This window comes from Anarrhichthys ocellatus, unplaced genomic scaffold, assembly GCF_004355925.1.
Source record: "Anarrhichthys ocellatus isolate YVR2014 unplaced genomic scaffold, GSC_Weel_1.0 scaffold40, whole genome shotgun sequence".
In the NCBI taxonomy this organism is placed as follows: domain Eukaryota; kingdom Metazoa; phylum Chordata; class Actinopteri; order Perciformes; family Anarhichadidae; genus Anarrhichthys; species Anarrhichthys ocellatus.
The window spans coordinates 4,768,770-4,882,792 of NW_022280070.1; the positions used below are offsets into that span (position 1 = coordinate 4,768,770).

At 41.9% G+C, this 114,023-nt stretch overlaps 1 protein-coding gene and 1 long non-coding RNA gene across 2 annotated transcripts; one reads left to right on the forward strand and one right to left on the reverse strand.

The window, feature by feature from the left end:
• Positions 1-33,499: 33,499 nt before the first annotated feature.
• LOC116394485 (uncharacterized) lies at positions 33,500-93,348 on the reverse strand. Its single transcript, XR_004213467.1, has 3 exons — positions 92,410-93,348; positions 87,329-87,405; positions 33,500-43,832 (listed from the first exon to the last, which is right to left on the reverse strand). It is a non-coding gene; the product is annotated as an uncharacterized LOC116394485 (long non-coding RNA).
• LOC116394481 (transcription factor Sox-9-like) lies at positions 92,062-95,997 on the forward strand. Its single transcript, XM_031867589.1, has 3 exons — positions 92,062-92,816; positions 93,233-93,480; positions 93,727-95,997. The coding sequence occupies exons 1-3, from the start codon at positions 92,389-92,391 to the stop codon at positions 94,491-94,493; spliced, it is 1,443 nt and encodes a 480-aa protein (XP_031723449.1). The 5' UTR covers positions 92,062-92,388; the 3' UTR covers positions 94,494-95,997.
• Positions 95,998-114,023: the final 18,026 nt, after the last annotated feature.

Consider the following 114,023-nt stretch of genomic DNA (forward strand, 5'->3'; position numbering starts at 1 on the left):
CCCGCACCTCGCATGCATGTGCAAGAACTTCTGTATTTTTAACATGTGATGTGTTTGGGGGAGCGTACGAAAGTCCAAATATTTTCCTAACTGATTTTCTGTCAGCAGCTTTCTCCAAATTATGCATCTGATTCATTCTGTCATGGATGAAAAGGTCCTTTCAGTGTGAGTGGAGGCTTGTCCTGACCAACCAGAGCTTCAGACACAAACACTGAAGACTTCTTACTTTTAAAACGGTACTAATTATTGTTTAATACTTCCAGAAGATGATACATTTTTTTTCCAGCCCTGGCTGTTTTTTATACTGTTGTCCAGTTGCATTTAATAATACACAATTAAATAATCATCAAACAGTTAACTGAGGTCGTTGAGCCCACTTTTTCTGGCATTAATGCAGTTTGCGGATTGTTGAACACACACCCGGCCCCATTAATTTACTGCCAGCAATGCTTTATGCATTTGATTGTTGTTGCTAGGCAGATCTCAAATATTTTAACATTGATTTATTAAGCCACATGAAAAATCTCCTTAAGCGATGTGTAGGCTGTAAAAATGACAATCGCAGAGAAGTGCTTTATGGGTGTGTGAAGTCCAAGAGCCAGGCAGGGAGATGTATTTCACTTTAATTTCCTCCACAGACGGCTGCTGCTGCCCCGGCAAGGCACACTCAAGGATGTTATTGCTCCACTTTCACAGTCTGATACTGTACATGATAAGAAAAACACTCTCTTGGCAGAGAGGGCATACAGTGTAGGGATTTTATGAGCTGCTGAAATGGGCACTTTAACAGATATTTTAACTTGTAATATTATATCTCAGAAAGTGCTTGTGTTTATCATATACTACCGATATGCTAAATGCAATTATTCAAAATATAATTTTTCTTCAATAAGATTTTTAAGGGTAAGATTTGAATATGTAAAAATATGTTTTAAAAAGTTGCTTGACTTTAACATGTACTCACTACCTGTTTTAGTCTTTGCTGACAGACATCTCATGTGCTTGCAGGCCACTGATGTTTAGGGTCTCTGTGTGATTTGACAATTAATGATGCTTTCAGCTGCCTACATTCCTCCGTTAGAGGAGAATATGAGGGGTCACAGCCTCATGCCTCCTCCATGGATGACTGAACCTTCAATTTACACAACAGGCCAACTTTTCAGACTACAGGAAGGCAGGTTGTGACAATTTTTTGTTTTCTTATCCCAAGATTTGCTGTTTAGATGAATAAATAAGCTGACCCTGTGATGTATTTTTTCATTCAATTCAAATTTACAAACTTTACAAGCCCTTCTGATATTGGCACAATGGCTGCATTCACACTCCAATTTCTCACCAAGTTGTTCCCAAGTCAAAGTAAACAAACAATATATTGTGTTTCCCCCTGAGAAAAACTTTACAAGTGTTAGAAATGGATTCTGTTGAGCTAACCTGGAAATCTGTCCCCCCCCGATAGAAAATACTAGGTATATTAGGTAACTATATGCTGGGAAAATGATCACATCTGCTGTCGTTAACTTCAACACAGAGATTGTGCCACAGGTTTAATGTGAGGGCACGCACGTTGCCAGCCGTCCACGATTATTTGTCGGGACACTGAGTAGGGAGTGAATGTAGCAATTAACGCCTGGCGTAGTGGTGTTGTCAATGTTACGAGGTGAGTGACATGAGGCAGACCGTGACTATAACAGGTGGAGGCAAAGGTCAGGAGGGAGCAGGTTTCTGGAAGAGGCCATTATCAAACATGTAGAGTGGGAAAGGAAATTTAATTTCCTCACTGGCCACTGTTAAACTCATACCTGCTACCTACACAGTAGCCCGGAATTACCAGTCCACCTTTGGGGATGATAGAGCTCCACCATTGCTTATTGTGGCACTCTTGAAGTCATTCATTTGTCCTCTGTTGCAGTTACCCCTTTACAAAAACTTAGTTAAGACCTTTTTAACCGCTTTGTATTGACCAGCTAGTAGCACGCATGGTGGTTTCCCCAGTTTCTTTCACGAATGTAACCGGGGTCAGAGAAGTCTAAACTGTTGGATCGGTCTTCACGGTTCTCTAGAGACCTGTATGGCTCTTTTGTCCAGTATGTAAGCTGAAGTCCTGCCCCGCGTGTCTAGACAGAGGAAAAGGGAGAAATATCCGCCAGCATGTACTGTAAAAGGACTCATTCTGAGGAGAGGGAGTTTAATTACTTTTTCCTTCCTGATAACCTCTTATTAACTCTGACGTTTACTCCCCCTTGCCAAAAATTGAAATAGAAGGTTCATACAGTTCATTCTTCATTTGGGTGGAAAACAAAACAATTGTGGGCAAAGTTTGATTGATGCACTCGGCATTTGTTGACATGCCGCAGCACCAGGTCGGTCACCAAATGTGACAAACCTCACTTGGTTGGAACGGGAAACAGCAAATGTGTCATCTTAACACAGCGGCTTGCAAAATGACATAAAGTGAAGCGCCGCGTTGAAAGCTGACTATTTGCTTTCTGGCCAATAAAAATACGACGTTACTATTTTAGCCGATTGAACATTTCCAACATTTCCAAAGAGCTAGCGGTAGCGCTACATTTCCTCTCTAATTTGAGAACGAGCTAAATGAATGCATCGGTAATGCAGTCAGATATAACTGCCTAGTGAGACTGTGTTTGTTCTAAAAGAAAGAGCGCTAAAGCAGAAAGTGAAAGTATTACTTGTTAATACTCTGTGGGTCCACTGGCTAAGTCCTCTCATTGTGTGGCCTCGGGATATTCAACGACCGCAAAATCAATCTGAAAATAAGAATCACAGCTGATACAGTAAATCCAGAACTAATGTGATCTGAATGTATGAGTGCTTTCTTCACAGCTTGCTGAGCCAACCTAGACCGATCAGCTTTCAGTCATTACAGCATTTTTTAGATGACTGACAGACTGAACAGACCTCGTCCTGCCTCCTCCCGCCGTCTCACCGGCTACTGAGCATCTCCTGTCACCAGGCCTCGCAGTGTAAAACCGCCGGCTCAGCCGACGTGTCGTGACTGGCAGCGGAGAAAAAATAAACAGCCCTGGATTATGATAATTGGCTGGTCAGCTCCAGCTCGAGTGTAGCACTGAAGACATGCTCAATTAATCAACTGTTCTGCTGAAACCTTTTATAACGGGTACAACAATAACCTTTTAACAGATGGGAATCATTTTCCTTAATTAAAAACAGAAATAAATACAGCCTTATGACAACACAACCACTCTGGTTCTTACACACACTTCAGCCGTCCCCTCAAGAGTTTTCTAGCTAAGCCACGGGTAATCAAGTCAATCGCAGCGAGTGTCTTTTTTTATGAACTTGTGCCTGTTATCGTAATTGGAACTTAAATCTTATGGCCCTACCTTTTAAATATACTGAGACATACAACAGATGAATAGAAGAAAAGTTATGGATTAAAAAAAAAAACATTTGTCAAAGTGTGATATTAGGGCTATACACTGTGTAAGAATCAACTTAGATCAGATGTGTGATGAAGACGTAAAAACAAAATTATATTTAATTTTTGGAGATTCAACTGCATTGGCATTACACACAGTAGCCTAAGTACCAGTACAACCAAATGTAGTTGAACACATACAACCAGATAGTTCAAACATGATTAAGGATAATTCTCTCAGCACTCAGAGAAAATTATGTGTTATAAATACAATATGTGTATGCAACTATGGTGAACATGCCAGCGGAACATTGCTAAGCATCATCACTGTGATACAGTTATCATGCTGATGTTAGCATTTAGCTCAAAGCACACTGCCAGCATGGCTGGGGACCGACTTTTAGTCCGGCTATATTTAGTATTCATTCATGAATGGATATCATGGAGCTTTTAGGCTGGTTTATTCACTGATAGAGCTCTTCCAAAAGCTGACTTGGCTATGTATGCATGAACTTGTGTGTTCCAGCAGAGATGCTAAAACAATCTTTCCAGGTCGGTGAGTTGGCGTCCACAAACTCACCGCCCACCAGCAGACGGGACTGGTCAGGCTGAAGTCGCAGGCACATGTTGATGGCTGTCGCTCCCTCTGTCTGGGTGTCGTATATCCCTTTATTTTTCTGTCTCACACACACTCACCCTCTTTCTTTTTCTTTTAATTCTCTCTCCTCCTCTCTCAGCCTCGCTCCCTCTCTGTGGTCCAATAAAAAAGAAAAAGCCACTGTGTCACTGAAACCACACTGAAAGAGCCTCTCTCACACTGAGTCCGTTTCTCTTCAGAGTGACCTGGACTGCTGGCGCTTGGCTAGTTTAGAGCGGACTTTGGGAGGAGACAGACTGTAATCTCACCCATAATCCATTTTAATCAACAATAATACACTACCTCCAGTCCCGGGGCGAGGCCACAGAGCCTTTCTGAGCCCCAGATTTACATCTCAGAGAGGCAACGCTGAAATATGGCTTTGATTTATTCAGGTTTTATTTGGCACAAATTGTCTGAGTTACAGATCACACATCTCAGCCCTTCCCCCCCCCCAGGCGTTAATAGAAAGCGCTTTGAGTTGTGCTTAATTGCAAAAGAAGCATTTCACCCTTTGTCTGCTGGTTTCTCTAGTGGCCTCTTGACTATTCAAAATATGACATTCGAGAAATAAATTACTTTTGAGAACTTAAACAGTCTTAGACTAACTTTCAACTTCAACTTATAGGTATTAAGGACTTTGGGGAAACACGGAGATCTGAATGATGTTTCATGGAAACTTGAAGTTGTCCCAGGGAGATTCATGCTGTGTTAACATACTTCACAATTCCCATTCCCTTGAATCCAAATGATTATTATTATAATTTCTCAGTTGGATTGCCTATTAGAGAAAAAAATGACTTCTTTCCTTGTGTTATGATCTTGATGTCAGATTAGATCAACAACATATGATGTATAGTGGTGTCAGAGGCCCCTTCATGCGAGTGACTGAATTCAATGACAATTTGTGGAGTATTTTAAGTTCTTCTCAAATCTTGTATCAACTGAAAGTCATTGATTATAGAGACATGTGTACATTTACAGTATATCTTCCGCATTAGTTCTTCGCCCCATCAATGGTTCAACAGGCCCAAATCATTCAATATTTACAGATTGTTGCTCAATCTGATAATATTAATTTTGGTTAGAAACCTTTCATGGCGCTTCTTGTCACAATTGGAGGTCGCCTTGAGATGTAGTTGAGCCAGCAAGTGGACCTTTTAGGTAATGTTGTCATACAGATCTCTATAAGTTAAAAACCCAAATAGAATATAGCAAGTCCTCACCCTCTTTAGTATGACAGCCCCACTGTATCTTCAGACCAGACACAGCATGACTCTCTCAACAGTACACAGAGTTAATTACACTCGCTGAAGTTGTATCCTTCCCCATTACACCCCTATTACTGGTCCCATCCAACCCTGACAAGCGGCCTCTTTGTTTCAGCAGGGCTCCTCCGAGTGACAGGATGTGTAAATATCACTCGGTTGATTGGATGCGATAAGTCTTGCACGCCGCCGATTTCTTTTTTTTTTTTCTTCCTCCTTTTTTTCCGCGTGTATTCAGTCGCCAGTGTCCAGCAGAAAAGCTCTGCGTCCAAAATCTCTCGGCCGGGCTCTGAATCGACTTCTTTGTCCGTCCCCGCTGATCCGAATCATCAAGGCCGACGCTGTGCCCTTGTGCTCCGTCGCCATGGGAACGGCGACTGCGGCTGCCAGCGGTTTGTGCTGTTTGCTTTGGCTGGAAATCAAAGCGCGTGTGGAGGTGGAGGGATGAATGGGGTAGAGTGGGAGGTGATGTGGCTTGACGTGGGATGGTGGAGGTGATAGAGCGTCTTGAGGCACACCGTGGCTTTGTCCCCCCCCCCCCTAAACAGGAAGCCACAGTACACTGGTCCTCCCTGAGGAAAGAGATCAGGTTTTCCCTGACCACCTCTGCCTTGTCATCAACCCAACATGCTCCTCCTGATCCTGACAAGATCTGTGTGTGTCACAACCTACAACATGACCCCCACCTCCTGAAAACCCTACTGTCCCGACTCACTCAATTTGTTTACTCTGGCGCACATGGCTGGAATCCTTGAAAACAGGTACAACGCGCTACTCTAAATGTGACAATATCAACCACCTCCCAAAAAAAATATCAATAAAGCTGCTGTTCACAGCCCATAGGCTCAGCAGGTCGTGTTACATGACAGTAGCGTGATTCTGTAGCGAGTGACAGATACGCTTTTGTTATCGTAGAGAAGGGTAATCACTCTTTAAGCAACTGAAAGCAAATAGGCTATTATATCCCAGAAAACCACACTGTTGCTGTTTCATTCCCCACAGAATCACCAGTAGACGTTTCTTTTTTTTTAACATAAAGACAGATCATTTATGTGCCAATTCATTAGGTGCTGAATTTGAATTTATCGCCACCTCCGTTGTACAAATACAGTTATCTTGATTTGTAATTTTTGTGGGCGCAATTTCATATTCGATGGACAGGGCCATTTATCACTGTCAGAGGCACGACTCACTTAAAGCCCCTTCACCAAAAGAAATGCTTGTTTTGACAGGCGTTCTGCAGGCAGACAGTTGAAGCTGGGACAGGCGCTGTAGGGGGTCTTCTGGCTTACAAGGTTCTGACCTCCCCAGGCCTTCTCACGTTCAGGTGTAAAACCCCTCTAGCGGCACAGCCAAGCTAACATTGCTCGGGACTTGCAGCGCCACAGTGTCTGCTGTAGCCCCCGAGCCTTTCCCGCCCCTGCAACTAAAATAGAAGCAACCTCACACCAAGACATGGCTTCACAGCTAGCATATAAAAATCTGAATATTCAAAGGATTTGCAGCTCATCCATCATTTTTTTTTTCATACTGAAACAAACCTGATTTGGCTCTTTTGCAGTAGCATATTGGGCAAAACTAGATTTTTTTTGTATTCTAAATGTCCATAACCTTTTATTTTGATGCTTTAATTCTGTAGGTGAAGGATCACACAGATGCCACAGTAGAAACATTACAGGAGGTTAAAACGTAGTCCATTTAGCATTTCAAATGCTCTTTTTTTTCACATGTTGTAAATCTGTTTGTGTGGAGGTTTTCTATAGGGTACAGGTGGAGCCCAATATCTCAGATGATCAACAGATGATTCCCCATGCCATTCAGCTCTGTTTCCTGTTCAGCAGCACAGCGGATATGAAAACCACACATGTTCCTTCAGTGCTCTAGATTCCCTGTCTCGGAATGGCCCCCTGAGGGTCAAACCTCAGGTTCTTCCTCCTCTTCCTGCTATTTGCAGGTCAAAGGCGACGGCCTGCTGGCGAGGCAGTTCCCAGCGCATACTCCACCGGATTCACACTGGAAACCCTATGAAGGAAGGGCAGTGGCAACTTTTCTGCATCGGAAGACGCCAAACCGGATAAAAATCTTTGTGAAGGCTAATTGATGCAAATGACGTTGTGTTTACTAAAACAAGCCAAGACACAAGCAGATGATTTATATCCATCACTGACCCCAAGAGGAACTAAGCAGATGTAACTGAGAAAGAGGCCAGGTGGGAGGGAAGATATAGCGAGATCTGTCTCATTGGGCCTTATGAGAAGTTACAGCATGCAATAGAAAGGATAACAGCACATGATTGAATTCTTGACGATATACGGTATGCTTCGAGTGCAACACATTTTCTGAAAATGACTTGAATGGATTGTTTGACAGATGAAATCAATCGGAAATAACCTCCCCCAAGAATATTATGAATAAGGAGAATTTGACTGGATCTCAGAGCATTTTTCTTGGGCCTCATTAGTGTCATGACTGATTTCCCTTCCAATATTGAGTCCGGGTCTCCATGAGGGACCCCTGTACCATGGAAGCGGATCTGTCGAGTGGAGTGATGATGATGGGAGCCTTTTGACACGTGTACTTTTACAGTGAGAGGGCATGCATAATGCATGTGGCTTTAACCAAACATCCAGCGCCCAACTCTACCAAAGTGTTATCTGGTGTGAGACTCGGGCTCTCTTCCTGAGTGGGATGGTGTATCAAATTCCTGGAGGCCCTGCTTCCTCCAGTGTACACATCTAAATACTCACAGGCTGCAAGCATATGCGCACAAACACACGCACACACACATGCATGGAGGAAAACACACATATATCCAAGCATACATCTCCCAGCTGATTATTAAGCACCAGATGTTGTGCTGCAACATCCACATTCTGTGTTTAATTGAGGGAGAAATGATCTTGGATTAACACAACATTATTATTTTTTTATTATCAAAGAACACCATACTTGATCTCTCCTTAGATGCTAACTAGAACGATGTTCAGAAGAGGTTTAGAGCCACACAAGCTTCTCCCCTCTGGCCATCACACAGTCTGGCCTCTCCCCTGAGCCCCAGTGGAGGCTGCGTGGGCTAACTCCAAGACATCTGGCATGATAGTGTGTCTGCACTGTCCGGTCAGGTTTGCAGACACAAATGCACAGAGGTACAAGCTTATTGGCAGAATGAATGTATTCAGTGAAATGTTGTCGTTTACCATGAACATGTTTAAAATGCAAGGATCCCATAAGCGGAGGAGCAGACAGCATTGACATGTTATGTAACAGCTGAGGCAGCTGGAGGCATTTGGTTCATGCAATAACGAGCGGCAACGTTTTAATGATGCTTCCCAAGCCCAAAGTTTGCTTTGCATTTCATATTCACACAGCATGCCAGAGAAAGTGTGCAAGCGAGTGTGAGTGGGGAGATTTTGAAAGGTCTTTTTCTTCAAGCTACTTCATTCATTACTATTGTGTGAAGAGGTGAGCTGGAAGAAGGACGGTATTATTTTTGAGAGTTCTCTTCCTCTTTAACTTGATCAGGATACTTAATGTCAACACTACTATCAACCTTAATCAAGATGAAAAATAGTTGAAGTGTTGATTGGCTCGAAAAGTATGGCTATACCAAACTTAAGGTCCGTCATCAGGGCCTCTTAAAAGTGCAGGTCAGCCCCACAGCCATCCTGAATACCAGAGTTTTCTAAGCTTCAGCTGAAAGGGAATTGTACCCAAGGTGCTTTCTAGGGCCCATTAGACCAACCGTCTTTTACGCTCTATGTGCATTATATGGCCGCTTTGTGGTTTCAGCCAACTGTGGGCCTTCCCTGAAAATGAACCTCTGACTGCGAGGAGCCGACTTATTTCTGTGTGTTTACGTCTGTCAGGAAAAGGCCAGACTCAGCGCCGTGACTGAGGCTCCGCTGCTGATGTAAAAGTTTTGATACCTCTCTGAAGCGTGGAAGTACCCTCCAGCCAGCTTGCTCTGATACGGTCCAGGGGAGTGTGGATCTGAGGATTGCGCTAGTGTGCCCATGGTGTCAAGAGTGAGTTTTTTGGCAAATGATAATTTTGTAGCTTAATGATCTCTAAAAACTGTTAAAACCACAATATATGCTGCAGTGATGTGTTAATGGCTCCAGAAGGCAGGGTTCGCTCATGCTGTTATTTCTTGGTTAGAGGTTTTATGTCTGACAATATTTTACTTTATTCCGGGCTCTTTCAATTGGCCCTTTTCAATCATATAGGAACGTTCTATGCAGACACTCTTGGTTCTTGGTGCGTAGTTTCTGACCCCACATCTGTCTGTAATAAGCCCCATTCACATCACCAGACAAATAACATCAGAGCCCATTTGAATATAAGTCAATCATGATTGCCATTTTACTTCAGTAGATGATTATTTACTGATAATTGCCAATTACTCTTCAGAGTTTTATTGAAAATGTGTAGCGGAGGTATTTTGTGTATCATAATTCATTTGGCTTTAAAAGTCTGCTCGTCTTGTGTTTAATTGATGCACTAATGACGTAAAACCAAATCTAATGGTAATAACATATTATTAGCTATTGCAATCTAGCAAGTTAATGGAAAGGACCGGCAGAAACCATTAAACACATTGTTTAAAATGTTTCTTGTCAACTATTCACGTTAGTGAACTAGAGGTTTAGACATGCGACTCTGGAGGAGAGGGCCCTATATCCAATATATGATTTACTGTACATATATAACAAGGCCAGTGCTGCCCTCATCCAGCCTTGTGTAACACAGTAAGTGTGGCAGGCTGTGAGTGTGTGAAGTGCCGGGCTGGGGGCGACTTCTCCTCTCATTTACAGTAGGTTGTGTGAGAATATGCAGAGCGCAGGACCAGGCGTACAGCTGCTTATTTATTATGGAGCGGTCGCAGCAAGCAGACAGGAGCGACAAGCAGCAGCCAGGAGGGGTCCACCAGGGGCCTGGCCCGGGGGCCAACACAGTGTCTGACAAAAGCATAAACATAGGGGACCTCCAAACCCACAGGGCTGCACCACTGCCAAACACTGCCCACCGTACTCACCGCCACCCTCACATTCACCACCGTTTCAAGAACCTCACTTTCCCAGCAACAGTTTGTTTTAGAAAACGAGCATTTTGGGCAGCAGGAACCTGACACTGCTTATGTTATGATTTTGTAGTCATGTACTAATTACTGTAAGCATAACAGGAACTGTGCAGTATTGGCCATGATGAAACACTGAGGACGATGGACAGAAAAGAGGTCTAGTTATGTGTGAGCGTGTTCATTCAGGCCTTACCTGTCAGCAACAGACTCGGTTGAAACATATAGTCATTCCAGTGTTCGGTAGAAAGTGCATAGACACTGTACTGTACCTCTGAAATTCATGTTTTGACTTTGGACAGTGACTATTGCCAAATTTCAGTAACATCTGACCTCACTGACTTCACGGAAATTGAATGGATGCAACAATCCGAGCAGGTCTCTGGAGCTGTTTACAACGATACGATAGTCCCATTGAGGCAGGCTGTGAGGACGTTGGGCGTCTTATCGCTCTAAATTGTTCCTATGCCTGTCACTGGTGCAGCCTGTATAGCGAGGTGCGTGGGTGGACAGACAGAGGCCTGCAACTTCTCTTTATTTACTCTTGATGTGTTTAGCCCTGCATTAGCTTAGACAGCATTTCAACACCATGGAGCCCGTCTCTGCTGCAGTCAGGCCAGCAGCTTCCACCCCCCTCCCTCCTTTACCACTTCTGGAAAAAGAAAGAGAGATGTCTCAGCTGGACTCACATCAAAGGAAAACGGAAAAGAGAAGCGGAAGAGCTTTGACGTGCCTCAAACTACTCTCGTGGAATCACTTCAAAGACAGACCTGCAAAGATAGCTGCAAAAGGCAACCCCTTTGGTCAAGTCAATGTAATTCTCGACCTCCAAGTGTCTCAAAAACACAGAGCATCTGAAAACCATTTGCCTTCATCTGTATTTGACCACAGCGCCTGTCGTGTCTTTCTTCACAAACATGAACAGACTTTATCTGTTTTTAGCCTTTTCGATGTTCAGTCATTGCCCACTTTAGATGGTGTGTTAAAGTTTAAGGTGTCCAGCCTCAAGATGTTGCAGAACCAGCAACAACAAAGGTAAGCATTACAGCCACTGCAGTCATCTTATTGGTTCTTTGTTGTCAGCCAGGTCCAGAAAATAGATGTATTGAAAAGACAAAAAAATTGCGTACTTACAACAAATACATTTTCTTGCTATTTAATTCATTTGGATGGTTAAAAACGAATACATGTCAATACAGAGCACACCTAAATACAAGACCCCACAAAATATCAATGGCATTTCTGCACTCTATGAGCCACTGCACTATGTGCAGAAGAATCGATCTTGTCAGTTGGACGTTTGTATTATTCCTCCCCTACTCTGGTGGCCTGGTCACACTCTAACAATGAGGGCCTACTGACTCCAAGACACACAAACGTATGCGGTGGAATGTGTCTCATGTTGTGGAGGGTTTCCTACGGCGGGCTAGCAGGCCGAGAGGTGTCACGGTATTTAATTACGTACAGCTTACAACTCCTGTCTGCCTACGGGCGCATGAATATGAGCTTTTGTTTGCATAACTTTAATTGGCCCTTAATTAATATTGTCATCTCAAGAACAGGCCTCAAATCAGGCTGGCAAATTTAGGTGACAGTGTGTGCGGAATGCGGCTCCATTTTCAAGACAAACTGAAGTGAGAGACAGCGGACGGAGAGGGAGAAATCCTCTCATTATGAAAACAGAATGAAATAGATCCCGGCCTCACCAAAGGTATTGCAAACATGACAAGACAACATCTGTTTTTGTTGGGCCTCCAGGCTCAGCCTCCAGACAAAATTATGTTTTATTAAGGAACTAATATTTCCTCCTCAGTGGTGTTCAAGACGGAGCGAGGTTTTGTGTAGCAGAAACTGAAACCGTTACTTGTTGAATTTGAGAGTTACCTTGACGATGGCCTTGTCTTTGTCATTATAGAATTTACTGAAAACTGAAACCATGTCCCACTGAAGGGAAATCAGTATTTGCTTGTTGGAGAAATCCTACTGCACCCTTGCCCCTTTGCAATTATCCCATCCCAGATTGAAAGGATAGGAAATGTATACATGCATAGAATGCTGGAGCAGCAGTGGGAAAGAAAGACAATGTAAACTGTAAAATGTCAATTGTGTAAATAACTCGTGTGCCTGATTTTGGGTCGATGGGGTCTCAACGCTGTACCTCGCATTCTCATTTCCAGACACACAAAAACAGAAGTAGTCTCCAGGGCTGAGTGAACACCACATGAAGGCTGTCTTTGTCCTCTGTGGCTGTGGTACCGTAGCTTGCTACCACAGTGGCCCCGGCCTGCGAAACAGCAGTGTGTCACCCGGTAGGTGTCGGCCCAAACGTGCCGGTGACTCTGACATCAGCCTTTTTGTATTTTCATGTGTGCTTACCTGCACATGCCTCTTTGTTTGTGTTGACTGATTTTAATGTAGATAGTTGGTCTTGTTTGGCTTCTGTACTTCTGTTGAGGCACACTTAAATGTTTGCCTTGCTCTTAGCTCACTTCAGAAAGGTAAGGTGGTATTGTATTTATGAAACAGGCATGACATTCTCTGTCACTGACACTCTCCCTTATAAATGGACTCCAGAGAAGGCCACCTCCTATAATTATTCGCTCACTTGACCCTGAGTGAACAGAGAAGTTGCTTTTTCCATACCAAATGGTTTGCATTTGCATGAACGCAAGCATGTAGACATGGAGATTTGTGGATGTGTATGCCAAATTGTGGCTCTCACACGCTACTTTATGCATACTAACACACACAAACAGGCTTACCGTACTTGCCGGTGGAATCATTATTTCCTAAGGTGTATGTTGTCTTAGTGTTTTTACTGCTTCAGTCCTGCCAGTGTCATGCTTCTATAAAGCTGTCAGTGTCAGTGTAGGCCCCTGCAAGTCTGCTGGTTTAAATCCCTCTAAAGGCAACAGTCTTGTGTTTCTGTCGACCTGTTGTCTCAGCTCAGGTGAACTGCCACCTTGCTGGGTCACCTAAGTGCTGGTGGCCCCATTAGCACCATGTTTCTCTGTAGTCTCACCTATTTTAACAAACGCAAGCCTACAGCGTATACGTATAATATGATGGTTGTACAGTTTTTGTCGAGATAGATTGTTTGCTGAAGGTATAAATTAACATATCCACCTACCGTCTGCAGGTATATTAAATTATCTACCTTGTTTTGGAGCTTGTAATAGTCGCAGACTGTGCCGCATTCTATCGCCCATGTCTCAGTTTGGCACGCAGACATAAGGCTGGTGGGAACCACTTTTTCCAGAAGTCACATGACATGTTTCCAGTCTATTGGCAATGCCAAACCAAATGGCCAACCTGCATACACTCTATACAGTACATGCAGCTGGTTTTATTCCAAAGTATTCTGGGAATGGATCCACCAGAGGTGTGTGTCTGTCTGTCTGTGTGGTGTAGACTGTGTGTGCTTTTTATAATGAATGTATGCACTATGCCAACTTCCAGGGTCCACATCCACCTATCCAGCAGGCTGTAGTGCAGTACACATGTCCCATCTGGGCCAAGCCAAATAGCTGCTGACCCTGATATTCTCCCACAGCTTTAGAGCTGGACCAGCAGAGAGGCACGCTCCACCTCCTAGAAAGGCCAGATACCACAGCTCACCGTGCTCAGTACATAACAGTGAACCAAAATGTCTAGCAGTGTGCTGGGAGCCTCATTAGACAGCTTTGGCCATTTGGTGGAAGGTTTTATAAAAAAAATAATAAAAAAGAGCGTTTATTATCTTCTATGGGCATATTTAGTTTGATCGTGTTTTCAACTTGAGTGTATTTACTGAAACTGCCCCTCAGGAGCAAACTCCATTGCTTCGGGTATCAAATGAAACCAGTAGCATGCAGTTGAAGAGGTCAAGAGTGTGAAGGGTCTTTCTGCAGTAATAGGCGTGCACAGGACGACTCTGGCCTCTCCAGAGAGTGCACCGAACACCTGACCTTCCCACAGCATTTGGTGGGAGTTCAGATTGTAAGGATTTATGAGAGAAGGTGAGAGGCTCTGGCATGGGCCCTGCCCCATGACCGACCGTCAGGGGTCCTGCTCTCCCTTGTGTGTTGACAGTGTTACTGCGCATGTGGACCCCTGAAAGATTGGGTGTGCTTTTCTCCCAATTGTTCTGACCCCTATAAACTGTGGCCTGGCTACCAATAGGCTTTTCCGCTTGGAATATCTCACCCTTAAATGGATCTCTCAGGTATATGGGGGCCTCTTAACGTGTGCCTCCAGTGGGCTACAGGAGCCCCAGGACTGGGTTCATTAACTCTGCATTGATTGCTCGAGCTTTGAAAACGTCCGGCAACGGCAGGGATAATATGACTCTATTAAAAGGCATTGGGGGTCCCCAAAGACTAATTATGGCACAGACAAGTAGGTTTGTAAAGGTTTAAAGGTGTGCCTTGTATAAAACCCACATTTCTCCAATTTGAATTATGAGAAGTCTTGTTTGAATAACGATTCCTATTAACCTCCTTATTATCATAACAATGAGGTGTTTATTTTGCATGAACAGTAACTTATCTTCATTGTAAACAACGGTAAAAGTTGCAGTTTCTTTCCCATCCGCGCAACACTTTTCCCCACCAGAGGACCCTGGTCAGTACATTAGGTTGCCTGCCATATTTTGGGAGCAGTCCTCTGTTTAATGCTGTGTCAGGCCTGTCCATGCTACTGGTTGTGGAAACGGGCCTACGCGTGATTGATGAAGACCCTAATGTGCTGGGCCCTCCCAGGTGAGCGGGTCCTCAGAAGTGTAGTGCTTCAAGGTGCTGTGCGATAACATTGGAGCTGTCCTCCTTGCCACCGTACTGCTAGGAGCCCCATTCATCACGAGTATGGGATACTGCTCACGACGCAGCAGGGCTCAAATAGGATTCGACCCTCTTTCCAAGGGTGTTACTGGGGAAAGAAGGAAATGGCACTCCCAATATGACTCAGCTTTCAAAAGAGCATTCATGTTTTCACATAATTAGTATTCAGTGCCTTTTAAAAGACACTCTAACTCTTCTAATTCTCCTGACATGATATTAGGTTGTTCTTCTAAACAAAACAACGTCTCAAGACATGCAAATTCTGCGAATTTGTACTGTGCACTGAGCGACGAGAGAGGCTCTGCTACAGGAGTGTAATCGCATGTTAACTCAGCTGAGATGAGCCGATGTGAGCTGGGTCCTGCCGCAGCCTCCCAGGAGCCATCCCACTCTTCATTCCTGCAGACTTCTTTGCGAGAGAAAGCAGTGTGGTTTCAAGGTCCTGATGGGCTCGCTGGCAGATGGGGCCGAAACTCTCACTGAGCACCTCTGTTCCCAATTGCTCATGGAGAGGCAGGGATTTACTGCAACCACCCGATTGTTTTTGATACGTCTTGACTAGTTTACCCAAGGTATTCCCATGCAGCAATTATTGTGTGAATAGACTTATTATACACGGAGGTCAACCACTATACTCCAGGTCAAAGAATCCCCACAAGTGACACCACATACAGCAGACTGTCGCTTCAGAATTGAACCCCATGACTGCAACACAATTGCATTATATTGCTTCATAATGCAGTTATACCTTGTAACGTGCTATGATGCAGTTGTAATCATGTATAGTGATATGGTTTCAGTGTTAGTCCATCAGTTCATTGTATTCACATAAGATTACAGACAATTTAACACACAACTATTTTAACTTGCCCATAAAGAGTAATTAAATAACATATCAATTAATCTCTCTTTATAATGTATAGTATATTAACAAGGTAAAATATACAGTTTCATATTCACTGTTACCCCTTTTCCGATGCGAGGGTCCTGGGACAGAGGATGTCGTCTGTTGTACAGATGGCAAAGCCCCCTGAGGCAAATTTGTGATTTTGAGCTATACAGAAAAATTTAATTGAATTAAAATGACCAAAAGATGATTGATTTACTTTATTTCTTTCAATGTCAAAGCATGTGATTGTATTCACAATGAATTTGACATTTTGTACTGTAATGTTCTTCATGTTTGCTGATTGTTGTTAGTAGTCGTAATAGCTTAATGGTGCTTTACTGCCAACAACTAGATGACACTGACATCAACCATAAAGAGTAAATTATATATTAGAAATAAAATATCAACAGTATTTGTAATAGACGATAAAAAGTCATCAATTTCATGTCCCTTCCACCTAAAGCTCTGTTTTGTGTGCATAGTCTAGCCTTTCTTCATTACAATAAATGGTTCTTCGTTAACAATGACCTGGCTGTTGGTCGTTGAAATAACTGTTGATCTTGGTGATGCATTTGGTTGCTGCAGCCCTTTGTAAGCACGGGACACATGTTTCATATTCCGCCCCTTTAATTAGGCCGGACTGGAAAAACTGACCACACTCCTTGTTTTTTTGGTGTAGGCCCGTGGGAAGGTGTGTGGTGGGCCTGAGAAATAAACGTATGCATGGCATCTCTCTCCAGTACCTGCAAGATTTATAACCAAGTATGTTGGACTCACCGAAGTGGTCGGACTTTTAAAAAGCGTGTAAAACAAGGCTTAATTTCAACATCTGACAGTTGGTTACTATAAGCCAGTTACCACCAATAAACAAACACAGTCTTTTTCTTTAACTATTTAAAAAGTCTTGAAAGTGAACCAAAATATTCGCTGTGGTGACTGCCCATGCCTTGGTTTGAATAAGGCAGTTTATCCTTTACATTTCACCAGAAATTTGCCTAAATCTGTACTTCATTTCTGAACAGAAAAGAGTATGTTCAAACAAGTGGGTGGCTGTATCACACACATGGTTGTCATCAGTCCAGTAGACAGAAGAAATACAGTATTTTGCTCACTTAATATTTGCAAATATACACTCAGTATTTTCAGAATGCGTTTGTCAGGACAGTTTAAATCAGGAAAAATCACTGTGGGATTACTGTCCGTGCTTGATTTAATCATATCTCGGTATATGATACCTGAACAGATAATCAAAAGACAAGTCTTTTTGGGTATACCGGACATGACCGCACGTTTGTCAGGAACACATGTAGAGTCAGCATCATCGGACCTTGAGGGTCAGCATTTACAACGAAACACCTGAACAAAGTTCCAGTTAAAACAAAGATGGGCAGGGTTTCACCGTCTCGGACAAAAATACGCAAAAACGACCCTCTATTAAAAGAAATGTCAAGAGGCTCTTTATGAGGCTCTTTTGCTTTGTTTATTTCCCTAGAAATTAAATTAAGGTCAAGTTAGTCAAGCAAACAAAAAAGACTGTAAAAGTGGAAAATAGTAGACAAAACTGGGACAGCAAGGAAGATGCCACCCTGAGTCATTCCGTCTATACAGTAATAAGTCTCTGTCTCACTTTCTCCAGGTTGTTAGAAGTCATCAACTCTTCTTACTTTCTTCGAACTCTAGGTGAAGCTGGTGCTTACGGCTTCTCAGCCACTGCAGATCCAGTTACTCTTACTAATCTTAAAAGGTTTCTTATGCAACTGAGGAAGTGTGCCACCAGCACACCGCTACTGGCACAGTTCTTCAGCAGTTGCTGCTTAACTGACAATGTTACAGCTGCTAGCCAGCTAACTGCTAACTCTTAGTGTTGGGCTAACTATACATATTTTACATGTTTTACTTTTACTTATGTGGACTTACTTCTTTCACATATGTTTACGAGCTCGGTTAGTGTGTGGTTCTTGCTCTGGGCACTTGATGTTTATCTTTTCTTTAAATATCCTTTAGGTAAAGTAATAATTCATTTTTTAAGCACCTCATTTTTGTTATGTTAGTAGTACTATAGTATAGTTGTATCACTGAATTTGTTTATCCAATACTGTTTTGACATTTTGATATTTATTTTTGGGAATAAAAACGTTGAAGGCCAACTGCTGTCCTCAGCCTTCATTGGAAGTGTGTTTGACTCGATTCCTAGCTGTGCACCTACACACACACAGTGAGCTCAGAAGAAAAAAGAAACAGATTGTTTTCGATTCTAAATAGAAACCAGTGAGTTCACGGCTCTTATGAAATGAGGATTTGATGTCGCATGGCCATCATTATAATCCATGAAAATACGAAGAGACATATGTATTGGATTTCCTTGAATAGAGACAGCGTAGAAGAGCCTTTGCCAGCTATGTCGAAAAAGTGCAAATGTTTATTTTAAAAGAGATGTTTGAATATTGTTTTATTTCCTCATAGTTGTAGACTTGGCTCAGCAGGTGAGTCTGTCTCGGAGAAATGTTTGAATTGAGAAGCTGGTTTCAATTTGCGTACTGTAGGAGTCTCTATCAGGACAATGTGAGTAAAAGGAACGCTGCGATAAGAGAATCTGTGTCACCGTATCCAAGTAAAATAAGCAAAAGACTGGCATACTTTTATTTTTAAACGTGACCGTGGAATATCAGGCCTGCGCAGTGAAAAAATACCACAGGTCAAATCAAATCCAGGATGTCACTCCTTTGGTCTCCCGAGAAGTTTTGAGAAATTTCAGTTTACTTTTTATTATGTTTGTACAGGATTGTGTTTCACGTGCAATAAAACACCTTTCGGGTTACTCCAGTAAAATATGAAATTCTTGACTGTGTATTGCAAAGTCTACTGGCTTAACTAAAATTCTGCCGACATGGAAGATTTTGCAACTGGACTAAGGATTTAAAATCAAACTGCTACTGCTGGTCAGTTGTGGGACACTTCATGCTATGTCCTATAAAGGGGGCAATCAATCAGTCAATCAGACTGGTAAAAGCCAGCGAGTGTGACTAAGGTAAGTTATAATAGTAGTCTTGTGTCTAGACGCTATGGGAGGGACAATTTTCTATTCCTCCTTAAGTAAATACTACATATGCAGTGGGTATTAGGCTCCATCACAATCCCTGGTTATTTGGCCGGCTGTTGCTAATGGAAGCATGGTCTTGAGTGAACGTCACAAGCACATGGCTGAACAAAGAGGCCCTTTCTGTGGGCCAGAAGGTGCTGAAAGGCAGGCTGAGGGTGGCAGGTCTGTATGAAGCACCACTATCATGCTGGGCGTCATATGCCAAAGCTCATAGACAAAGGTGAGGCATGTTATCGCCACTCCATTGCCTCAGAGCTCTGCTGTGGGGCTAGATCAGTTGGTAAATACCGTTGCATGACATTTGGAGACGAGTTGCTCACACAACTAATGCAAAATGCGGAATTTCTCTCTGTCTCTGTTTGCCAGACACTGATGTAACCTCTTAAAAGGACAGCAGTCACCCTTGATAATAATTTGCGGTTAATATATGCATCTAACAACTCATTAAGCATTTACAGTGAAACACAGGAAGTGGTGTGTGCTGAGGAAGGCACAAATACAGCTGCATTCTGCCCAGTTTCCTGGATTGAATGATGGGATCTGAAAGTAGACATGGCAAAGCTTCATACCGCATTGATTCTCTGTCCCACAGTGTTTTTGCATCATATAACATCATAATTTGGACCACATGTGCCCACACATTCCCTCCTGAATAGGAAGAGGGGAATGTCTTAGACAGTTAGCAGGGAACGTAAAACATAGTCCGTCAAAACACTTACCTTGGCTTACTCCAGATTAAGAATTGAGAAAAAAACAGGGAAAGGAAACAGATTGACTCGTATTATATTCAGCTGCTGAGCTTGTGAAACACAACTGCCTTGTATCTACAAAGCACAGATTCACAATTGCTCCGCAAGACATTTCTAAATCTTGTCTCCTGCGAGGTTCTTAAACATAATGAAATGAATTATGAACTGTATATTAAGAGGGTAACAAGGTTACATTATTGAAAGAATACAGTTACCTCCGTTATAAATTTGTTCATCATTTTCACCTATGAAAAAATAACATATTCATTTTTGAATGCCTCTCCACTGTCTCCACACACACCATTTGGAGTTTTGTTAGCCATCCTTATTATTGTATTTATTTTGGGGGATTTCTGATTGTGTCACTAATAGTAGGTGACAAGCGGACACTAATGCTGCTCTGAAGCAGGTCCCTTATTGTTATAGCTTTCAAATGTATGTGTTTTATTCATCAATATTACTCCTTATTGGAAAGTTTTCAATTCTACCACAGGTCATTGGTATCTGTTGTTTTTTGTAAAATATGTACATCCAGTAAACGTGCCCATTTTCATAAATACTGTTATTATTAAACAATGGCTGGTATTCCTCTTTCTACTCTCCATACTAGTATGCGTGTCAATGTGAGGCTGAGCAATGGGTGGCCATACAGTATGGCACATTTCTGAAGCAATGAACAGGGAGGGCTGAGTGTACTAACCGAAGGAAAGCCTCAGGGTCACGCGACAGGACCTGTGGAGCCACTCGAGTGATCCCCTAGCCACCACATACAGTCTGCCTTTTACCTCCTTGTGTGTACACAAAGGGGAACTTATCCCAGTCCCGCGCCCTTACCTCCCCTCCTTCTTCACCCCCCTGCCCTTCATAATGAGACAGAGTCAAGTCCTGCCACGGCATAATAAAAACTTGCCCCCATTGCCAAACAATCACAGCAGGCCGGGAAGCACAGATAATCTAAAATCAATCCAACAGAGAATGGGTGACCTGATACTGCCGGCAGTAGGTGAAGCACATGGGGAGTGACTTTCTTCCACCTCTCATATAATGAAGCAGCGGCGCTCCACATGGATCTGTTCAATATTAAAAGGAAAGTTAAACTCTTGGTCAGGCAGAGGCTTCACATTATACAATGCACTTTTGTATGTCACGTATATATGGAATATAATATACTTATTGAAAATGATAACAACAGTTATGATCTTTTTTTTATTTAGTGGTTAGTATTCAAATTGTGTCATCATTAAAACATTATAGTTAGAGAGAATACATCTATATGTTAACATACCTCTCTCATCTGCAGTCACAGCTGAAGTCTGAAATCGACGGCCACGTGTGATGGATCTGTCACCAGGAGAGAGTACTGTAAAATGTTACGTTTCCTCTGGCAGTGCCTTTACAACACAGGAGCATGAGGGCCACACACAGCTCCCAGAGATCCAGAGATGAGAGTAAATAAACCAGGGGGAGCCATCCCTGACACCATGTGTGGCTATACGTACAGTGCAGACTGGTCGGAAAACAAAGTTTGGTCAAGCGTGATTAACGCCTCACCTTCTCTCAGGATGCTCTGTTACGGTCGTGTGTTGCGGAACCCAAAGCTTGATCCAATGACTTCCCTGTGAGGTCATAATTGATCCTGACCAAAACAATAGCAGGAATCTTATATAATGCTTTTACTATTCATGTAGAAAGCCAGAAAAGTACAACCAATTATGTGGTGGTGGGCTAGTGACTTAGTATTAGACAGCGAGAAAGACTATTATAGTGGGCGGGAGGGGAGGTGGATGTCAACCTTGAGAAGTGACGCGTTCCTGATGTTCTTACTGAACGTTTGTTTTGTTGCATAAACTAACTTTCGTTTTATTGCCTAAACTTAACCTTCATTTTGTTTGCGAAAACCTAATTTTACATACAAAAGCACCATTATGTTTTCCCTTAACCTAACCAAGTGTTTTTGTTGCCTAAGCGTTCTTTTGGAAGTACCGAGGAATGCCTAGAACAGGGCGTGTAAGCTCAATGGAGCCTCAAGCGGTTTGTCTGATGTGTTTACGATGAGGCTAATCTGAGTATTACAAGTATTTCCATGATTTTTTTTTTACTGTGGGATTATTCAAGTGTGAAGGAGTGTTAGTTTTATCTCGGAAATTGTGCAATGGGAGAATGTTAGGGATGTAGTTGGACAGCTCTGGACTCTCAGCGTGAACGTTAATTCTCTAAATGTATTAGGTTGAAATGAATGCCTTCGGATCAAATGTCACATTTTTAGGCAGCACTCAAGTAAATGCCAATCAAGACGGATTGTTTATCCAAGAAAAGCCTGTAAACATGCACCCCAGTTCAGCGCCTCTGCAGGTTCTCTGAGAATGTCACAAGGTGCCGAAGAGCATTCACCTTACAGTATTCCAGAGCAAAGCGAGCCATCGTCACCAGGATTGAGAGTGACAATGCTGACATTTCAACAGCGATGCACTCTGAAATGCGCACGCCTAATCTGTATTCCTAAAAAGGATTTGCCTCCAAATTGCTCCATTGCCTGTGGTCCTTCTGTTTGTTGTCATCCATTGCCGCACATAGACTTTAAATAAACACAGCTTTGATAAGCTTGGGGCCAGACAGTCACCTCTGACCCATAGCAGTTCCGATCGGGGTCCTGGGGCATGAGGTTCACCAGGTGACACAAGCATATAGCTTTAAATTAGTGGCCCTTCTCTTCAGAGGGAGGTTTATAAACACTGCGAGTGGATGAGGGAGTGTTGGTAGGAAATTGACTTTGTCCAGAGTGTGTTGACCGGGGAGAGAGCAGAGGTTAAGAGGTACATGGTTTAAAGGAGGCTTGGGAGGTTATCATGGACAACAATAGTTCATGAATCAGATTAATAATAAGAATTAGGTTCCAAAACAATCACTATCAAATTTTAAAAACTTTTTAAAAAGTTTGAATTGCAGTGGTGATCTTTTTTACCAGCAACTTTTTCACGTCATTTAAAAAAAAACCTGTGCCATGTCACTGTGTTATAGACTTAATTTGTTTTTTAATTGTTTTATTTTCAACCTCGCTACTCTCAATGAACTTATTCTTTCTCTTCTTTAAAGTGTGTATATCTACACTTTTAAAATTAAAACACTTTCCCAAGACGGCTAAAGCTAAATTCAGGAAAATAACTTTATATTGTACAAATATTTCCTCCTGCAGAATAAGGGTCCTTGGCTTATTTGTAGTGGACGTGGTCATAGGTGCACCCAGCCAGTGGCAGTCTGAGGCCTCTTTGTAGGCCGTCGAACATGCACCAAACCACAAATTATCATTGGAGCTGGACAGGCCTCCTGCACCATAACCAGGCCCACCCTGGCCTCCCCGAAAGCTTCGGATTCATGGCATGTGTCCAAATAAACATATCTGAACGTTGTGGCGGAGAGAAGCTGTGGGTGAGCACGCATTCGAGAGGTTCAGATCTCACACCTGTATGAGCGATGTGGCCCGCTGCCAGGGAATACAACCACATACTTTCTTAAATAAATCGTAAAAGATGAATTCATGTATGCATACGTGATGTTCAGTACCTCTCCTTGGCTCCACGTCTCTTGTTTTGAGCTTGCCTTGCCTTTTGCCACTTCCCGTTCTCACCGTGTCTTTGCTTAATTCAGTCAACTTTTTTTCATGGTAAATGAGGTGTGCTGCAAAGTAAACGTTACTGGTGTTTACTTTTGTCTCTGTACAATTTCTGGTCTGTACAGTAGTCACACTTATGCAGGTAGAGTGCTGAATGGAAATCTTTCCAGCGGTTCTTCGTCATTTGTATCCATCTACCAGGGTGGGATTGCTCATTTTAATATTCCCTTGCCCGTTGGAAGAATTAAGGGCATTTCTGCTTCTACTGGTGGTTTTGACTGACTATTAATACCAGAATGTCAGAGGGTACTCTCTGTATTAATTACTGTTCATATATGTATGCAGTTAATGCATACAGAGCAGTCATTTGAGATGTTCTTGTAATGTTGAATATTTAAAAAAATAAACTAATACTATAAAAACATTTATTGATACATCGCAATATGTCACAACAACAAAAAACAGACAAGGCCAAGTTCAGGGCCAAGCACTGAACTTTAGGGAACATCAAACAATATTCAGTCATTATTATCGCATAAGTCCACAAGAGCAAAGAGAGAGAGATTTTAACTTGTCAAAAATCTGTCAGGTATTAAATTCTGATCAACCATTTTAAAAACAGGAGCCACGAAGTAGCAGAACAAGTCTTAGTCCTATTTTCTCATGATCCCCAATGCAAACAGATACCAACCTTGCAGAGTACCTGCTTCAAACTGCGGGAACTATTATCTAAATGCCTATATGCTGCCATGCCATGTTTCAGGATTGCTCTTTTTGAACTGCACAGTTTTCCCAGCATGCTGTCGGCAGTGTTAGCCTATAAGTCTACAAGTGTGCACCAGCCGACGTTAAGATCCTGCTTTTTGGCATGCCGTGTTGGTGACATCAGTAATTTGTCACTCTGCAGACACACTTTGATTTATGACTTTTCCCATGCAGCAAAACGGGCCCTTGGTGTTTTTTTATTACATTTAAAACCTATTACTGTAAAATAGTGAGATTACTGCATAATACATGCTTGGAAAAGAGCTGCAGGTTGAGCAAATATGGTGTGTTTTATACGAATAAAGTAGCTGGGTTATAGGTAAATGTTTATGTTTTGTTTTACAGCTTGCCTTGAGGAGGGAAAAGATTTCCATTTATAACCAGCATGATGAATGTGAGTAATTACCTTGTATTGTAAGCAATATACTTCACCCCCTAAAGCTTCACACTGTTTTATGATTTGGATTATACACTCACAGACTAATGTTTAAAAAAGTCTCTATTTTTGATGCAGTTCACTCCCTCTGTATTTCAGTTGAGTTGTTCTGATCGTGTTTTTGAGGATGGACGTCAATTAATTATTTTTGTGGAAAGGTGATTTTAATTTTGTGAAGTTTTGATGTGTAACAGGAGTGTGACAGCAGTTTAAACCGGACCACTAGGGATTCAACTGGCATCTTCCTTCCATGGATGCTACTGTGTGATGAGAGATGCACAAAAACACAGGAGATAGGTTGAGGTAAAAACCTTATTCCTTTGATATCATCTTTTCAGTTGTGTAATTACCAAGGCTAGGACGGAGTGACTTGGATCACTGATGGACAACCAGCCTGCCAGGCAATGGGCACTTTTTGTATATTTGCCCGGTGAGTGATTTGCAGAAAGACATCCTTGTAAAGGCCACCGCCATCGCTCTCTGAGGGCACTCTGGGTGCTGACACTTCTTGTCTATCAACTCTAACGTGGCTGTCAGCGCAGAGCACACTCTCCCATTTGCTCGTATTGTACAGTATCAGCAGAGACAACCACGAAACAAAGAACTATAGAGCAGACAAAGATGTCTTTTAGTGGATATTGACCCACAGACAGTTTGATTGCATTTAAGTAAAGCGCTGAAGGATCATCACCACCAGGGATATAACATAAATAAATGCTGAACGTTGGTGCACGTGGATCCTGCTCGAGGATGTTTACGCGTGGGCACTGATTATTTGTGTGTTGAGGTATGGACAACCTGTCAGTTAACAACAAAATGAAAGATAATCTGCAGGGTACAAATCATGTTAATAACATCCTTTTAAGAGGAAGTAAAAAAAAAAAGTCAATACTTTCCTTGAGGCATTTCATTACAGAACCCTTTCTACTTTTTTCTTCTTTTTATTGTCTTACAGCAGACAAGCACCCTGGAAGCGGAGGCCTATAACGTGCTGATAGGAAGAATGAGTTGTACAGTTGTCAGCACTGGATTGATGAGAGTCAAGGGAGCATCGGTGTTGATCCTGAAGGAGGGCAGGAGGCAGTCTTTACGGGGAGTCCCATCACTGTGGTCAGTCTGGGGGTTGTTAGAAGTGCTCATTAATCATAGTCCTAATTTGTTTTTACACTGTTGTGCTGACACAGACTGATTATTATTACAGCGGTATTTAGGTGGGAATCTCAATGGTCAGAGATGTCATTGTAGTGCATGTTAAAGGACCCAGTGAGGCTTTCCCACTGTTACATGGGGCAGGTTGAGGTAGGTGTCAATGTGGATATGTGAGCGCTCACTTGTCTTCATAATAAGATGTCAATTTGTGGAAAAGTGTAAAGTAAACCTTAGGTACGCTATTAAGTGCTGCCATTATTAAAAACGGTGCAGTTAGATAGCACATTATTTTAATAAATAGATTATAACATTATTAATTCAATTCAATTGTTTTTATGACATCACATTTTCAACAAAGCAAATTGTTATCCTCCCGTGAAGTACATCATTTTTAAATTACTGCTTCAATGAGCATTAGCAAGAGCACAATATCTATGGCGTGTGTAAGCCACATGTTGCAACACATGTGTACATAGACAATTGTGTTACCAGTTAAACCGTATTCATAAGCACGGCTCCCAAGGGGACCTGAGCTCGAGACTTTATAAAGCTCTCCTCTTGACAAGCCTTGACAAAGCCACATAATTATATGAAATCTGGATTTCCTAATTAACTATGCCAAACCAGAAAAAACTAAAATAGACTTTAAGTTTGCATTCACACCAACCCCCCCTAATCAAATCAGTTAAAACACCTGTGCTTGTCTGTTTTAGTCCAGCTTGGTGTGACAGTCTTCTCCGTCCGCTGAGGTTTGACGGAAGGTAGAGCGAGGTGTCCCTCCTTCAGAAGATTAGCGGTTCGAACCCCGGCTCCACCAGTCCACTTCGATGTGTCCTTGGGCAAGACACTTAACCCCAAATTGACCCCGAAGGCTCTGCCATCGGTGTGTGAATGATTACATGGTCCTGATGGGCAGGTGGCACCTTGCTTGGTAGCCCCTGCCATCAGTGTTTGAATGGATGTGAATGGGTGAATGACATTGGAAGACTTAAGGCGCTACACAAGTACAAGTTCATAACATTAGCATCATATGAATGTGCTTATTTTTTGACACGTTTGGCAGCAACCCCAATGTGAGTAACAATGAAGAGTGTTTTTATTATTGTTGGTATTATTGCACATTGCTATAATGTTAAGCAAATGCCTGTAAGAGTCTTAAACAATACCTTTACCTTTTACCCTACAGATTTGACGAATTAGCCATTTCACTTTGGGTCAAAATGGGAGACACATTATCAAGTACTTTGTTGCAAAATTATCTTCGAAGAATGGCTTCATCATGAGATCGTCTGGACAAGTTTCCTTCCTGTTGTCTTAATAATGACGTTTTTGCATTGAACAAATTTACCGAGCTAGGAGTTAAACCAAGGAAAACACTTCATCTCCTCCCCTCCGTGCTGCAGAAGTTGGCTCTGCTCAATGAAGTAGAACCACAGCCTCATCCATCAGATTGGCTATACATTCAGTCAGTTGATTATTACAGCATCTGAGGAAATGTTCCCTCCCCTTCACCAAGCCCACTTAGAAGGGTTAACCCCACTGGAGAGGAAACACAATGTACTGTGGCAATGTCATCCTTTTGTTTTGTTTTGTTTTGAGAGGAAAGCTGTTATAATAGTAATAAGTGCAAGTTGTTTTTTACTGAAAACGTTTTTACTTACCAAAGTAAACCAGTAGTATTCCAAAGAAACATATTTACAAACAGTGCACACTAGTATTTGTTCTCATACTATATATTTATGTTCAGAGAAGATCTTGCAAACTAGATAAATAAACTGAATGTTGTCATAACCACTGAATGCCAGAGGCATTAATGAATGAACATGATAAGTTTGTGTAACTATCCAGACTTATGTGATATTATAAATATAACACCATATTTCACATTTACACCAATTTGAGATGCAAGCTAACTCTAAATAATTTGATATCGTTTGGTAATCTTTACATAGCACACACTCACATAAATAGCCTTTTCACTTAAAGCTGTAGGAAGTGAAAGACCTCATTGTTTGTTCTCACCAGTAGCAGATAAGGCCAAAGGTTGCTATGGAAACTCAGCCAACTGGAGCCAGAGTCCAATTTAGGAAAACCACAAAGTCAACATGAACGCGTGCTCTGGGTTGGGAGGGGGAACAAAAAATAAAAAGATTGTGATTATGCAGACCACAATCAGAAGTCTAAATATATAAACCAAGAGACCCCTGGATACAGTGACACATCACCATTAATTTCCATCAGTTCAGGTAAACTATCATTCTGGAGCACAGGCGGAGGCCCGATGACACATTTACAGTATGTATAATGTGAGACTGTCACTGCTGCTGAAACCATATCCTTTTATTTATGCAAGGCAAGGCCAAATACAGCAATGGTTATGTGCTTCCTAAATGTTTTAAATCAACCATATATTTTGGAGTTGAGACATTTAAGGTAATATCTTCGTGGTCCCGCCGACGTCTTGACATGAGAAACTGAGAAGCAGTGTGAGGACGTAAGACTGTGGAAACGCTAAAGAGAGAGATTTTTTGAGAATCTTGTTTTTAGAAACCGTAGCCAACTTATTACTTTATAAAACATTCAAAATTAACTTTCATATCCGCACAGCTAACACTTCAAGTTAAATGCAGTAGTTCAGGGTAGACTGACAAAGAAACAGTTTATTCGTATATTTTTAACTCTAATTTAATATGTATCATCCAATATATCGAAGACATGAAAACTTTCATGTGAAGTTTATCAGTGTTTTTCTAACCCGTAACAGTTTTAAAAAGGAAAACCGTCGACAATATCAATCTCATCAAAAATATGAAAATAGCTTCAACATTCAACACATCATACTGTGTGGTATGAGTGAAAATATATTCCAATCTGAGCGCCTCTGCGTGAGACTCCCTCTGTTTTTCTTACCTGGCTGTGATTACGATGCAGGACGCTGACATTGATCAGACTGTGGTGGCCACATTACGCCTAACCAGCCACAAATCTGGAGAGCAGTTAGACTCCAATTAACACAGGCCAACGGGATTTCCTCGGTTGCATCAAATGTCGCACGCAATGGCAATTACGAAGTAAATATTCAGAACATGCGATCAAGTTTGGGGACCTGTGTACTGGAACATCCTGTTTCAGGCCGTGCAGGCCACAGCATTTAAAGAAGTAAAATAAGTGCTTTATCTGTGTAACAACAGACACACAGATATATACGTTTTATCCTCAAGGCACAGAACATGTGAATATACAATAGGTACTTGTTATCATTACACTCTTTTCATTACTGTTTTCAAGACTTTTTAGACAAACTATATTATGACTTTGTCCATGACTTTTCTGGACACATTACTTTTTCATTACTTTTTTTGCCATACTATACTATGTATTCAAGCAATACAATATATCCACATTCATAATCACATACATGATGCACGATGATAAAATAAGAAGTCTGAACCCTCAGCAAGTTCAACGACCACTAAATTTAATACCGTTAAATCGACGTGCCTTATTCAAAGGAAGTCTGACAAGAGTGTTAAATACTTCACCATCTTGCTCCTCTATCCATCATCCCCCCCCTAAAGCATGTTCAATCAAACAATTGAAGTCATGAAGCATACCACAATATCCACGGTAATGTGATTACCAGCACACGTTGACTGGGAATCAATAGCTCAATGTAATAAAATAAAGAACTGAGAAAAAAGACCTCATGTCCTCTGACAGTTAGACTGTAAATCCCCAATCCAGCAAAAAAAGTGACCTGTCAGGTTTTAACCCACCACTCACCTCCAGGTCTTCATCATATCTTACAGGAGGAAAACTTTCTAATTAGCCTGTCATTTAACATGACAAATGTGGCACAAATGAGTGACCAAATTATTGATAGTGAGGGCGTTTTTTTAGTCTGGGGAAAAGTCCATTACACTGCCAGTTTTAGCACGGGCGACTCCCGCCACTGGTGTGGTACCTGTCCAAGAACAACTTGTCTGAGGTCGCTGCAGAGCCGGGGTCTGACACAGTGATTATAGGTGGTGCACTGGCTGAGGAAAGCTGCGGTTTTCGTGCTGAATATCTGAGAAATCCATTGTGAGCTTTAGCTTTTCTTAAGTAGCTTTTGACTGAATTATTTGCCGTAGGGAGGAAGCGAGCGAGGCCCCCGGTTTGTTACTAAGTGTTGTATCTCAGCCGGTGCTGTGTGGATAGGTCTGGGTGATGAGGATATATATTCACGTATGTGTTATGCAGTTTCTAAGTGTGTTCATTTGTTTGATCAGAGCATTTTGGAATAAGTCTACAAGAACTAACTATATTTGTTAAAATGGGAAATTTTATACAAAGATTCAGATGAGTGAAAGGATGGGATGAGTTGAGGTGATCGACGCTCTAGATGCCACTCACTTTGCTTCACGGCTAAGGGACCGTTGACGGGAAATATACCATAATCAACACTCAAATGGAGCCATTGTGTATGGCAACGCTTACCTGATGTGTACCAGCAGAGACCCTCCATGCAAATCTGTGTGATGGAGGAATTGAGATATGGGGAGCGCCTGTGGGTTTGGAAAAACTATATCTTTCTATCTGAAGAGCCATAATGTCAAGCATGTTACAGTCCATCAGCTGGATACCTGCCACAAATACCTTCTACCAAGTGGGCTCCAGGGAGTCATATCACAAACTTTGAGGTTCTTTTTTCCATCTCTTTTCAGACAGAACTGCCTTATGACATGCTACAGCAGACTCAAAAAGCATATACTGGAATGTAAGATCTTTGTGTGTGTGTGTGTGTGTGTGTGTGTGGTGGATGTGATGGTGGGCCGACATATGTGTGGCATGTTTCGGGGGAGAAATACGGTAAGCACGATGCGTGTACGGATTGTCATGACGTGTTTCGTGCTGCTTAAGACACATTGTAAACTCTATCAGTCACCCAATAAATCCAGCTGGAGGGAACACACAACACATGATATATGGCTGTTTAATAATTGTGAGCTGAGGTGGAGGTGTAGTGGACTGGACTGAGCCTGAATGGGGTGTATGGGTTCAGCGTTAGTGGGGGTGTAATCCATTGGGACTATACGCTACAGCTTGGAGAGTACCAGCCTACCTGGGGTAGACACAAGGCCCTAGTCACAAGGGGTTAATTGTAGGTGTTTAAAGAGCACATGTCATTAAAGAGCTGGTGCGTGGAAAGAGTTCTATTTATACATGGCAGAGGTAATGAGGTGAAATTATTCTGTCCGACAGAGATGGGATGTGACCACAGCAGGCTGGTGGAGACTCCCCTGCCCTGGCTCGGACTCCTGAGAGTGTTTTCAGTCCAAATACGGGCGCTGAAACGTAAGCTTGCTAATTAATCCCCATTTACATACTTCCAGCTGTGGTTTCCATCGCGCCCTACAACCCAGGCGCCCTGTCACAGCAGCAGGCGATTGATTGACTAATTAATGATTCCCCAGATGCAACAATTAAATTTAAATTAAGTTAATAGGCCTCAGACGGTATTATGCTATGGTAATGTTTTCATTTCTCATGTTTACATGATAACATATATAAACACAGGAATACATGGCAAGGAATCACACAAGCAACTTGAAGGCTTTTAGATATTTGTTTTAATCTGGAGCCCTGATAAGTTTGTAAGTTTGTATGTTATTGAGTGGAGTACACATCTGTAGCTATCTGCTTGACACCAACCTGTGTGCTTATAGCACTGTAGCCGCACTGTGACAAAGTAATGTGAGATTGATTAAGTACAAATATCCCTGGAGTGATTAAACAAGCTCTCCTTGCTCCACTAGAGGGAGCAACTCCATAGGGATCACACACATAAGATATGAATACATGGTTCTGTTTGATAACATGTAACAGCTATACATGATATCATTTGTAGGTATTAACAAAGAACGCATAGTTTTCTTTCAAATTCCCAGCATTGGCCACTCATCACAATAAGTTAAATAACATTGGTTGAATAAAATGTAATCCTACAGCATTGTCACATGTTCAATATATATACATATAGATATACTGTATAATAAAGAATGTAAAGCAATGTAATTCTACTGCACCTTACGTGATGGTTGCTTTTCGGATGCTTTTTTTGGCTCTACTATTTAATTAATTGAAAAAACAACACACATGTTGTGTACTTTACTGGTCAGTAAGGTGTGGTTCTTGGCCTTGTCTTTAGCTCGTTCTGTGCTGATGGACATTGGATGGAATACAGCCTGAGGACGTCCACTGGGAAGAGTCTGTGGTTGCCAGAATCTGATCACTGAGAAGGCGCATGTAACCGAAGAAAAAAGAAAACAGCAAACTGAATAACTTGCCAAAATCATCATGCAATTTCTGGAGCACTCTGAAATGCCAAGGGAAGCTGGATCTCCTTCCTTTGCTTGATAGTTTTCTTAAATTACGGCTCAACTTCCTTTAAATCCCTATTAAGCAGCTTTGTTTTCCCCCAATTGATTTTTATACATTTGGAGAGGAGAAAATAGAGAAATAGCAGAACACCAGAGAGAAGTGAGGGTCTGTGATTAATAGATGCATACAGCAATGAAATGTCCGTCATTCATACCGCCTTTTCCCCTGGCGCTCAGGTTACACGGACTGAAACAGCGTTTGTCCATATTAGTGAGTTCCCAGTTTTTACCCTTCCTGTCTGCCTGCTGGTAAAGGAGAGAGGCCAGAGTGCTATGGCATGACGGTCAGTGGCACCCACCCTGCATTTCCATCGGCGGCTGCTGTCCGCGCCAAGCCTGAAAAAGGTGAGATGGCTGATATATACACTCTCACACACACAAGGCCATCAAAAATAAGTGAGAGGCCACCTCAGTCTGGATTGGTAAACTTTCAGAGACCAGAAATGTGAATTCAAGCACGTACCCCGAACTATGAAATACTTATAGCACTCTGGCCAATACACTCAAAAGCTTAAAGCGCTTAGTAAGTCACATTATCTCCCTTTGTAACACTGTAGCAGAAGAGAATACATAAAACTCATCAACAGTGATGACATGCTCGCAGTTGGCTCGCTCAGTGTCGATAGTAAAAATGTCACGAGTCGGGTGCGTATTTCATGCTTTTGATTTAAGCACGAGAAGAGTGTCCTGCCTGCAGGCAAACCCACACAAAACGGTAATTCACAGTCTTTGTGTAAATATTCTCTTTGGCTGTTGTCTTTCGGTTGCGCCTCAGTATGACTTTTCCAGAGGAAGGGTGACGTGCAGTCGTCATATAAGGCCTGTCTGGGCCTTCATTGTTTCAATACCTCATTTCAATTACACAAAAAAAAAAAACAGCTTCTCTTTCTTGAAATAAGCAGTTACAGTATATTACATATACTTACTTATTGCCATCATAAAACCTGCTAAACCTCCTAAAGAAGTGCTAAAATAAAAATTCAGAGCATATCTAGAGCCTCCACACTCTCAACATGGCGTCGGATGAGCCAGCGGCTAGAAGCTAATGGTGCTGCCAGCACCATCAATGCAAACAATGCTGACGGGTGGCCACTCTTCGGCGACACGTGCAGACGACAGCGGCAATCTGCAGCGTGTTAATGCGAAGCATTGGGCTTGTATCTATCTCCAATGTCAACACAACCCCGTCCTTATTACAACCTCAGAGCAACTGACTTAGAATAAAGGCAGGTGGGAGGCGAGGTGGGAGGTCAAACAATCACAGGACAGCGTACGGTATACTGACACGCCACGTCCAATAGTTGAAAAGAAAAGAATGTGTTGATTTAGTTTGCTGCTAAATTAACGCTCTGAATACCTTTAAACTAAAAGGGTAACTTAACTATTTATTTATATAGCAGCTTCTTATATTAATGTGATCCCAACTACAATCACCACATATTGTGTGAATGTGTTGTATTTGAGTTTACGTTAACACTTTGTGGTCTTTTGTAAATTGTTATGTCACTCTCTGGAGTTACAGCAGACAAAGTCTCAGTCTAGTTTCTGTTGACTTTGAAGTGAAGCCCAGCAGACAAACTCAGCCGTCAATCACGCTTTAATTACTTAAAACATAACGACATCAGTCACCTTTGTCTTGGCGGATGACAAGCTGCCAGCTAAAGGAAACCTGATCTAGTATTGACAGACGTAAATACATTTTATAACCGTGTACAGGTTCTAAGTCCGGGTCACAGCCTGAAAACTGTGAAGTCAACAACTTATCATTGGTTTATCTGTTCAATCCTTAAAAAGATGTCAAGACAACTTTGGTTTAGCCATGAAAGTAAGAATTAAATGAAATCAAAAAGAGGAAAGCAGAAAGTGACGAGTAAATGTAAAAGCTTGTGGTTCAGAATTGATGTTTTACAGCAAATGGAAACACTTAAACGCATCACCAATTAGTAGAAAGCAATTATGACCTCAAAAACACATTTTCTACTCATTTCTAATAAATGAGAATGCATTTCAAATCAAGCAAGTTGAGAGGTCAGAGGCTTGTGTGCACTGATTGGAATTACCATTGTTCTCAAACTTATTTTTCATAGATAGAAAATCAGCTTTTTTGCAACATTCAACCAAAATGTGTAATGCACTTGGATGTATCAATATCTCCTTTTTCAAATCCTGCTCATCAAGATGAATCCTGAGGTCAAATGAGGGCTGGGGTCTGAGAACATTCAAATCCGTGGCCCCTCTTTCAACCTCTGAGGACCTATAGCTGCTGCTGCAGAGGAAGAACTAATCAACATTTCCCCTAATTAAGCCACACTTCATCAACACTAATTCCAAACGGAGTGATCAAACTATGTTTGCAGTGTTTTGTTTTGGAAACCTTACGGTGGCCTTTTGATGGGAATCACAGGTCTGTCCTGGTCAGGCAGCTGCTGGAGAGATCATCGTCTGCGTTTGCATGGCACCCGCTGAGAAGCCGAGCGCCATGGGAGAGCTCTCCCAGATAAATTTCCATAAATATGAGTGATGTGCCCCTTTTCCACTTTGGTGTAGGTCCCTAAGGGAGGATGTGGGGATAAGAGTGCGTACGCCGTAACATCCGCAGACCAATAAGTTATCTGCAAATGTGTTTCTGGATTTACTGAGATTTGTTTTTGCAGTTAAGTTGCAAAGATCAACATTTTTAATGAGGACATTATTTGACCCCGTGACTGGTAACAGCTTCCTCATGAAAAAAAGACATGGCTGGATGTGTTAAAGAGATAATTACTTGTACAAATTACTTCTAGCATGTGGTGTCTTACTATGCGCATACCATTTCAAATAATCAGTCACTCTAAATCAATCAACTGTAAAATAATGACTGCAAATTTAACAACCAGGTAAATAATTGAATCACTCTTATGAAAAACATTTCCCCAAATTTTGGTCCTCCACAAGCTTCAGTAATTACCACATTTTCAGTCTTTCTTTATTTCCTCCTAACAGTAATTAAAAACTATATAATGACAATATTACACTTACATATGAAAGCTTGGTACTGAAATAGGAACACTATATTTCAAAATCATGAAAAAAAGAGAGAGCAGCTGTCCTGGTTTAAATAAATATAAAATAAAATGGGCTTTATATGTTTCAACAAGAACCTCAGCTCACAAACGTCATGTCACCCCATACCCATTGCAGTCTTTACAGATGTTTTCCCCCTTTAGGAATAGTAAGGTCAAAGGGCAAGACCTCCAGTGCATGTGATGGTTTATATACGGACTAAGCCCAGCATAAATCAATTCCTCAGACATAAAAAAGCATTTAAGTTGATTTTGGGGATATTGTTCTTTCAAAGGCAATTTGCAGTTCTGTGCTCACCCAGATCTTCAAGCATCTATTATCCCTCCCCTTCATCGCTTCAACGCACACACTGTAAGTTCAACTGTGCTCGGGACAGTAAATCAAACTCCTCTGAGGAAACCATTTATAAAAGCCTGACGTCCGGCTTCCTATTTCTGATTGCTGATTACACCTCAGAGTTTCTGAATACAGCTTTGCTTGTCACCTCGGGACCAGCGAAGGACAAGATTAAGAAACCTCCAAGCTGTAAATTAACCACATACATTATCTATGGCCCCAAATTTGATCCGCTGATCACGTCTCCTCTTCGCAGCAGCCCGAAGGGAGGCCTCCAACCTGGACATGATGAAAGAGAAGAGAAAGCTCTTAATGACTTTAACAGCGTACTGAATCCCTGCCTGGTCTTATATTAAATCACTTCTTATATTTCTTACAGCTGGCTAAACTTTGCATGTCAACTCAGACAGAAGTCACAAACCAATGCCGAACAAAAACACGGATTATACCTCAAAATAAGTCAACATTAGTGCATCACTGTGCGCATGAATGGACACATTAATATCGTTATAATACCTTATTTCGATAACACGGCGGACAAAACTGCATATAGCTATTACTTTAATATGGTGGCCTTTCAGAGGTCAACTTTTAAGCGTGACATGCAAAGAACAAAAAACAATAGTCCTGAGGCTGTTTTAAGACTTAGGATCTGCAAATGACGTGTATCGATGGCAGCATAAATCAGATTGATTTAATTTTAATAGCGACATCTCCTCCTCTCACAAAGTTAAAGATGAATCCACATGCTCAAAAGTGTCCCTTTGTGTAGACAGGTCAGGGAACATAGCTGAGACAAGATAAAGCGGAACTATTACTTCATTTAAAAACGTATCCCAGAGAGTTTTACTATCTGTAATCCAGAAAGTAATAATGTGTTTATTTTAAAAGCAAAAAAGTAGGGAAACAAATCGCATGTGTTCCTATGTTTCCATAAATTGCATTATGAGACTCAAAGAGGATTAAAAGTAGTAGCACAATATTAATCATCTGTTTTTTGTGTAAATTAGTACCCAACACATTTAATTTCTATTTTGCAATTTCACCGCACTATTGCTTACTTCTATTTTTATCATAACTATTCATAAAACCCTTTTTTGTGTTGGAAATCATATTTTTCTTAATTTTCAAGCACAGGTCATTTAATTAAATCATTGTTTGATATAACATTGCTAAACGTTGCAGGTTTGCCGTCTTAGTTCGTCAAAGTTATTTCTTCCTCCGCTCTGACATAGCTTCGCGTCTCATCCACGCCCTACTCCGAACATGATGTAAAAAAAATAGGTAAAAGGCCTCTTTCATCAGTAATTGATAGGTGCTTGTTTTGGTTCAGTGGCGTTGTGTCACTCTTGCCACTATGCGTTAGGAATATATCAGAGCTGGAGTAGTGTGAGAAGGTGGGGAGATGGTGGAAACAAGTGTGTCATGAGCAGAGAGAGTGGCACATACGCCATGCTTGTCAGGATGACTAATAGCCCAGGGCAACAGGTCTCGCTGTGGGGTGTTAACAATCAGGTTGTAGCCTGACAGCCAGCCACATGACTTGAATACAAGTTGGTCACCTGCACTTTGTATCTTAAAAGGACCTTTGTCTCAACCAGCTTTAACTAACTGCTTTCACCTTTTTCATGGTAAAAGTTAACATTGTTACCAGGTGTTAAAATTGCTTAATTCCTCAACATACAAGTTTATTTAACGTTAATAACAATAACTGAAATTGGCTTTTGAAACTATTCACCAACACGAAATGAAAGACATTTGTATTAACGCTTCAGATCAAAACACATGGATCATTTAGCCTTTAGTCTGAAACTGATAATCTTTATTGGACAAGTCAGCTCAGACGGCAGTTCATCAATTCAGAGTGACATTTACACTCCCACTGACCCATAGGGGGGTAAGAGAAGAAGAGAAAACCTGCCTGCTCAACACACTGTGCAACAGTATCCCAAAAAACTTCATGGTAGTAATCGCGATACAGTAGCCAGCTGATTCAGATGTATTACATGATTATGTATTATGTTTAATCTTGTCATTGGAGCTTTTGGGCCATTATACCGAGGGTTGTGTGATATATTGTATAGTATAGTTCGATAATTAAGCAATATATTAAATGCAAAAAATGTCTTGCCCTGTAATTACCTTGTAATATTAGACTGGGTGAAACAACTGACAGCCACCGGTTGGACCACTTTGTTAGATGCCTTTGTGAAAAATAAGAAGCTCGTCTGTTGGCCAGCTTCCTGTAGAGGGTGAATTCCCTTTCAATGAATACTTAGTCTTCACTTCCCCGAACTTGTTAACTGTCAACGTGCACAAGTAAAAAGACATCTCGACAAAGAAAATAAATAAATACCTTTACGACTCGATGTGCGGCACGATCTCCTAAAAATAAACCTTGGAAAACACACCTATTTTAGCTCTGATTTACCTCGCTTCTTTTTTTAAACTCTCCATATCGAAGTTGGTTGGTGGAGGCCATAAGCGGAGTTGTTGCACGTACAGTATTTAGAATGGAGTGGACGCGTCAGCACTGTGCCGAGCAGCACTCGAGAGACCTGTTTTCTTCCAGACTGAGCAGCAGTACATGCTGCCATTACACAGTACATTTGACATTATATACAGCTGGTCATGTGCATCCAATAGCCCACATGTTGACAGGGAAAGATTTGAACAGTTGTCCACACGAAAAAACGAATACAAAATGTAATACTATATTAAAAAGCTTTAAGATGATGTATGGAACTATTTTAAGTTTCAGTAATATCTACTCATTTTTGAGTACCTTCAACAGATCTTCATATCCTCAGGTTTGCTGTTGTTTTAGTATCTATTGTGAAATAATGGATGCACCTGAACATGCTGTACAGATGCAGGTTTACAGAGTAGGTTGTATCACTATCTATGACAAAGAATTAAGAGAGATCTTGTTTTGCCTACTGTCCAGAAGGCTCAATATAAAATGAATACAGCTCTGCTCCACAGTCGCACACAAATGACTCCTGGTTTCCGACACTGTTGACGTCTCTTCCAATTCTGCCCGTTCATTTGCACATCAGTGTATAACGGTAGAGCTCAGGTTTGTTAAAAACAGTGTTAACAGCCAATTAGTCATGAGTTGAGGTGGCGGACTTTATGTTGCCCTGGAAGACAGGCGTTTTTTTCAGCGGAATTTTATTTTCCAGGTGTGTTAAGCCGTTTTTATAAGGTGTGGGCAGACAGTCGTGCCCACCCTGCAAACAGTTATGTAGAATGTGTCGGGACAATAAAAAAAGGACCACCAGAAATTTGTTGTGGGATTGAATTGACTTCTATTCAAAAGAGAATCCGCCCGATGAGTGCTGGTCTGCCAGTTCAGTTCATAAAATAGGTGTTGCTGTTTTAAAATGTAAATGTGTAACATATCATACTATGACATAACACAAAATATGCCAGTTTCAGTGTGGTCACCTTGCGCTCCTTGTTTTTGGCTCTTAATTTAACGTTTGTTTTGAGCAAATTGGTTTGCACCTATCCTACCAAAATTAAACATGACGAGTTGACTTTTATGTCATGCTACTTCGCATCGATTTATATCCGTCCATATGATTTAATCACATTTTTTCAATTTGTGCAAACACAAACCTGAAAGAAAACATTGGAAGTTCGAAAAAGTCAAATTGATGGCATAATAGCTTTTATGCTTTTCCGCTGACGTGGAAAATATGGTGTATCTAAAAGAACGTAATGCGAGAAAGGGCAATGACGAGACAAAACATGTCATGACACATGTGTGGACTGATAAGAAGACTCAAAAGAATACACAATACTCACCAACTGCTTTCTTTTCCACCTCCAAATATACACACAACAGTAATGAAAGGAAATGCGCATTGATTTACATATACCTGTATTTTGTATGGTTGTACATTTCCTGATTGTGCTTTTAACACATGTAGCAAGTGACTTGTACTTGACTCAAATCTGGCATAAAGCCATATGTTAAAATCTAAATAATATGTGTATCATATTTCTCCCAAGGCAGTTGTTTTTGTGAGTCATGCAGTAATCTGAGGGGAATATTTTTCCTCCAATCCAGAGATGTGACTGCCTGAGGTCTTGGCAAAGTCCTGCACAGTCCGGGAAAAACTCCACTGAGCACTTGTGATTAAGTGTCTTTATTTAAGCCCATGAACTCAAACGAGCAATCAGAGCCAAACCGAGGCTCCAAACTTCCTCAAAATCATGCTGCTGGAAGCACTGAAGAGTGTTACTGACCCGACTATCATCATTTATCGCCTGTCAGCTGGTACTCCACATTATACTTTAGTTGTTAGATTCACAAATGTTACAAACGTTGCAATTAAACAAAACACATTTAAGTTTTTCCTTTGAGGTAATATTGCCATCATTTTTTTTTTCAGAGCAAGGCAATACTTCGACATTTGACTGACTATACAACATTTTGTTACATCATTGCAGCACACTGACAAAGGAATTATGCATAATTATGTGCATGTCTTTTACTGGTATATAGTGTTTTCCTCTAAACAGACAGATCTGGGACATTCTGTCCCTTGGCCTCAATCCAGACGTCTGCAATGGCCTCATTTCATTGTTCTGATGTGCTGTCATGGCTGAAGCTCTGTGTATATTCAAAATAGTTCATGCATGTATACAAAATAGCATAACCTTTTGATTTATCCTGATTATTTAAATCTGCAGTACTTTAGGACTTCAGCAGCTGGTGCTTTTAGAATAAAGAGAGAAAAGTAATCAGAACAGGTTGAGAGATACTGCATGTTTGGGTGATAAAGCATGTTTTTCTTTCTGTGGTTTTTATGAATGAGTTCATGTTCCTGTGTGCTGGCAGTCCGGTCTTGTCTCTGCCTGTTTGCCAGTGAAATTCCCACATTCTCTCTGTCTTGCTCACATCACTCGCTCTGATGAGCAGATAATGTCAAGGAAGTTGGATCATGGAAGTGTTTTTATTTAGTCTTCTCAAAAAGATCCTATAATCTGCTATGTGATAGAAACAAACACAACACTGCTGCCTCGTGATTTAACAACCAAATGCTTTCATTTGTTGCATTATTCTGAATAAACCACTAAATGCTCCATTGAACTGTGTATATTATGATAAGCGCTGAACAAACAAAGCTCAAGTGTGATTAAAGGGATGTGATTTTATCCGCCTGTGTAAGACACCAGCTGGGTGTGAGGACGTGTGCTGGTGTGCAGACATGTTGAAATACTAATTTTAGAAACATTTGAAAGGAGGATGAGGTCAGAATTTTACTACATTAAACACAAAACACACCTCAGAGGGATTCAGTGGGACTAACTTTTGAGACATGGTCTGGGTGATCAGTTCAGATGTTGAGGCAAGACCTGAAAAAACACCAGGAAACACTGGGCCACTGGTAAGCTTTTGGTTGAATTTATATAATAAAAAAGGTTTTGAAAAAACTTGATTAATATAAAATAGGAGGGCGGATTTATACAGAATACATACTTGCACATTGAGGCAGTAGTACAGGTTTTAAAGGACTCAAAACCTTTTTTAGATGTTTTATTGTGTAGGAAATACATTGAATGTTTTTAAATTAGATTAAAGGTGCATACAAAAAGATGGGAGAATTTTGATTGACTCTCTACGGCTCTCAACATGGCGGCAGCCGAGACGGCGGCTTGTGGCAAATAGCGCTAACGGCGCAAACTGCGTGCTGACAGAGCTAACAGTGTTTACCAGAGGGAAAACCGGAGGGCAAGTGATATGTCTCCACCATAAAGCTAGTGGTCGGGACGCCGTCATGAGCTGTAACCGCCATATGACAGCGGTGCAGAGCTGCAACCTTGACCTAGCCAGAGGGGCATAAATATGCAGTAAAAGCACACGCATCCGCACAAAGCGAGAAGAAGCTCGGATAACGACACACACAGAGGAAAAGCGACTTCATTCTCTGCTCGGGTAGACATTACTCCACTATATCTTTACAAAGCAAATAGTTGTTTGCTGCTATATTAATGTGCTGAATGTAGTATATTGCTCTTTTAAGCCATAAGAATACAAAAAGATTAAGAGAGCAACAAAAAATCGAAACAAAACAATGTGATCTCATGGTCGACTTACTGCCCTTTTCACTGGACTTTTCACTGGACCTTCTGCCACGCCCTTCATCAACAGATGAAGTTGCTCAGTTGCGAGAAGGACGTGTTCACATGCACGCTGATCCACGCCTGTTCTAGGACGTCTCTTCTGTGTTGGCTCACAAGTTAAGCTTGAAAGTTCATTCTTGACCTTGAAAATATTAGTTTGGCAAAACATCCCAAACTCAAGGTCCACTTGTGTCTTTTTCAGGATTTGACATATTTCATCAGGAAAATATTACAAATGTTTTAAAGGGTAGCAAATCAATTGAATGCGACGAGAATATCAAACAATTCTGTGAAATGATTGCAGTACTAAGGGCCCGGAAACAACAACAAAAATATAAAATATATACATTTGAACTTTTTGGTTTCTGATATTTTCTCAAAAGAGAAATAAGGACGAGTGGTTTACAGAGCAGATTAAAATCATAATTAATTATTTGTTGGCTTTATTCAAATGTCAATGATCTTAATCACCAGATCTGTCAGTCAGCTTTGACAGACAGAACATTTCAGACATGTCTACGGGCATGATGTGAATGGGTACATGATTGTACATGAGAGCACAGCCAGGCATCTTAATCCTCTTGTTGATGAACTATTCAGTCAACAGCTGGAAGCTCTGGGGATGCTCCTCTGTGTTTTTGATAGATCTGCATTTACATGTGTTTTTATGTGTGTGTGTCCTGCCAGTATACTATTTCTGAAAGAGTGCGTGTCACAGCAGGTTCAGACGGCCAACACACTAACCTGTTTAACTCACTCGGCGTCTGGGCCACTGATGGGGGCCCTTTACTGCTCCTGGCATGGTCCAGCCCCTAAAACAAGCTCCCGGGCTGCGGCAGCGGTTAGGACCCAAACCAAGCCTCCATTCACCTCATCGACCCAGCTGTTTATTTTCAGAGGCATTAGAGGAAACACTCGACAGGGCTTATCAGATCCAAACAGTCGCACGTCTTTGTTATTTTACACACAGGCCTCCTCTCAACTCTGCCTCATTTTCAGTAATTGTTTTCTTTCTTGCTTGGTAGAATAACACGGAGGGCTACATTTAACACAAGTGGTAAGGGAATCCGTCAGTGTAAACAAGGCAGATACAATGCACACTGGGATTTTATCTGAGCCTTTTCTGTTATTCTATGTTTTTTAAGGGCAGGGCCGGAGCAAATATTGGAGTGTACGTGTGTTAAAGTGAAATTGGTGAAATGAAATACAGGCTGCTTGACGCGGAGTCTTCAACCTCCCATACAGACTTCTGTTTTTCTCAATTACTGCTTCACTAAACATCGGACCCACTCAGGGCCACATACTGGACCTCTAGTGATACTGGACTCATATGCATTAGGGTGAAAAGTTTACATCTAACTCCTTAATTTCATCTTCTTTAAGCAAACTATCGTCATCTCACAGCAGAACAGAACTTCTTTACTTTTCAAAAATGCCAAAAAGTATGTTGTGATGCTAAAGAAAGGGGAGTTGTTGTGACACTGTAGTACACATGTTCAACATGGTGGCAGTGTTGCACTGCCTGTGGGACACCTAAGGCCCTCCGTGCCACCCAGTACCAAGCAGCTGCAGACAGTGCTGCTGATTATGAAGCATCCATGGGGATGGACAGACTGATTTGACCAAATTGTGACGCACAGTGCTCTGCACGTCAGGTTAATTGTGCTGCTGATTGGGATGTCGATGCATGGACAATACACATAATACCGAGTGTGCTGTATCATGTGAGAGCTAATCATTTCACCATATCAAAAGAGACAGCCTTGGTAGAGAAATCAGAGAGTTTTCAGTTAGCAGGAAATGTTTGCAGTCACACATGACTGACAACACGACCTCTGTTCAGCTGCAAAGTCCCCAGACAAGCCAACGTTACAGCCGAATATCAAGGCAATCATCATCCAAATCCCCCAGTCGACCTCCTCGCGCTGCCAGCCGGAGCTCTCGTGGATGGGCCGAGCTCCACTCTGCCAACTGCGCTATAAAATAAACACACAGTAAATCCAGCACGATTAACATTAATCATGATCACGTCACTGCTAATGCACTGACTGAGGGCCATACAGTGAAATCACAGTGACCTAGACCCTTGTCTACTAGTGAGGAGGGGGTTGGCACAGACAGGGGGACCTTCAAGAACTACTCTGTGATAACGATTAAAAATTTCATTACATTTATAGTGTAGTAGTGTTGTGAATGAGTTTCAGACCACGAATGACGTGACCCAAAATGCACAAATCAACATAGGTGTTAGACACGGTAAACTTTACTTTATTCGTGCGACCCCTGTATCTGGAGGGAGCACTGCTTTGAAAACATGCAACTTTTGGGAAAGACATTCATTTAAAAGGCTCTTTTCAACTGTGGCAGTGCCAGACACAGTTTGACTAAAAGGTCCCACTAGGCTTGTAACTTATTGTCAAGGATTGGATTTCAGCTAAAATTAGCCATCAGACCCAATTTATTACTCTGATTGAGGAGTCTGAAAACGCCAGTAACGGGCTCCCCATTACATAAGCTAAGCCCTGAGTTGAAGATATCATGTTGCAATTTAATTCAACCCATATCACTTGTGAGGCAAATGTGTAAAGTGTAGTAGTAATAGTAGCTTAGGTTTCCCCAAAGTATTGAACTGGCCTGAGAGAGGCTTGGAAAAACAGCAAAATCCCTTACCAACTTTATGGAGGTGGCCGAACAAGCGTCTTTCCTTCGGTGACTTGACTTATTAAACACGCTGGAGACTGTGAGTTATGAAACGGTAGACCAAACTCAAACTGGCACATTATAGCTCAGTTGGTTTGAGAACAAAATGCACCACAGTTTGTGAGCAGCAAACAAGATCAGCTAGAGCTAGGGCACCCCTGTCATTCATGATCTTAATTCAAAATAGTGCAGTCCTAACACAGTGAATTTAACTAAAATGCGTTTAGGTTACAATTACAGATCGATAGATAGACAGATAGTTCACAAAAGTCACAACTAGACATATTAATACACATGCTTAACAACAACTCAAATGGGGTCAGTGAAATAGAGACATTTATTATGCTATCATAGCCATTTATGAGGCCTGTCGCATCAGTCTACCGCCATAAATCATTTAAATATCTGTGGAACAGAGTGCACAGTTCTCCGAGCCGTAAAAGACCTCTTTTACATGTATAATTTATCCTGTTTTATTGCAAATTCTTTATCATTGTACTGATCCGTCTTTGAATGAACAGTGGCAACAGTGTTTCTCCAGAGGTTTGCACACAAGCTCGGCTGAAGACAAATGTCCTTTTGAGTGAAAAGTCGTTTGCTCCTCACTGTTTAAACACAGGTGTTGATTCTGGTGAAAATGACTGCAGCTATACTGCATCCCACCCTTTGCTCTTTTAAATATGAAACAGGCCAAATGGCTCCTCTGATGAGTACACTTAGGCAGAACCTGCGGACACTCCATCAATTACTATTATCAGGGATTATTTGACATCCCCCACACCAACACACACATACACTCCCTTTCGAGTTTTTCAACCTACTACGAGCGGTAGAAGATCATAAAAGTTTTCAGTTTGAATAGCTGTGCTGCTTGTAAGTGTGTACCGGCTCTGCTGCCAGGAAACACTCTGTCCTGCCACACTGCTTCAGTACATGGAGACAGGCACTGCCCTGGCTCTGGACACGTACAAGAATATGGGCCAGACACCCCTTTCTCCTAATGTCACGTACTCTTCCCAAGCGGGATGTTTGTCGCTATGCTGCGCAGAGTTGAGAGAGAGAGAGAGAGAGAGACTAGTTTCCAGCCTCCCGTATCCTTCGTATGTCAAGGACGCACATACATATTGCTGTAGAAGCAGGCGCCGATAACATGTTAACAGCGTTCTGTGCTTTCTTTCTGGTTAGATTATCTGAATACGTTTTCCTTCCCAGGGTGCAGTATGGATTCCTGCGTCTGTGGTTGGCACAAATGCATGTCTCGTGGCACAGCTTCTGGCTTGTGGCACTGGCATCCTTCGAGCCCACACCCAGTGCCATGCTGCACTCTCTTCCCCACTGACATCCTTCACTCTGACCAGAGACTGTAAACACCACTGGAATGGACCACACACACACACTCCCAGTGTCTGAATGAGCTGCTTTGGTGCAGGAGCATGCGTGAAGGAAAACACATGATGGAGCTTAAGGCCCAATCAGTAACTTTAGCATTTTTTCACCATAGAAATTACAGATGAATTCACATCAATTTCAAGGGTTTGATATGTAGAAACAGTCATTTTGTGTGTTTCTCATACAATCATATTTCAAAATACAGATCAGTTTCAAACTTCTGTTTACAAACATCACTGATGTAAACAAACATTTTGGAAGCTCTGTTGCTTCAGCTAAATTTATATTAACAGCATTAAAGAATTACTGGAGGAAATCCTGCCACTAAACCTTTTTATCTGTAAATGTATTTGTCAAGTAATTTTTACAGTAATTAATTGAAAAGTAAAAATGATTGCATTAACTGTGAAACAGTGTGAAACAAGATCTTCAAGAAATACTTATTTTATTTGAATACACAACATTTCCCCAAAGTTTGTCAAAATAAAATCATCAAGATGTGAAATGTGTTTTTTGTTTTTATTTAACTATTAATAAAAATACAGTGTTTTTTTTATCCAACAAATCAGGGTCACAATAAGCAGCGGCACATTAAACAAAATTCACAACAATACAAAAGAAGCAAATTTAAGAATTGCCTTTTAAACAAAGACGTTCCAGCTATTGAGTCTACCGACAGACAATGCAGGCCAGCCAACTTTAGCATACAGGCAGCCACGGTGACTGAGGGTCTTCAGATTTATAATGATCTGCAATGCTCCATGAAGTGCATTGAGCAGATGCATGCAAATGCAAAACCTGTCAATCACAGGCATGAAAGTGCAGCAACAAGTCAAAAGACAAGCAAGACTTATTTCTGAAATAAAAACCTCAGCTTCGACCTTTTCAGAAGTTGCTGAATATGAGGCTTAAAAGAAAGAGAATCATCGTTTAAGATTCCAATCTATTTATATGAAGATACAGATATTCTCCTTCAAAATAAAAATAGATGAAATTTGATTTCATCAGTTACTATTTCCATTTTGTAAACTGCAGCGACAGGTGTCATCTTGCAGCAGGACACAAAACACCTTCTGAAGCATGGGAACAAAATCTGGTGAAACTGGACCTCCTTATTCAATTCTTGGACTTAAGAAACAAACACAAGAACATGAATTTCAACATCAGATATAAAGACATAAGTACAGTAAATGTTAAATGATATCCTAACTGGCATTGGTGTAAATTGGAATAGATGTCACAGTGATGCAATAGGTGAGTCGCTGTAGGAAGTGGTCTGTTTGTACTGCACGACAAATGTGTACTTTGCAGGCCTCTGCGGGTTAGAGCCGCGTGTATATAATGGCCAAGCTGTACAGTAGCTGACCACTCGGTGACAGATCCCAGTTGACAGGTGGGACCACAACACTTCTTCTAAATGCCCAGAGGTCAGAGCCTCATTTGTCATGCCTCTTAGGCACTTTAACAGACACTGAATTTATAGTGCAAACAGGTATCTTGTGGTTCCTGTGAAAATGTAGAAAACCTACACTGACACTAAATACTGCACTGCCCTTTCTTGATCACAGCAACTTCTGACAGGGACAAGACTTATCTGCTTGGAGTGTTTTAAGCACCTTATTAGTTGAAAGCCCAAGGCACCAATCAGTCACTGAAACAGAGTTTTCCGAGTTCATCCCACCACGAGCGTCGCAGACTTAAAACATACTTGAAAATACTCTCCAAGCACCGAGTCATCCTGTCCACGAGATTTACAACCCCAGGTGAGGCTGGCGGACAGGGACCTATACGGGAGGGTGCTGTTTGTGCTATCTTTCCTGCTTTTTTCCCCTCTCAGCTGCAAAAAGTGGGGTCAAGTTGTTCCCCTGCACTTCATTTGAGTGAGGGTGAGGCAGGCGACAGAGCTCTCTGTCAATGAGCAACAAGTATCCCTGGCAGCTGACATTCATGGGTCCCGATAGGCTGCCATCATGCCCTCCAGATGACTCCATTGATTTATATTGGAACTCTGCGGTCAGACTGGTTTTACTGGTGTAGCTGCATCAGTGCCCTTTGTACTGAAGCTTACGTCAAAAGCGCAACATACAGTAAACAGCTCTGCCAATCCGTCTAAATATTAGAAGGAGGAATGAAAGAGGGATCAAAAAAAAAACATGGCCGTGACTCAAAAGACCTTTCACATGGGTAGAGGCAGACTGCATCTCGCTCTCATAGCTCGGAGGGAGTCGCCAAGCTGCGTGTGTTTTCTCACCAGTTTTAAATAAACAAGCCAAACTCAAGATTTAATGAACAGGAAAAGCAGGCTGATGAGAGAAATCAATTTATTTAAGGACTGATGCCACATGATAAACAGTGAGCTCTTAGCGTCACTTATTTTGCATTTCTGGAAGTGCAAACGACTGCACGGTTGCCAAGAAATACATAACACATTTATAATAGCCGGTGAATTTGGCAGTGTAAACGTAATTTAAAGAAATTATTCTAACGATACTATTGTGGCGCAGCTACGGAATCTAACACAGTTCGGGAGATTATGGCACAAGGCTGTGAAAGAACTCGTGTGAGGTCATATAAGCTGAACCAAGGTGAATCCCCCTCATCCGCCAAAGCAACATTTGCATGATAGCCACATAATTACACAGGTCAACATCAATACACATCCACCCAACCAAAATGCAAACTGCTATCTTCGCGATCTGTTGACTTTGTGAGCAAATGAGATGAGCAAATGTTAAAATGTCTTAAGAAGAACTGAGCAGTTAGTGTGCAAACATGTACAAACAGCTGTGAATACAGCATGTTTTTCTATATGAGCTGAGAAAAAGATCTTTGTGTGAGAGTTGAAATACAAGTCACACTGGGCACTGAATCCATGAATCCTTAAAGCCTTTGTTTAGGACTCAGATGGGAGCTGCTGCAAAACTGTTGGCGTAAAACAAAGGTCCTCTGTGTGTATATGTGTGTATGCATTTCTTTGAGAGATAGACCAATAAATCTGCCAGGCTGATATATCGCCAACATTAGCTTATTGCAGATATGTTGGTATCAGTATATATATGATAGTTAGTAAGAAATTGCAGTACAGACATGGCAAAATAAATGTGAAGTAATTGTAAATTAGTGTGCTTATGCATGAGTAAATGTATCAGTGTCTAGTCATAGTCACCTTATAATAGACTTCCATGGTATATGTTTGTATGTTCTACACACACCTGTGTGCATGCACACAGTGTATATGCTGTATGTGTAATATATTTATGCATATTTATGGTTTGGTCATCTTATGATACCAAGTCAGAGCACTTTAAGAGTGAACGTAGGTTATGACATTGTTATTCAGTGTTATCTATTAAAAAATAGTGTCTATTGATATTTAAATTAAAAACTTGACTTAATAAAAAGCAAATAGTCATTAAAACATCATGAAAACATTGCTGGAGTAAAACTGTATGGCCCTCAAAATCAAGTTTATTTCTTGTTTTATCTATTCAACCTTTATCCAGAGTGTACCTCATGATAATGGATCGGCATATGGCAAATTGATTTTGTGAGACTACGTGCTTTCTTTAGAATACTAGCTTGACAGTCATACTGGGAAAGATAAACAACTTCATGTAAACATATTTACTGTCAGGTAAATCTCAAGTTAAAAGAAGCTAATCTTTCACCAACACAAAGTGCTCAGCCAGAAGAGCTCTTTATGCCACATCAGGGAAAAGAGAAATGTGCAAGAACAACACAACCAAGTCACTGATGATTTTACAGGAGTCGAAAAAGAGGAGATATTAAAAAGAAGAAGAAAAAAAGATCCATGACAGTATGCAGGACTGGCTTTCAGATCACTAGGTTGCAAAGCATTACAGCCTCAGGGCTTTTATCATCCCTAGCGAGGGCAGCCGGGTCGGAAGGAGAAATGAGGAGATGCACTCCGCTTTGCTGTCAGGTGGGTTTCAGGTTCCCGTCCGCCAAACTGTTTTTAGTATTGACTTTCACCTTGTAGCCTGCTTCCAGCTCTCCCGGGCCCACTTATCATGTACAACAAGAATGATTGATGACCTGGGGGAGTGATCAGTAGCTTCGAGAGCTGATGCAGCATGCCGGCTCATAATTCTTTGACCGTGTGTAGAGATTAAATTAAACTGGAAGCCAGTCAGAGAATGAAAGGCTACTACTTTTCCTGATTTTTTTTTTTTTGAAATTCAGTGAGACAATGTAGAAACAGGTGCATGATTTGTTTGACACCCATGTTTGTCTATGTAAATGTTTGTCCGTTTGGCATGCCGTGTACTTTTTTCCCTTGTTTTAGTGTAAAGGTTCTGTTAATGTTTAAACTTTCACGTGTAATCATTTATTTAAATCTTTAACGGTCGCGTATTGATCCTTTTCATTTCGAAGTTGAAAACAGCAAAACAAATCTTAGTGTTTTGTATGTTTTACTTCCTACAAGTTATGACACCTGATTTACATGCACTATGAACTAAATAACACTGTTGAATTTGAATGGTTTATAGGAGAGAAGATGCAATCAGTGGTTTCAATGAAACAAGGAAACACAAGGTGTGAAAAGACCCAACTACAGAGCAAACACAGATAACAACTTTATTTGATTAATAGCTAAGCAAACAGTTAACTCTGAGCTCCAGATCAGGGGTTGGATATGCTGATTTGTTTATTTAACAACCAACAGATACTGAAAACTGTCAACAGGCATTTCTCTGCACCTGTGTTTATATAACTGTGTCAATCATCTTCAGCATCAGTTATGAAGGATATTTGATACTTTTCTGACTTTGCTTTAACGGAACAAAGAAAACTTCTGGTTCTCTTTATTAAAGGGAATTAGGTAAATGTTCATGAATATTCTTAATTGTCTACATATACCTACAAAACAGAGCTGGTTGGTACTAGTGACTGGGTTCATATCTAATAGAAAATATTGGGAGGCAGAGCTAGATGGCATGGAACAAAACCGCAAGTCACATTCAAATCTCCCAAACATGCTATATGATCAAGCCGATGTAGCCACCAGGCCTTCAAAAGCTTTTCCTGCTATAAGCACAAAAGGAAATATTAACACATGACTGTGCACAGATACAGTATCACAGTTTTCAGTGTCTACCAGCCTTCGTTTCGTGCACGTTTAAACTGGACATCACACAAAGTGGTGACATATAAGGAGCAGGTGGAGGGTCAGAGACCATGTCTGTAGACAGGTCTGCTTATCCTGGAATGTGTGTCCTTGATCCCTGGATTATGGCTCATCTCCTCTTCTCTGATCCAACCGGCCCCTCAGATCCTATTGATATATTACCTGTCTGTCATGATATGCATCGTATCACCTGATGGACCCTCAGCTAGGATTAAACAATTTGTAATATTATACCAGTTTGAAATTAGTTAACGTATCTATGTATAAATTATCTTTCTACCCAGACAAAAATTGCAAAAAGTTAGTTTTCATAGTAGAAACAAAAGAAATCCCAAAATATGTATATATACTATATATATATATACATACAGTATATATTATATATATTTTATTATTTGCAGCTAGATACATTAAAAACAAGATGACTTTTGAGTGACATTAAAAGCAAAAAAATACATATAATAAAGTACAAGGTTTGTTTTTTTCACGCACAAATTAAAATCATTATACATAATACAAAAACTTAAATTAGAGAAATAGTAAAGCAATATTCATGGACTATACCTTAATGCTGTCAAACAATATATCAAAAATGTTCCTGCACAGTATAATAACAGCAATATTTAACAATATAGAGCTTCTAACTGGTATAGGACCAGTAGGATCAAACAGAATAACCATCCAACTAATTGCCAGCATCAAAGGATTACAGCTATTTTACAAGTACCATTTAACAAGAGAATTGCTACAGTAAAGTGAACGTCCTGTGACAAAGTTGAGCAATCAGTAATGTTTTTTTATGAGGCACATTCCTTTGCAAGAGGAATGCCAACCGAGTGACCTCAAAAAGAAGAGCTGTGCTGGATGTGGGCTGGACTGTGCACTAACGTAACCCATCGGGTCTTCGAGTCCCTCCATCTATTGGCTCTACTTCACTGGCCCTCCTGTGAGAACATGCTGTCATAACTATCCTCTTCACCTCATCTTGCTGCAGAAGCGACCCTGTTGATCAACAGAGGAGTGTAGCGTTGCTGACAATGCACTGTGGAGCGTATAGTTGAAAAAATTGAACCGATAAAAGCTCTATTATGATAAAGATTAGGTTAAACATGTCATCTTGACAATGACGTTGGACAAACTGTACTATGATCCACATAAGAAGTTCATTTGAAGTGGCTGCACTTTGCATTCTACACGTGGAAAATAAAAATACATATTATTTTTGCTGTCTGACACCACAGTATGGCTCCATCAAACAACCTTTGGTGCACAGGTTCTGACTAACAGACCTCATTTACATAAACTTCAGACAGCCTTTGGTCTCCACCGCCTCTGACGAAATGACTCTTGCATTCCTGGCGAGGGTGAGTCAGATAAAGAAACAGTATGGAAGCATATGCAGGTTTCTGTTCAGTCACTCAGTCAAAGTAGTCTTCTCCACTCATACAGTACATTAGTGCAGAGCTGTAGTTTTAAATCGCAGATTAAGACACGGAGCCATATCAGTGCATAAATGACTATTGTCGTTCAAAGATTTCAGAGTTTTTTTTTTGCTGATTTCATCAGGTATGAGGACTTTTTATTCAGCCTAAAAATAACAGTTTATGAACTGTAGATTTTTAATTCAGTTAGGGTAAGTTCAGGCTATCATGCACAGATCGTCCACTTTCTCTGAAATACACAAAAGAAAAGGGAAATATTGCACCATTTAAAAGTTTACTGAATCATACATTTTACTGCGATCGTGTTGATGTCACTCAGTAGGAGTACATGTTGATATCTCTCCATGAATTTACTTTTCTGCTGAGCAACTCACAGCTTACTCCACATTTGGTGCCAACACAAGTTGTGTTTTCTTTTTAGTATAATTAACATGTCAGCACATGGGCTAAGCCATTAATCTACTCTATTAGGTGAGCCACTTGAAGAAAACTATTTACAATGTGATGTTTATAAATAGGCTGCGCTATTTTAGGGAAAGTTAATAACGCAATACAAAAATGATCAGTCATAAAGATTAGAAAATATGTCACGATAAGAAGTTTGTTTGGATTAATTCATAAAAAACAAAATAAAAATATGAATTCCCCAATTGAACCAATGAACCTACAGGGAGTGTAGTAAATGAAATATCCTTCACCGCCAACACAAACTGTACCTCCCTCAACCTCACCACAGCTCTTAGACAATAATTACAGCCTTTTAATGTTTCATGTGTTTTACATTTCCGCCTTGGGACGACAGTGCAATGAAGCATTCCTCCACAAGTCCCGCAAAGTTAATCCAAGTGTGGTTCGGAGGTTGAACCTATTATCTGAGTATCTGCTGATCAGACAACAGAAAAACTAAGAGTGCCTCCCACAGTGAAAGGCATCAAAAGTGACTGTAATAACTATAAGCCCAACCAAATGTGCGACAAACACATAACATTGATTTCATAGTTATTGTAGGAAAATAAACACGACCAATGGTAAGTCAAATATTTGCCATTCTCAGCTATTAGGCAGCTGATTCACTGTGAGTCTCACGACTCAGTTGGTCACGTTTGCAAGTTTATGTTTTTGCGCTGTAACGTCAACAAAATCAGCCTTTTGATCCAGCCATCGCCTCAGCTGAGACTTACAGTCTGACCCGGCGTTCAGTTACAAGGTGGGTGTGCTGAGGATATACTGTGGCTTCCTTTGTGGCAGCACTCTCATTTGGACCCCTGTTTATTAAGGGAAAAATATAAGATTTACCCTGTATTTTTACCCGGCACACATTTAATTCACTGGCAGTTTCCTGCCGCAAATCCTTCCTGTCACACATCACACATCATGTTGAAAAAATAGCCTATTTCCCCATAGGCCAGTCCTTGCATTAGCACTGCATATGACTCAATAGACATACTATTACACACAACACACACCTACACTATAATTAAACCTGTGTTATGAATGTACCCACCCTTCCACATACCTTCGTCTGTACAGTAAGTGGGTGCAATTAGATCCGTCACTTGTCAACTTTTATTATCAGGGAAAGCACCGTTCATGGATGAGATTCATCGTATTGTAATCTAATCAGACGTTTTTGAAGAGTAAAAAATAAACACGAGCATTCAAACACGGGACTTGGAGAATTGTCTTTTTCTCCTTCTTTACACTGACCTGAAAAACTGAAAAATAATAATTTTGGATATAATTTGCGGTTACCCTTGTGTTGCCTTATGAGTATATATGCAAACATCTCTACAGTGTAACAATACAAATAAAACAAAACACATTATTTTGCAGTGTGAGATGGTAAATATTCAGGATTACACACACAGACAGACACACATTTATCAAACATTCAGCTGTTTCCTTTCTGATATTCACCACCCAGACAAAAGTGCAGTGGGCAGGATGCCAACAATCTCAGACACAGACAGTATTAGGCTGCGGTCTCAGCTAATAGTCAGACAATACATCCTCCAGACCGCGAGTGATTCATATGGGGCTGTGTCACAGAGCCTTTAGTGTATGGAATGTCCTTGCCATAACCAAGGCACACAATTACAATTAAACAGGCCATGCAAACTTGACACTGACTTTTTAATGCTTTGCAAAATTATGTTTTCTGAAGATCCTTGCTTTTTCTTTTCTTATAGTGAACTGCTATCAGTTTGGTGTGGAGCACAATAAATGACACAAAGTAATCATCCTGACTTCTGGATTTGACAAATACTGTTATAGTGAGTGAGACTGATGGAGGACACCTGGCCTGACAAACAAAGCCAACACATAATACCAGAGGGAAAATATGCTGCATAATCTAATCAGTGCAGAGAGGGCCGTGCAACTGCATGTGCACATCAATGAAGGACTAAAAGAAGAAAAGACAGAAAGTGTCAGCGAGAATTCAAGGTATTTATAAAAAATGCTACTGTGTCATTTTAAAATAATGCTGCAGGAAAATATAGAGAAATATGAAGAGCCGGTGTGCTTTGATACTACACAGGGAGTCTTTACGGTGGATCTGCGCCTGATTTCGCTAATTATTTGGCTTTTGATGCTAATTTAACCGCCTGTCAAAACTGAGTATGGTCACAAGTATATTTCAGGATTGGGGTCAGAGGTCAGATAAAACTTACACCAGTCTGCTGCTTTGTTGTGTTCATTTTTTTCTTCGGAGGGAAATCTCTCTGTCTGACCTTAAAACACATCTACTTCCCATTTTTCCCTCCTCACGCCCAACGCACCCTCCCACTCATTTGACCTCTGACTACTGGGGCCCCCTATGTCACAGCCTATTGATTCCTTGGCATTGAACTTGATTCTCGGGGCCACAGAGACTACAATCAAAGAGGCATTGTCTCCATCGAAGACAGATTGCAGACCAAACAATACTTGTTCACTTTCCCTTATTTCTCCATTCAGAGAATGAACCACTTATCCTCAGCTGTCCAGGACTTTTTGACCATTCAGTTCATGTGGAATGCATCCATTTCCTGTGTATAGAAGATGTCCCATTTACTCTGACAGATCACCGGATGATAACAATCTTCATACGCCCCTTGGCGTAACCCGACCAGTGCTGGTGGCAGGAAGGCAGAGAGGTCCCTTGAATCTACTTACTTACAAAGAATAGACCTCTAACATCTATATTACAGCATGACATCAAATATATTTCACACCCGCACTCATCTATTCATAACTAAAAGAATAAAATCAGCAATACTGCTTTTTATTTGTTTATAATGCCTCACTGAATAAATTCACAAACTCACTGACCGCTTCTATTTACAATTAGATGTCCCTGTCATCAACCCTATAGCAATGTGGCATTTACTGTATATTAAGAAGACGTGGCATAATTGTAATTTTTCTCCATAATTAGAGGAAAAAGTCTTAATGATTCCAGTGGAACAACAGTATAAAAATATATGGTTTACTTTACCATGAGCTGAAGCAAATTAGAAAAACATTCACTGACTTCTGCTGTTGTAAACATAAGACATCTGAGATTCATTACAATGAAGCAATTAAATAAACAGTAGCCTGAAGAACACTGGTGGACGCACGCTTCATTAAAAAGCAATGTTATTGCAATTGGCTACTTACCACGGGGCACTCTTTTGGTTTGCCTATACCGTAAATATACAAATTAATGAGCATGCCCCCTGATTGGTGTGAGAGCAGACCCACAAATCACTCTGTAAACACACTGTACTGTAGTAAAGCCTTGCACTGGAAAAGACTCGGAAAATGACTGCAAGTTTTACCTTTACCGTTCGCAATTGAACTGAATCTGAGGGACATTCCGATCATGAGTATATCAATAATAGGTAGAACTAGATTATGTGTTGGCATTATTCAGTTAAATTAATATAAAATGCCAGAGAGCTTTAGCATAATAGAGGACTCCGTCTGTATCAGGAAAGATTGTTTCATTTTTCTTCTGGTCCTTTTTCACTCCCTTGACCTCGCATAAGTTCACGGTAGAAAATGTAACTTTTAATGTCTCCAGCTACTGGCCAATAAGCCTCTAAGAAATGATACGTTTTTCATTCAAACAGCATGTCTCACGATACTCTCACACCGACCTGCCTGCCTGTCAGTTTCTTATAAAATCTGAATTCCAGACACCAATGATGGAGATTTATGTTAAAAACAAGCCTTTGGGATGCATGAACCATGCCATAACAGTAAAGCAGGTCCTTTTTCCTTAATGGGGGCCTGACCTCTACACTTTGTCAGGACCTTGTTCACTCCTGAGAAAGATATCCAACCTCAAGAACATATTGTCAGTCATTTTCCCCACATGCATTTTACATCAACGCACAGACGAGAACTAGCCTGCTTCCCACCAAACACTGACAATTGTGTTCACTGGAAAGTCAACCAATCCCGGGTCTTTGCAATGGTTGGAGAGAAGTTTGCCTTGCATGTGCCAACCATGCATCCTTTCTCACACACTTATGATTCACCATGCTCAGCTGACATGTAGTGGTAGACATGACGGGCAAGGATTTTTTTGTCTACCTCAGCTTGCCATCACTGACCACCCACTTCCTGTGCCAATGCAATTAAAGCAGCCTGTCTCTCTCCCAAAGGAGTTGTGATTTGGTCTTTTTTTGCTTTTCTCCTCAGTGTCAACCTCACCATCAGTGCAGCTGTTTTTGACCACCTTCCTAGAGCAGTTCTTCAACTTCTGTGACGATAGTGTTACATTCACGGGCATCATGCATGAATGTCTAAGTTCCCTCCCTTGCAACAGGAAGTAACAGCCTTTGACACAAAGACGTTCCAGGACTATTGTCTCCTTTCTATCCCCTATAAACATGATAGGACACAATTACGGAGTCTGTGGAAAGACCTGAACAATGACAAGCATGCCTATCCAAATGATAGCATAGGATCCACCTGCAAACAAGTCGGACTCTGGAAGGAGAAGTAACAAGGATTTTTTTTCCATCACACAGATATTCCTTTCAGGAGATGTGTAATTTTACCTTTGGTTCTTTCTGCAAAAAACAATTGCTCGGTTTCGTGTGGGTGGTTTTGTCAGTTTTGTGTTGTCAGGATCTACAGTGCGTTTCCTTCCCAGTAAATGACAAGACAACTGCTGTGTTGTCAATCATTGTAGTAGCTCTCTGACTCATCGAATGGGTGATACCCTTCAGAAAGCCTATGACGCTGTGGTAATGCCTTTTACAACAATACTTCTGTCGGGGTGTTGGTGCTGAGAATGATTGTAACAAAACATTGCAACAACAGAGACTTGGTAAGTAGGTTATCGGGGCCAAACAACAAGTCTACCGTGTCGTGTCAGAGTTCTATATCTGTCCCTTTCATTACAAGTTGCGATTATACAGCTGTGGTTATCATTTTCAGATTGCTTATACAAAAGTGCTCCTAAACGCGTACAGTTTGACGGCTGATGTATGTCAGTAGTTAGGATGCCAGGTAGACAAAACTATGGGTAGGTTGAGGTAAAGTCATTATGTCAAAACTCATCAATCATGCAGCAGACTTAACAGTAAAAACATTTAGACAAAACAGGTCAATTTCCAGTCCAGGCTCTCAGTAGCATTGATCATTTCAAAATGTCATAATAATCCATGATAGAAACAAAGATTAATAGTCTCATTTATGAGTACTGATTAAACATGAAGAAAAAGGTCAACTCAGGCATATTGGATTTCTTGTAGCTTACATAGATGGCATTTTTTTCCCCCAAATGTTTCTCTTTACAGTGTGAAATAGGGGAGCGACAGTGATTCATATGTCAACCTTTTGCACAATTCCCTGTCCAAATAGCCAATCAGGATCCATTTAGGCGGCAGTGGCCTGGAACATGAACTGACAGGCCTGGCAGAGGTGTTCTGCGCCACATGTGAGCAATGGAAGTCCTCAGCAGTCCAGGGTTGAAATCCATACCGTGGTTTGCACAGACACTGCTGATTACCACACTGCTGGTACAGACGTGCAGGACAAGGTTGTCAGGTCTAATTGTCTAATGGACAGAGAGTTAAGTCACCCCAATAATGAAGAATTCCTAGAGAGTCTTACTTGTTTCAGGCTTTAATTAATTTCCCACTTTTGGTATGCAGTCAAAATCATTCAATCATTGGTTTTATTTTAAGAATGCTTACTATGGTTACATTTGGACTCTTAAAATTAACTCTTCAAATTAACTGTTATTTTTCTGTCTTGGCTTTATTTTAGAAATGTCAATCTAATATTTCAAATTAATAACATTTTTGTGTATTTTGAAATAGTAATTCACAAGCGGTATACCAGTAATAGTATAGATAAATACATGACAAAAAACATGGATGAAACATAAATGTATGATTACTTGCCTGCACTGTTATTTGGTTCTTCATTATTTTTATTCGGCCTACGTAAACTTCAGCCCTTGGACCGTGGCTCTGCCACCAGATCACCTTTCAGGAGGCCTGCAATTTCAATGTCCTGCCTCCACGCTTGGATTACTTTGGTTCAAACAAACTGGCTCTGGGCTTTGTGAAGCCAGTCAGACCACAATCATTGTTGAGGGCCTAATCAGCCACGAGTCCTCTTAGCTCTCTGTTTTTCTACAAGGGGTAATGTGACTATTATTAAATGTAATAATATGATGCAAAATGTCAAGTTTGTTATAATTAGTCACACTTTGTGATAACATTGCCAGACATTGCCATTGTTTTGAGCTCAAAATGAATTGTCAATACTTGCTTTTTATGTTTAATTATATGCCCTAGCTAATTTTACAATATAGAAATGATACTTGATAATGATCAGTTACTGCACCTGCCTGGTGTAATGTGCTAATGCTACTCAACGGTGTATGAGTCAAAAAAAAAAAAAAAATTTGAATCAAACTTTTAGACTAAAGAGCCAAAAAGCAATGAAAAATACTTTCTGTATGACGTGTTCTCTACAATTTGTCATCTTGTTCCTCAGTGTTGAGTGAGTCGTGTGAAACGACCTGCAGTGCACTAAGCACCAAGGCACCATGCTGGCTAGCTTCACTGCTAACACGTCCTCCTTTAAAAGCAGGACTCCAAATGAGCTCAAACATGAAACCTTTTGTTTACAGAAAACACCAGTGAACCTACTTGGTAATGTACAGATTTAAAAACAAAAACAACAAAAAAATGTCCTGAGACTCTTATGTGTTTACTTTGTGAACTTTGCCCAATTTGTCTCAATTGCTCAGCCACGTCACTGAAACTGTATATATCCTGTCAAAACGAGGCAATGTATGACAGATCACCCCTTACTTGATTCATCTAGAATTTGGCATGTTTTGAAGTTGTGTACTCTTTCCGTGGCGCCACGCTAAACTGCCTAACTTTTAATTAATTTCCCTTTATGTACACTTGGACTTTGCTTCTCTCTAAAAGACAAAGTACTCCTATGCATAAGTCAGGGTTTTTAATTATCATTGAATACCAATAAAAGGTTCCTGCCAGGAAAACTTGGCCAGTATTTGATTTGCACTCGGTCCAGCACAACTACAGTCCCATAAAAACATTATACATTTACATTATATTCATTACCACCTCAGGACATCTTTGAGTGTTGCTCCAAATGTTTGGAAAAGCACATTTTCAATTTGAGAACATTTTATGCCTTGTGAGAGTTTACTTTATGGTGCATAATAGGACCCAACAAACCTTTACTTTCACACTGAGAGTTTTAAAATCAATTTGAATTCCAAAAAGGTGCAAAAGAGGCCTCATCTGAATGCTTCTCAAGCATTTCTCTGGAATATCCTCCAGGCTATATGAATTGTTTATTAAAACCAAAAGCATGACTGTTTTTGCAAACTAACCACAATCCATCCATCATCCAATAGCAAGTAACCAAATTAGTCTTCTTCTACCCAGGGACTTGAAGACAGAGTATACTGGGCTTCCTGTATGCTCAGAGGGGATAAAGGTGATCGGAGAGCCTGTGGGTGATGTTGCACAGACACCATGTAAACACCATCATCATTATCACATACAGGGCACATACGATCCTACTTGATTTACTTCAAACGTGGAAACAGTGCTACGAAAATACTAAAACACCAAGTTGATCAAATATCCAGCGAGGAGAGCGTATACAAGCTAATGAGCTGTGTTTTCAGTCTATTAAAAAAAAGACACATATGTCTACTTTCATTGACTGGAGTTCCAGGATCAGCTTTATTGTAAATGTCTGTGACTTTCATAAAATAAGAGCAAATAGTTAACATGCTGATGAATAGATAATTGTACCTCTGTGCTAACCCCCCTCTCCCTGTGCTTGACCAAGACAAGATAGATTCAGACACAAGGTCAGCATTTTCATACTACACATTCTGTGTGGGCTGTGACAGCATTTCCTTTTTGCCCAAGCATCCTGCATACTTTATAAATCAAACCATCAGTGCGAGGACAGGTTGATGACATCATTCACGATCAATTTCCAGCAGCCGGCAGGGCTTTGATTAGAGCAGTAAATCTCCTCCTGTTTGTCTGTCCTCCTGAGTAAACGTGCAGCTTAGTGGTCAAACCTTGATGAATATTATCTGTCTTTGTGGAAAGGCTTGTGTTTGCCAAAACTCTAATTCTACGTCAAGTGCTGGAAGCATTTTGCACTGCGTAGACATTGACGAAATGTGGACGATTAAAACTATTTAAATTTGATGATTGGTATGAAAGGGAAGTCTCACATAACTGTGCTATTTGGTTGAAAAAGTATATATCTGCATTTTAACAGGGACATCAATGTTGGCCACTTCTCTGGCAAGTTCTCTTATCAGTGCTCGTACCACTTACAGAGACATCTCTGCTACGGCCTGAGAGTCTAAAGAACAGCAACAGTGTGAAAGTCCAAAGTCAGAACTGTATCACTGTGATACAAAGGGAGAGAAGAAGGCGCTGAACATATGAAACCATCATCATAACTTCTAGCACTTTCGGTCTTGCACCGGCTTCATGTACAGTAAACATTGATTGCTGAAGTACCACGAGAGTCACATTCACCCCCCACGTCTAAAACCTGCGCGGAATATCAAGACTGTCTCGTTACTTCAATGTACACACACAGGGAGTAACGTGGCATCCCGACATGCATTTGACTGTTGTCCAAGCCGTCATTGCTCAGGGAGCCTACGGTCCTAAGTGCTCAGCCGGTAAACAAATCAGGGTTTATTAAATACACACTTGTCACTCTCCACTAGCCATGCATGGGAAAATTTATTTTGACAAACGTTGCCCCACAAGACTTAAGTGTCCCTGGCTGACGCCAACAGATAAATACCTCCGGATTAGGAAATGGATTGAGTTTAGCCAAGGTATGCTTTTAAAACATGGATTTCTCCCTATCCCTGTGGCCTATCTAAGGTCAATAAACAGTCAATGAGTGACACATCTAATTGCTTAATCTAATTGTGTTGCTTTAAATGTCTGACTACTGTACATTAAGGCTAAGCGGCTAGTTGAAAAAAAAGTGTCGGAACATGTATATTTACAAAAGTGAATCTAGGAAAATGTGTGAGAATTCAAATCAGAGAAAGAAAGAAAGAAAGATACAAATGAAAGGTCCAGAAGGTCTATACTGCACATACATATGCTGTCAAAACACTTAAGTTAACTAAACATCACAGGAAAGTATATTCTTATGTGCGTTCAGTATGTGTGCATGCGTGCATCTGTGCATGAGTGTGTTTATGTGCTGGTGCCACACACGATATGGACTGTGAACATGCATTCAAATGCACTCATTCTGGTGACAAGGTCAGACTGAACAAATGGGAAATATTTACTCATGTCTGGGCAAAGGTGCATATACATCACGTTCGTGTGACACTTTGCATACATTTACTGTAAGTGAGGTCAGGAGACTGAAAACAGTCCCTCCACCATGATCGTGGCATCTAGTAGTTGTCAGATGCCAGGATATTTTTGGGCCACACAGAGGGAGACCCCCTTTCATACAGCCATCTGTCTGATCGTGGTAGTACAGCAGGGCTGCAGTGGCACAAGTGAGTTGTCCAACCTGCCAACAAACAGTGGGGGATTGGGCAGTGGAAAAAACTGTAACTGTGTGTTTGGGTGCGTGTGGTGACGGGGGAGTCGAGCTTAGACCAGTGCTTGGTTAGGGTGGTAGCACTATAGTGCTTATGCTGCCAGAAAAAAAAAGCATTACAAGTGCCTAAAGAGACAATATAATGGATTGAGGAGAATTTGGGTTTATTCTTTACTCAGACAGATCGTAGTTACCTGCTCTCCAGCAAAGCGGACATTATATGTTAGACCACAGAGTGAGGGGAACTGCAGTGAGAGCTTCCAGACCTGAAGGAGACCTTGCCTGTTACCCTCAAACATGCACAAACACATGCCAAGCCTGTGGCAGGTCAGACCATGTACAGCTACATAGCTAGACAAAAACACAGTGGAAAGGTGGGAATGATAATAATAGCGGGAGTGTATTTCATTTACTTTGCACAACTTTGGCAGTTTTGCTAAATTGATACTAAACTTCTCTGCTCTTGTTACAAATGCTGTGTTTTAATGCGCCATACTGCACTTTGTCACAGCTGACAAAGTTCTGAAAAAAGAAAGAAAATGCGATACATTTGTGTTTGGGTTCTCTTTACTTTTCCTCTGGTAACTGATGCCATATGGTCAGTGTCACATGTAATCTTTGCTATGGGGCCACAGAACACAGCCTGGTAGGTAGACAGGAGCTTTGCAGAGGAATACAAGAAAACGAGCATCCCTGCAGGATGACATAACATTCACATCTAATGCTATTTACATTTCAAACAGGTCAAGCCAGTCCTCGTGTAAGTCATACAGCAAGAAAGGGTTGTTTGCATTTCATGTGGGGCTGTGTGTGTGTGTGTGTGTGTGTGTGTGTGTGTGTGTGTGTGTGTGTGTTGATGCTAGTGCGCTTGTGCTTTTGTTCTGCAACACTGACTTGACTTTCTAAACGGAACTCAATAATTAATTAAGAATTCTTTTATGTGCTGTCCCGTCTTTGTTTCCTGTTGGTTTTTTTCTCTTTCAATTTGATCTGCAATCAACTTTTAACATCTCTTCTTTTTCTTCTCTCTTGTGGGCTGAGCCATTACCATAACAACAGAGAGAGGCACAAAAGCCCTATGGGCATGTGACAGAGTTGTGGGATGGGGGCACATGGACGGGAAGAGAGGGAGAGGAAGAGAGAGAGAAAGAGAGAGAGAGAGACTGCCCATGCTAATATCTGCAGCTGGGCCTTTGGTTTTGTTCTCTATGCAGCTGGGCTGGATGAGAGAGCCTGGATTCCAACACACCCCCATCAGCATAAATCTTGCCATGCTTGAGGCTGCAAACACTGCAACAATGCCACTGGGTCATTCTATGCCAAGTCGGCTGGGTCGGCACATACACACATACACACGCAAGCACTTGCTCACAAATAAATTGTTGTTGTGTGGGGTTGTTTGTCGCTACCGAGGCGTTTTTGTTTTTTTTTGTCATGTGGGATGCATATATTAATCATTTATCATCTGTGCAGACTGGGGCTAAAAGAAAGGCCAGACGATGCTAATTATTCCTTTCAGTCTCATTGGCATTGTCTACAGAACAGGACCAGACAAGATTGTGTCATGTGCAGGGGTCAACTCCAAGATTCATTTTGATGATCACTTGTCACAAAAGGTCAGCAGCATGAATAATCACAAGTAACTCCTTGTCCTTGCATCTCTGCAGTTGTTGAGATAAGGTTATTTGGGTGATGACTTTTTGAAATAGAGACAAACAGATACTAGACTTACTGCAACACTGTGACAATCAGGTGTGCTTCCTAAACTCTGAGATATCCAGCGTCCACCAAAACGCTCCATCGCATGCGGAATGCACCTCGGCTGAACTAGCATGGATTAAAACAAAAGCGACGGTCAGCCGCAGTAACAGACTTGGTCCCAAAACATTTGTACACAGCTTCCAGCATACCATTAATAACCCCATAAAGAGCTCTTTATGTCTGAGTGGACAGTGTCACTTTTTGGAGTCAACTTTGATGAGATGAATGTGCGTGGTGCGCTTGAATGCTTCGCAGCTGGGTGCGAGCCGGGCGCTGGTGACAGCGGGTACCAGGGCACAAATCCCATGGCAGAAAGGGCATCTTTGTTTGGCCCAGGTGCTCTCTGGATGCACTGCCCTCACATCCTGTGCAGTCTCATTCATTATGCATGAGCCGTACATTTCAAATCATGAGCTTCCTGTCAAAAGCCAGAAAGGGCAGGCACGGCCAAGTGCGCTTTCTGTGGCTTCAGAGGGAGAATAGAAGCGTAACATTTTCAAGGCATTGAAAAGCCCTAAAACGAAGGCCATTGTGGAATGGGCACGCATTATAAAAACACATTATAGCGCTAACTTTCTGAGATACAACAAGGCCTCATAAAGCAGTCAGTGCTTTCAGCTCCATTGACATGAACTCTGTATGGACCACATAAATATGCATTGTCTGAGTTTTGTGCAGCCTTTTTTGGGAAGCTTTTGGTTGCAGCAGTTTGTCATCAGTGGCTGCCATAACGAATAAGAATGGAGAGTCCACTCCTCTCATGTGCCCCACTGCTTCCATGAGAAGATGTGGCTCAGTAATTACTGGAGGATTACAATAATCTACGTTTGGAAGCGTAACCTCCCCCTAGCCTTTGTGGCTCAGCACGAGATGAATCCAGTACAATTAAGCCATTTTGTTTCACTGCATGACTGTTCATTAGCATTATCTACACCAGTGGCTTCAGCTCTCAGACCGGCTCCCCCTCAGGTTCTCATCATAGCATCAGTTCCCTTGGTTACAGCTCAGTCTCCCGGAGTCTGGGGTCAGGAGGGTCAACGCCTAATGATGTGATCAGACTACTAGAGTTACTGCTGCAAGTATCAGAACTATCTCAACTGAGGTCTCTCTTACACAGAGCAAGTCATGCCCTGTTATCTTCATTCTGTAGTATCAACACAGGAGAGTTGCATATATGACTAGTGGGGCTGACTTTCATGTGATGCATATTCAATCAATTAGTGTCCGTGCTTTCCAGCTTAGAGCCAGTTAGCCTTGGATCAGTGGGGTGCCACACCTCTGGTAAAAGGGATCACAACACTGTGCAGCAGCCATAGTCTGGAAGCTCTTCCCACCAGCCAACCACTCAATGTGACCGGGACCTGAGCAATTGGTTCACGCAGGGGCACCACAGGTGGGGACATTAACCATTAAAGAGACACTTCTGCTGACCGTCTGGGGATGGAGCAGACCTGTCGGCTTCCTCGGGGCTTGAAATGATCATCTGGGGCAACTCAGCACAGTTTGGCTTTAACAGGATTTGTGGAGGGAAACCCCTTCATCAGGGCTTACAAGGAAGAGACTATATAGCTGCTTAAGCAGATCCCTGAGTTGTGATCCTGCTGGGAGGAATTCTCATAAAAGTAGAGACGTTAGGGAATAATAGATGTTCAGTTTAGTGTTGCATTTTATAATGAATTTCATGCACTATAAAAGTTAATTTTGTCTGTTAAAAGACAAAGATATAGTCTTCGGGGACAATAGCTTTGTTCTTCTATGTCACACTTACTCATGTAATTACAAGTCCTGCAGATTCTCACAGTATCTTAAATATTCGGACACATATAATTTATCTTTATTTTTAATTACTTTGCGTAAGTAATTACATACAAATGTCTTTTTTTTCCACAAAGGGATAACCAGGGTTTGGTTTCAAGCAGTTCCTCGGGCTTTACAGGACCTTGTCCTCAGTCTAGTGGTCAGCAAGTCTTATCCTGATTCCTGTCACCCCTCATCTTAGGCCAAATCTGGGGCCAGACATAGAATATTGGCCAGTGATGAAAGGTAAGATATACCACCCACTGTTAGTTACAGATTTAATCATGAGCTGTTCATACCACAAGCAGCAGCTCCAGCAAATCCTGTTTGTTTACACTATTAAAATAAATTGCATGTTGTAATGCTCTACATGGTATTTAGGAGCAGTTAATTCCAGATAATGTATTCAAGAATGTAACACACACACACGCACACACACACACACAAAATAAACTCATAACAGAGCTCACAGCAGGGTGTGTCGATATTTGATTAAGCTTCCAAGTTTGACTTTCATTTGCTATCCTGACAAGCTGTCATATTAAATAAGTTATTGCTATACACCCATTAGTGAAATGGAAAAAATAATTTGGCAGCAAATTAGATTCCACTGTGAGGTCAGTGTCTGAGGGCCAGGATCTGGATCGCTAGCAGCCTGCTGTGGGTCTGTCTGTCCCACATTATAAGCCACCTATCCCCAGGCTGCCATAGGCAAGATAATATCCAGTCATAAGACCCAAAAAGAATGGCATCAGTCACACTTTAATGGATGCTGGATTATTGTGCCCTCGTCCCTCCACCCCACTGAGCCCAAGGGTGGGTGGTTGGCTCCGCTACAGTCTCCAGGAGCTGCCTACGTCTTCCCTTGTGACCCCTTACTATTGCCTGTGGGCAGGCCCAGCATGATAGCTACTAACCAGAGGGCCAGACCCTGCTGTGTCGTGCTACTTACTGACCTCAATTTTGTCAAATTAGTAACCAATCTTAACTCTTGTTCTTTGAGGGGACCCGTAATCACACTGAGAGCAATGAGGGACCTGTTTTGCCCACTGCAGGTGGACGGACAGGAACAAAAGCACTCCCACTCACCCCGCTGATAACACTCTTTCAACTCTTTCATAGACTGGAAGGAAGTCGCTCAGGGTTTTATTTCACATCCACATCAAGACAATAATATCATGCAAAATATAATTATACTCAATATGAAGGAGAGGGAAAGAGTTTGGTTTGATTTTGGGGACACACACGTTAACTATTATAACTGTATTGCACCACCAATAATATAAATATATCACACGCAGATGAACCACATTAAATTGTGCTTTTAATCCTGTGCATAGCCTTTGTATACATTAACCAAAAACCAAAATTGATAGTCTATGTTATATGTGTTTTATCAATTGGAAATTGTACATTTTTTCACTCGTACTGGCTGTGACTCAAATTCCAATACAATGCTTTCTGAGGGAATTAACTGTAACCTCATTTACCATAAAATTAGTTTCTAAAAGTTCACAGATTAATCCCATTGTAATAAGAACAATTGACTTCTGTAGAGGCAGCCTTTCAGACCAAGTGGCTGCTATCTGATCATTGGTACCACTTAGTGGGGACCTGCTGAGACCTCTGTTTATGCATTAACTGGGCAGCAATAATGAGCACTGGCCTCTCACAGTGCATGAGTCAAATCAAATTCCCCTGCCAATTAGAAGGAGATTTACACGAGGCCCCCATAGCACAGAGACTAATCTTCTTGGGCGATCTACGTTGTTCCTGCACTAAAACAGCCTCTCATGGACCACTGGTGCTGGCCCTCATGGTGGGATTTGTTTCTGTTTTCATATGTTTCTGCAGGATTGGGAGGCTGGAGCCATGTCTGTGTGTGAGCATCCTGCTTGTGGAACAGACCTGGCAAATGGCCCACTCAGGACATTTAACCCTGTGGATTTTTCGTTCTTCTGTGTGGTTTTTTTGGAGCTTGCGCTTTTCCTTTAGCGAGGGCTAAAAGGCTCAAAAGTGTGGAAAGCAAAATATTTTTATAAATCTCCTGGACGCCAGGTTGCATAAAAGGTTCCACAGGAACGCATCAAACCTGGACCGTTGAGACCACAGATTCTGTTTTTGTTGCCATAAAACTGCCCTTTCCAAAAAAGTACATATACGTATGTATATTCCATTTGCTTGAGTCTTGTAAATTTAAATGAACCAAGAAATTTTTGCTCCCCAAAGAGAAACAGACTAAATATGTTCCTGTAAAGATCTATCCATGGACTAATACTTGATACTAAGTGTTCTGGAAATGCACAAAATGTCTCAAATCTAAAATGCACTGAATGAGATTTTAAGGGAGAAACTAAATTCAGTGCACTTGAATAGTATTCATCAGGACTAATCAATTTCATGATTTCTCTGACTTAATCATTTGGAAGAGTCTGATATTGTGCCATGGTTTCGGATGATATAGTGGATGTGACCTCAGTTTAAAAGGTTGTGTTTAGGCTCAGTTTCACAGGTGGTTTGACAGAGTATCTACCTTGCTGTCATAACAGCCACGGGCAGAGCGTGCGTGAGCTCCTAACATAATTTGATTCTATGGAAAACACAAGGGAGCCCCCCCAAAGACCTGAAGACCTCCCTTGTTTACTGATGCAGGACTCTCAGGACTCTTTTCCACCCTTCTCATAGTGGTGATTAAAGGCTAGTTTGTTGGGGTTGTCTGGTCACAGTAATTGCAGGTTAGTTGTCCATCACTTCGTGGTCGGCTGGTGAAAGGAAAGGAGAACACAGAGCACTGAAAAGAAAGGATCCATTCAATCAGCTGGGAGAAGAGGTGAATTCTAATTGGGCTCCTCGCCTTGAATGCCAAGAAATATTTGTTGCTCTTAGATAAAAAATGCACAAATTCTTACAGAACGTACATTATGTGTGTTGTGTATATATTTTTTTTAAATGGGCGGAAACACCCTGTGTAAAAAAAAAGTATCCTTGAGAGAAAAGTTTAGCCATCAATTACTGCATTAATGAGGCTCGCTGGTTACCTAAAGTTAAAGAAAATGTTCCAATGATATTTGAGGGTGTGAAGTTATATAAGGCTGTTTATAACTTACAGCTTTATTCACTGCTGGGGCTTTCAGGGGTGGCTATACTGTCACTGGGGAGCTGCCTGAGTTGGAAAAGCTATGAATACTCTTTTACCACATTCCCAGCCTTGTAAAGAAAACCCACGATATGGACACAAACTTGTCAGCATGTGTTCTGGAGGTACACTGCAAAACCTACAGGTATGGGACCCAGTATTTTATGAATAAGCAGGCACACTGTATTAATAGTCTACTGTATAACAGATTATCAAGTCTTAAACTTTGTATATGCTTACACGTGGCACCTTGGTGCAGATGGCCCGCAAGCTCAAGCACGCTCAAAGGCGCTTATGCTCAATGCAGTGTTTGTTGCATTATTGTTTTTAATGACAGAGGGACATAAAAAAAGAATATACTGTGAAGAAGCACACCAAAAAACACCAAAAACCAACCTCCACAATGCTGAAGGAGGAATTGTTATAAACTGTAAACTCACACATATTCATGGACTACTTTATTGCCTTCATACTTGCCCCGTAAGGAGTCGAGTATTAAATGCTTTATGATAAAACAAAGGTTGAACATCTTGTAAACAATTAGATTTGACAGGAAAAGTCCAGACTCAAATGTAGAATTTTAGGACCTCCTGCTACTTAAGCATTTATAAAATGAATTAATTCCTAAAATGTGTCATTGCAAAATCCTCAGACATGTTAATTGCTGCTTTTTATTAGTTAACTATCCATGAGAGTCATGGCTGAAAAGCCCCTAGTCACAAAAATTACAACTACGACAACTTGCAGAGCCTTGACGCTTGACGAACAAGCCCCGATGACATCATTTTCTGGCGCACGTACATCTCGCTGGCTTCACTATACAGCAAGCATGAACCACACCATCATTCATCAGTTGTTAAGTATATCAATGCAGCATTAATTTAACCTAGAAGACAGGGTTTTCCTGGTGTGATTTGCCTTCATGATGTTATCAGTGCCCAGGATTAAGTCTGTTTGCTTATGGACAAGAATGCAATTAGCAGAGTCACACTCACTGATCAATGCTGGCATATCACTAGCAGTCATTCATGAGCAAACATGTTTTTTTCTTTTAAACAAGATAGGAAAGGAATGTCAAATACAACCTGAAGTCCAAATAGTTGCCTGGATATGTTGGACTCATGTTATGTAAGTGCAACATATCAATTATTTCCCATGTTGTCTGACTGAAAACCTTCATGAAGTCACCTGTCTAATGTGCGTTCACAAAGCCGCAGAGTCTACGTGTCAACCCACCCCCTTTTCCCATCCCTCTGTTTCAGGTCAACAATGGATATGAGACCCCATGCTGCTTTTCCAGGTGACCTCATCACAGCGCCGCCGATCGGCCCCTACTCACGCAAACAAAGGTCGGCCCAGTGAAAATGCCAGTGCCGGTTCTCACAGTCACCCCGATAATATCTCCATACCCCCCAGCCCCACACGCATTGACATGGAGCAGCCACACAGATAGAGTTGCAAATGGGCACTTCTATGAGTCAAAGCAGGGAGGGTGGGACACTGGACATCCCCCCAGCGGACGCCTTGTTCTCCCATTAATTGATCGCTACTTGATCTTGGATGGTGATTCAGGGGTACTCTCTAGGGCAGGCCACCGGTCTCGGTGATATGTGTGGGAACTGTGTGGAGGCCACGAAGGTGCACCTGCTAAATGGCCATTTCGGCCTATTCCCCCAGCACCCTGCCCATTGTTAGGGATTTATATTCAGTTTCCTTCTCAGATGGCCGCACAGTGGAGGACTACTGAAGTGGGCTACTCTCTTTTCAGAAAAGGGGTTGCTTAAAAGACAGACCTGCTAAGGTGGGGAGTATTGAAAGAGTGACACAGGGAGAACTGGGATAGATGCGGTGTACAAGGGGGTCTCATGGCACACAACAGTGATGTCAGAGGCTTTGTTGTAAATTTTATACTCTTTGCTTCACGTAGCAGACCTGATACCCTCAAGCGTTCTGGTAACAACAACTTGAATGTTACAGGTGTTTAATGTGTCATGAAAAATAAAAAAAAATAAAACTAAAAGAAATGCGAGGTATAAAATACTGAAAAATGTTTTTTCCAAGAAAGGAGGATGATCACAAGCCAACAATTGGCCTTAATGACTGTGGCCTGCTGGTTGACCCATAACCCTCATTTTAATGAGGGATTTAATAAGGGACATTACTCTGTCAGTGTGGGGTCTCGCTCGAAGGAGGATGGCGAGATGAAAGGCACCCACTGAAGTATGGGCTGCAGGTGGGATGACAGTTTAAATAGACAAGAAGAGTCAGGTGCAGTAATGATGCGAAACAGCTCAAAAAGGCTGCTATGTGTACACTAATTAATACAAATGTTGCTTCTGTTTTTTCACAGTTTCAAAGATGCATTTTACTTCTTCATCATCTACCATTATCAAAATATGTAAATGTGTATTATTGTGCAGGAAACAGAATCATGTTAATTATTTAACCAATATCTCTCTTCATGAGTAAATCAATTGTTGTTTTCAATGTTTCACTTCTTTCACCTCTCTCTCTCTCTCTCTCTCTCTCTCTAATCCCTTCCGTAGAAGCATGTCATCACAGTGTCATTCTCACATGTCCACTCTAAGCTGAGGCTGTTACCCGCTGGCACACCACTGCCGTGATCTTCAGAGAGAAGATAGAGAGGCGGAGGACTGGTGGTGGGGTGGGAGCCGGGCGTTGTGTGTGGGGGGGTAGGAAAAAAAGCCGGAATTACCAGATTTAAATAAAGTCAACTTTCCAGCCATCTGGCCAGTGTTTGGGATAGAGGGGGAAGCCTTGAAGGCTGGAAGAGCCGGAGTGAGAAAACTTTATTGTTAAGGCTCTGTATCTAAAAACTCTTGGCAATACAACACCCACGAAGGTCCTCTTTAAGACCATAACACGTAATAAGTTTAGGCAAGTATCAGTTAACATTTTACCGAACTACTGAAATTCTTTCCTCACATTTTTTCACCAAAATATTAGCAGACACAGACAGGGATGACCAGGCAGTGAGACGATTATTGAAGGTTTAATTTGCTAAAATTGGATTAATTAAAAAAAAATGAGGTTTATCTATCTGTATCAACTCAGTGCACTCCAGATTGATGATTTTATCGCAGTACACCCTGGAGTCAATGTAAGTGGATCTATAGAGACACGCATCACGGCCCAGGAAAAGTGGCACATGGGCTGGTGAGAGGAAATCACATCATTTGAACTCCGAATAAGGTGACTAAGAGGACATATGCCTAAACCAAGCACTCTTAAATTAAGGACAAAACAATGTGTCAGGCAATGATTGATCAGACTGTGGTGTTTTGTCAAAAATTCAGTCGTCTTTGCAGCCCCACCTCCAGGCACTTCCTATAATCAAAGGCCATGCCCACCCATGGCTAATTAGACATTAAGCAAATGTCAAGAGGGCCTGATTTAAAGCAGCCACCCTAGACCTGAGCAAAACAAAGAGAGCGGAGTGGGGAAATGGGAGAGATCAGATCAATATTGAGTAGAACTTTTGTTTGCTAAAATACCATAGAGGCTGAAATAAATCAGATAGAGGAGGGAGAGAAGGGCCGGTACTTGCGTTCTCACGGCTCCCCGGGCACTGCACTGAGAATAGGCACACCTGGCCTAACAAAGCCCAGGAAGAGGGGAGGGATGAGCATGCACACAGGCATGCTCCACCAGAGCCATACACATACACTATCTGACTACTACTGGTAAAGATCAACAAGAGAGGATTCATAAGCATTTTCTATAAAGGCCATCTGTGGGCTCATCCTAAGCATTGGTAGATGCTTTTTAGAGGCTAAAAATAAGGAGACATTGAAAGCGCACTGGAGAAGATCACCGAGGATTTATATGTTTAGAGACTCTCTCGTAAAGCCTAGGTCAGGGATAATAAAAAAAATTATTGCCAGCCAGTGAAACTTTATGTGCCAGTTTAGAGAATGTGCCATCTGCAACTTCAGAAAGAAACACAAACACACTGTTCTCTATTGAGGCTAAAGAAAGAAGAAACAATCTTTTTTTTGTTGAAGCTCAGTGCATCTGACCAAGCTGGTTTATTTGGTTGAATGGGCGTGAGAATGTGTTGCGTAGTGATGTTGTCATCATGAGCTGCAGTCCTGAAGGTTTTTCTGTCATTTTGAAACTAACAGAGTAATCACTTTCCAGAGTTACAGCGTTTCCTGTCTGATGAAAACACTTCACCTCACCCCCTCCCTCCATCCCGACCGGTCCTTCACTCTGCAGCATCTGCGGCATGGTTCCCCCCTGTAAATCATACTGTCACTTCTCACACTCAGCACCTCTAGAGCGTGAGCACCCGAGCTGGTTTCAATTTGAGCCCTGAGCAAAGTTAATAAGTTTGAGATAAATTCAGCTGGCCTGGCTGGAGCTGATTTGGAGTGGTGTACGCTTTCGCCCCCCTGATTAGCCCTGGTCCTAAACTTCATTGGCAAAGCACAAAGACACAGTCTGTTTCACCCTGACCCCTAATGCAGTGTGACCCCATGCAGAGAAGCCTGTTATCATTGCTATTTAGAGAGTTCAGGTTACTAGGTGAGTCAGGTACTAAAAAGATAATACTGGCATAGCGCAGGGAGACTTCTAGCTGTTGGGGTTCACTTAGTAATATTGAGAACACCCACATCAGTGAATCTTCAATTGCAAAGCAGAACTCAAGGTGGATCCTAAACGCAGACATGCAAGGTGACATTCACAAAGGTATGAGGGTGCGGAATGCTGACTCGTCGTACAAGAGAAATCGACAAGTCAGACAAGTCAGACAAGTCAGACAAGTCAGCATTGTACCAGTAGTGAAATCATTCATAGTCATTGAGTGTGGCTTGCCACCATAAGTGCCGGTGCCATTTAGTAAAATAAACCTCACATGGTGCTAATATTCATCCGTGGTAACCTTTGGCAACTGGCGTGATGTTGGTAAGCACCCGTTAGGACATCATTTACCAGCTGGAAGTGACTAGAGCCCTTTCTGCTTCCCACCACATGATTGGAGGCTATCCCCAGTAACCCAACGCAGGGGCCAATTATAGATAATTTAAGACTTAAGCAATTTGGACAGATTTCTGGAAATTACTGTAGAGGTCTTGTTGCTGTCGCCGAACAGAAATGAGAGTGGGATATTTTGACAGGTTTTTACCACAAACCGGTTCTCAGATACACAAAGGCAGAGGTTACATGGTGCCTAATATCCATGTGTTGATTGGGGCTAAAGTCAGGGGGTTAAGCAAGGTCTAGCCGGGTTCTGAATTACCACAGAGAAGGTTAAGCAAAACAACAGGCCTTCATCCCACCTGTCCACCAATTACCACTACATAAACACGACGGCCGGTCGGCTGCATGCACACGCATAAGATACATTTACGTAGGTGGTCGGACTTCCCCAATTAAAGAATCTGACAAGTGGAGACTGGAAAAGGCTCAGTTTGAGCCAAATACTATGGAGCCCCTCAGCAGTGACCAGTCTGGACATGCTTTGGAGAGTCCACTGCTAGTACTGTCATTCATTACAACTGTATTTCATGGTCAAATGATTTCATAAAACACATGTTACACAAAGCAGTGAGAGCCAAAACTGGAACGAAGTATAGTATATTTTCAGGCTACTCTGTTACTGTTAGCATTTTCTTTCGACTTTTCTACATATAAATAGAATTCAACTGTATCTCTGTATCTCACAAGTGTCTCTCCATCTGGAGCTGAGCCCTGCTGTATTTGGCCCCTGTGACATGGCTATGTTAACAGGTGGATGCATCCGTGTTTGCTGCCCGTCTCTTTGCATTGCCCAAGATGGTCAGACAGGAAGCTGGCCAGACTGTGGTCAGCCTGAGCCAGCGCTGAATGCTTTCAGCTAGGTGTGAGGAAGACTTTTTGACATCACTGTTATGGGATAGTCTTCTGATGAAGGCGGGAAGGAGGAGACTTGCTGTGAATCTATTTCTGGCTCTGCTTACTGTATATACGCACCATATTTAACAGGAGGTGTTCTCAAAATCTAGCATTGTAAGGATGAAATCATCTTTGATATATACAGAACCCTATAAGTACTCTAAGTAAACCCTTAAGTGTGTGAACATAGGACAATTTGGTCTCATGCTGCATATGGGTTAAATTAAAGTAAGAATCCAAACCCATTGAAGATTGGCTTTGGCATAATACTGGACATCACTTTTGAATTGAGTTGAGATATGTTGTAAAGGTATCTGCCCCTGGTATTTAGTTAAACCTTCCAGGCATTAGCCAAACCAGGACTAATCCTATGGTCTTCCTGCTGCTAGTCCCTGCTGTGTATCAGGGACTTACAGTTCTGTGGACCACAAATATCCAAAAATAGTTATGTCCAATTACAACTGTGATGGTCATTCATTCAGGCCTCGGTATGACAGCATTTGTGTGAATGTGCATATGTGTAAATGCATGTGATTGTGTGTGGTCTTATTCACATCACACACACACACACACACACACACACACACCGCTGGGCCGCTACCACTTCACCCAGAGACACAATTAAGAGCCCTGGCCAGGAAAGCAAGCCTGAGCGGGTGGACGCTGAGACGAGGCAGGCTCACAGGGCAGTCCCTTTCCCTCCTCGTCTCTGAAGGCTCCTTGGCAAGACGCAGATGCCCCGAGATGTCAGGTCCGAGCAAAAGTGCAATCTGTCTCAACACAGTTGGCTGACTGCGGGACTAGAAGCAATCCCGACACGTAGCATCTCTGTGCTTGCTTTGCAACTGAGCCGTGCATGCTCACACAGGAGGAAACAGGAAGGCCTGATCAGGCCAGCATTTCACAGCAGTTAAGGTGGTCTGCATGTAGAGCTGCTGAACTCGCGGGACATGGCCTCTGATAATTGTCTCTGCTGTAGGCCAGCTTTTTCTGAGAGCCAGGGAGAAAAGTGTTGCTTCTCTCAAAGCCGCTGCCAGGCTCTGTGCTACAAGGTCAATTACCAACAGATGCTTGTTCTGTCTTTATTTATATATTCTAATTGGAAACATTAGTCCATTGTTAGCCTCAATAACTGAATTTCGTTTTACTTAATAAACACTCCATACATGTTTAGATACAGTATTTATTAGTGAGCTGTCGATAAGTGTGACAACTCACTCTATCTGAAGAAAATAACAGTTCCCACTAAAATTACAAAATTACCACCAGTGTCCTCTGTCAACAAACTGAGACAAATCAGCTCTTAAATGTCTATCCCAGAGTCCCTGGGGTCAAATGACAGTCCTGACTACATATAAAGGCCTATATTTAGGACAGTTTCTTGTATTGCCTCTAGCACCACATTAACCTCTGACCTCTAACTAAGCACTAAGCTCCTGGTGGTTTACAGCTGGGACAACTACTCTACACTGGGACTGGTGATAATTTATCCATTGGACAGTCCAATGCACCTCAACACGACTCAAGAAAGAGATACTCTACAGACAGACGACAGTATTGAAGTTGAACCTTTGTAGCAATCAGGGGCTCTTTATTGCAAAGACAGAGAGATCTTTTATTTTTCAAGTTTTTCTATCCATTGCCTATACTTTCAGAAGGTTAATGAGTGCGCATCAGCACCTCCTCTACCATCACATAGAGAGAAAAGTGTGCGAGCCCTTCTGTTTTTAGGCTCAGGGTGTTTGCCGAGAGCAAACAAACAGATTTACTACTTAGAAACGCAAGTGCTAAGTGAGACTGTTGCATCTCTTTAGGTTTTCAGGGCGACTAGGTCTTTGAGCTTCTGTGATATGAAGTGTAAAGTGTTTGTTTAGCCTTAACCTTTGATGTAATGAGCAATCACAGTGCCATTTTATTTATCTATTTATGCATGTAACATTTAAAGTCACTTAAATAATAAAAGTGTGGGAAAGAAATTACAAAACATTATAAAATATGCAATAAATACAAATTTTACATTATGAAGACACAAAATTCAGGCTCAGAAAAAAATGCAAATTTCAGTAGTTAAAGTAGTAAACTTCCCATTTCCTTATTTCCACGAGTGTCTAATTGGTTGCTGGTGTTTGACACCCAGGCGACAGGTGTTTGTATTTCCCTTCCTAAAACCCACGGTAGGTTTATTTAGGTTTTCACACGCAGACTACATCCACAGTCCAACACTGTCCTACACAACAGGAGGACGGCATCATCCGTGTGACTCACATTTCCATCTGGCAGCCTGAAACACAGCTGAGGTCCTGGATGTAACTTAGCCCTTCGCTTCTAAAACCCCAGCTGTAAAATGACACAACTCCTCAAGTAGCTCCTCAGCAGCCATCAAACCCCAAGTGCCTGTTAAAGGACCTGACTCCCCCTCACCTCCACCATCCCACCCTTGTCTTATAAAACCAGGAGCCATAAAACCACCACTGGGCTCATTCTTACTCTCTGTGTTGAGCCAAATGGACGTAAAGATGTGGTGATAATATTTTGAATGTGATCACTTTGAGTGGGAAGTCCTATCAGGAAATGTATTTGATGAAGATCAGAGATAAGAGCACAGATGCTGCAAAACTAGATGTTTGGTCTACATGTGATTTACAATGCAAGCTGGAGAAGAAGTGATTGTTTGCAATCCAGTGATATCAGTATACCAGAGACAAAGTGTCTAATACTGTGCCAGTCACATCGTCACAGAGCTGCGTGTGCAGAATGTCCCAATAATGAAGCAAACAGAGAGTGACTGGAAAGTTTCATGACCAGCTTCCAGGCCGACACGAGGAAAACATCACCACCCTGAGTAAGTGTGCTAAGGAGTTGGATGTCAGACCAACCACGCCCCTCCCGATCATCACACCACCCCTTCTATTCTGTGTTCTCACTCCACCCTTTTCCTCTGCCACTAACTCAAACTCCTCACGGGGTGGACCAAGAAAAGTCAGATGAAAATCCAAGCAGCTGCCAATGTTTCCATCATATTTAAAATAAACAGAAAACTACTGTCACGATCAAACTTCAGTAATTGACCGTGACTCGAACATGACATTATCCTCAAATAATTTCACAGAGGTGCAGCATCAACTCAGGCGGGACGACCAATAGAATATTCAAGTATTCATACAGCAGAGTAACCCTGCATGTTTTATACAGTGTAACTTATGCATTCATTCTGCATTTAGCACAGAAAATCTGTTGAGTTTTGCATCTTATAAAGCTACATGGAAACAATTACTTCCTGGCAAATGAAGATTTGTTGGCAGATCTCTTCCTGAGAGTGGGTGTGTGTGTGTGTGTGCCTGTGCACATTCACATGTGTGTAGTTCCACTTGAGCACAAAGAGAGTAATTGCCACTGAAACGTCACCAGGTTTCATTTGACAAGTGTGCTGTGCTTCAGCCAAGCAACATCTGGAAGCAAATGGAGAAATGACTGCCAAGCACATGCATTACAGCTCAAACCTCTCTGCATGAGGATGCCTGCGAGGCTGAAAATTAGCTGAGAAAGTAGTGTAAAAGCTGCAAAGCAGGAGCGTCTCTTTGTCTGCCACTCTACGCCGATTCCACAAAGTACAGCTCAATAATACAAATTAAGAAAGGACCAACACACATAATGGTACATGATGTTTGAGGGTAAGAGAAGGAATAGTTGGTGGTAAAAGCTGCGCAAATACAAATAAAAAGTACACTAAAATAGAGCTAAATGTTATAGTCACCCCAAGGAAGCATAAAATCCTCATAAAATAAAGTCCTCTAATGCATAAAGATGTAATAAATATCCCTTTCAGTGTTTTTACAGGACATATTAACTTCACAAGTGGCTGCTATGACCATGTCCATACACAACTCCGTATGAAGTGGACCTTCTTTGTACTTTTAAGGATTCAAGCATGTAAGTTGAGGTCAATACTTGGAATTTGTGGCGATGATAAAATGTAATTAGCAATTGTGGAAAGGTTGGAATAAAAGAGGAAGACATCACTGCAACAACAGAGATGAAACAAATAAAAGTGAGCATTCTAATAACTGAAACGTCAGACAAATCTGCTCCGAGTGAAATTATTTCAGGGGTAATTGTGTTTAAATGTCAAACTTAACAAAAGTACCTAATAGAGGGTCTAGGCACATACTTAAATCCAATGTTGATGATGTTAAACCCAATGAGAGACTGAGCTCCTCAGCGAGGGTAGAAATAAAGCATCATTCAATTCTTCTTTGGATCGGAATTCAAAGCTCGGAATATGTGTGTAGCATCTATTCTCTTTTAGGTTAGAATTCACACTTGTAGTTTTCAGCTTTGACATATTTCATATTCCTTATGTTTTCTAGTCTGCACCGTACCTTCTCCAAACAAGATGGAATGCCGAAAGCCGTCCTCAGATGAACTCTGACCTGGTTAGCCGTGCCACTGAAATGTAGAGTGGAGGGCCTCCCGATTTTGCATGTTTAATGAGAGCGACTGACAAATTGAATATAAGTGCCCACTGAGGCAAGGGATGGGAGGTTGGTGGCGGGGGTTAGACGAAGAAATCAGCTACTGGGGCCTGTTCTCTGTTGGTTTAAGTGAATCTGATTGGCTGTAGGGGAGTGAAAGCCAAATTATGTTAACAACGATGCGTATCGTTTCCTTTCCTAAAGATCTGTAAAATAAACCATCTACAACTTGTCTTAGTGCCGTAGTGATGATAATGGGGCTGTCAGGCTATCCCTACGGCAATAACGTTGATATTGGACAATTCAGTTCCTCACAATGTGCATCCAATGCCAACGTTCAGTGCCAATGTCCGAAGTAGTGGTTGAGTGAGCCCTTAAGCAAACGAGGTGGATGGGCGTATAGGGGCCATCTTTCATGCAAAAGCCAGGAATAAGCATCTGGCCACAGACCTGTAAAAGTCACCATCTTGTCGCCAAGTGATGTAACACAATGGTGATTGAGCCTGTAGCCCATTGATGAAAGGCTTTGCCTTTGCAGCCTTACTGACCAGGAAAAATCACAAGCAGCTATCTTTGGAAAGGGAGATCTAAAAACACACCTGCAATTACTGCTTATTGCCATAAGTGCCATCAAAGAGATGAAACGGAGATTGGGAAAACTATGATTTCTTACAATTTGGGTTTTATCCTAGTTACCTGGCCTTTGTTTCTCGAGATGTTGGTACCTTCAACATTTCTTAAAGTAGGTACACGGGGCCAACAAGCACAAGGGGCCATGGACTATGAAGGTTGAAAACAAAACCCCATGTTAGTTGAAACAGGCACACAATGATTTATCAGCTTACAGATACATTTATTTCATACATGTTTTCATGGCAGCAAGACTGTTGATATCAAAGTCTCAAGTGGCAACTTCACTGACCCGTCTCACCGAGGCAGCCTGTGCACACACATCTGCTGCTGGTTTTAGAGTATTGTACTCGTTCATATGCAATCCCTCACATTTTGCAAAGGACAAGCAATAATTGGCGAGACAACTGTAAAATGGCGATCAGTTGTTGAGTGTTATAGAAACCGTATGGCAGCATGATAGACCACGAGAGCTGTCCAGCCTGCAGTTGTCTGGCTGAGTGACTGGCTGTGAGATTTCATAGGCTGGATTTGCCCTCAGGGGAACAGCAGCCGAGGCTGACAGCTTTAGGGTGGCGGGGGAGGAGGAGAACAGGAAAGAGGTGGTGCAGAGCATTGAAGGCAAAGCCATTTTTTATGACTTTGATTTTGGAAAGGACACTACATCAGTTGTATAGTGATGCTGGCAGAAAGAAAAAAAAACAGTAATGGAATGGGGCCAGTGCACTGAGTCCAGCGCAACAGGGAGGTGAAATGAAGAGTCCAGCAATGATGATGATGATTAGGCTTCCTTTGGCTAATGTGACTGCTTCAGGCAGCCTCGCTAATCAAACTCTGGATTTTATGGTCGGATCAGTTAAGTAAACTTCATCTGGCGGCTGCGCGCCTCAGCCTCGAGGACCTCATCGTTATTCTGTGCCCTGCTTTGTTTCCCCTGTTCTTGGCTCAGAAAGCTGGCACAGACAGGGACTGAGACGTTAGTCTGTGTCTGTATTTCCTTTGATTACAGACTTTTGTAGATCAAGTCCCTTCTGTGAAAGTCAACAGAACAGAAAATATAGAGTTTCATGATTTCATAGACCATTTATAGGCCATAGATAGCATGTCATCTTGCGTAAAAGTCAAACCATATTGTGCATGAACAAAAACCTTCTTGTCTTCATATGACATTTTTGAAACAATTCTTATGTAAACATGACTTTCCTTAATATTACATTGACATAGCTCTTTTGGGTTATTCTTATTTTTTGTATGACATGAGTTAAAAGCCATATTTAATCTATTTCAAATATAGTACTCCTCAAACATCGACATCAGTTATATCATAAAACCTAATCAAAACAAGAACCACACTTCTCTACAATGAACTGAATTGTGCAGATGACAACCCCCACAGTGATGTAGAAGTTGTAGTACATATGTCCCTAAAAAATAAATAATACTTCAATTGTTCAGAATAGAACTAGAAGTGCTAACTGGCATCCCTGAAGAGTTCTTGTGCAGCCTCATATGAGACACTTGTGTCCACATTTAACCAATTTACAGTACAATAATGCCAAACCATCACTGAACTCCCAAGGTGATAATAATATAATAAGAGAAAAAAGACTAGCTGTCATGTGGGGTGGCTGTACATGGATGAGATCCTTATTATGTAATTGACACTGCTTTTGCAGTCTCTCCCAATGTGTGAAAGCAGGTTTAACCCCCATTGGCACCCTGTAGATCAGCCAAACCTCAATGTTTGGAGTAAGGCCCTGAGGTCCATCATATCTGTTACAGCCTGCAGGGCAATATCTGGCCTGCAACTACCAGCCTACAATCAAATGGCCTATCATTAACACTGTGGAGTCCTCCAAAAAGGATATGAGCCTGTTACTGTTGAATGTCATGAAGGTCTGATTTTAAAAAAAAGAAAGTAATTCACTTTTGAGTGGATTTTGAGTAATGCACTACACAGGACTTGATGGAATCCAGATTTCACTCAGCACATGACAGGATGCCAGGCAAGTACAGTAAAAGGATTACATTAACCGTTAGCTGATAAATATTCATAAGCGGCCCATTTTAAGAAAATAAAAATGTTGCCATAACAAATAAACAACTTTTATCTGAATACTGTATCGTGGATGTGGATTATTAATGTTGTTTATATTGCCTTGAAGAACCCTGGAGCCAAGGTTAGTAACACTGGACTCTCTTAAAGAATGAAAATGAATAAGAAACAACACAAACAAAATATATTTGTTATTGGATCAGTGGGCAAATCGCTGGGCAAATTTCACATTATATTCACTATGGTCTACACAAATTATAATTTATTTATTTAATTATTAGTCACATTTGATTGGCGATTCTAATCCAAAAGGTTCTGGTGGAAGTACTTAATGAAGTGCCAGTTCATAAAGTCCAATAGATTGTCGTTTTTTAAAAATATTTATTTTCATAAAAACAACACGGTTGTATTAAAGCAGAGATATAAGCTTCCTAACTGAGACTGTTGATGGTAGATTTGGAATAAGCTGATACAGAATGAACTGTTATCATTTGTCTCAATAGGAAATGTATGCAGAACCCCAGAGAGTAAAGAGGTTTGGGAAGCGGAGTCAGTTTTCAACGATAAAAATCAGCTGGCGCCTGTTGAGGAGGTGCCTGTGTATGTCCTGTCACCGCCGAAGACAAAGATTCTCCCTTGTCACACCTAAAACATTTTCACCTTAATGCTCACCTACATTTTGGCTCCTGAGTGTATTAAAACAGTTAGATGTGTTAACAATCAGAACATGTAATTCTGTAGATCCAGTCTGGTTACCACAAATAAAACCAAATGCCAACTCAAGGCCAAATGGCAGTGCTTATTATCTTGATTCTCATACTTAAATTGTCTTCCCTCAGCTCAAGTGAAATGCTGCTCTCCTACCTCTTCCATCTCATATTCTCTGTCATGTTTCCACGTTGTTGTTTTTCCTCACCATTAGCCTTTACCTTTAACTGTAAATCAAAGCCCCCAGTAGAACTACAGGCGTCTTGTGTCGCACCCTCTCCCTCCCTTGGCTTGTGATCTTTAGGCTGATGAGAAACATGCAGAGGTGTTCCTTTTCCTTCCTGTTCTCATGCACAACTTTAAGTGGCGACCCAAGAGACTTGGATTGGGTTTACTGACCAAACTTTACACTTCCCCAATAGACTTCATCTGCTCCTTCCCTGGGTTTGCCATCTGCACGTCCTTCTGTATAGACACCCATTATTAAAGAGTTAGGCCTCAGTGAGCAACTTCAACCAAACTAAGGACTGGAGCCACAGTTTCAGGCCACAGGAGTGCGCTGAGGTGTAGGTGCTGCAGGTAACTCTAGATTTTTAATTACAGCGTGTGCACGGCGGTGCGATAAGAGGGTCACAGCTTCCTGATAACCTGTTTGATGAGTCAGAGGCTGTTTGTTGCCCAGACTGAGCGTAAGCTGTGAGAACGGGACAAACAAAACCTCATCTTTGTGTAAATACATCTCTCTGAACTTCCTAGATTCAAAGTAAGAGCCGCCATCTGCTTTCACCAATGACAATTGAAACCACACACCTGAGTCACTATTGAAAGTCTACCCTATGAATACAGTGATAAATCCAAAGGAAACAATGAGAACATGGTTGATTTTCCGGAGATGGACAGTGTCTAAGCGGTTAAAATCATTTCTTCTGATGTCAGAATAGTGAGATTATTTAGACACATTGTTTTGAGGGCAGTCAGGCCAAACATAGCAGTGTCTTTGTGTGGGTGTGTTGTTACACGTATCATCAAGAAGATGAAATTCAATCCAGGAAGTCCAGTTCAAATAACACATCCATGAGTTTTTTAGGTTTATCAGACATCAAAAACACTACTCAGCAGTTTATAAAACCATGAAGATTTTACAGCTCTGGAAAGTCATTGTATCGTCTGCGTCAATGATTGTGAGGTAAAGGCAAAATTCCCCATTCATGTTATGAAATTATCGACCATGAATGCGGGATTGCAGGTATTTGTTTGGCGTGCGCAGTGCGTTGCTAATCAACATTGATTGTGGTGCGGCAAACAGTGAGTCTGGTTTGACTTTTTTACTGCACAACCCTACGTTTTGTTTGTGCCAGAGATCTCCATGTCGGGGTTCGTTCATTGAAGTGAATGAGAAGATATAAATAGTTGGTGTGAACATCATAGCTTTATTGTGGACATTTTTTAATGGCTAGTACAAATTGTATGTCAGAACAGCTTAAACATGCTGTAGTTCCATTCAACAGGCTAATTTTGTGATTATCCAAATCTATTGTTATTAATTCCTATTGACTCTCCTCCAACTTCCCTCCATTCATGATAACACCGAGTCAATAACCCGGGGGTTTGCCAGCTAACTAGCCTGTGGTAAACTCACCACACAGTACCAGGACACAGCTTATCACAGACAGGACACCACTGAGCTCTGCAGCAAATCTAGCTACAGTTTTCTTTCTCCCACCAAGAATGGTAACCAAGCTGAAACCAAAATATTGGATCTCAGGAAATAGTGGAGGACAATTTCCTTCGAGTGTAACATTAGAATGCACGAGCTTGGCTCCCGGAGGTTTGGGGCCACCACCGCTGGGCCACTCCAATTAGATGGAGCTTCCCTGCTGCGGTCGAGCCAGCCTGAACACAGGAGCATCCGAAAGGAGCTGGAGGAAGGAGCGAGGGGAGACACACACACACACACAGCCCTGAGCACTGTGTTATACTTGGCACATATTATGCCTAACGTCTCTCCCTGTCTACACGTCTGGCCCCTGAATAATATGCTGCGAAGTGATCATAAGATGGCAAAAAAAGAGGAATTAAAGATATGAAAATATGTAAGGGCGGCGAGAGTGAAGACAAAGTCCCTATTTTTAGGGATTCCTACGAATACAAAAGTAACAGAATACATACAACTCAACTGGAAAATAGCTGAAAAGTTTGATTTTAAATTGTGTTGACTCATGCTTGACTCCAATGTTAAAAAATTATCCTGGGTGGAGAAGTACAGTGCAGAGCAACTGCCATGAGCTAGCTGGTGGGGCATGCTCACATACATGCCCATGCTCTAAAAGCACATGCGGCAGGCCCGACTATGTAAACAAAGAATGGAGAAGCTCGGTATAGCTCGGATAACAACACACACAGGAGAGTGACATCATTCTCTGCTCATGTCGCCATTACTCCACGATATCTTTACATGGACAATAGCTGTCTGCTGCTATCTCTGAATATCATAAAGAGAACCTATAGAAATATAATTGGAAGACATTGGAAGCCAATGGCTTTCTTGTTTCTGAACAAAAATGTGCCTGCCATCTTTGCTCAACCAGTCCTTAAATAGGATAAAACTTTGACCCATTGTCCAAATTTTAATTCACATGAGGATGAACATTTAAAATTGTGTACATACAGTCGACAATCACTAAATGCAGTTTGTTGACCTTCTCTTTTTCCTTTGCCCTGAAATAGGATTTATCAAGAATAGACCTGGCTTTCCCCATTGTAATAAGACACTGTTTAAAGCCCTTGAAGTATGCCATTGTTCATTTCACCCTTGCCCTTTCTAAATGTATTAATCTCATTGCCGCGGTCTAATACTGAAATCCCCAGTGGAAACACCTAAGAGGACTAGATCTGCTCGACCACACAAGATATTCCCATTTCTCCTGAAACAAGTGATTTCAAAGGTATAACCGTGGTCACTGCTGAACAGCTAGAGGAAGTACATCTGTAGGCCATCCATTTGTGAGCGTTCAGCAGAGGTTTGGGTATTGGCTCTGATGCAGGTGCTATCCTCTGGAAGGTGATTAGATATCATCACTCTTTCATTAACTCCGTATTTCTAGTATCACAGTGACTGTGTAGGAAGAATGGCCCTTTTCATCGGTCGTCCCAACTAATGAGCCCTGCTGAAAGGACCTGGTTAAGGTGGGAGGATAATGAAACAAGAGAAAGGCTGTGACAAAAAAACATGACACCGGGGATTTGTGAAATAGAGCAATGTGGGTGTTTTCTAAATGGAAGTATTTCAATGTATTAAAATTGTAGATGTTTCAATTTCATTAGGATAATCAAATATGAGCCTACTGAGCTAAAAATGTTCATGTGGGAAATGGGAAATAAGGATTTAAACAAGAGCAGATGACAGGAATGTCAAGGGGAAGTAGTGAAACGCATTGGAGTTTATTTTTAGGTTATGATACTGCAGACGACATGTCTCATTTTCACCTGATCATAGAAACAGGTAGGCGGGGAGGAGGGCTGAATGTTCCATTACGTAGACCAGACCCGAGCACATACAGGTTCTTTGTGAAAAGTGTCTCTGTGTGCAGGCAGAGGTGCCACACTGACATCATCCAGAGCCGCGGATGGGACTTTTCATGTGTAGCGGTGCCAGGGAGCTGCTATAGTACTGTCAGCCAGTCTGACTCAGCACTAAACGCTCCAGACACAACCATGCAAGAATCCATGACGGAAGAGAGTTTCACAACTTGCACCGCATTTCTGCTCAAAGCTACCTAAACATGAAGTCTGGGAACTAAAGGGTTATTTCAATAACATTGGAATTGTTTGTAGTCAGACGACTCATAGTATTAAAAAATACATGATTAGGTTACTCAGAAAAAGACAATGGTGATAAAAGCCATGGAACCAAAGCAAGAAAGATTGGTTTTGGAGTGTTGAGAATGGTTGATTATGTTAGCGCATGCACTTTGGAAGTTGGTGGAGTTTCACCAGATATCCGTACGATGATAATGTTTATATGGGTCATGAATGGAGAAACACAATCAAAAAGCAACTAAAGATCACTTAATTATGTCTGAGAACAGCAGCCTCTGTGGCCACAAGTGGCAATTACAGCATAATTTCATTTAATTTCCCAAATTTTATGAGAAGAGTTTCTTTGATAACTACATTCTAGGCATACAATGACATTGTCGTTCTTGGTAACGGTGACTAAAAGAAAATCTTAACTTAAGGTCAACTTACTAGCTTTTTCAACCACATGACACAGTCTTCCTCAGCAGATGGATGGACTTTGCTCAAACCAGGTCTTTCACTCCGCTCTGGAAAAAAATGTGGTTGAAATCTGTGTGAGAAGCTAGAAAAAGTAGAGAAAGTCGGAAAAATGACTCAGTAACACAGCAATAGCTGTTTGCTAACAGTAGCCCCCCAAGATATGAATGGTCATACCAGACCGTGTATTTACTTCAGCAAGGGTGCGTTTTAGTGCTTATGAAGTTAACTTTTCAATTGCAACAGAAAGATTGTTATTTTCCTCTGAAAAAAAACAAAACAGGTAATGTCATAACATTTTGTCAGCACTCTGAGAATGAGCCATTGTTATTCGGACATAATTACAGGTCAGGCCCTATTATTGGAAATGCTGGAGAGTGACCTGCAGAGATCACGCTCTGCTTTTATAGCATTTCATTGTCATTTGAACTGACTCAGAGGTCACTTTACCTGAAGGCATGGAGGCTACCATGTTGTCACTCAGCAGAGCTCAATATTGGATGTGCTTTTCAAGTGTGCTGTTGGAAAGGTTGGAGGGTGAATATTAGGATTTCATGCAAGCAGCTCCTCAAGGTTTTAACAAGCGGCAAGAGAAACATTTATACTCGTGAATTACGTTGTTTTATCGTGGTTTTTGCTTGATGATAGCATAAAACTAAGACTCAATCGTGGCACCTATCCAACGCTGATGATGTTTATCAAGAACTTTAGATTCCCAGATCAGCGTGTATTTCCTTCCCTGCAGATACCCTATCAATGGGTGCCCAAGGTGTTTGAGTTTACTAAAAGCCAGGAGCCGATAAGGCTGGGATTAAAGTAGCACTATCTGCAGAGGAGGCCGGAGAAAGGAGAAGATATACAAGAAAGCGTGCAGCAGCAATTATCACACACTGCTGGTCACAGGGGTGAAGGCCAGAATTTGTTTCCCAGTTGGACTTCCTTGGTGGCATAGCTGAGCTATCTCCTGTGTTATCTGACCTGATGATGGAGGTGGCAACTGCCAGGTCAATTAATAATAGCACAGTTATCCTTTGCAAAATGCCATGAGTCAACAGTTGCCCGTGGCCAAAATGCTCTGATCTGGTTCGGCAGACACCTGGCGCAGTGTGTCCATCCCCACAAGACCTTGGCTGACAGTGGGCAAGGGTACAGTTCTGCAACCAAACTGGCCTGGACTTTTCAAGAATGAACAAACAAACTGCCATTTCGATGAGAACCAACAGAGGAAGCGTCCGGAAAGCAAAAGTTCAGAAAGTTCGCCGACAGGATTATCTCAGCTCTCCTTGTCGCAGTCTTCTGCCATGTCTGGGACAGTTGGCACTAGTTGTGGAACGTCTCAGACAGGTGTTACGTCTGTTGTGAGCGGCTGAAGCCACCTCTGCCTCTGCTGCGTACCTCTGCCACAGTATGTGTCACTCTGTGAAGTCTTCCAATCCCTCACGGCAGATAAATGAATCAAAGGATTGAATGCACTTCTTGCTATTGCAACATGTCTAATGGATCTCAGTATTTTACAAGTTCTCCACACAGCCTGATGAATGCTGAATCATGGTTCCCTTTTTAACTAACTACTGTATTTGGTTGAAATTCTATACATTCCTGCATAGGGCACTAAATCAAAACTTTCCTTTTATAAAATAAATACAAAATGCAACACATGCTGCATTCCTTCTTTTGATTCAATTGTTTTGTCAAACACTCTTCAAAGGCAACACACCAACACGCTTTAAAAAGAGAGGCGGTCTGGTCAAACATTTGCAGTGGAATCTGAGAGAGCTAGGAGAGGTGGAAGACATGTCTTGGCAGTTTACCCCCAGTGTTTGACTCAAAATTTTGACGCCATGGCTCGAAGTCAAGCTGAGAAGTTTCCCAAGACCTGCTCAGCCTGCAGGCGGGTATTCCATGTAAGCTGCGAGCCTGGCCCCTGAGGATCTGCGTCCCCCTCCCTTGTCTGCAGGGCACCTCAAACCTTCTGCAGTCAGCACCGTGGAGGCGCGAACATGCCCGACCACACCTCTGATGCCTCTGTGTTAGCCATCACTGGGTTTCCTCCTCTGCATGTTGAGACCAGCAATCTCAAATGGCAGCAGCTCAGCTCAAACACTGACAATGACATCAAATATTTTCCCTCTAATGAGACGTAGTGTGTCGGTTTGTACAAGCAAAAGTATGAGACTGCCAGCAGCCCACAGCTGCATGGCGTGGGCTGAAACCCTAAGAGAGGTCTGAGTTTAACTTCATTGAGGGAAATAGATCAAGGATTTTAGTCCAAGTACAGAGAATCAGGTTACTTTGAAGTGTTACAAAATCAACATAATTATAACCATTAACTGCCCATGAAACAAAAACAACTTACAATCCTTTCGTTTTTCCACTCCACTTTGTTTCACACCAATGTACACTTTTGGAAAAAGAACATTTTTTTTATTGTATTTTATCTAGCTGTATGCAGGGGAGCTGACAGAGCTGTCTGCACAACCTCTAAGTCAACCAATATGACAAGGGGCAGAAAACACAGGTACATATGACATGCACATTAGGCTGTTTTTAATGAACATGTCAGGGTCAAGACAGACTGAAAGGCTTTCACAGGAAACCTTGAACCACTGCCCTCTTTTTAGAGAAAGATGATATTCATGGCATTTATTCCTATCAATGAAAGGCACTGACTGCTGACAAAGACTGAAACAAACATATTCTAATGAAATCTATGACATGTGACACATGTTAATAAGATACAAAGACATTATTTTATATTTGGAATATATTCTTTATATTTTGAAGATGACTTCACACAATCTTCATCTAAACAGATTTAAAGTCGTGGACTGTAGCTCACCAGCTTCTTTTTCACCTCTTCTGGGATTAATACAGAATCAACAAGGGAATGGATTTGACCAGAATGTTTCATGAAAAAGTGCAACAAGTATTTTATATTTCTATCAGCCACATTCAATGTGTGAGCATAATGATATTCTTAATGATTCCATATTCACACAACTATTAAAGTTGCTTTACTTTTGACCAATTGATTGCTAAACCAAGGTTGTGATAAAAATAGAAAACGCTCAACGTTTTCAAGACTACATGTCGACTCATAACTAACACCAGTCGGATTTGGTTTCTAAAATGGTATACATAGATTATAGTGACTGAACTCTCTCAACAAAGTGTCCTTTGTCCACCGAAAACAAGTGTTGGAACAAATCCAGCAAAGCAGATTTTAGTGTTGAGACACGATTGTTTTGATCCGCTTTTTCACAGACTTTATATTGAAATGGTTTGCGTTGACTGAGGACAACTTCAGATATATTAAATATAACACCATTTTAAATATCTTTATGCACTTGTACATTATCGGTAAAATAATACCATCATGATTAACATTATTATTATGATTATTACTAATTTAAGTAGCATTGTTAGTATTGTTAAAGTTATTCGCATAGATCCATATGTTCATAGAAAACGAGATTGGAATTGCATGCAGTTGCAAAGTAGAAACCACCAATCATTATACCACCAGTAATTTAAATCATGAATCAAAATAGTAATCTTCAACCTTTCTAAAAAAAAGTATTTATGTAAAGACGTTATGGATGAAATGGGAGATACAGCCATGTCACTTGTTGATTTGTTGTAATAAGAAACGTGTTTAAAGCCACATGTTTTGTACTGTAAGCCGTACTATCACTAATAAACCGTCTGCTGGAAAGAGGAAATATGAGTGGCAACTTTAATTTTGAAATATGTTTTGTATTAATCTCTTACTACGTCTGAATCTTTGCAGGAATCAGAGGAATCTTTCCTCTCAAGTTTCTGGACTGCTGTCTCCCCCTATTGGTCCATGTGGTCACTGTGCAGAGCTGAGAGGTGACGGGGATGCGGCTCAGCAACAGCTTCTTACAGACTCAACTGTCTCTGTGCAACAGACACAACGCAACTGCCCGCATTCTTCCGAAAAAAAGAGTTATAAAATATGCAATTAAAAACGTCACTAGTTTTCAAATGAGAACTGCTCTAATGTATAAATCAACCAAACAGGTATCCAATATCTCATATCTCATACAAACAGCTGACTATTGTGCCTGCAAACAAACCTCAACTCAAAGATGTTCAGACATTTAGTTGGCAAAGCAAGTGACTCGTCAATCTGGGGACACGTTGTAAAAAATATGCAAATGTTCCGGTACGTTCTGTAAAAAAAGAAAGAGAAAAAAAAGTATATAACCAAGTATAATGAAAAACTAGAAGAACTGCAATTCCAATGTATTTATACTTCGAACAGTACAAGTGAGGATTGGACCAATAGTGATTTTGTGTCTGTAATCAAAGAAAATGCAGAGGACGTTTTTTTTGTCTTTTTTATATTGCTTGATATCACTGTAATATTAATATTAATCCTTCACATTATTGTAACATTTAGTAGTTATGATTTGTAATGATAGCCCTACTTTTTTTGTCAGAGGGTGTACTGTTTAACATTTAACTTTTAACTTTTTGTAATACCTAAAATGTAAGTGAAACCAAGGATTATAAGGGGGAAAAAAATCTCTTTCCTACTTTAACTGGGGTTTCGCTGTTGTTGACTGCACGAGTTCTTCACAGCCGAGTCATATTACGTCTCCGCCTACCAAAAGTTTCCCCCAATCATTTCATTGCCGTCAAACATAAATCCAGGCTTCGCCTCCTGAGTCTCTAGACTCTTCAGCAATCGTCCAAGAGTAGTAGACCTCTCACTCACATGTCTTCTTAAGTCACAGTTGCAAAGCTGAGCATTAGAAAGGCGATCACTTGCAATCTCCATTCTTCTCTGCAAAATTTTGAAAAGTCGAAGGATCGTCAAAAACTTTTATTTTTGACATTTTTGTTGACTTTAAAGGATTCAAGTTTGCCAGTCAAGCTGTGCGCCCTCACAGGCTGTCACTGCAGTCTTTGGGCACAGCGCTTGGATTTAGAAAGAAGGATTTTCTCCCTTTTTTTTTTTTTTTTTTTTTTTTTTACTGCGAGAAGCTGTTGTTTAAATTTTTCGCATGAATCTCCTCGACCCTTACCTCAAGATGACAGAAGAACAGGAGAAGTGTCACTCTGACGCTCCCAGCCCCAGCATGTCTGAGGACTCCGCAGGCTCACCGTGCCCGTCCGGGTCCAGTTCGGACACTGAGAACACCCGGCCGTCCGACAACCACCTCCTCTTGGGTCCAGACTTCAAGAAAGAGGGCGAAGAAGAGAAGTTCCCCGTGTGTATCAGAGATGCGGTGTCCCAGGTGTTGAAGGGCTACGACTGGACGCTGGTGCCCATGCCGGTGCGCGTCAACGGCTCAAGTAAAAGTAAACCTCACGTCAAAAGACCCATGAATGCATTCATGGTCTGGGCTCAAGCCGCACGGAGGAAGCTGGCCGATCAGTACCCGCATTTGCACAACGCGGAACTCAGCAAAACCCTGGGCAAACTTTGGAGGTAGGTTCGCTCTGCATTCGCAATCACTTGTGCGTTTTTACGCGCCGCTGTGCGCAGCGTACTATTTCTTCGATGAAATGCACCACCTGCCTGCTGTTTTACGTAGAGCTTCTTCAATCTGTCTGGGAATTTCAATAACGCATTTCAAACTATATTTCTCTCAAATACTGTTTTCTTATTGTGATTTTGGATATTTTTCTTAATTGTATGTTCGAGTAGGTTATAGAAGTGGTTTAGACTTAGGATGCGCATACTTTTATTTTAGCTGCCTTCTCTTGATAGTTAATATTAAAACAGTGAATGCAATAATTCAGTTAATTGCACATCTCCTACAGTGATTAATCAACTCTGTTTTGTGCTTGTTGTTAATTGAATACGTTTTAATGTGAATGTACAATTCTCTGTGATATTTTCAGATTGCTCAACGAAGCAGAGAAGCGCCCGTTTGTGGAAGAAGCTGAGCGTTTGAGAGTGCAGCATAAGAAGGACCACCCCGACTACAAATATCAGCCAAGGCGGAGAAAGTCTGTCAAGAACGGGCAAAACGACCCCGAGGACGGCGAGCAAACCCACATCTCTCCAACTGCGATCTTTAAGGCGCTGCAGCAGGCCGATTCTCCAGCTTCAAGTTTGGGCGAGGTGCACTCTCCAGGAGAGCATTCAGGTAAGAAAAAATTGTGGCACTGCTTGTAGAAAGCATTATTCATATTTAGAAGCTGTTGTTTAGAAGCTGGGCCTTGAACATACACCTGTTAATGATTAGTGATTCATGATTCGTGTTTTATGAGCCATCATGCAGATATCTGTCAGTATAGTGTCAACAAACTCAAATCTACTGGTATTTCAATTCACCAGTGCCTCGTGCAGGTACATTTGATTTCAAGGCTAACTCTAACTTTCCTCTAACCAGGTCAGTCCCAGGGCCCACCAACACCCCCAACCACCCCCAAGACAGACCTCCCCTCCAGCAAGGCTGACCTGAAGCGCGAGGTTCGCCCCATGCAGGAGGGCACCAGTCGCCAGCTCAACATCGACTTTGGAGCTGTGGACATTGGCGAGCTGAGCAGCGAGGTCATCTCCAACATGGGCAGCTTTGATGTTGACGAGTTTGATCAGTACCTGCCACCTCACAGCCACGCCGGAGTGACGGGAGCAGCCCAGGCAGGCTACACCGGCAGCTATGGCATTAGCAGCTCCTCAGTCGGCCATGCGGCCAATGTTGGGGCCCACGCCTGGATGTCCAAGCAGCAGCAGCAGCAGCAGCACTCTCTGACCACCCTGGGTGGAGGAGGAGAGCAAGGCCAGCAGGGTCAACAGAGAACCACCCAGATCAAGACAGAACAGCTGAGCCCCAGCCACTACAGTGAGCAGCAGGGCTCCCCGCAGCACGTCAACTATGGGTCCTTCAACCTGCAGCACTACAGCACCTCCTCTTACCCCTCAATCACAAGAGCACAGTATGACTATTCAGACCACCAAGGTGGGGCCAACTCCTACTACAGCCATGCGGCTGGCCAGGGCTCCGGCCTGTACTCCACCTTCAGCTACATGAGCCCCAGCCAGAGGCCGATGTACACCCCGATCGCCGACACCACAGGGGTGCCCTCTGTGCCGCAGACCCACAGTCCGCAACACTGGGAGCAGCAGCCCATTTACACACAGCTCTCCAGGCCTTGAGGACGCGGCCCTCAGCACTGACTGTACAACACCCATCACATCTTAGACCATAGATCATAGACGTTTTTTCTGCACGGTGGCCTTTGTGCCACCATGACACACACACCCTTCATCCTCAGCATTAAAAAAAAAACATGACGAGGACTTTTTTTATTGTACTGAAAATATAACTCTGGATTGGCTCACAACAGTGCCTTTTGTATTGGTTGGAATTGTGATTATATTTTTTTAGATATAATGTTTTAAAAAAAAAAAAGTTAAATCCTCTGTGAGGACATACTGGTTATAAATATTTTAGTATGTACTGTGTATGTGTTTTGCTCTTGTCATCACCATCATCATCACACTCAGTGTCATCAGCATCGTCATCATCACGATTTGAAGGTTTAATTAATCTAAAGTAGCGGGAATGCCGGGTAAAAAGTACCCTCAGTGGCCTTACTTCACTATTTTTTGTACACAAGTAAGAAACATCAGTTTACTGACACTGCCGTCTTATAATGCCTACAGCCTACATTCTGCTTTGAATTTTTGTACTGTACATATTGTATTGTAATTCCCAATGAGATGCAAGAATTGAGCAATGCAGGTTCAAACTAGATTTGAATTTTTGGCCATGATATGACCGTGTCATCAGTGAGTTAGTCAAATATTCTACTTCTTGTTCTTTGCTTTAGCTCAAATGATTGTGATGGAAACGTATAGCAGGTGCCATTTAATTCTACTAGGGGCCTTACTGTGTTGCTAGATGTAACTGAGCAACACTTGCTTTTATCCGGGTACTGCCTCATACCATTGGTGCCTCCGGAGCGAAAGTGGAGAGGCTCCTTCCCACTGGCATTGCAGTGTTGAAACCACGGCATAGTTCTGACTTCCTGCTGGAGGAGATGCAGGAAGTCACCTTTGACCTGATTCTCCTCAGCAGCCAGCAGGTCTGAGTCTGGCGTGCTTCTGTCATTCCTACAAGCCACATCCTTTTTTTTTTTTCTAACCTTTTTTCTTAATTTATTCTTTAGCATTAATTTTATTTGAGAATAACTATTTGCAATTGTCTTTTTAATTCAGCAGCAGCTAACTGAGATGGAAAGTTTTCAGTGAAATAGTTTGCTGTCATATGTGGTACAAATTTGTTTATTTATCATTTGTAAATGTTTCCATATTAAAGTTTCTTTTATTCATGATCTAGTTATGTACAGATTACTTATAATTACACAATGAGTCTTTCTCTAAAAACGGAAAAACTGGAAGTTGTCTTTTTTTTTTTCTCTAACAAATTAATTAATGGATATGGAAGCTGCGGCTGTTTTTTTGTAAAGAATTTGCTGGAATCAACAGAATACTTTTTGTTTTTGAAAAAAGTTGTGTTCCTCGTTTTATATTCTGTATCATTAGTTCTCATCTTGTCATCTCCTTAATGCAGTTTCCGTAGGTAAACATGGCATTGTCTTAAAAGCTTATCTTTTGTATTCTATTATTTGCAATAAAAACAAAACACTGAGAAATATGCAATCGTCTGGTGCCATTCATTCATTATAAGCATGTTTCATACCGTATTATCTATGTTGAAGTATATTTGTCAGACAACGATCAGCGAGGTCAGTTATGACAAGGTGGTAGAAGACTGGCTAAATTGAGGTGTTGTTTACTGAGTTTGAATCACTTTGGAGCATCCAACAACCACACAGAGGATTGTTGTAATGTGACACAGATCATTTAACTTCTGCATTAATCAGAGGCAGCTTGTCCGATACCCACTGCAGCAGCTTGTTTACATTTTCTTTAGATCAATCAATGTGAAGTGAAAATGAAAATCGGTACATGCACGTTGTGGTACTGGGAACAGTGGGTTTTTGCTTCTGGCTTCTCAGACCATGAGGTCACAGGTCCATTATTACCACAGACTATTGAGAAGATGTATGTCCACACCAGTCCCCCCCGCCTGTATACACCATAGCTTAAAGAAACAAACTAGACATTGAATATTGTTTATTCATTACTTGCCAAGTAATATAAGAATAGAGCTGACCTTAATAAATCAGTGGCAGTGTAAACATAATCAGGTACTATAGCTTTGTGTTGAAATTTGAGGCACATTCACAGATGACGTCTCTTTCCTCACATCAACTCGACTGAAACTTTTCTCTGCCACCCACCACTGCGCCTCATCTCACTGTGATGACTGGACAGTTTTTTTTTTTTTAAAGTTCCCTCAACTTATCATACAAACGATTACACAAAGACTACTCTTGCAAATCAATACAATTGACAGATAATTACAGTATTACCTACTAAGCTGACCCTTTGCAGGAAATAAGAGACATTTAAATGAAAAATATTTCGATGAACCAATCACAACTCATTTCATACCTCATCGTAACATTTTAGTATTGGCACTAGTCTGTGTAACTTCCTCGCAAAATATCTTTATCAAAAAGGGAAGCAGCTTTTTATTTTTTCACTATGTAGCACCAACGTGTAAAGAGGAATAAAGTAAGGACTCCTTGAGACATTGTTTATAACATTAATGTATTTATTAGCTGATTTTAATTGTTTAAATTGCATAGAATGTGAGTGAGTGCAAATCTGAATTTCAAATAACAGTTTAACAGTGTATTAGTAGGTTTAGTTAAAAACAAACATGTCAGTGTATTTCTAGGGTTTCAAAATGCTAACAGTAATGCTGTGTATATCTCTATCTATTGGTAGATATCATATCAATATATGATACTATCCTAAGATGCCAACATGTTGCTCACATGCTGTGGGGTTTGTGGAAAGTGGAAAACAGTAACTAAACAGTGGGAGTGTTTTGGCTGAAAGGGAAATTACATTATTTTACCACGGAATTCACTGACTGATGATGACACTGTATCAGCGAGTGTAGCCGACACTTCTAATTGTGATTCAAAGTTGGTTTCCACAATGTATATTTATTGTTTTAAATCTCAGCACTGTCACTGGTTTGCAGTTAAAACAATAAAATGCCTGCAGTTGTTTATTATGCTCTTCTTTTTTGTTATCTCTGATATCTCGGCTTCTTCTTCAGTAACTTTGCTTCAAACTGCTGCTGCTAGCTGCTGATTAAAACAGTATTGTGTTATATAAACTTTAAAAAAAAAATAGAAAAATAAAATATATCAATATGTAAGACTACTGCAGGCTTGACTCTGCTGTCTCTGGTTAAATATGAGGGCTGAGTGTGTGAAGCCCTGAGCCCACCTCCCACAGAGAGCTCCCCTGAGGCACATCCATCACTGGATCTCCAGTGGCTCGGACCCGGAGCGGGGCAGCAGGGCAGCGGGGCAGCGGGGCCTCGGGGCCTATCAGGGCAAAGGGAGGCCAGTTAGTGATGGTTCGAGGGAGAGCAGAAAGATTTAGCAGGGCATCACAAGGAAAGGCACTTTTGTTTTGTCTTCCAAACCAAGGAATTGTGTTAATGACTGACACGGCTGAGACGGAAGATGCCGGTTCACTACATTTTCAAACTACAAGAATTCAAAATAGGAGTCCAAAATGGAAAAAAAAACAGCAGACTGTCAGAAAGAAGATCTGAAGGGAATAATGGAGCGCATTCAACACAAACATTGACATTATAGTTGTTAGGAGGAGTTCTAAACGTAAAAGAAATCCTGCCTGACTCAAACAATTGGCAAAAGTCATCCCAGTATCTGAGCTGGCTCCAACAGGCGTATAGAAACACAGCACTCAGGACATGATTGGCTCCTGATGGAAGACCTTGCCTGAGAGTTAAACCGGAGCCAACATTTCTGTTCAGCAAACAAGGGGAAAAGTCTACTTTGGTAAACACGGGTCCATGTTCTTCCAGCTTCAGAGAAGGACCAGAACACATTTGCTCAATTGTTTCATTTTCTGTTTGTTGGCGTGTGTGCATGGGAAAATGTGAAGCGTTTACATTTTCAAGTCCAGCTCATCATGAGTTCAGGTGATCGTATTATCACATTTTGGAAATAATTAGTCTTTTAACATTCATGAATAACAAACACTATTTCCACGTTGTACCTTCCACTTTCTATTACGGGAATGTCAGAAAGCGTGTGGGCAGGATTAAAGTTTTTAATTCAAGTCAGAGGAGACAATTTTGTTGCGTGTGAAATAAAGTTAGAGTTAAAGTTAGAGTAGCCGGACGGTGAGAGCCACTTTTATCGTGTTTCATCAGAATAGTGTGTCACGTGTGTCACCAAATCAGGAAATGACATCAGGATTGAGGATTTCCCCGGGTGAGAGCATGCTGACTCATTTGTTGGGCTTTTCTACCACCGACAGCCTTGCCCAGTAGCAGTCCAAACACAATGATATACATTTAATATGTTCCATACATACTGTATTAAAGGTAAGGCAAATAAAAAAGCATCTTTTCTAAACCATGAACCTCAGCCTCCAGTCCTCGGCTCAGAGGGTCTTGGCAGTGGCAGAGTGACCCAGCCAGTTAGTGGATCGGAGGCTATGATTGGACTGCTCCCCTCTGAACAGCAGGAGTGCCCTGATGAATGTTTCCAAGAAGGGTCGGAAACAAGACCAAATTTTTCTTTCTTTCTTTTTCAGACAGGCCTTTCCACGGGCAATTTTCCCAGGACGACCCCATTATTATTCCACAGAGACGTCTGCCCCCTCCGAGCCCTATGGGTGGTCTTTCTGACGGCAAAGGGGAAGAGGAAAAGAAAAGGAAAAGGGAAGAAAAAAAATCCAGCGATACACCCGTGGAGACTGGACAACAATAAAATACACAACAAAGTAAAGAGATGACGAGTCAAACAGCACTCCGGTATATCGCAAGCTTACTCCGTCTACACTGACGGACTGCCTTTGTGTGTATAAACCTTCTGTTACAGTACTTCAAAGAAAACCGTTTCTGTATTACGTTTGTATTTCAAACATAATATTTTATGACCAGTTTATTGTGTGTATTTTGCATATTTGTGCCACTGGTAACCATTCCTCTGTTTTGATTACCCACAGGGACAGTTTGAATTGACCCCCACACTGAGTTGCTTTTAAATTGTTCAGTCCATAAAATCCTTTCTTTAAACTAATAAGAAACATCCAGCGGAGGAAACCCCTGCTAAATCACCGAGAGACACAAGCTGACCACAAGGCCGTTACCATGGAAGCTACACCCTCGGCTGAAAAACTACTATGTGCCGATTCAAGTCGGGAGCAAACATTTCCTACATCCTGAAGCGTAGTGATTATTTTATACATTGAATCAGAAGAGTTCCCTGAACAACAGTCACAGGAGTCAACGAACTCCTGACGAATGATATTTATCTAAGTTTACAATACCTTCTTGCCACTTGTTTGATTTCGCTCTCTGTTTGAGTAGACTTAGGAAGTGAGACTTTGTTCCGCGGCCATCCATCTTGCGCTGGGCCCATGAGGACATCGGCCTGTGCCAAGAGGCCAAGCTGGGCCAGCCTGCTGGAACCCTTGGTGAGCTCCCTGCCTTTGTCTGAGGATGTAGAAGAAACCTGGCACCGGCCCGAGGTCAGCGTTCCCAAAATTATATTACCATAATCCCATTAAGTGTGTCTGAGGCCTCATGAGCTCCAGCTCAGTCTGGAGGAGGTAGGTGAGGGATGGCAGTGGGTGGTTTTGTGGCTGAAGAAATGGAGATGGTACCGTGTGAGGCCGTTAATTATATCTCATGCGCAGGCTGCGTATGCTGTAGCTTAATTACCTGCGCTTTATATCTTAGACTATGTGATATATTTGGCAAATACTACGCAAATGCAAGATGTGTCATAAGGTCATGTATTAATGTGGGCCTCAGTTGGAGCCTGTGTTTTATCCCAGCATGTGCAACCTATTTTCCGTGAGACTCACTGTATGACCAAAAGACAAAACAACAACTTTAAATGTGCCAAAAAAAGAAGACAACTTTAATAAGTAAAGCCAGGAGCCAAAACAAGATGATGGATCAAGTGGGTGTGTCTTTAAGCTTCATTTAATCAAGCTTTCTCATCCTCATCTTTATTATCCCTTGTGCTTCGAATAAGGATTCTTTCCAATAATAATGAGATTTTCCAACCATTTCTACATTTGTTTCCGATTAAGACACAGAAAGAAAAGCTTGGCTGTACAACCAACCACGGATACAGTAGCTTGTCTTCGCTAATTCCCTCGTCTGCACCCTAGTAAATCTCCACAGAACATATCCTTTTACAGTGCACATGCCCAATTTGGCACAGGTTGTTTGAGGGGATGCAAATCGACATGTCAGCAAAAGCATGAGAGCTGACTGTAGGCCACGGTCTAGCAGTTGATCTTGAGGCATAACCGAGGTTGTAGCACATATAGAGAGAGATTATGTGACGTGCAACACAAGAATGCAGCCTAGTTCCTGTGTTTTTTTTCATCGTTTTAAACTGGTACCACAGCTATGTGTAAAATAACCAAAAATTGGTCGCAATTATGTATTTTTATGCCACGCAGTCTTAAACTTTTATAGATTTGTTCAGCTGCTGAATTGCAAACAGGAGGGCTGTTCCGAGCTTTCTGTTTGCTTGGTTTCTCGCGTGAAAAACAATGTCAATTTAACACTTTAACACAGATCCGAGTGAGAGTGTGGGAGTTGCACAAGGGGTGGGAGTACATGTTATGTAAAGTGTGTTTCTTTTCGTGGGAGCAGAAGTATATTAGCTGCTAGTTCTGACGGTGACTACAGTGATTGTCGGCAGCCATTTCTTTACTTACAGGGCCCAGCATCTCAAACATACCTCCCCTGTGTTTGTCCATTCCATCTATAGGACAACCAGTGAGACTTAATCCCTTGTCCAAATAAGTTAATACCTAAACTATCATGTAAAAGTAAAGTTCAGGGCCAGATGCAGATTCCTGAGAGACACACTGTGCATAACCTGGCAGTAAACCAATCAATTACACACAGAGTGACAAAGTGACACCACACACACACAAATCTGCAGGCTCTCTCTCTCTCTCTCTCTCACTGAGTCACACACACTAACAGGGGAAATTATCTGTTTTTGTTTTGCCTTCAAAGTAAAATGTCCCTGTTCAACATTTTTTTAATTCTGCCATCATGTGGTAGAGCTTGTGTGTTTTATAAGTGTGCGTGTGTTCGTTTCTTCTCTCTGCTTTTCACCCTCTTTCCTTTGCTGACCCCCCCACCCCAGCATGTGTTCTGATATGGTTCGTGTCTGCTGCCTTCCCCTTTGGGAGAGGAGCTTAGTGAAATATGGGCAGAATGCCTTACGGTCAATGGGGTCTTCACCGGCCTCATTTCCTCCATGCGGGGCTCTGTCAGAGAGCGCTAAGCAGGCCCCCCAGGACTGATGCTGACAGCACAGGAGGAAGCGGACAGTATTGAGTTTCCTAAGAATTAAAGTAAATATCACTTCACTGTAATAAACAGAAGCAGTTACTCAATTTGAGTAAAGAGGCTAATAAGACACAAGTGTCTTGTGATTCCCTGCTTAAGGTTTGCTGGGAAGATTACTGCGGCAAGACAGCTGACCACTCACATCACATGGGTGGCAATAAAGTGCGAGTTAAATCCATTAGCTTAACAAAAATCTGAAGAATAATTAGAGACCTAATTTATTGGATTTGTCAAAAAGTGAACAGCATCATGTGCTCATGCTACCATCCTGCAACTTTCACAAAGTTACATGTGCAGCCTCTTTAGTGCATTAATTGGTAGCAGTTCTGGGATGGGGGTTGGGCAGGGCTTTGGTTTGTTCTTCTGTGTGTGCCCCTATTTTTTTCTCCACAGGCAGTTTAATGCTTTCCAACTACCTCTGAAGCATCAGCAGTTTTGGCCTCATCATGTGCAGAAGGGAATACTTTGGTGCAGGGGGACTCTCTGTAGGAAGCTTTTATGCAACTCTAATTTTAGAGAGCAGTTGTTTTTACAGATGCCCATTCCTCTCAGACAGTTTCATGTGTTTGATGGTGATGTCTCTTTTCTGGCAGGCTATCGTTTAACACAGCCCCAGCTCACATAAGTTAAGATAAAACTCTTTCTTATTCGGTAGCTGTATTTCTAACAATTATTTTTCTTTTTCAGCACCCTTTTTTTCTACCAGGGACTTAGACAACATGGAATTAGCATCGTGTCCCAGAGTGCCTTGCAGCAACAGCTGTGGGGAACAGGTGTGTGTGGGGAGCACATGGTGATGGTGATGAAGTCTGCCACATGTTTAATGCATAAAACACAACTAGTGCAGAGAGAGAGAGACAGAAAGAGATCCGTACTTCTATTAGACCGATGTGTGTGTGTCTCTGATAGATTATGAGAGTAGAGGAAACTAGCCAACGCATCTGGAAGAAGAGAAAAAAAACATTAAAAACATGTAATAAGTGTCTTTTTGATGTGGGCTTAATAAGGGAGACATTTAAATCTCTCACTTTGGGGCAGGATGATCACACAGTGGGATTTCAATAAATGACTGAGTGCAGAGCCAAAGCTGCCAGACGGCTCTTTCTCGCTCAAGTCACTTTCTGTAACTTGCTGTGAAATTCCAAGGAGACGTCAGGAGGAGGCAGACATTTGGTTTTCATGTGCCCTAAAGCCAACTTCTTGAATGCAAGACTGCATGTTTTAACAGATATTTTTTTTGAACTTATTGTCGTGCCGGTTGCCTTTTAAAGCTTCAGTTTTCTCCCTACCTGGCAAATGTCATCATTGTTAAGTTTAAACCCAAGCAGATGAGAGGGGGAGGCCCTCGGTATCAAACTGCAGAAGAGCACACACTGGTTGCCTCGGTAATAAAGCCTGTTGCCGTTCGTGGGCCTCGGTGGCCCATTGGCATCGGCCAACGACAAGTGAGATGAAGCTCCCAACCCTGGGAAAAACCATGCCCTCTCCTGATTTATGATAGCTGTGAAAACTTCAAAATTCTCTCCCAGACGTGTCAACAAACATCACAGCGCAGGTTCAGCTATGCGTGTGCTCATGTGCAAAGATCCAACAAGCCTGTTTGACACCTTGTTAAGGTTTTCCTCTCCTTCCTCCTGCTCTATCTAGCCTTGCACATCCATGCCTCTGTGGCCTTTTGGACTTTGGGCACTGACCCCAAAACTCTGATGCTTACTCAAAGAAGCCTCCAAACCACCACAACAATCTGGAAACATTTGGCTTCCAGATTTTTTTTTTCCTGATTTCTTTTAAAGCTTCTCTGTGTTGCAAAACAATATGTTTCTTTCATATTGATATGCTTTTCTGCTATTATTGGCTCTAATAATGATAGATATCAAACACAACATTATCATCACAAAACAGATTTCTCTATAGTTGCAATTCTTTTTTCAATTTTCATTCAGTTTTACATCTGATAATTCAAGGGTCTGTTAACCTCTACATTACAGGTTTTATGTCCCACCTAGACCATGACAAAATTCCATGGACCTGTGTCCCTGTCTCTAATCTGCCAAAGTACTCCACAATATCCATTAGAACTGGCTCTCCTGTAAGATCCAGGAATGCACTGTTGCATATCAATGACCCACATCAACAGAGAAAGACAGAGAGAGACAAAGAGAGAGAGAGAGAGAGAGAGAGAGAGAGAGAGAGACAACACAAAGAGAGGATGAAAGGGCCCCTTCCTAACACAGTCACACACACACACAAACACACAGAGGCAGGCAAGTCCGTGAAATATGACAGTCCCACGGTGAAGAAGGTGGGGGTGAGGGAAGCCATATTGTAACAATCTTATTCTGTGGTCATTAATCGTATCCTGCTGTTCCAGCCTCCCCGACCGTGTGCACTGAGCGTATGTCAAACACATTTCCCCTCTCTCGGTGGGCACACTCCCAGCCAGCTCTAATGCTGCACAAAGACACAAACCCTGAGAGCTCCTGAAGGCAGACAGGCCAGATAATCTCCCCCTCGGACTCCAGCGCCAAGTCCAGAGCCGGCCATAAAGACACGGAGAGACAAGGCCCACGGGGATCGTCCTCTGGCCGGCTGCTGCTGATGCTACCACGCTACATTCACAACAAATGCCCCGACAAATCACATGTTGTGAATGAAAAAGAAATATTTCAGCAAACCACTTTATCTTCGTCCCTGCTGGCTTCATGACTAAAAGTTGTGAAGTGCTACTGTTTAAATGTACTTTGAGTCACTGTTGCTTTTTTACCACATGTTGTTCCATAAGTGAGCTCCAAATAACAGATGGCTCAGCTCAAATATCTGTAGGTAGGCTTATTTGATCAGCACAAAGGGACACTTTAATGTGATATTTGGTTGGAATCGAGAACAAAAGTAATCATTTGAGATACGCTTCTGTTATATAACTGATTTCTCCACAGCAATCCTAAAATCTGTTCATTGATAAAACACAGACAATTTCTGGGCAGCCATGGGTAGGCTACTTGGCACCAGTAAAATGGTCTTCCCTTTCTTCCTTTTTATCCATCTCTCCCTCCATACTGCCCGTCTTGCTCCCTCTTTCCCCCTCCTGCTGTGAGCTGCCTCATTAGGGAAGTGATAATGTAACCCCTCTGTTTCATCAAGCGCTGCCATTTGTCATTATGACTGACAAGTGCAGAGGTGGGCCAACTGAGTGACAGGAAGAAAGGCCTCCCATTCGCCCTGTGACTAGTTTTATCTATCTTTCCACCTTTGATCTCGCCTAATCTTTTTAACAATGCCTTAGTGCATAAAGACAAACAGACTTAAAAATTATAAAAGTCCCCTATGTCGCGCTGTCACTATGAATGTTATCAAATATAAATACATTAAAAATATTGTTATCATCAATAACTCTTCACATTTCCATGTTGTAAGTGGGTCTACTATGTCTGAAACTGCAACGGAGAACTATTGCCAGAAACCTGAGATGTCTCTTGACAAGAGTCTCCAGAGCGATGGAAAATCAGTCTGAAACTCCATCAATCACAGTACAGGAGGTTAGTTGAAAGACCTGCTTTTCACTAACAGTCTGGCCTGAGATCCTGACAAGATAATAGATTGTGAAGCTGATTGAGGAGATGTATTGATTGTAGATCAAAGAATTTCCAGATATAGTGCAGCTATTGTAGTGATATATTGGTATCACTACTGTTGCTATTAGAAGAAAAACACTTTTTATGTCTTCCATTAGAGCTGTGGAAGTGGATCATTATGCAGGTTGAAGCACAGGGTATTATATCTTATCAGACAACCTGGTCTTTTGTGACATCTCCATCTTGCACTTACACCACTCTGAATCAGTTGCTTTTCATTTTTCAGGTGCTACCAAAGTAAACTAAAATAGAAAATCATGGCCAGTGCAGCAGTCCACGAGAAAAACAAAGGAGTTAGTAAACACAAACAGTACAATAAAATGATAATCCGAATGTGACTGCAACAAGTAGATGGACAATGAACACTCTTAGCATAAAGACACACTCAAATTGATCAAATAAGTTCTCCTTTGGTCAAGGGACGAGTATAAGGAGCTGAAGATGCCTTGACAGAACCCTTGACCTGTGGGTCTTAGTTTGGGTGGGTGCCCGTCAGTGGGGGTAGGAGGCGGGAGTGATTGATTGGGTCCCTGTCAGCAGGCTCAGCTGGACATCCTAGAAAGATCTCCCCATCCATCAGATTGTCCAGACCCAGAAGGAGGTGCTTCCAGATGGGCAGCATTGTTCCTGGGCCACCCTGGCAGACGTCTGGAAGACTGCAAGACCCAAAAATGTTACTGACAGCAGCCACAAACAACCCACGTCTTTTGAATCTGTGACTGTCTATCTACACACTTTGGGAGTCGTAGCACACACCCAAACCTAATCAATAGCATACACCAGATAGGACTTGCACAAACAAAAGTCATTACGATCACTAGCCATAGCTCAGTGATCATCCACACAGTGGAGATAAGAGGTTGCAATGATGGTGTGCTGGCAGCGATCACTAGTGTCTAGTGCCTAGTGAGGCGTAACATGGAGACTTAATTGTGGTGCAAGGCCGAATTGCATCGTCAGTACAGGAGGTAATGAGTTAATCCCAAGCCAGCCATCCATGATGAGAAGAAGCAAGTCCTCAGCACAGTAATTACACTGCTGCTCATTAACCTCTAAGCTTCAGGACACAGCAGAGCGGGACTTTTTCGATTTTGATTTAGATCTTGATCAAACCAATCTTTGATTTGCTTTATTAACAACGGGTTGAGTATTTGTTAGTGGTGGTCTTAGAAATTAAGCAACAGTCCTCACAGCATCCACCAGCCAAGCCAGGGAGGCCAGGAGCTTAGCCGTGTTGACAGATTCAAAAGTATTTTCTAGGAAGGGCTATTTGGGAGAAGAAGAGCGGGGAGATATTTAGGGGAATGGGTGGGGATATATGTGATCCCATGGCCCCACTATGACAGGCGTCACGCCACCCTCTATGTAATGATCTCTTCCATATGGACCCAGGCATGGTCAGTCTGTGTTTACATGAGCTGATACCCAAAACGTGTCCCGAGACTCGTTCCCTGGCACTGCAGCCCAGGAGGAGAGCAGACGAAAGGCGCTTGGGTAATCAGGACACCACTGAAGGTCCATTAACGCACACTGCACAGTGGCACCACGCAGAGCAACCCCCCCCCCCCCCAGTTCCACATGCACTTATACACAAAGATTACACCCATCATATTTCCATAATTGTTGGAGGCACCTGAAGTCAAGGCCAAGTCAACACATTTCGCCTGGCAGCCTGTGAAAAGGGCCATTTATGTGGAATGCATTTCAAAAGCATTTCATCTGTTTGCTTCTGAAAATTGAAGAAAAATATCAGGTTGTCACATTCAGATCACATCTTTTAAAGAATCTGAGCCTCTTTGTCAACCTTGGAATGAAGAAAGTGTCAAATAATTTTAACAAGGTGGAAGTCAAAAGTATCTTAAGTTTCACTGCCAAACCAAATCCTAGCAGCTGGACTTAAGACTGGTACCGGTCATTGCAGCGGCAGGTACGACCTACTGCTCTAAAAGAAAGTGTGAAATGCGGAAAAGTTTGGACTGTTTGGTCATTTGCTGCAAGTATACTAAGACATGTGCATTAAACGTTCCGGGAGATACATCATAGTGATATGAGACAATCTCACAGTGACGGAGAAGTCTGCAACACTGAACATAAATGAGACAGTGATAATTTCTCTGGTGTACCTCCCATAGTTTTGGAATTCACCGTTATAGCATCTCCTCTATTAAAACACCACTTTCAGAGTATAAACTTCTCTGTGGATGTTTGGGGAAGGGGGCTCTCCCCATAGTCTATTTAAATAACTACTTCCCATGGAATGAAAACAGATCCATTATAGGACACTGGTATCTCCTCTCCTACTGGGGCACCTCTCTCAGTCCTGACTGAGTTCAGGGTCTGGGCTTAGCGATGGGCGCTGTGATGGTGGAAAGCTGCCCCTTCTCTGTTGACTCAGAGCTGGAAGTGAGTAAACTCAGGCCTTGTCTCACTACGGACCAGCCGCACCCCTCTAATGACATCCAGCCCTTGACATTCTTAAAAAAAGTCTCTGGTTATTAAGGAAAACAAACAAGGACATCAGACTCACTCACTCTCCGTGCTAACAAATACCGTCCCCAGGCAATCCGCTAGATTGCTGGTGCAACTCAATATTCCCTTGTTGAAAATCAAATCAGGTTATGGTGATTTGGAATGCACAGCGAGTGTAGCCCAGCATTTATCCTGGAAAGTGAATGAGACATCTGTGGATTTGATAACACACAGAGTGTGTGCAGGAAAGGAGGCTCAAGTTTTCCAGCTACTACACTGGGAGGAGCAAAGGACAAAATGCACACACACACACACATTTCCCGCTAGCGTAATGTGTCCTCATTGCAAGGGGTTCTGCGGTGGGATGTGGTTCTCATCCCATTGGACGACTCTCTTCCACCTACTCCACCTGCCCCCAAATCCCCCCTCCCTCCCCCATCTTGCCACACATCATTGCCCTGCTAAACGCTGACAATTGGTGACAAATGGACTGCACTGCACACTGTGCGTCAGTTGCCCCGGGAGACGGTGGCGGACTTAGGGCAGGGAAGGAGAGCAGAGGAGGAAGGGAGAGCGGGGAATCCTTGCAGCAGCAAGGCTCCTGGCACAGGTGGCTGAAAATCAATACAGATCCGGCCAATGATTGGGCCTGACAGCACAAGAGCAGTGGAGTGTGGGAATCCACTGAGTGCCACACACAGCTAAATTGGATGATGGAGGGTAAGAGAGCACTTGAAGTGCAGGGGGGGAGAGGGAGGGGCAAAGACACATTATTCCACATTATCACAATGACATTTCGACAGACTGACAAGGACACGCTTCGAACGCATGCACACATAACACGGGATAAATGAGAGAGACACTTTAACAGATGGCATCCGAGCACTTAAGCACAATTCATATTTAGCTTTGTTTGTGCAGCTTGTTTAATGATGCTAAAGTCCCACGGCAATTACACTGTTCAGTGTTAACAATGCAGCGACTGACAGTGGCATGTTGAGCTATTAGGAGACTAAATGCTCTGGTTCATTGCAAATATGCATGCATGCATGTACACTTGCTTTCTTTTTTGCACAAACACACACTTGCTGAGCTTACAGTCTCACTAATTTCACCCAAGGCTGAGTGCATGCTAAAGCGTAGCACCATGGCCGCTGCTTGGCCTAAACATGTGACCAGCCATTCTTGCAGGTCTAGAGAGGTGCAGCAAAATGATAGAAGGAAATAAAACAAATAAAGTCAGTGAACAAATAAATGAAAACATGAAGAACGAGAAGAAACTCTCTCTAACAACACCACAAAACTCGTTTCTGCATTTTCCTTTGTTTACTCGATCATAATTCATCAACACACATGTCCTAATACAGTCCAGGTGACAGGTGTACCTATCATATGTCACATATCACAATGTCAGGATTATCAGGACTTAGTGAAGGGAACAAACTGTTTCTTACAGAGAATACAAGATAAGTGACACAAGGAAAGGGGTTTAATCAAACTTTTATGTGGAAAGAAATGTCATAAATGTTTTTTGGCCCGTGCAAAAATTTTGTTCACCATGACTAAATATACCATTTTACACAAATCTATAGACTGTACTTTCTGGCTGTGGATAAGTCATTCGTGCACATGTGAATCAATACTGATTAACTGAGGCATAAGCTAAACGTTTCTTAATCAGTTAGTTGGAATCCACTCATGGAGACCCCAGTTCACTGTCAGTCTATTTGACAGGGAGGAACCTCGAGTAAGTGACATTCCCACCCTGCACCCCCTGGTGAAAGACCCCTCCCACATATGACAGTACAAATTAATCAAGATTCCAGACAAACCCTCACCCTTCATGCAACAAAAGGATTTCCACAGGCTCTCTATGGGCTCACCAGGCAATTAAACTACATGTGCAAGAGTATGTGCATGTGCGCATGCTCATATGCAGCGATATCAACAATTGCATCCCGAGTTCATGAATTCCTATTCATGCATTAAACATGAGCAAATATCTGTGTCAGAACCAGCAATGCATATTTATGTGCGTGTTTGCTTTGTAAGTGTGTGTATGTGTGTGTGTGTGTTTGTACATGCATGTGGAGGAAAGTGTGTTTTGTGTGAAAAGGAGGGGCACAGAGGGGCGCCGCGATCAGCTGTGTGCAGGTTGCTGTCTTTGAGGGGTGGCTGGGTGGGGGTTTGAGGACATGTCGGCCCTGTGTGTGGGAACCCCGCGCTCCTCACTTCTCATACATTGTTCTCCAGCTCCTACAAACCGTTAATGCCACAAAAGATGCTCAGCCTATTGTGGCCCAGGACAGCTGAGGGGGGAGGGCAATGGGGCGGAGGCAAGCAAGGGAGGAGGGATCTGGCCTAGACTGAGCCTGGTATGGCTGGTATGGCTGCCTAGGATTCCTCCTCTCCTCCTCTCCTCTCTCCTCTCTGCTCCCCTGTCCTCTCCTCTTCTTTCCTCTTCTCTCTTCACTCAGCTCTACCACTTAGCCCCTCTCAAGAGGATTTGGCAGGGCCGGATTTAGGGGGCCGATGCTTATCATACAAAAGAATTAAACCAACTCAAGGTCCGAGCTTTCTCTTCTAGTCCGCTATTGCTAATCTGAGAATCTGTGAAGGAGGGCTTAGGTGATGTTACATTTTCATTAGACTTCTGATGGCAAACGGGCCACTAATGGTAAGAGCCCTGGGTGCCATTGTGATGCAAATCCTGATTATTTCTTTAATTAAAGCATCAGAGGGGGGCCAGAGGGGAGAAGGGGTGGAGTTGACACTGACAGAAATGCGTGTCCTTACCCCTTCTAGACAAGGATTCTCACGTCCGTCCCAGACTGGAGATCTGGGGCTCTGGGGGATTTGGCTAGTTTTTGAAAGGCTGGTTGGGTTAGGGGATTGAGGCTGAGCCTTTGAATCTGTGACACAGGTCGCCCATATTGCATGAGAGGCTAACATTTTATCTAAGCCCCAAACAAGTTACAAGATCTTTCTTGCAGTTACTGCAAAGAAAGCTGGGTTACAACATCTCCATTGAAGTGCACAAATATATTAAATGGGCTCACACAGTTGTAATGAGAAATGCCCTGAGGTTTTCATTTGTGCTCTGTCGATCATACCTTCAAGGTTGACGTCACATTACCTCACAAGGACAAAATGTTCCTCACCATCTTATCATGTTTATCATTGCAATGTTAATTCCTGAAAAAAAGCTAAACCTCAGAGAAGATGGATTGAACTGTGAGCTGAACTGGAATGGTTCACAACAAACTAGCTAACGATTGATAGTTGCGGTGATCGTCTGCTACTGCAGGGTGAAAATGAATACAGTTGTTGCTCATTTCTCTCCTGTTCCCTTGAGATGATGTGCACCACAAAGGAGGAAGGCATAAAAACATTGAATGTTGGGGTAGATGACACTATCCACCCTCAGGAGCTATATTGGTTGTCCTCGCCACAGTTTTGGTATTCATTGGAAAGCTGTGTACCCTGTAAGGCTGTGGACCAGATGTGGTCGTAAGCTGACTGTGGAGCAGGGACCACTGTTGGCACTGGAGACCAAGGGAGAGAGGGAGAGGACGAGAAGAAGAGACAAAGTGGTTGAATGTGTGCAAGACACCTCCCAAAACACTTCTGATCCCACTCCAGTAGTGGGTTAGAACTATGTGTTTGTGCATTTGTCTGTGTGTGTGTGCACACGTGTGTCATGGTTGGCGGTGAGTGCGCACTGATGGTGATGACTGTTGGAGGTGGAGGGATGTTGGGAGGGGGGAGTGGAAGGCGGGAGAGGAAGGGGTGTGCGTGGAAACCCTGAGAACTTTTTATTCTCTCTCTTGGCGTAGCTGCGCCGCTCTCCAAGACCACGGAGTGTTGCCCCCCTGCAGTTTAAGCCTCTGTCTCTTTTTGTCCCCAGCACAACAGCCTGTGGCATTCCATGGCAGCAAATCTGGCTGTGCTGTCACATGGGGGAGATTAGCCAAACTAAGACCTCAATAGAATGCTCACTTTACTCACCCATTCCTGCAGTGGCCGCCCCCCGCGCCCAAACACCCTCACACACCCAATTTAACCGTTCGTCGTCTAGACAGAGTGCAAAGTGATTATTATTGGTATTATTAAGACTTATAAGCAATGCTCTTTTTCTCATTGTCACATTCCCAGCGGTACACATGAACTGCCAAGCAATGAACCCTATTTCCCACTGTGAAAGGCACTTCCTCGTTGATCGGGCCTGCACAGCACTCCACCTGGCCAGGCTCTAGCGACTGAGACTAGACACAAAATATCTTGCATTGGATTTACATCTATTTCCTCTCCTTTTTCTTGAGCGACTGTGGTTTCTTCTGCCTTCTGGCACGTCCGGTCCACCTCCCCTTAATAATGCAGTAATTCTGGGCTTTGTCACAGATATTTAAAGTTATCCTAGCCACACCGCCACTACCCACACACACTATCCTTATCTGGCAGAGGGACACACGGAGGAGGATCTTCCAGGAAACAAAGCTCCAAGCAGGCTGCAGAGGTCTGTGGCTGCCTGGAGGGACCTAAGATGAACTGGGAAGGGGACAGGAGGAAACAGTGGAGATTTGGGTTGAACGGAGCCGTCTCCTAGGGGGTACTGCAAGAACAAAGCCATCTGACTGCATTTATAGACAAAGAGAGAAACACATATGGTTCATGTTTGTAGCATGTCAGACTTACACCATTTGCCCCTTTTATGCAACCCCTCCAGCCTCATTTACATATGTATTCAAGCTCAAATGGGAATTATTCGATTAAGATTTAGCAGATATATTCCCTGGGCACATTTTTTTTAAAACCAGTTTACATCAGGTTGGAGTTAATGCACTGAAAGTGTACACTTCACAGATTACAATAGTAGACAGAATCTGGCCATGGTTATGATTTTAGAGTTAAGACTATTGTTCTAGTTATTGGTTAAGTGAATCAATCTTACTCTTTGGGTTAGCTTTACAGTTAGAGGGAGTGCTGAGGTTTGTGAGGCCCAGGAGCTGAGGCCAGAGCAATAGTCTGAGTTTGCAGCTGGAGTCTGGGGGCCACAGTTGCAGCGGCACTGAAAATAATTAGGTTTATTTTCACGTAATGGTCTACTGCCCAGAGCAGCACCATTGCTAAGCATAGGCAAAAAGCTATTTAATCGCTGCCACATAAAAGGACCTCTCTTACCGCCTCCCAAAATGGATGTCATTAATGGACCAGGTCTGGAGGAAAAGGGGTGAGGGTGGGGACATCGCAGGCAGGGGGAGGGTTGATACATTAGAGAAGGATATATGGGCACGAACTGCCCAATCCAAACTGGGGAGCCACTCAGGCCGTGCCTCAGTGGCACTGCCTCCCTCACCTGTTTTGCATTACCGAGCAGAAAGGCAGAGCAAAAGCAACAGTAAACCGTGAACCATGAAGTTTTACCATTAAGCATTGCAATATAATTGTGGTACATCTGCTCTGAAGTCACGTCGTACTTGACACACAAATTGCTGAACAGGAACGTACAAAATCTGAGCTGTATATAGACCACGAGGGAGAATACTCAAACCTACTCTACATTATGATTTATTCACCTGCCAATACAGGGACAGGTCACTGCAAGCCATCAGTCTGGATAGCTATGAGCACATTATTCACTGAAATCATACATCACAATAACAATATATTGTTTACTTTTATCTACGCATAGATATAAAATTCTGATAGAAATGCACATATCTTAGATTCTGGTTCCAAACACATCGGGCTGAATTTGTTTTTTTTCATCAATCTGTTGCTTTCTTGTGACGTAGCTGTCTGGCAGCTGCAGCCATCTGCAGCAAACCCGGTGCACCGCAGTCCCAGCCAAGCCAAGCCAGGCAAGGGCCGGGCCTGCTGGCTGTTACTGGACAGATAAGGTCATGCTTTTGGACATTGACACTGTGAGACCCAGCAATCATCTAAGCTGCCAGTGATCCAACACAACCAGTGGAGGGGAGTGCCAGTGACGTCCGTAAATCACATAATTTCCCATTGAGTGCATACCCCTGTATCTCCAACCCACAGAGAGCACTACAGACTGCCCCCCCC

Excerpts from the sequence above, each read along its gene's own strand:
- LOC116394481 (XM_031867589.1), top strand. The coding sequence starts at position 92,389 with ATGAATCTCCTCGACCCTTACCTCAAGATGACAGAAGAACAGGAGAAG. Across the intron at positions 92,817-93,232 it reads ACCCTGGGCAAACTTTGGAG|ATTGCTCAACGAAGCAGAGA; the intron begins GTAGGTTCGCTC and ends TGATATTTTCAG. Across the intron at positions 93,481-93,726 it reads CTCTCCAGGAGAGCATTCAG|GTCAGTCCCAGGGCCCACCA; the intron begins GTAAGAAAAAAT and ends TCCTCTAACCAG.